Raw genomic sequence first — 135177 nt, 5'->3', positions numbered from 1 at the left:
GGGGGCTGAGACGTCCCGGGAAGCGACCTTCATAGTTTCTTATCGGCCAACCATGGCCCCAGGGACAAATCTGGACAGCAGCCCGTTTTTATACAGCCCACAAGCTGAGATCGGGTTTTACGTTTTAAATGGTTGAAAATAAAACAGCTAAAGAAGAATATTCCATATGTGAAAATTCTATAAAATCTGTAACTCAGCTTCCATCAGCAAGTTCCTCTTGGAATCTTACTCCCCCCACCCCACCCCCAGGCTGGCTCACTCCTCTGCCTGCTGTCCCGGGGGGGGGGGGGCCTTCAGGCTCCCACGGCTCCTGAGAAGCTGCATCAGGGACCACGCAGCCCACAGAGTCTGAAGTATGTACTAGCCGGGTCTTGACAGAGAACGTTCGCCAACCCCCACCTAGGATCTCATGGAAACCCAGCCCGCTGTGGTGGGGCCGGAACGTAGTGGGGTGAGGCCAGCACAGCTCACTCGCTATTGGAATTCAAAGGTGGCTCCCATCGCTACTTGCCGGGGTAACAGATCCAGCAAGACCTGGTGGTGTGACAGGTGAACCCTATGCTAGCCTGGAGGTGAACAGGAGACACCCACCTGTAGAGACCCACAAGCGAGCGGGGCCAGAAGCCATGCAGGCTTCACCCCAACCTAGTGCAATTCGCCCCCAGGGGGAAATAGGAAGCCCGTGTTTGGAGGGAACCTTCTTGGCTTTTCTTGGCCGAGCCTGATTTTCTCAAAGGAAGAAGAAACTGACAGTAATTCCCGTTCTATAAACAAGCTCTGGGCCCACCAAGAAGACAGGGAAACTGCATGAGGCTGGCGTTTTCAATGGGTGTCTTTGGTTTTCAGGATGAGGGCAGCTATGCTTCCAGAAGGGGGAAACTGGTTGAAATAAGAAGCTCAAGAAATCTGAAATGATCAATTCGAAGAAATATTATGCTGAAAACCCAAGGATTTCCCCCGTACAACTGAACCGGTTCCTGGGTGGAAACTTCCACGTCCCAGGTGAGGGCCTGGGTGTTTGCTTCCAGGGGAAGGTGATGCCCTTTCAGCTGGACGCCAAGCCTCATCCCAGTCGGGAAATTCCCTTTCTCCAGACCCCCCCCCCCCCCAGAAAGGCTCAAGGCTTCCCTTTCTGAGCCTCACAACCAAAAGGCAGCAAAACAAACCCGGTGTCTTTGGAAGGAGCTTTGGGCCCCGGGTCCCTGTGTCTGTCACCCTGCGGGTCCAAGTCATCAGAATCCCAGCCGAAACCCTCCAGCCAGACCCAACAGGCAGGCCACACATGGGCCAAGAAAGCAGGAGCCTGGGCAGAGACGTGGGCGTGGAAGGGGGGCTGTTTCAGAAAGAGCCCCAAAGCGTTGGCATCAGCACGGGACCGCCAGGTGGAGCTGGACCTGAGCGCTCCCCCTGCTGCTGGTGGTGTTACTCCGTGGCCTACGTGGGAGGGCACAGCCAACCTTCCCGAGCCCGGGGCTCTGCGGGTCAGTGCCCCACCGCTGCCAGCATCGGGCGGCCGCCGCCCCTTCCGCGGACGCGCTCCGGCTGGCCCGGCCGGCCCCGTCTCTTGCCTTCCCGGGACGGCGCCTGCCCTCCCGAGCCTGCAGCCGCTCCGCTTCTCGCTGGGACTTCCGGGCAGCCTCCTTCCCTTCGACGCTGCCCCGGGCAGCAGAAGCGCCAAGTGCAGGAGGTGGCTGGGAGCAGAGGGCTGGGCTGCGGACTTGCTGGCTCAGGGTGGCACCATGCCTCTGGTTCCGCCTGCTCGCCGAGAAAGTTTCCCGGGATCCAGCATCACGGAGATGCAGCCGGGCTGGCAGGAGAAACTCCCCTGAGTGGAGTCAGAGCGCCCTCTGCTGGTCACGGTGGGAAAGTCGGGCCTCGCGCCCAGACAGGGGCCGCCAGCGCGGGCTGACCAACACAAAATATCAAAAGTACCTTCAAAAAGAGGCAATGGCGGCAGGGCAAGCCCCCAGAGAGGGGTGACGTGTGGGGTCAGAGCCGACAGCACCGCCCTGTCCTGCATCCCCTCCCCACCAGTTGAAGCCCAGCCATCAAAGCTGCCCCCTGCACCAGGCTGGATCAGTGCTCTAAAGCATCGCTCCTTTATTCCGGCCAGTAGTCAAAGAAGGAAGAAGTGAACGATGACTGTGCTGGGAAAACTGAAGCCTAGAAACGTGCGCTGAGTAGGGCGGCAGGGCACCCTCGAGACTTCCTCTCCCTTACCTGGGGCTCAGGGTCCCCGGGCTGGGAGGCCCCGCATCCGGGCCCAGCTGCAGCCCTTTCCGAGCTGAGGGGTGTGGCCAGGGGTGCGACTTGGCGACTCCTCCTCCCGAGGGTCGGGGTGGCAGCGTCCGGAGGTTCCTGGACCTGTGGACCGTCACTTGGCTTCCGTGGCCTGGAAACAACTTCCCACATCTTGGGGTGAGTGGATGGCCTGGGAGAGGCTCTTAGGAAGGACAGGGCCACACACGTGGACAAGTATCATGGTGGCCTCTCCTTTACCAAGAGGGAACCGATGGGCTCCCCACTCCCCAGCCCTCTGACTGGGGGGTTAACTCCGCCAGGCCTCCATTCCACCCCAGGGCAGATGAGACAGGGCACCCTGAGGTTCCTTTAAGCTCAGAAATACCCCTGATCTAAGGCTGGATCGCTCCTCTGCCCCGTACTCAGGCCTCACCTGGATTCAGATGAGACTCTGATGGAGTCTGTCTACACACACGGAAAAAGATGACCTTAGAGTCTTTGAAAATTCTAGATGAAGGCATCTGAGTCTCTGTGAACCGAGGTTTGGGGTCGGCTACAGTGGAGCGCTGATGCCGACACCAGCTGTGTCCTGAGCAACAAAGCACGGTGGGGCGGGGGGGGGCGTGGCTCTTCCCTCGAGAGGCCTTCACGGGGGACCCGTCCCTGTGCTGGACGCCATCCTCAGTGGGAAAGAACCCAGCATCTGCCCCGCCCCGGTGCCCTCTGCAGCAACACCTGGGGACCAGAGACACTGTAGGAGAAATGCCCCCTCCCTAAAAGCCAGGGCTGGCTGTGGCGGGAGCAGAGTTGTGCGTAGGGCGACTGGGGACGGGGAGAAGAGATCCCTCTCTGTCCTCATCCACTGTAGACCAGAAAGCACTTTCCTCCCAGCCCCTCCCAGACAGAGCCCAGGCCGCCCAGATGCAGACCCCAGCGCAGCCGCTGCTGTGGGGAAAGCACCCCTTTCAGCTCTCTTCCTCTTTTTCAAGGAAGAAGTTGAAGAAAAAAGTAAAAACCTAATAGACCAACGCTGATCGAACGTCCAGAACCCCTTCCCTGTTGGAGCTCCTCTGCGATACGACCGGCCCGTCCATGGAGAGGAGCCGCATCTGCCCCAACTCTGGCCACGCGGCACCACAGCCATGCTGCCTGCCGCGCACGCTGCCTTCTCCCTCCCCCCCTCCCCGTTTATTCGCATCCAGGGGTCCACGACCTCGGGAGGCCTGCGGGAGAGGCTTTCAAGTGACTGCCCTGAACCCCAGGGCCGAGCCAAGAACCAGACAGAGCGTGCGGAGGGCACCCCCTGCAGACGGCACCAAGCTTGGGTCCCATTGCAGCCCCAGACCCCCCACCTGCCCTCCTGGCCACCAGCCCACCCACGGAGGGCAGAGGAAGGTGAGCACCGGGGGTGAGAAGGAAAAGGGGAAACTGAGGCAGCCCGGGGGGTCTCAGCCGCCAGCCACCAGCCCCCATGGTCCAAGGTGCATCTGAGGAGCCTGACCACCCTCAGCAGAGAAGCCCCGACACCCCTGGTCGGCAAGGAGGCTGAGCCGGGAAGGGGCGGCCCGGGGGGACTCAGCCCAGCCACGTCCATCACAGTGGACCATCACTTGGCTTCCGTGGCCTGGAAGCAATCTGTGAGGAGCTTCGTGGATGCGTATCGATTCGTTGCATTCTCTGTGTTTCCCTAGTTCCATGGAAGGAGCGCACTTTTGTCGTGGGGAGAGTGAAGTGATTTTTAAATGCCAGGAGCTCAGATCCCACCCGTGCGGTCAGGCCACCCTCTGCCCTGCAGCCCCTCGCTCCCCGGCCGCGTGGCACTCGGGGGCGGGGCAGGACGGTCTGTTTCATCCCTTCCCGGTTCCTTGACTTAAAGCGACCCCGGTGGCCCTCACGCGGGCCTCTATCTCGGGGTCCCCGGATGCCAGCGCCCTCCCCGCCGCTCCGAGCTATTTATAGGCAGTGCTCCGCGTCGGTCCTGAACACGAGGTGTTCAGTCCAAAAAGAACCTTTTTAGGTCAAGGAAATGAGTTTAAAAATACTTTGCCTGCGAGTGAGCCAGCTGGAGGGCGCAGCCTTCCCATCCTCAGGCTCCTCCAGGAGGACCCTCTGAGCGCACCGGGCGCCCTCCTGCCGTCCTGCCAGCTGTGACCTCCAGTCCCCAGGGAAGACGCCCCAGGGCAGACAGACCCCCCCCCCCCCACCAAGTCCAACTCCAGGAGCGGCAGGGCCCCCGCTGCTTCCCCCTCCCACCCCGGAAGGTGCAGACAGGCAGGTGAGCACATGAGCTTCTGGATTAAGCGCTTGAGGGTGTGGCTGGGTGTGCAAGTGTACGTGAGTGTGCGGCGTGCGTGTACGCAAGTATACCGCGGGAGTTGTGAGGGTGCGCGCACACGCGTGTGCGTGAGCGGCGGAGTCGGGGAGGAGCGCGCAGGCGCCGGGCCGCAGAGCGAGGACCAGACTGGCTGAGTGTGAACGCGCCTTCTGAGTCCAAGGGCGCCCGGATGGTGAGCGCGAGCTAAAGGCGCCTGTCTTCCTGCCGAGAGAGGCGGCTCGGGCTAGAAATGCTAGGCCCCTGGGGAGGAAAGCCTTTCTGTCACTTCTTCAGTAGCGACTCCTCCTCTGAGGATGGGTCTTGAGAGGAACGGAACAGGCAGGTGACGGGGTCCTGGGACAGGCCACGCGGGGACCACGGGGCCGCCGGAGGGGCAGGCGGAGGACAGAGCTGAGGGGCCGTAGAGGAGAGAGGAGGGGGGCCCCGGGGAGGCTGTGAGCTCCCTCTCCCCAGCCCCGCCCTCCCCTCCGCTCCTGAGCCCTCCGTTAATACGATTTCATACCCTCAACCAGGACAGGGGCGATTTCCCAAACTTGCGGCAGCAACATGCCAAGCCGTGTGGCCCTGGCCCAAACCGGGCTGTAGTCGACGTCACCGTTCACAGCACACGGGGGCTGTTGTGCACTGGACAACACGTGTGTGTGTATCTGGGGTGCATGTACGCTATGTACTGTAAGCAACATAACGCACATCACACGGGCCCAGCACTTACACGCGTTCGGTAAGTGGCAGCCGTTACACCTTCTGTCCAATCGAAGCTGCCTAACTTACCAGTGGGCGGTACCAATGGAAGTTTTCACGCACCACGGTCCTTCCTCAATGGCCGTTTTCTGCAACATCAAGGCGCTGCAGCCGTCTGACGATGCCCTCGAGATGAACAACAAGACGTGTGCGACTGCATCTGGAGTGCCTCCTGGCTGATGGCGTCGGGCACACCCCGTCTCAGAGATGCCGAGGGTGAAAAAAAGTATCTTACAGTCAGCGTACCACGGTGCAGTGTAGACTTCTTCTCTAGAGAACTTTATATTTGTTTCGCAAAGAATAAGGGCCACAATGCCATATTTTATAAAAATCAATACGGATATTTACATACATATATTAAAAAATGTTTTTTCCCGAAGCCTGGGGCTTACAAGATGACGGGATCGTCACCATGAAATCCAGGAGGGGGATGTGGAAGGTGAGGACCAGAGGTCATTGATGTCCACGTGTGACCTGAGGGCCTTTCATCCTCCGAGATTCCCCACCAGGATTCCCAGGAAGCAGCCGCTTCCTACTGAAGGGCTGACAGCTTTGCTTGGTCTCTGGGCCTCATGCCACGTTGGTTTCTGGGCCCCAACCAGGGGAAGACGTCTTGCAGCTGAGGGTGGCAGGGACCCAGCTCAGGCTCCGTGCCTCCTGCCCAGGCCGTGCTCTCCCGTGGCCACGCGCCCCCCTCCATGCCGTGTCCCAGGTGGTCACCGCGCCCCGCCAACTCCTGCACAGGTCATAACACCTGAATTCCAAGGAGCGCCTGCAGCCGGTCGCTCCCATTTGAAACGTTTACAGTTTCTCTTCAAACAGAAGGGTTTCCTCACTGCACACTCAGCCCCCGTCAGCAGACTGAACGAGAGAGGCTTTCCCAGTGTGCCGGGCAGCCAGGGATGGCGGGCCCCGCGGACGGGAGCACTGAATCTGCGGTCCTCGCGGCCCCCGTGGGAGCAGGTGCGGGGCAGGATCAGGGCCCAGATGGTCCTCCTCCAAGAGGAGCTCATGTGGTACCATCTGGGGACAAGTTCTACTCGTTCACTTATGAACTGAGCACCTTTTGAGTGACAAGCACAATTCTGGGCCCTCTGGATACAGCAGGGAAAGAAAAAAAAAACAGGAAATATTTCCTCCCTTTCTAGAATTTACTTACTTATAGAGTGAAGGGAGGCACGTGATCAACAAAACATACAAAATGTAGTAAGTTATTAGGTTATATTACCCAACAGGATAGGAGCTCTGCTTCCAACCAGGACAGAACGACCGCAACCCAACTTGTTCTGCCCCTGTACCAGGCGTGAAATGGAGTGAAATGTATGCAGCATCTCTGCCAGGTGCTGGACCACAGGCACACAGGGCTGTCATCACACATAGCCGGCTTCTGCCTGGAGGAACCTTCCAGACCTCAGTGCAGGGCCGTGGACCCCGAGTGCAGCACACCAGTTCGGCTGAGCCGAGCAGACTGGAATTTGTGGTGCAGGGTCCTGGGGAGGACGAAGCAGAGGAGGAACTCCAGACACTTGCAGGGGGTCCCCGTGAGTCCTGGCTTTCTACTAAGCGGCACGTGTTCCGGGCATGACACCGTGGGGCTTGGCAGGAATCAGCCACGAACCGTGAGCTACGCAGACTGCAGAGGACTCAGTGCTGACAGAGGAGGTGCTCTGACCAGACATAGCGGAAACATCACTGAACATCCTGGGCAATCAATCTGCAACTCCAGCCCCAGGAGCCCTGAGCAAGGGCCCCCCCAAGATGGACCAAACCAAGCTGAAACGACATCTCAAAGGCTCGTGCCAACCCTCCATGAGATTGGCTGCCTTCCAGAACAAAAATGAACATTCTTTAAATCAGGACAACAAATTCCAGATTCCCAAAATGATGTGTCCGAAACGTCCAATATACAATCCAAAATTACTGGACATTCTAAGAAGGAAGAGACCAGGGTGAAAACTCCCAGGAGAATTAAGTAGTATAAGGAGAGAGAAAATAATGGTAGCAAGGGAACGGGGAGATTATTTAGAGAGTGGTCGCTTTGACAGAGAGCAAAGGCCTCGGAGAGCATGCACGGAGAAGGCCAGGAAAACATCCAGGGGCAGACCATCCTAGGGCGAGGACACAGCCAGTGGAATCCCGCTTGGCTTATCAAGAAAGGGCAGGGCAGCGAGTGTCGCTTGGGCCGACTGAGCGGAAGGGTGTGAGATGAGCTAGTATGATGGGGGTCAGGGGACCCAAGGCCCGGAAGGCTGTTGTGGGGATTTTGATTTTAGCCCCAGTAAGACGAGAAATCACCGGAGCATTCCCAACAGAGGAGTGATGTCACCTGACTTACATCTTAAGTAAGATGCTTCCAGCTGATGTCTGGTAACAGACAGTAGAAGGTTAAGAGTGGATGCAGGGAAATCAGTCTCGAGACCCGGCCGGCCTTCCAGGTGACAGGTTGGTGGCTCTGACTGGGGTGGCAGCTGTGGAGCCAGAAGTGGTGAGATTCCAGAAACACTTGGAGGACAGGGCTTGCTGAGTGTGGGTGGTGCGTTAGGGAGGAAGGGGAGGCAAGGATGGCTCCAAAGTTTGGGGCCTGAGCATCCTTAAGAAAGGAGCTGCTGGGCTTCCCTGGTGGCGCAGTGGTTGAGAGCCCACCTGCCGATGCAGGGGACACGGGTTCGTGCCCCAGTCCGGGAAGATCCCACATGCCGCGGAGCGGCTGGGCCCGTGAGCCATGGCCGCTGGGCCTGCGCGTCTGGAGCCTGTGCTCCGCAACGGGAGAGGCCACAGCAGTGAGAGGCCCGCGTACCGCAAAAAAAAAAAAAAAAAAAAGAAAGAAAGAAAGGAGCTGCCATTTCCCGAGATGGGGAGAGAAGGGAAGAGATCAAGAGCTCAGCTGGATCAGGTGTGAGCTGCGTACTGAACATCTCAGGAGGAATGAAGGTTCGAGTCTGGGATTCAGGAGAAAGTCCACAGGAGGATGGGAAAGTCCATGGGACTCAGCGGCCTGCTGCTGCTCTAAAGGTACTGAATTGCCTGAGGTCATGTAGGGAGTGTGTGTGGACTGAGAAAGGGGGAGGTCCAAGGGCTCCGACCTTTAGCCGACAGCAAGTGAGGAGGACCCCACCTGGAGACCAAGAAGCAGGTTCCAGTGAGGCAGGATGAAAACGAAGAGAAGGCGGTGTCCTGGACACCAGGGGAAGTCAACTGCTTTACACACGCCGATGGACTGAGGAGTCCTGAGGCTTGATCCTTGAATTTGGTGACATGGGCACCAGGAACATTCTTAGCAAGAGAAGTTTTGGGGGAACGTTGGGTTCGAAAGCCAGACTGGTGTGGATTCAAGAGAGAATTTTTAAAAGAGAATATGGAGGCAGCAAGAAAAGATAACTCTTTCAGTGAGTTTTACCAAAAGGGGGAAAGAAGTACGCACTGGTCACCAAAAGCGGTTATGCGGTCAAGGGAGGATTGTTTTCTTAAATGGAGAATATTGTTGCATGTTTGTTGCTAACAGGAAAGGTCCAGCACAGAAGAAAAAATCCAGGGGTGAGAAGAGACACCTGCAGGTGCCGGGTCCTTCAGTGAGGGGGGCGGGAGGCAGTGCAGCCGGGATGCTGGCCTTGCACAGGAGCAAGGATGCTCGCCTACTGTAGCAGGGGCCGGTGGTTCACGCAGGGCACCCGAAGGCATGCTGGGGGTTTCGTGGTGAGGGGATGTGGGAGTTCTCTTCTGAGCGCTCCTGTTGTAGTAAGGAAATGGGAGCGGGGAAGAGGCTGCTGACACTGAAGAGAGGAGGAGATGTGAAAATGCTCCCGTGAGAGTGACTGACCTGGTCGGGAGATACAGTAGGGTTTCCCGGCTACACGTGGGGCTCACCTTTGAGGTCTGCAGCTGTGAATTCAGAGTAGGCCAGGCAGTGTGGCTGCCCGTTTTTCCAGCCGTGGTCACAGCTGGGGTGCGAGGCAAGTGTCCCGGAGGACTGGGGTCTTGCCCAGGGAGCATCAAAGCAGGAAGAGAACAAAAGCAAGGGAGTCGAAAGAACTCAAGGAGCTGGCTCCCAGCAGCAGCCAGAAAAAACCGACGTCAGGTGACAAGCAGTCAAAAGAGGCAGGGCGTGGGGATCCCGGCGGCGTGGGACTCGCTAGTCGGGGCGCCCGCGGATCTGGAGGGCAACTCGTCCGAAGAGGCAGGGCTGAGGCGTGGGGATCCCGGCGGCGAGGAGACTCGCTAATCGGGGCGCCCGCGGATCTGGAGTCCAGGAGGTGTCCACACAGGCCACAGGGGATACTTTCTGGCCATGACCCGGTGGCCGACAAGGGGTGGGTGGGGGCAGCTGAGGGCGCAGAGGAAGGCAAGCGACCGAGTCTCCATCTAATATCGTGCTGTGGGAATGACATTTCCTAAGAGGAACGACCAAAGAAATGGGGGAGAGAAACCGGGACAGCGTGACACTGGGGGGCGGGGGAGCGCGGGGGGGATGTGTGTGACCATGGGGGAGGGTGGTGACCCTAGGGAGATGGCATCCACAGTGGGCAGTGGGTGGCAGAGTCCCACCTCTGGTCCGTCCAAGGATTCAGGCCTTAGGCAAGTACCCCTGAGGAGAGAGGGGTTCCCAGTCACGCAGACCTGAGCACCCGACGTGCAGCCGCCTTTCCTGGCCCACCGGCTCAGGAGGGAAGGAGGGCTGGGACCTGCATTGCGGAGGACACAGGACGCAGGCCGGGCGGGCGCAGGGCAGGGTGGGTCCCCGGGCGGTGCCGACCCGGCTGTGCCGCGACCTGCACCCTCGGGGCAGCTGCAGGGTGCTCCCTGGCCAGTGCTCAGCGCTCACGGCTAGAAGCTGCAGGGGCAGGGCCTCCCCGTGGTCGCGTAGCCCTCAGAGCCCACCGCCCGGTCACCGCGAGCCACGTCCGCCCGAGGACACCTCCCGACCAGGCCGCCAGCGCAGGGGCCGCCATGGGGGCTCGGGCCCAGGGGGCGCTGTCCTCCGGCCAAACCTCTGCTCTTCTCCTCCCCACGCCCACCCTGGTCCCTAGGCCGGGCTCAGCCGTCTCACCTCAAGGCGGGGGGGATCCGTCCGCGAGGGTCCCTGACGCGTCCTGCCCCCCTCTATCACCCAGGCACAAGTGTGGACGCAGCTTAGGGAGAGGTACTTGGTGGGAGGCTCAGGGTTTATTTTCTGGTTTGGATCTAACTTAAACCTCTCTGCCTCTCACCCCGTCTATAGGTGACACCACAAGTGGAGCGAGGAGACGTTATTTGTGAGCATATGAAGCTGGAAAACTGCTGTGCTCATCACTTCTTTCAATCTGGAAGCCACACCCCAAGCTGCAGACATGTTACTTCCTGTGCTTCTCTTTCTTGGAGCCACAGTTCCTAAGCGCTGTGCTCGTCTAGAGAACTCTTTCACGACCTATTTTTCTCTTCAGACTTATAATTTCCTTCAAAATACTGAAATACACTGTTGAGTAAAAGAGCCTGTCAGATGAGAGCTGGGTGAGAACTGTGGAGACAGCTGCAGCCTTTCAACAGGAGTCATGGGAGCGCACAGAGTACCTCCCCGCCTCCCGAGCCTGCAAGGAGGCTCCCACCCGCCGGAGACACACGCTCTCTCCTCCAGCCCTTGCAGGGATACTCGCCCAGACCTCTCCAGGCCGGGCGGGGGTGCAGAGGGCTGGCGACCTGAAAGCACCTTTCAAAGGAGCTCCATTCATAAGGAATCCCCCCAGTTGCGAGAAACCCACTTTCGACCTGACATCTCCAGGTGTTGAGTCCACCTTCCTGAGATCCCATCACTCAACGCAAAGGTCAGCCTTTTAGAAAAAGAAGGACTTATCCATGGAATATGGGTTAAAATAGAAGAAAAACGGCTTTGACTTTATTCACTAGGTATTTTCCGATTCTGATTGAGGTGTAAAAATTCCACTAAATCACATCTGAGAAGCTGATTAGATGTGCTGGCCTCTGACACATCACTCCCTTCTGTCTCCCCAAACCAGCTTTCTTTCTCACCTGCTCCCGTCCTTACCTGAGACCTGGGATCCTTCTCCTCAGCCTTCCCGTGGGGACAGCAGTGCTAAGCTACGGCTTACCTTGAAAAGTCAGCCTCATTTCTGTCAGTGAGGCGGTGGGTGTGTGTGGATGGAGCCCAGGTTCCTGGCCTGTACAGCATGGCGGGAGGTGGGAGGGGCGAACCTCTGGTTTTCTCCTCCTCAAGCTTTTCCTTTAACAATGTTTGGTTTGTGTGTGTGTGGGGGGGGGGGGAACCTTTATTTTTTTTAATATTTTCCAAATAGACCGTGAATTATGAGCAATCTGTAGCAGCGTGAAAAGCTCTGAGGATGCCTGAAGTGGGAAGTGGACACAGCAGCGCCAGCGCACGCGGCTTCTCAGACAGGCCGTGTGCACGTGACAGAAACAGAAGGCGCCGGGCAATGGCGGTGGAAAGGCATGGGCGACGGATTTTCCCCACTTTCAGTGTCACGATTCGTGCTGGAGTACAGATCTCCTTTGAAAACCTGTACAGATTATTCGTGATGTTTTAAAAAATTAAAGAAGAGAATATAAGTCTCCCACTTCCAACAAACAAAACACACAAGGACGCTGTCTGCTTGGTCGGTTCAGACTCGTGAGACCGTGGACTGAGGAAGGCCGTCCCTGACCCTCCATGAATCAGACACGTTCAAGGCCAAGCGCTGACCAGAGGAGGCGGATCTGGGGGCCTGGGGACAACCCCCATCCTCTGAGGGACGGTCCCAGTGCCCTCTGTCCACATGGGTAAGTCGTGGAACGGACCGAACCCGAGCGCGAGAAAAAATGAAAGCTACAGAACAAAAGCAGAAACTGCAAAGCTATTTATTAACACATCTTCCAGATTACAACACAGTTCAAAACATATTTCTCAGCATGGAATCACACAAATGATACACACAAGAATACATTTTTTCCAACCATGTCACAACTGTTCTTCACATATATTCCTGATAAAGCTGTCACAGTGATTAGAGCAAAGTGAAAAATGGGGTAAAACAAGGCAACGTCATTTCCCGCAAATGTGTGTAGCGTTCGGTAGAAAACACGGAGTAGATCACCCAGAGGAAAGCAATTCGCTCAGCTCTTGATGTCTCAACTCCCACTGCGCGCCCCATAACCACAGCTTCAGACTCGACGCCGAGCTGGCCCAGACCAGCTCACAGCGATTAGCAACAAGGTTAGGAAGGGTCACAGTCAGCGAGAGCGGCAACAAAGCCAAACAAGCCGTCACCTCCCAGTGGAAGAAGAGGCACGCTACCACTAACACTGAACCCATGCAAAAGAGGTCCTGCAAAAGTGGATAAAAACAGAGAAGGGGTGATTAATGGCACGGCCGGCGCAGGCTGCAGGACGCTGGCTTCCGCGGGGCCCCAGCCCCTGAGTCGGACTGCAAAACAACAGAATCCAGATGTTACTCTCGCCAACCAAAGACCTGGAGGGACAAACCGTGAGTAAAACCTGTCAAAGCAAAGGTTTAGATGTAATCGAGTTGTCGACACAGCACAAAGATATTCATGGCACTGAGAGTGGAATTCTAAACGTTAACGCATGGACAGAGCAGCCAGGAAGGAGCGCCGTCACCAGATGAAGAAGCCGTCACCAGGGGAGACGGCAGGAGAAGAGAATGGACACCCAGCAATGGCAAGTGAAAGAAGGGGCCGCGCCTGAGGACGGTGGATGGTGGGTTTGGCAGGGAGACCCCCGAAGGAAGGAAGGAGGGTGCACAGCAGGCCTGGCTGACGTGGCCCAGACACTCAGCAGCAGAAGCGAGACCAGACTGGGAGCCCAGCAAAGAGAACCAACTCAAAAATGGGGTGGGGGGGCGGGGAGAGGAAAAAAATCAGATTTCAGGCTGTGTTGTTGGTGAACCTGAAAATTAAACAGTGGAATTAAAGCCTTAGAGTTAAAATCCTCACAAAGGAAGAACAATTCTGGATCCCATGCCTGTGAAAAGCAAAGCTGAATTATAAGAACAAATGATTATCTGCTCTTCAGTCAACAGTATAAATGTGTGTTGCATGCATGCGTGTTGCTTCAAAAACATAAATTATATACTCCAAGACAGTACTGCAGACTGCACACAATTTAAATAGTCCTTTAAAAATCAGGTTCCATTACGTGCCCTTAAAATGAAAAATAGTTTAAAAGAAAATCATGCTAGCAAGAGGTCTACTTTCTAGAGTATATAAATGACTACATACAGAATATATTAAAACAGCACAACTGTTTGTCCACTCTGTGGAAAATATTAAAATTCAAAGACTACATCATGTTCCTTTTTAAAAGGCCTATATTTTTCTACATACCTTTCAAAATAAGTAAAACAAAACAGCAACACGAGGCCTTTTTACATTTTAGTTGGTGAGAAGTAAAAGCAAAAAGCAGCTTCTCACTAAAAGTACCTGCTCTGCCTCTGCCCATCTTAGTGAAAAGACTCCTACCAAAACACGGCACAGAAAAGAGCGAGTTAAGATTTTCTGCACCTTCTCTAGAAAGGGCAGCTTACACGTGTAAAACCAATGATCCTTCCCAACCACACGCTACCAGAAGGTATACCTGGGATCCAATATGAATCAGTGAGTTTTGTTTGGTTCTAGGACACAAAACCATGGGCACTTTAAATGAGAAAAATTAAATAGGTTGTAAAAAACCTTACACAAAATCCTTAGGATTTAATAGAAGTCAAGGCTGACTGCCTTTGGAGAGATCATATTTACCAATGTCCAAAATAATGCATCATTCACAAGTTTTAAGAAGAGTTGAGAAGGTTAATTGATAAAATGCTCATTAAATACAATGGAGTATCTAAATTTTCCCTCTATCGATGTAACTCCTGTGGCTTCCTTCATGGGGGGTGGGGGCATCTCCTGGTCCTATTTCGCCTCACCCACCCCCCTTCCCTCTGTTGGTTAATTCCCTTTTAGAATTCTGTCACTTAAAACCCTGTAAAAAATCAAATACCTTTCAAGCACCCCACCCCCTCCCCCAACAAACAAAGAGAAAGGAGCTGGGCTGTGGGGGGACGGGGCAGGGCGGGGCCTCTAGCTGACTACAGGAAAGTGAAAGCAGCTCTACCGGGGTGTGAGGGAAGCCCAGAGACGCACCAGGAGAGCAAGGGCAGCGCGGGCCTGCGCCCGCCGGGGACACGCTTCTGGACAAGCGGCCCGCTGCCTCTCCAGGATCTAAGGGACAGAAGGGAGGACAGAAGCCCCCAAGAGCGGCTCTAGGTGCTCTGCACACAGACCTTGACCAAAACCTGACCGTCCCCAGGAGGGGACGACGAGCACATTGAGCTTACCTTCAATTAAACAACAAAGAAATTTAAAAAAATAAGAAAACAAAAGCCAAACAGAACAAAACAAAAACCAGAAGCCAAAAAAACACACAAAAGAACAAAAAAACAAAAAAAAAAACAAAAAAAGAAAGTGACAGGTTCTCAAAACAACACGGCCTCAGTTCTCATCTACCCTCCAGGCAAGCCAGCCAGGCCTCCTCCTGTCCAAGAGCCCGGCGGTCCACCGAGCCCAAGGGGCTGGGCCTGGCGCGGACGCCCCTCCTCCAGCCCGGGCCGCCAGCGGACATCTACCGAGCCCACCGTGCCCGCCGCCCGCCCGCAGGCCTCCCCACCAGACCGGCTGACTCCTGTGCAGAGCCAGCGTGTTAGAATAAAGCCTCTGATGGACCCTCGTTAGCACCCCTCCGTGCTACAACTCTCCTCGCCCCACTTCTAGGCTCCTTCTTCCCTCACCCTGGACACCTCCTCCCAGCCTCCTTCCAGCAACAAAGTCTGTTTGCATAATTAAGCCAAATGCCCTTTAAAAAAAAAGACCCCTTTGTGCAGGATCTAAGCTGTCACAATTCAGAAACGCTACAAAACCAAGCATAAACAATTGTTTATCCAGGACCTTTACAAATCATGAGAAGGAAGACCCCCAATTAGAAATAGTTATGATGACGCCCCCCTCCCCTCCCCCCGTCCCCTCCCCCGCCCTCCCCGGTGGGGAGAGGGCACAGACACCTACTTAGCATGCTGCCTGTCCAGAAAGGGGGGAACCCGCAATATTTCTTTTGGAAAAAAGAGACGATATTTCTCCTTAAGAAGGATATCAGTATAAGAATTTAACAAATGTGGCCAGACCAACGGTAGTGCAAGGTTATTATGCTCAGATAAGTAGCTAAGTGAGCTTCTGTTACAGCATAAGATCAAAACAAGATATAATGCAAAAAGAAAAAGCACCTCAGGTCCACACAGTCACCTACTGTCTTCACCTTATGAGATATACTGATATTTACTGGCTTCTTGAATTTGTGAACAAATAATACACAGGTCAGGATAAATGTATTGACTTACTACCATCTTTATAAAAATCGAATATACACACAAACACATCAACAGTTATGGAACTGCAGCCATTAAACTTTGATAAGACAACACAAAGGAACTAACAAATAGCTAAGATGCTGCTGAATTGAAAGCATTTCCAATAACATTTAGTTTTAAGAGGTCCATATTTACATGGTTGTTAACTGCTCCTGCATACCCTTTAAATGCATGATAACGAAAGAACAAAGATAATGGTTGCAGCAGATCTTCCAAGAGGGTTCAGCTCACCGTGGTCTGATTTCACTGCGAGAAGTGCACCAAAAATGGAAATAACGTTCCTTTCTAATTCTGCTTCTTTCTTTCCTTTTCCAGTTTCCCTCAAGGAAAGCAAAGCCTTTGTTCCCAGGCCTGGCTGGCACTAACAGAGCCCGTGCCCAGGGGCCGTGTGCATCAGGAAGCGACCGCAGGAAGCCTTTCTAACCAGTCCTTTCCGGAAGGCCCGGCTCGACTAGGCCTTTCAAGAACTTTCTATCAAGAGAAAGCTTACTTCTCTGTGTGCGTAGACTGTTACAGACACACACCTGTTCCGGGGCACCCCTGTCAGACTCAGACAACACAAAAACAGACCTTAAAGTAGCCATGAGGTCTGCCTTGAACAAAGGTGCCCAAATAGGATTCGTTTCTTACCACTAACTAGAAGAAAGTACGCCTGAATGGCTACTTTTCAGAGACAACATGCAGATTTTTAGCTTCACAGCCACAACACACTCAGACTATTTCAAAAAGCGGTCAAATTTTGTATACTCAGCTCACTGCGTCATTAAGTCCTCGGTGATAAAATAAGTCCATTAACTGTAAGCCTTCCTGCTGCCCAGGGCGGGGAAGTGGTGTGGGTCCCTCCTATGTGGTGCCTGCATGCTACCCAACTCACCACTTCAACGCGGCTCTCCGTGGACTGAGCTCCTAACCTGTGAACGCAACTTTATCTCTACCTGTGAGGACGGCGGCAGCGGCCACTGGCCATCTGGATGCTCCGCCGGAGCACCCGGGGCCAGGCTGGCACACACCACCACCTCCCAAGGGTTAGGCAGGGGCTTTCTGGAGCACGGGTGGCCAGGCACCTCAGCTCAGGGGGGCGAGGGGGTGTTCTAGCGTGTTCTATGAGTGCCTATAGTTTCCCGGAACCGAAATCTTCTGAAGAGCAGTCATCAGCACCCACCTTCACATTCCAGACTCACTCCTAGCACACGGTACCACAGTGGAATCAATGCTACAGGAAGTCTCACAGGGTCTGAAATGCTCTTCTCTGGTTCTGGTAACTTAATTTGAAAAAGTAATACAAAATTTCAACTGTGAAAATAAGAAGATACAAGTTCACGTGACCTGTGTCTTAGCTCCCAAGAGAAGGCTGAGAAGGAGGGACGCCTTGCTGCAGGGGGGGCTGCCTGCTCACATCTGGTCCTCGCTGGGCTAACCAGACGCATTCACCGGTGGTAACAGGCTTCTATTTCCCTTAATTCCATTAATAAATCTCACAGGAAATCTTAGGTATAAAATATAGCTAAAAAGTCTGAGTATGCCCCGGTATCATTTGCTCAACTAGTTCAGGTCCACATTAGAATCAATCCAAAATAGTGAAACTCCTTCATGAGCAGAAATACAATAAGGCACTTTTTTCCACATTTGCCCAGAATGAATTTTACTACAGATGACTTTAAGGGGAGGAAGCGTCTCTCACCTGAAGGAGCCTACCCAGCATCCCAGAGACACACTGCACCACACGCCACGGAGAACGACAAGCCAGCGCAAACATCCCCTCGCTCTCGGGTCCACTGAAGGACAGCGCAGCCCCTGCTCAAAAGGCCTTCAAAAAAGAAAATCTTAATCACAGATTGCCCAAGAATGTTCTATATGCGTCACAGAGCCGGTGACATGAATATGCCACTTGGGGCTGCACTTAAAAAGAGGAAAAAACCAAACAGGCCTGCGAAAGCTTCAGGCTGTCCTACCCTCCTCACCTGGCAGGTATGCTACGCTCGCCTAGCAGGGAGCCCAGCGAGGGCTGGAGGTGAGGGCATCCGGACACCTGCGCTCAGCCTGGGGGCGTGTGACGACGCCCAGCAGCACTTCCGCCGCATTCAGAACGAGTATAAAAGGGGGCGCTCCCTTTGGAACTAGGACTATACAGTTGGCGCTTTTGGAGTATTTACAAGAAGCAGAATCGGCCACACAATTGGCACCACTCCCAACCACCCTCATACCCTGCTTTCCAGGATATGCAACTGCCAATCATAATCACCCGAATTTTAACCTACGTTTTTACAAGAGCCTTTTGAGGGCTTTCTGAGACGGTAAAACAAGTGAAGCTGGTTGAGAAAACGCTCATCTAGCCTGCACTGAAGATAAGTGCAACCATTATCAAATATTCTTTGCTGTGAAAACTACTGAGAATTTGTGACGTTAATGTCTTTACTCACTCTAAGTCGCTGTAATCGATCATACATAAGATCACGAAGAACGATGTCTACATGCATTGTAAGCACTTTGAAAACATGAGAAAGCGAAACCTGTAGTTCTTTGTGGTGACAAGAGAATGTGAAGCGATCTAACACCGAGTCGAGTCTGCCGCGTCCCGTAAGGTCAGCTCTTCTGGAATCAGTGCTGGGCCGCTGGGCGCTCCGGACGACAGCCACGCAGGGCTGCGGACGGAGAGACCTAAGCTCGCGGGGCTCTGCGCAGCAGCTCCCGGGAAGAAATTCCACAGCGCGTGTGCAGCGTTACGGTCAGGCTCTCCTGCCAGAAATCACTCAACAATCAGGGCCACATTTATGTGGGACAAATCTATCATATGCCTGTGGGGATTTAAAGAAACAGTGACCATTAGGCTACCTGTGCACATCAGCAGCCACGGGATCAAGCGGAAGAAACATGCAGACTGACAGAGAGGATCCACCACACCCGGGGTGACCACCCACGTCACAGGAGGCGGCGGCGCGTCTCCGCGGAGACAGACAGCAGGTGGCAGCACAGACTCCTCCCATCTCCCACCTGTCACCAGGGGCTCCAAGGCTACCTGTGGAACTTCTGCTGAAACGCTAACGCATGGGCGGGTTCCTTGAACTTGGCTATGGCTTTCCGCTGCTGGGGAAGCATCTGTAAACTCTGAAGGAAGATGACAGAAACACTTTAGAATCCTGTTGTATGGGGTGTAATATACATATAACATACATACATACATTCATACATTCATACGTACATTCATTCATTCATTCATTCATTCATTTTTATACATCAGATTTAATGCAAAATTTGAGTCCAGGCTGACACTTAGATCACTAAAACAAACTAATTCTACCTCCCTGGCAATTTTTTGTAATCTATCCAGATAATCTATCCAGCAACAGTGCTTCGCTAAGTCACTGCCCTGAGCAGCAGTCGTTCCGTGTCCTCACAGCTTGGTGTTAAGACCTTCCTTCCATCAGGGGGCTTCCCTGGTGGCACAGTGGTTAAGAATCCACCTGCCAATGCAGGGGACACACGTTCGAGCCCTGATCTGGGAAAAGCCCACATGCCGCGGAGCAACTAAGCCCACGAGCCACAGCTACTGAAGCCCGCGTGCCTAGAGCCCGTGCTCCACAACCAAGAGTAGCCCCTGCCCGCCGCAACTAGAGAAAGCCCGCGCGCAGCAACGAAGACCCAACGCAGCCAAAAATTATATTTATATATATATATATATATATATATATATATATATATATATATATATATATACACACACACACACACACACACATATAGACCTTCCATCATTTGCCCTGTCAGCCACCCAATCTTCTCTCTAAACCTTCCTGGGGAGGCCCAGGACAGGTGTCCTTGGAGAGTTACTTTCTGCTTTCACATCTTCCTGTCAGGCGATTTTCCACGGGGCCCTCAGTAAGCTTTTTAAAAGCACAATACTCATCATACAGGAGGAACTGCTGTAAGGCAACGGGACCCCACGGTCGGAGTGGGTAGTTATCTCCTAATTATCACTGGGGTAAATTAAGGGTTTCATATATGTAGGTGGGCCACAGTGAGGGGCAGCTGTGTCTGTGGCAGCCATCAGCATAATTTGGTCACAGTCTGTGCTTTAAAAAGTCTGAGAGAAGCGGCATCTTAAATTAAACCTTTAGGGGACTTCCCTGGCGGTCCAGTGGTTAAGCCTTCACCTTCCAATGCAGCGGGTGCGGGTTTGATCCTTGGTCGGGGAGCTAAGATCCCACATGCCTCGCAGCCAAAAAACCCAAAACATAGAAGCAATACTGTAAGAAATTCAATAAAGACTTTAAAAATGGTCCACATCAAAAAAAACCTTAAAAAGAAAATTAAATCTTTAGGATTTGAAACAACCATTCCTGAGGCTACTATTTGCAGTAAAAACCAAGTGAGTTCATGAAGAAGATGGATCCATCAAGTGAAGAGACTGGTGCAGGGACAGTGAACTTTCACCTGGTCCTCCCTCACACTTGCCCTGAGGACAAGGGGCAGCTCTGTGCTTCCCCGAGGCCTGGGGACGTAGGATCCTAGGATTCAGGAGGGATGCGCCGGAGGAGAATTCGGATTTCTCAGCCGGTCCCACTCTCCGGAGTCTGATCCTTCTCAAGCATTTTGGTGACTTGCCATGTGTGTCTGCGGCAATGAGCAAAGTGGCAGGGGGGCCTTGCTACCACGGGGACACAGCCTGAGGAAGTAGCAGAGGACTCAGTGGCGGGGAACCGTCTGCTGTGTCTGGGCTTCTGTCCAGTGACGTTTAACAGCCAGAAAAAATATCTAATGGTAAAACACAACCCTTTAGAAGTGTTTACACACGTGGCTGTTTCATTTTAAAGCATTTGTTCAAAGACCTACAACAAAAGCACACAGCCAAAATATCAGTTCCTTGAAATACGTTCAAACAAGGTAAACTGGGGGCTTCCCTGGTGGCGCAGTGGTTGAGAGTCCGCCTGCCGATGCAGGGGACGCGGGTTCGTGCCCCGGTCCGGGAAGATCCCACATGCCGTGGAGCGGCTGGGCCCGTGAGCCATGGCCGCTGAGCCTGTGCTCCGCAACGGGAGAGGCCACAGCAGTGAGAGGCCCGTGTACCGCAAAAAAAAAAAAAAAAAAAAAAAAAGTATACTGTGTATGAAATAAGCACTCTCCATTTTAGTAAACACAGAACTCCCATGAGTAAAACATGACCAGGAGAGCGCTAAAAAAACATTCTTTCCAAAAAGTTGCTTTTCAGTGCTTCACACAGAAATAAACAGTTTCAAGTCTCCATATTACATGGCACTAAGGTTTACACACAGGCTCCCCTCGGAGGAGCAGTCAGATAGTCTGGGGCACATCACCAACCAGGCCCGGAGGTGACAGAGGCAGCCACTAGGCTGCAGTGAGCTCCGTCTGCCTGGTTTTCTGAAGCCAGTTTAGTAGATACTAGAGTTTTCCTCTTCTTTCAGATATAAAAACCAGACGCAAAAGATTTTTCTTGATGATTTCACTTATCATTAAGTTAACTGGACAAGTAAAGCTCAGCAACCTGGTCTTTAATTAATGCCATCAATTAACTTCTCTTGGATACACTGTCAGCATGCGGCTTTTCTGGCCTCTCAAATTCGTTACTTGACAAAGACCTGTTTTCTCTGCCAGCCCCCGCTTTCGGCTCACGCCCACTCTGTGCCTTATCCTTGAACGATCTCCAGCTGCTGAAGCTCTTCTGGAACTGCTCCTGAAGAGAAAATGCAAGAGGAAATGCCGTGCTGTCCTGTCACCACCAGAGGAGGCCAGAGAAGAACGTGGGTAAGAGCCAGCTTCAAGCCCAGGTCCAACCCAAGCACTGCAGCAGAACCTCCCGCCAGGCCCTGCTTTCTGATTCCATCTCAGGCGCCTCAGGCACCCTTTTCCTCTTCCGGCCACGTGGCCGCAGTGCTCGAGGGCGCTGGGGTGTAGGCACAGCTCCATTTCTTCATGAACTGCGGCCAGCACTGTGGCAGTTCTTACCACAAGACTTAGGAGAACTTAACCTAAACTTACTTTGTCCAAAACTACAAAAATCGCTCGATTAGGAACAGACAAGAAAAAACTAACTTGTTATGATACCACAAGTGATTATCCACACTCTACAATTCACAGATGGAATCTGGATTTTGAAAATACTATGCTCTTCTTTTGAGAAAAAGCATGTCAAGATGTCATTTCCTCTGGGTGATTTCACAATGTGGAATGAAGGCATGAAGCTTCCTCTTTACCATTTACCAATTTATAAGGTAAGAGGTAAGAAGATAGCTTATCTGTATCTAAGTGGTTTAAAGCTCAATTTGATTGAGAAGGTATCAATCAAGAGAGCATAAACTTTCAATGAAATTTTTTTTTAATATTTACTTATTTATTGGCTGCGTCAGGTCTTAGTTGCGGCATGCAGGATCAGTTCTCAATAGTCAACAAAAGTAATAACACTGTCTTAAAATTTGTTTTCTGTCTGTTCCCCTTTATTGACATTTCTGCACCCTTTTCCAAAAAACAAAACCTATTTTCAGATATAACACTGAATTGCTAAAACTGTCAATATTCAACCATTTCTGACCTACCAAAATGACAAGTATTGGCGATCACTTTATTGCGAAGAGAGGAAAAGACGCTGTCCACTAATAAGCTAAAAACTTATTATGATCACCAGCTTCTACTTTGAAAATATGTGCTTCTGCTAATCAGTAGCCCATTTCCAAATAATTAAACACTTCAATTCACCCAGAATGAACGAAGAGTTAAACTTTGTCTCCAGTCTACACACTCACTCTGACCCCGCCCCATCTCCCCCACAAATATGGTACTGGCCCTCGGAGAGACAGGCTAACTTGCCCACGCCCACCCTGATATACTTCTCATTTTTCAGAGACAAGACATCTGCAGAAAATTTGAGAATAACTGTGCTACTATAAGTAGCAAAATACCTGTTAAAATACTCCTTTAGTTGGCCGCTTCCTTTGTTTATATTCAGCCATCCCATTCAGGGCCATTTGACTGAACTGCCACAAGGCACTACATTAACAGTAGAAGAGCTGTGACAACCCACAATTTAAAGTCCAGAAAAATGTCCATGCTGTTCAGAACCTTGGCCGTTTTTTCCCTGATTAGGAAAAGTTCTTCCTCTTTCTAGAAAGAGCTTGTGTTCATGTCCATGTATACTAATAAATTACAATATTATGGGGATTCTTTCTTTTTTTTTAACATCTTTATTGGAGTATAATTGCTTTACATTGTTGTGTTACTTTCTGCTGTATAACAAAGTGAATCAGCTATACATATACTTATATCCCCATATGAATGTTAAGGGGATTCTGAAATGATTCTGCAGTCCTGAAAATCAATTAAACTATTCTCCCACTCTGGCCAACAGTTCCCAGCACCTTCAGGAATCAACCTAAAGCCAAAAATGATATTGATATTAGTTGTTTTAAACAAGTGAAGTTGCTCAAACAAGAGCCCCACTGATCAATCATTAGACATCTACTCTCTCGGGCTCCACCCCAGACCTGGTAAGACACCCTGGGTTGGGCCCAGCCTCCAGGGACAGCTTGGGAACCATCGAGGGACACGTACCAGGTCTTCCTTTCTCACGCGATGGCACCTGCACGTGGTGGTGGCAGCTGGCCTATGCCCATTAAATCTTTCCTTCTCCAGCCTCGCAGCCGGGCTCCTCGAGCCAGTCCTCGGGCAGCATGGCGCAGGATCCCTTCATTCCGGACCCTTTCTGCACGCAGCCCACCCGACCCTCTCGCTGGTGACGGGGCAGCGTCTCAGGCCACTTCTCGCGGAAATCGACGACTCCTCCAGTGCCTGTTCATATTGAACTAATCATCGCAGCGTGTGTGGTCTTTTTTGATGCCGATTCTGTTTTTTCCTCGAGTCCTGTGTTGGGGCTTCTTGTGTCCACGGCGTAAGTGCTGTTCTTTCTGCTCTGATACAGTTTAAAGACATCCTGAGGCCCTCCTCTTCCACACTCACCTTCATCTTGTACAAACGTGTCCTGCAGGTAAGAGCCCGTGTCTTATCACATGGTCTGCCTGGAATCCTCTTTTTTCTTTTGGGATTATTTACAACAGTGTTTTCAGAACTTTGTGTGCGAGCCTCCAATTAACAGTTTTTCCCATTACGGTTTCAGATCATGCGGCCATGCCTGTATTTTCTTTAAACCTCGTGATGTCGGTTTTCAGAAAGTCTACATTTGACTATGCCTGGTGTTTTCCTTCCCAAACGTCCTGAACTTCAAAATGACTGAACTGCTTTCACTGAGATCCCAGCTTTCTCCACATCACCCACCAGACATCCCTGGTCAGTCAGAACCAGACGCAAAGAAGGTAAGATGGTCTCATCCCAGAAGGCGATATGTTCTAACGTGACCCCAACTTACACGACTGCTCAAAAGGGCTCCCCCTCACTGGGCGGCCCAAGATACCCACCAGAATGAGGGCTTTCCAAGTGTCTGGTTCCCTGGAACTACCGCATTGGGAGCTTGGCAAACTTGGTGGGTCCCGGACAGCCTCTCCTCAGCAGCCTGAAGCCAACCCCCCAGAGGACTCTGCTCTGGGACAACAGGCCGCCTTTCGAGAGCACACGCTTTCCCCCTCAATGGCATGTGGAGGCCTCCATGTTTCTTCCATTCCCCCTTCCGGGTGACGCCAGGGAACAGTGAAAGAGGTAGGAGACAGCGTTTGCAAGCTTGTGTGGTTCGTGAGACTCACGTAGGTGAAGTACTTGGTTGGGAAGCTGCACACCAATAAACGGCAGACCTGGGACCAAAACCGAAGCCCTCTCTCAAAGCCCGACACTTGCTGCCGCGCTGCCGCGCCCCGGAGGGCCCGGCAGCTTCGAGAATGAGCCGCCATGGCCACTCCGGTCACTCGGACTCTCGGTTTAGCGACTACCTTCCAGGGTTGTTGGAGAAATCAGGAAAGAAGCCAGGGAAAAGTGAACAGCACAGTGCCAGGCACGTGTTGGCCTAATCTAAGCCTCAGCCGTTGTTACTGCCGTTGCTCATGGCCAGCGCCCGCCTTTTTATTTTAGGAAAATACTTTTATTTTTACACCGTGGAATTTCATTTCTCTATAGGATAACACAGTTTTCTTAACAGTTTTAGGTAAAATCCCTCAAACAGGGAAATAAGGATAACTAAGCAAAGGGGCTCAGAAGTTATAACTACCTTACTTCCTGACCCTAAGAGTTAATTCGACTTCAGTCTTCCGGAACGCAGCGGGAGGCCGCTCTGGGGGAACATGCGCCGGTCACCGGAGGGGCACCTGCGCGAGACTCACCTGTCTGTGGAGCCCCCATGCCCCGCACAAGTCAGCCTCCCGGAGCCCCACGTGCACCCAGCCGGCCCCTCCCTGCCCTAAGAGCAAGACCCCCCCCCAGTGTCCGGGCAGAACCTTCTTTCTGATTCTTTCCCTATCACTGCTAGAGAGTACCAGGTGGGCTTATTCTCACTGCACCCTCTCACCTGAAACTCTCAAACACGCTGCGATGCTTCCTGTGTCATTTCTACCACTGGTCAGAACACTTCTACAAAATTCTATCATTTTTCCTTATTCTGTCAGGGAGACTACAGATAAATGTCTTTAAAAAGGACTCTTTAGAGAGGCTTATGAGAACAGGTTAAGGGGACGGCACACTAACCGGGGAGTGACGCCGCCACACAAAACAAGCAGAGCTCACGTGCTGTTACTGCCGTTCCCATAATTAAAGGCCCAAAGGAACCGGCCTTCCTGGTCCAGACACCACCTCTTGCTGTTACACTAAGTGAACGCCAGGTGGCACCACAGCCCAGCCCACCAGAGACTTGACACACGTTTCTTCCTCAGCCAGCGCGGCGGGCCGGGAGGCCTGGGTCCCCTAACCCTCCCTCTGAAGTGCACTTATACTTAAACCACAATGAAGTCTTGTTATAAACGCCTTTAAAAAATTTATACCTAGCAATATTATTCTTTAGCTATCTAATGCTGGCAGAAGCTTGCTATCGACAGATCAGTTTGTTTCCGGACGCGCAGGCTCAGCGGCCATGGCTCACAGGCCCAGCCGCTCCGCGGCATGTGGGATCCTCCCGGACCGGGGCATGAACCCGCGTCCCCTGCACTGGCAGGCGGACTCTCAACCACTGGGCCACCAGGGAAGCCCTGTTTGTTTTTAAATTGAGTAACTCAGCACTTTGTGAATGCGGTGCTTAAAAATCTATAAACTCTCCCTCAAAACCATTCCACGGAACTAAGTAAGACTGGCAAGAAACGAGAGCTCTGCTTTTTGCTCCCTGGGATGGACGAACATGCCCTACTAGTAAGTGCCAGATCCATCCATCACCCTCGGGGATTCTTTACGGTGGCCTTTTCAGGGTACCTGATGTAACTCAGAAAACACCACTCTCATTTTCCTATCTTCCTCTCCCTTTCGAGTTAAGAGAAGCCCTTAAAACACTTGGCATTGTTTTTGCCTGGCTTTAAGTGCCCTCAGTTAAACTTTACTTAACACAATGATCTCTAATCCTTCTTTCCAGAACAGGAGAAAAAAAAATAAAAAAGGCAAATGGGAGGAAAGACGGCCCCCAAAATGCAGAACTCAAAATTCAGTTTTTAAGATGGATAAAACCAAGGTTAGGTGTTTTAGCAGTGGCTCCAAGCTAACTTCTGCAGGGCAGTCAACCTCACGCAGTGCTGTAAGCAGCAAGAGCACTGCCCTTCACACTTCTTGAAAACTGAATCACATTCAAGGATGCTCAAGAGAATTATCAAGACTACGTAGGAAGAAGCAAAGCCCAGAAAATGAGCCGGTCACACGTGGGAAGCAACAGTGCTACCACTTCCCACCCAAACACAGACACCAGGAACACGAGGCCCCAGAGAACAGACTGGACTAGGCCCCAGGTCTTTAACTCCAGGATCCCTGGTGAACTGTGATTTGACCCCAAGTTTTCAACCGCCATTTGTTTGAGAATCCACTCAGGATAACCATATTTTAATTTATCGTAAGTTAACCATATTTCAATGCATCGTAAGTTCTCTAATGCCAGTTCTGTTCCTGCAAATTAATCCGTGTTATGACGGACTGTCCAAGGACAACTCTCCTTGGCCATGAGCTTAATGCCTCTTGATGACTGACAAGCCGCTCCTGACCATCCAGCTGGAAAACTGACCCTCCTAAAAACAGAAGCCACAGCCTCTGGCTAACGTTTCACTATGACATACACACGAAAACTAAGCTTAACCATCTCTGAGAATCCAAGGATGAAGGCAGAAGTAGTTAAACCTAAACAACGAAACCATCTCAGAAGGGCTTCCATCTACACCTCACTCTTGTCAACACTCAATGGTAGACGAAGGCTTAAAATACACTAAAAATTAATGTATTGTACTTAATGTAATTAACGTAATGTACTTGTGTCAACTCTGTTTCCCCATGAAGCAAGAGACCTTAAAAGAAAGCACTCTGTGCTGTGTTCTTTTTGGCCATGCTGCTTTCGGGACCTTAGTTCTCCCCGACCAGGGATCAAACCTGTGCCTCCTGCAGTGCAACCACTGGACCACCAGGGAAGTCCCCTTTCTGTGCACTTTTTACTCAGAAATCTAACATTCACATCCACGTCCTACGATTTGCATCAAACATCCTTCCCAAGCGCTCCAGCCTCAGACATGGGTCCTGGCGCAGGATGGAGGGCTGTGCTGCTCGGGGGGGTGGGCGTAGGGGGGTTGCGGGGGCGGGCGGGAGGCGGGGAGCTGGCAGGAAAGGCCAGAGTTGGGGACTACAGACACGCTGCTCAAGGAAAACCAGGTCTACCCACTGCGCTGGTTTGCCTCCAGGGCTCTAGAGGCTGGAGCAATCAGGGATTTCAGTGGCAATTTTTGTTTACAACACAACTGGAGACCCATCTGCAGCCAGCTCGGCAGAGACCTTCACGCATTTAGAATTAGCCAGTTTAAAACTTAAGAGACCAAAATATAGTCCACATTATTTCACATTTGTAAAGTCTAAAGCAAGTTCCACAGGTGTTAACATGTGAGGCTATTTCTGAAAATTAAGGTCAAAAGGCTAGATACTTTAAAATGTTAAAATTGTTACACACAAAACAAGTGTGTGATAGAGCAAAAAGGTTGTGTGTTTGGGCGCATATAAGAACTTTAGGATAATATGAGGGTTTCAAAGGACAATCTGTTCGGCTAGAATAACTATTTCATAAGGTTTCTGAGCACCTGATAATTTCCAAGTAATCCAAGCCTAAGGCAAAGTTCTGGCATCAAGTGTGCACAGCAGATAAAATACTTGTCCTTCTTCTCGAGAGTACTGTTTTACCATGAAGTAACCAACACAAAGGGATCTTAAATGAAGAAATAACCGAGTCTTGGGAAGGACAAAGGGCACAGACAGAACGGGCCCCAGGTGACCCACCTGAATGGGTCCTACTGACATCAGCAGGCTCTTCAGCTGGGCGTCAGTAGTGGAGGAAGAAAGCCCTTCAACAGACACGACGCAGGGCTGAGGCTTGCACTCCACCACCCGGAGATTCTGCTTGTTCGGCATCAGGCGGCCCCGGCCCATCGCACCTGCCATTCCCCGGCCTCTCCCGTGCATGATGACCTGGCAACAACAAAAGGAACTATTCAAGGTTGAAGCTTGGGGGTTTTTTCACAGCTACTAAGATACAAAAGTGAACAAATCAGAATCCATTAAAATACACCGTGAACAACAGGACCTTCTGTAGTTTTTATCCACTATCAGAAAAGGGTTTCATGTCTAAATAAGACCACAGTACCCAGCAAACTGGAGTAAAAGAAAAGGAAGGAAAAGGAAGCAGCAAAGTCTGCACCTATCTTGGTGCCAAGCATGGTACTAGGTAGGCACTTTCTGTGCTACCATCATCCTGTAGACGAAGCAGCAGGATCACAGGGGTTCAGAAACCTGCCGCGAGTAACACAAAGATCTGGGTCCAGTCCTTAACGGCCCCGGAGCCCAAATTTCTCCCACTGTACCACAGGCAAACCCAGCGGGGACCAGGGGACTGTGTATGGTGCTCCCCACAGCCGCCTCCCTGTCACTGCAAGCCACAACACTACGTACCCTGGAGGGCAGATTCTGCAGCAGGAGTCTCCCACTGGCTGCACCACTGCACATTACACTCCTCTGCAGGGCTTTCAAAACAAAACCAAAAACCCAAACTACAACGACTGAGTGCCCCTGTCCCCCACCGAAATTACAACAGCACTGGCCTAAGGTAGGACCCAGACCTTAGCATTTTTTAAAGCCGTCCAGGGCTCAAAACCACTGTTCTGGGATCTTTTAAACAAGAAGGAACCGCTGAGCTTTCCCGTCTTTTCTAATCCGGAAAGTAGATAAAGCGCCAGTGCCCCCAGACCAGGACAGCAGTGAAACGCAGACGCGGATGTGACTGGGCTCACTGCGCTTTCCAGACGTCCTGCCCAACTCTGCCCGAGAGTCGGGTAGAAAGAGCCAAAAATGACCTCCCGCCCCATCACAGAGAAGGGCACAGAGGAAGGCAGACAGAAATCAGAATGGAACCCTTAGTACATGAATGGGTGCCACATAAAGGGAAACTGAGAAAAGAACGCAACACTTCGGAACATTCCACAGGAGGCGACACAACTACTCCTGTGAAGTGAGTTCCCAGAGTGCAAAAGGGTATTTCAAGAGAAGTCACATGGGAAAACACCATCAAAAAGTGCAAGCTTCACTGCCTGGAAACCAGCAGTGTGTTCTATAACATTGATAACAACATTCTCTACCGAGTGCTGGCTCACATTCCAGGTATCTTCTCATAAAACCCTCGCAAGAGCCCAAATAAGCCAGGAAAGATTACTGTCCTCACTTTTACAGGAGAGTAACCTGAGGCTGAGGATGAAGAAACACGAGTGCTTTATCTGTGTGTACAACAGACTATGGGGGGGAGGGGTGTTCTACGATCTTTCTCATAGCATACCCAGGGACAACACCTGACCAAAGAAAATTTAGACTGGAGCAATTTTTAAAGAGTATATCTGAAGATACGACTTAATGTGTCTGTGCCTGTGCCACCTGCAGCAAAAATGTCCCTACTCTGTTTGTCCCTGTATCATAAGGTATTTATGAGAAAATAAATCTGGAGTAACTGAATTACTTCAAAGAACGGTCTTCAGGCTAACACTACTCCTTAATATCACCTGCAAGGCAAGCAGAGAGGATGAACTGGCAGAGTTCAGAGCTTTCTAGAAGAAACTCAGAGCAAGTATTGTTGCTCCTCTTCCACCCTAAGGTCATCAGGCAAGGGGCATCTGGCTTCTGCGCCGAGAGGGGACCTTGCTGTCGGGCAGAGAGGGGGCCCTTGGGAAAGCTACAAAGACACCCTCACCAGAAGCTGGGGGGGTCCCCACCAGGACATGATGGGACAAGGGGGACGCTCCTCTCCTCGGGAAGGTTAAATTCACAAGGGGTACTGGATGCCCACACCTCGTCTCCCACACTGAGCTCGGAGAAGGAAAACACACCCTCGACCCCCAGAGCAAGGGAGGGAGGAGGGAAGAGCCGGGGGGAGAGGCACTTTCTCGGGCAAGGTACTTCACCCCCAAAGGCTTCCCATCTGCGAACTGGGGTGACGAGGAGGAAGCAGTCTCTGGAGGAGCAGCTGGCAGGGGAGGAAGGAGCGCTGGGCTGGGCTCTGTGCAGGGCTGTCCCCAGAGCACAGCTCAGAGCTGCCCGAAATACCCGCAGCCTGGGTTTAGGGTGATTTCCCAGCATCGTACCACTCAAAATGTCACAAGAGGAAAGCGCTTTTGTGAACACGTTAGCTTTCAAAGCCAGGGCGAAGGAAACTATGGTTGGTTCATCCACAATCTGAGCACTCCTGCTGCGCCAGGCACTCCCATCAGTGGGTTCACGGGCTCCGCTCCTGGGGCAGGGGCAGTAACAGGCAGTACCTTCTTGGCCGGGTGAATTCCTTGGATGCTCTTGATGCCTGGAGGGCCGGCTGAGTGCACGTGGGCCCCCACCGGAGGGTGCTGGGGCTGCTGAAGCGCCCCCTTGGTCAGCGTCACCTTGCGGGCAGGCTGCTGTCTCACTTCTGGGGGCTGAGGGAGCCGTTGAGGCTGGCCCTCCAGGTGAAAAAAGCCATCGCTCTCTCCTCCCTGCTGAAACCAAGGCAGCATGCTGGTCAGTCTCCGCACGAGCAGGCATCCCTCCCCAGCATCGGGGTCCACCTCGATCAGTGCTCAACCGAGAAGCACAACCGTCAAGCCTGCCATTCACCAGGGCCACGAAGGAAATTTCTTACTTGACGGGGGTTTGGGTTTTAATAGTATTTTTCAAATTTAAAACTAAGATCTTTAATTACTGTACCCACTCAAGAGGTCTATAATTACTAAAGTAAGTGCTGTTGAGTTCAGTGAAATAGTGCTTGACTTTAAAAATACTTCATACTCGACATGCCTTTTCCATTTTCATGAGCATTCTTGTGAAAATCTGACAGTTTGTATAGGCAGTGGTTTTAAACTTTTAACTCCCACTCAAACCTAATGAAAGCGGGTCATCATCCTGACCCGCCCCGCTGTCCCCCGGCGCTGGTTGTGAATCCCAGGCGCGCCCCAGTGCCTTCCTCCCTGCAGATACAACCCTGAACACCTGGGCTCCCCAGAGCGCCCGCAGGCTGACCAGCACCCTGGTCGCCCCTCCTCCTCCGAGTCACAAGCACCCACACGTAGGCTGGCCTCCGGCCTCAGTCCTGTTTGGAACAAGAGCAGACCAGCCAGGAGTCTGAGAAACTGAATGAGGAAATTCTAGAAATGAACGAGTTACTGGAGGCCCAGACAAGTCCTCCCCACATGGCGGACAGGGAACTGCAGGGGGACAGCAGGAAGAAGAGCTGAGGAGGGGTCTGAGGGGGCAACGCACTCACAGCTCGCCGGCCAAGGGCAGGGCGGGGTGCCGAGCACCACCGATCCCTGAGCGCTGGCTGAGCACTAAGCTGGGCAGCGACAGGGCTGCCTCCCAGGAGACCAGGTGAAGAAATGAAAAGCCCAGGCCCAAACGGATCCTCTGGTGAATTCTATCAACTGTTTAAGAAAGACAGACTCCCAATCTGGTTCAGAAAACAAAAGCAGAGGGACAACTTCCCCACTCATTCTCTCAGACTTGTATTACCCTTTTACAAAAGTCAGACAAAGACATCAAAAGAAACAAAAGCCACAAAAGAATATCCCTCATACATATACATGAAAAAGATTCTCACCAAAACACTAGCAAACTAAATTCAGCAACGCAGAAGAAGAATCATACACCATAACCAAGTAAGATTTACCCCAGGAATGCAAGGTTGGTTTAACTCAAAAATCAGTTATCAGACCACATCAGTAGAGGAAAAGACCACATGACCACCTGCACTGATACAGGGAAAGCACTCATAATAAAAATTTTCAGTGAACTAGGAACAGAAGGGACAAATCAACCTGACAAAGGAAATCTACCAAAAATCGACAGCTCACATCATGCTTAGTGTGAGACTAGTCACGGGTATTCGACCTGCACGTTAGTCACCTAGGGAGCTCTCGTGTGTTAGTGTTCCTGGACTCTGACCCAGAACCATCCAATTAGACCCTCTGGAGCTGGAACCCAGACATGAGCATTTTTTTGTTGTTTTTTGGGGGTTTTTTTTTTGCAGTACGTGGGCCTCTCACTGTTGTGGCCTCTCCCGTTGCAGAGCACAGGCTCCGGACGCGCAGGCTCAGCGGCCATGGCTCACGGGCCCAGCCGCTCCGCGGCACGTGGGATCTTCCCGGACCGGGGCACGAACCCGTGTCCCCTGCATCGGCAGGCAGACTCCCAACCACTGCGCCACCAGGGAAGCCCCAGACATGAGCATATTTTAAACGCTCTTCCAGTGATGTTTTCCAGCCAGGGCTGAGGATGGCTGAACCAGGTGGTTGCCCCCATAATGTTCTGTGACTCTGTGACTCTATAATGTCGGCTATAATTGTCTGAAATGTGATCCTGCTGGGCGTTATTCCAACCTGATGGGAGACTGTTCCCCAAATGAAAACGGACGCACTATGGAAAGGCAGGCCGTTCTGCAGGACCAGGATCCACATGAAGTCAGACTGCTTCTTGTGCTTCTTGAAACTTCTCCATTACATCTTTCATCCAAAAGGTGTGAGCAGGTACCCCAGCCAGGCAGGGATGATGGCCTATTCTCAGCACACGATTTTTCAAAGTTCATATCTTGAAAAGCTATGTGAACACTCTCTAGTTTTGTATATGCTTGAAATTTTCTATACTAAAAAGTTGAAAATTTTAAGGGTATACACCACATATTCCTATCTTTAAAAGCCAGTAATCCATCACTTATTTACTTAAAATCATGTTCAAATTATGTTAGTGTAAGATTCATAAATTCACTGTTCAAATGTTAAGTCTCACTGTTCTTAAACACGTCTCTTTACATGGGCTGACACCTCACACTAGCCCCCAGGTCCCACCAGAGGCTGTGCCACAGATGTGGGTGGCACCGGGTCACTGAATTCTCCACACAGCTCAGCTACCTAACAGTCTACTGACTGATTCTCCACCGTCTACCTTTTTCACTAATGTGGATAAATGAACTGGCTATTATGTATGGTTTAGAGAAACCAGTGGCTTAGACCTGGGTGAGTCTGTTTTTGTTTACCAAGCCAAAATTTCCTATGCATATAGATGGCAATGAGATATTTACTGAATAAAACAATCAATGGTAGATCAGGCTTCTAAAAACTACGTAGCTCTGAATGTGCTATTAAAAAAGAGATTACAGTATCAGAATACTAGGTTATAGCCACTGTCAATTAGTACATACGTATTTACTAAATGCCACTGTGATACTAAAGAGGCCAGCCTTCAGCTCAGCACTGATACTGGGTGCACCAGAAAACATACTGCCATGCTGTACAAATCGGTAATCAGCTGGTACATGTGGTCTGAAAGGAATGATGTCCATATATACGGTGGACAACATGGTGAATATCGTTGCAGATATTTTCTTTAGCAATCCAGAGCTAAAAACGTAGATGATCTTAAAATAGAAAACAAAAAAAGAAAAAGAGAAGAAAAAGGGAATTCCCTCGCCACCAGTGGTTAGGACTCTGTGCTTCCACGGCCGGGGGGCCTGGGTTCAATCTCCAGTTGGGGAACTAATACCCCACAAGCCGCGAGGAGTGGCCAAAAAAAAAAGTAGATGATCTAGATAGTGAAGTTTTATTTAAAAAGAAGAGCTTGCACCAAAAATAGGATATTTGCCTATTTTTAAGGTATACACTGTGTGTATGTATTTGGGTGATAAATATGTAACGCTGCGGTGATCTGATGATTTTTAAACTGGGAATTAAGAACAGAAACATTTAGTCAATAAACACCCCAAACAAAAATTCTCTTTGCTGTTATTCTGAGTTAAGAGACTGGTGCTAATTTATGTCTGACAATATTAGGTCAGAGGAACACCCTGAAAAACAAAGTTCTAAACTTTTATTTTCCTTTCAAAACAAGTTTACGTTTTAAAGTAAGCTTGATTCCCATCTGCAGTTCAGAAATACAGGTAGAGTTATCACAAAAAGCCTCTCCATTTAAGACTTCCTAGGAGATGGCCTGAGAAGACACAGTAAAGGACGTCAGTGATCAGAGCGCCTGCAGGTCTGGACCTCGCCGCCTGGAGGTCTCCCCGCTCCGTCTGCATCTCACAAACTCACGGGCACGGTGAGCACCCCTACTCCTCCCCGCCCGGGGAGCCTCAGCAGCCGCCAGCCTGACCTGCTCACTCGAGGGGGCCCCCAGCATCTCTAACCCTAAGGTTTCCCAGGCCACGTAACTGCTTTATTCTTCTTCACAGCGTTAATCACCACTCACAGTCCTGTCACGCTCACGAGAACGGGAGCCCCGCGGGCAGCACTGGTCGCCACGCATCCTCGGCTCAGAGAAGAGGACCGAGCCCTGGGCAGGAAGACGACAAGCACTTGGTGAGTCAACGATGAACAAGAAAGAGGGATGCTTCAGGCAGGGATTATAACAAAGGCCCAACTTTTGGGAAAAACTGCTATCGTCAGCTTACTGACAAGTGACGGGAAGGTCTGGGTAAGCTCTGGAGTTACTTATATTCAGGACAGTGTTTTACACCTTCTACAGCTACAAATGATGTAATAAACTTTATAACAGAAATTTCCAGGGCACTCTAGGCTCTCCATCACCATGCTGAATGGCACCATTCAACATGCTCCACTCATGGGAAGATGGATGGAGTTGTTTGCTGAATGTCTTCAACTTGACAAGTAGTACACTAGGGTCTGTACAGAGACTGTTTTCCTTCAATCCTCCCTCAAGGTAAATATTATTATTCTCACTTTCCAAATGAAAAACCCGAGATCCTTGGTCACACAGTAAGTGCTTTTAGGACTTCCTGTCTCAGTGGTTCCAAAGCATGGACTCCACACAACCTCGTAGGCAAGGAGCTTATACTAACATAACTATTTTTAGCAGGGTTAGAAACAAAGGGACTAACCATCATTCAATTAAATGATTTTAAGGAAATGAAGGTTTACTATAATGCTCTGCTCTGACATTTTTCTGGAAACCATGCTGAGGACTCAAGGCTTAAATATAAGTAATGTTATTTCATTTTGTAAGAAAAGCAGTTTTTTTTTCAATTGAGAGAACAATTATTTTCTTTCAAATTAGCACAACGAAAAGCTAATTCTTAGGATAAATTTTAAATCCCAGAGTTATTCCGGTTAACACTAGGCAACATTCAACCTACTAACTTCTAGGCTGTGGCCAGAAACATATTTTTTACACCTACTCTCACATTCTCACAGACACAGAAAAAAGGTGAATGAGAACCAAGCCAAACTGAACCCGCCTATTTACTTAGAAGTCTTCTACAACTTGTGCATATAGTTAACAGCACTGAAGGAGATTCCAAAATTATTACTTATGTAAATTTTAAAATACTGTCGATTCAAATCAGGACTTTCAGAAACCTGAAAGTTTCATTAAAAGCTTATTAAGTTACATTATCATCTTAATGTAAGGAAATAACTAGTCATCTGTGGATGGCAGATTACATTCCATTCAAAGAAAGGAAATCCACTTTGAAAGTGCATTTCTCTAGGGTGGCACAGTTCCCTTTTAAATTCTTTGCACAGCAGTGTGTTTAGACATGATTTTAAATACCTTTTACTTCCTCCAAAACAGATGAAGAGAAGAGGAGTTTGACCTGTCTTAGGCCAACCTGGAAATATTTCCTTGCTTTCTTCTGCAGATAAATATCTTTTAATGAACACACTATAAAAATGTCTCTTGAGGGCAGTTTTTCTTAAATATAAAAGGCACTTCCTGAATTAAGTAAGCTTAGGGAACACTTTTTACCAGCTTAATCGTTAAAAAAAATGAGGTTTGTAGCCACCAACATTAGCATGACAAGTTTATTTATAACAAATTGTTTAAATGTATAGATAAAAATGCCCATTGATATTGTCAGGGTAGCCTGCAATTTGACAGATCAAATCTTATTTTCATTCTTAAACATCATGAAGAAGTGGTATCGCTGGCTCGCATTCACTAGTGAGCAAATTGATTAATCCCTCTCTATAGAAATCTCAACTCTTGATTACACCTATCAGACGTTAAGCAGCATTATTCTAGAGTGACAACACTTGACAAATTCCCCAACCATTTTTCTCAGCCTTTGTGGCCCTGCTAGCTTGTATTAACCCTGATGAAAAATTAATTTTCCTTATCTTCTTCTAAACCCCAAAATCCAAATCCGCCAAACTGGCAACTCTTTCTGTAAAGGTATTATGAAAACCTCTAAAAGATTAATTGCATGTCTTCAGGTGACATTAAATTAATTTCTGCACTCATGACAGACATTTGATACTCCGTACTGAGAGGACAGATAACATTGTCGGGACACAGAGAAGGACAGTGGTTAGGGTCCCAGGGCAGCCTCTTATGAATTCTCCTTTCGATAAGGCCTACTTCACTGTCATGGCAATGCTGCTGATCTGCCAGCCCACAGACCTCACAGAGCAGGTTTCTATTAACTACAACAATGCTGGGCCTGGCCCTGTGATCTTTAGAAAGCTCGCCCAGAATCTGGACAATAAATGATATGCATGCTCTACGAAGTTTCTAAACACAAATACATTTCATGCTCTAGTCTGTCTTTGAGACTACTACTTAAAGGAGAAAAGATAAAATAAACAGGCTAATAACATTCTTATCCAGGCTCCTGTGTCAATTCCCTAATTAAACTGCTGCAATATGATATGAGGTGAGGACACTTCACATGGGCAGTGTCCATCTATTCTACGCAATAAGCTATCCCTCCATACGCAAGCATGCAGAACGTGTAAAAGCAGCAACTTAAATCTAAACTGCTTCCTATAAAATTCCAGCAACAGGTCTACACGGGCTGGACTGAAACAAAATCCTTAAGGTTAAAGGGATCTCACAAGTGCTTGCTTGGGCTTCCTGGAGAAAAAAAGGATTCAACCGGTAGGTGCACCAGGATTTCGCCTTATGGTGATAACACGGCACAGTTATTCAAGTGCTCTCTCTCTCTCTCTCTCTCTCTCTCTCTCAACATTCTACCTTTCTGAAACTAGTTAGGTTTGGGCAATCTTTTAAAAGCAAAATTAATTGGCCTTTGGAGAAATATACCAAAGCCCTGAGCCTGTGAGGGGATCTGATGCCCCAGGATTCTCCAATTTCTACAGCACAGACCTACCAATCTAAAAAAAGGAAAGGACTGCTAGAAGTGAGACTGCGGTTCACCCAGCAGCAGGGGCCCACGAACTCCGGCTTCTCCAGCAAGAGCGCCCCCGTACGGATGAAGCTCCAGACTCTGGAAAGCAGACGCTTCCAACCTGCCCCGGATGGGCAGCTGGGAAGGACCTACTTCAGAGCGCTAGGCGACTTCCCGGCGCAGGTGACGAGGCTCCTATTCTTGGTAGCTGTTCGAAGTGAGGAGAGGGAAGTTACCCAAGACGCTGGAGAAAGCAGATTCCTTTTCTGCTGGAGAAGGTGGGTTAGCAAATCCTGATTCCTAATTACAAGAGAATTATTTCTGATTTAACCACTTATTTCGCTCTGAAAGAAACACCATATGCCTAAAAACACCTATAAATTCACGTGTAGACATTCTAATTCATTAAAACTGATGCCTGTCCTCTAATGGACAGTAGTCTATTTTGCCCAAATTTAGAGGTCACATGTTTAAGAATGCTGAAAACGTCATAGCTCTAGAAGTTATCAGTTCTTCGCACCAAAGTGTTTCAAAGCTCTTAAAAACAATTACTTATGCACAGTAGCTTCTCCTCCAAAAGAAGATTCTAGAATATACATCTTATCAAACAAGCGATTAATCAAGATTCGTGCCCCATTTTTCTTCCTCTCTTATTTGCCTTTCGGCCATCTGACTGCTCATCAGCTCCTCTAACAGGGAAGTGATCAGGCAACAAATGAGGCCCAACTACAACCAGCCACGTGGCCACTCTCCCCACCAGAGAGGAGAGGGATGGCAGGACGAGAGGGAACCAGGGGTCAGCAAGGTGGGAGTCTGGGCTCTCACCTCCTTGGACAGTGGTGCCTTCACACCCACCCCCACTCCCCGTCCATCTGGGCAGGGCCTCTCCTGGCTCCCCTACCTGTGTCAAAGAAGCTTCTCTTACACTCAGCTTCCCAGAGGTGTTTCTCTATCACAAGCCCACTGCAGTTCTGTCCTTTACTACCCATTTCCAACTCACTTTCATCTGACTTGCTTTCTCCTGGTCCTCTAGCATGGCATCAACTCTTGGGTACTGCCCAAAACCATGGCATCAAGTCAGCTTCCACCAGAAGCCAATGAGTCAGGACAGCTGAGTCCTCCAGCCGTGGCCAGGCAGCTTGGCGAGTCACAGAATGACATACACAACGTGAGCCTTGTTCTGCCTTGGCCTGGGGCGTGGGTCTCCCCAAGAACGAGTCATCACCACAGACTCATCAAACAGCCAAATGTACAATACAATCGCATCTTGTAAACTGAATTAACAAGGATTAATGCTATTTCTGGTGTTATACTCTGCTTACTAGTGTCATCTAAATGTCTACAATATACAGCTGTTACTTTTATAATCAGAAGTACTGTGGGGCGGCGGAGGGGGGGAAGGAAACGACAACAACACCACACTGTGTTAACTCCTCCTCCTTGGATATTTCCATAAAGAAACTGTAAAAAAAAAAAAAAAAAAGAAAGAAACTGTAAACAATACCTGTATTTTTAAAGGGAGAAGCTACTAATTTTCTCTATTATTTCAACAAATGTTTCTTAAATATTTATAATGTATTTGAGACAAAAAATGAACTGAAGTGGAAACCCAGCCTCAGTCAGGAGCAGTGACTAGGAGACAGCTCCAGCCGTGCGCAGAGAAGGGCAGGGCGCGGCGGGGGCGTGCAGGCGCCGAGAAAGGGCGCAGCGTGAGTGTGGACGGAGCGGGGAGACAGAACTACAAGAGCAAGGCGGCCAGACCACGGAAAAACAGGGCACGTCCGGAGAACGGGAGGCCGCGAGGGTGACCACTTGTACCCCCACCTGCGACTCCTTCTCAGACTAGAGTCCCCAAAGACTGACAGATGACTCCAAGACCAGCACTTCTGTTTCTAGTAAATCTGATACACAGTGTAAGAAACTCCTTATACTATTTTTGCAACTTCTCTTGAGATTACGTATATCAAAATTAAACATCCTCCACTCCACAAAAAAAGATCAGGTATGCACACACCATCGCGCTAGAGAAAATCTGAGAATAACTTTTGAGGAAGAGAAGAAATCTACAAATGCACACCAACCCCCAAAAGCAAGCTCACACAAACAAATTGGGACCTTTTACGTGAAGCATTTTGACAGCCTTTTAAAAGTAAAATTCAAGAATATCATGACTGGACAGCTGGCTTTCCTGCTGAGGCATTCTGTGCTTCTCCCATTTCTCTGTGTGGCCAGCAGAACAAAGGGCTCTTTACTTAATTTGCTGCCAAATTCTTAAAATTTTCATGACCTCAATTAGAATAAAGCAGCTGAATTCAGAATTTGCTTTCATTTTCTTAAAGAACACTGTAAGAACACACTTTTTCTTCCTTTAACTAAAAGGAAAGGGTAGTAACATCTACTGAGCCAATGCCATGTGCCCAAGCACTGTGCCACTCATCTCACCCATGTCACGACAGTTAACCCTCACAGCCACCCTGGGAGAAGCTTAGCCTCATTCTGAGGAGGACACAGGTTCATCTGGGCCAGGTAACCCGATGCAAACATCTCAAAGATTCCCCATTTCCCCTAACCTGGAAGACAGAGCTGCAGGCCTAATGAAACTCCTGAATAAACAAATTCTGCACGGCACTTGCTCGTCCTAATTCTTTTTTCTGGGGTTTAATCACAGAACATGGCTGAGGATGATTATACTAAGTTTACACTAAGTAAACATTTTACATTTTTATATATGCTCTGTTATTAACCTGAAGAGGTTTTCTGGATTATGTATTGGTTATGAGAGAAATTATGATTGGGGGCAGGGGGGCACGGCACGCTGCACAGCTTGTGGGATCTTTGTTCCCCAACCAGGGACTGAACCCAGGCCCTCGTCAGTGAAAGCATGGCGTCCTAACCACTGGATCACCCGGGAATTTCAGAAATTATGATTTAACAAGATTGCTCTTTTGGTTTCTGAAAATTAAATACTTAAAAGTAGCTTTCTGAGAAATGAGCAAATGGAGACTATTCCTATGTTTTAAATAATAAAAAGAGAACCATTCCATCAACTACAATTCTTTAAGTAGATTACTTATATAAATATTATTCAGGGACGCACATGAAATTTTAGAAGCAATATTTGCCAACATTTAACACTCTTTACAAGTAGCATTAATTTGTTCCTTTTTAAATCTCACCCAACAAATCAGACAATATAAATGGGAAAAAACTAAAATTCACAAAGAGATTGATCAGCCTCATAACAAAAGGTCTCTTTAAATTTCAAATTCCCTTAATGATTTCAATTTTAAATATAAAATCGGATCTATTTTGATCTACATAGAAATGTTCAAAGACACATTTCTAGCACACAGCTATAGTCACAGCTACACTCAGCCAGGGTACGCCGTCCCTCACTTTAATTCACCATACCAGGCTACTCCACACAGGTTCCAGCACAGGCGTGAGGCAACCCCAGCCACTCCCCAGTCCAGACTCCCCAGTCAGGGCTCTGTGGCCCACCTCTAAACCCTCTCCACATACTCTGCAGCCAGTCAGTACCAACTGGGGTTGGCAAGCAAAATGAAACCTGATCAGCCCTCATGCTAGAAGCCGCCCCTGAAAACTCACTGGAAAGAGTACACTACTCTCCCTAATCTAGAACTAAGAAACCTAGGAGGAAAAGGAGCAGTAAAAATAGCTATTTTAATAAGGGTAAAAAGCACAGGATTTAGAAGCCTCGCTCTGCCAGTCAGCAGCTGAGTGGCCTGGGCTACTACCTGAGACTCAATTTACTTACCTGTGAAATGGCAGTAATAGGTCTAACTCATAAGGATGCCGTGAATACATGCTGAACACCTGATAAACAGCAGCCACTACCTATTATGTGGCATAAGATCAGGGAATGTATTTCTAGAAGGGGCCTTAGGAGCATTCCAAAAAGAAAATGGACATTTATAAAGTACCTTCTACGTGTTAGAAGGGCCCCCAAGACAATAAATAGTAGACAAGCATCCAGCCACGGGTCTTCCTCAAACACAGCCACGTTGTTTTCACCTCATCACACCCTCCTGGTGACTGAGGGCCTCAACCTCCACGCCCCCCACACAGGAGCTTCGGATTGGCCAACAAAGAACACATGAGGCAAAGACGGCTCCCAAAGGAAGTCAGGTACGACTCTGCGAGCTACAAACCCAGACCTGGTCAGGGACTGTGTGAGAACCGACACCAAGAAATACTTTTCATTACGTCCTTTTGAAAATGCTTCCCATGTCCGTAATGCATTAGCTCTAACAAAGAGGAACAATATGAAAAGACTAGAAATTCTCCTTCGATGATCAGTATGAATTAAAATCACTTTGAAGATAGTATAATTAATGAAAGGGCAGACTGAAAAACCTATAGTCTTAAGACACAGGCTCTTTCACCTTTCAAAAAACCCAATTTAATAAAATCCAAAGATAAATTATTGAATTACAGACAATGAAATATGGAAATGACAAAAGAGAAGACCTTATTGATTCACAATTGCCTCACAGGTAAAAGCTCACCTAAAGAAAACTAATTTAAGCTGTAATATATTTTCAATTTGTACATCAGAATAAGACTGATGTACAAGAAATTTCCGCTTCCCTAACAATCCTGTAGATACGTATTTTGACTGTGATCACCACCAGAGCACAATTTCTAGAACAGCACTATGTACTGCGATAGTCCTGTGTCCTGTCTGAAGACCAACTACTAGAACGAGGAGACCACTGAATGCAAAGAATAGTTTAGTTAATACATTCGATGCCAGTTTAGGTTAGAAAGAAGTCAAACTGACTCTCTGAAAAGTAAATTTCTCTAGAAAACCTTATAAATAGGATGTCTATTGTATTTCTGCACAAACAGAGTGTGAAGAAGTCCTGGGCTCACAGCAAAATACAAGAATGTGAACTGACAATGAAATGCTTCTATTAAACAAGTAACTATAAACCTGAAATGCATAAATAATATTCTGCACAGGTACGATATACAAGTCAATCCTCCCATATGCTAAGCCCCTGTCAGACCCTCACCAGGGTGGCTGGTTCAGCTCCAAGCACACAACATAGCACAGCCCTGGGCATTAATGCCATGGTGCATGAAAGGAGAGAAGGACCAGCAGGGACAGAAATAAAAGGAAAAATGAGAGCGTACTTAGCACTTACAAGAACTGTCTCCTTTTTGCACAATGGGTATGTTACAAATAGTTCCTACCCACCAAAAAAACACACCAAAAAACCCAGGCCTTTAGGGAAACACTGTTTGTTCTGGTTCAGAGAGATACAAACAAACGAGAGACATTTATCCTCTGATAAGGTGAAAGTTGCCAACATGCTATTGGAGGAATTTTTGGAATAAATCCTAATATACAGAACATGTTGGTTAATTAACTTAATACTTAAGAATTAAAAAGGGAGCTAAAAAACCATTTCAAAGTTTGGCAGACAGCTATTTTTATGTAAAATTCCTCTGTTGTTTTCCTGTGTATTGTAAAATTATACAGCATGATTTTGGAATATGGTCTGATATAAAAACTATATTTTTTCCACAGGAGAAAAAAGCAAATTGAGGTAGATAAATTCTGCTGAAGTAGATAAATTCGTTAGTTGAAGGCTGCCTGTGGACAGCAGAGCTGTGCCCCGCACCTCCTAGTCTGCCGGAGCCCAGAGTGCCCAGGCCCGCACCGCACCACTGTGGCTGCCCAGGGAAAAGGCCTATTCCCAAACCATCGCCCCATGGCCCACCCTCAGAAGTTTCTAACTCAAGTAAAAAAATGAGACACCGACAAAGTATGATTAAAATATGGTCAAAAGCAAAAGGCCACACAGACACCGGAAACTGATGAACACTTGGGTCTTCACCTAAAGATAATAAATTCATACAGTATTTAAGCAATCTGATATAATACAGGCCATCTACTTATCAACATTTTGAATCACCATGAACCGAGGTGAGAAACAACAGATTTGCTCTATCACAAATTTTCTTATGGCGTGTGAAAAACTTCACACCTTAGTCTACAAACCTAGAAACAAAAGCAATTAAAACTCGACTAATTAAGCAGCAACAAGGAGCCGCCCTTAATCCAGCACAGCAAACAGCTCCCGCCCGTTCCTAGTGGTGCTGCTGTCCCTGGGTGAACTGAGGATTAGAAGTCCCTTTCTTTTTTTCCTGTAAATATTTTGTGGTTTTAAAAGGAATCATCTGTAGCTGGTTTGCTCTAAGAGCCTGTGTCTTACGGTTCTCCCCCTTTCTTCCCCAGTTTGTAACACAAATTGCACACAATGGGGAGCTGCGACAGAGAGCACGACAGTTACTCGGATCAAAGAGAGTCTGTTGCAGAATTAATATAATTAAAGCAAGAGACGAGTGCTACCTTCTCTAATAAATAAAGACTATACGGCAGAATCAAGGAAGCAAGTATTCTACAGACGCTGACGGGAGAATCTCCTGCAATGGGAATCTATCTGCAGCAACTCTGTTTAGTTTAAGTACTGAATTTATCCAAACTGCAATTACTGTGCTTTACTGAAAATGCTCTAAAATGGGCACTGTTATGAGGTGAAGAAAGAAATGAGGGGTGCCCCACTTCTGAAAGCACATGGTAGGATCACACATGATTTCACTTTAGAATACTGTCAATCCCTTTCTCCCTCAAGTGGGGGCGGGGTGGTGGGCAATTAGCTTCACCTGGAAGACGGGAAACAGTCTTTGAAACAACGCTGCTTAAAAGCAACACACACACTGCCCCCCCGCCCCCCGCTGCCATAGATGCTCCCTGAGTCTAAAGCTACACACAACGAATTATGTGTTCTGTGGTAAAGGAAATTTTATTTTTAAAACAAACTGATGATGTTAGCATAAATTATCTATAAAAAGAAGCTAAAACTGAGAAACGTCTAATTTAGGAACTGTCACACTGGTTTTTCACTAAGACTCAAGAGACAACTGAAACATGGGTCCCAATTGGAAGCAGGATTTAAACGACAATTCTTACACCAGCTTCAAGTGGGGAGAGGCTGGTCCACATGATTCTAAGACAGGCAACTTTACTTCCCTTCCTTCAAAAATCCTCTCTGGGAGTTAGGACATACTAAGTGAAACATAGATTCCAAGAGGCACTGGTGACCTCGTCAACTTACCCCGCCTGACAACTTAATCACCCTGACCTTGGAGCTGACGTGCGGCCCGTCTCCGCCACCGCTGTTGGCCCGGTGCATGACAGTCCTTTTCGCGCCAGGCTTGGCCTCCGGGGGCCGGCCCTGGAGGGACGCGGCTCGAGCAGTCTGCGAGGGGGGTGGCGGTCCCTCCCCGTCTGCAGGCTTCACCTGCAGGACCTTGTGCTGAGCTGGACACTGAGGTATGGTTCTGGCCTGTCTCAAATGTTTCAGTGGTTTCATCTGCTGTCCTTGATACTGCGTGTTAGCACCAGATGGCACAAAATTGGATGTTTTGGGTGGAACATTTGAAACAGTGGCATCTTGGTTTTTCACGAGAAGTCTGTTTTTCACATGCGGTCTGACCTGTGCCCCCGGGAAGGGTAACAGTGGGTTACCATTGGTGGGCGACGGTGCCGACAGCTGCTCTTCCTGCCCAGCCAGGGCCGGCGGGGGGCAGAGCTGCTGCTGCTGCTGCGCCAGCCTCTCGAGCAGCTCCTTCTTCCTCGCGCCGGCCTGCTGCTGCCGCCGCAGCTCCTTCTGCTTCAGGATTTCTTCTCGGAGGCGCTTCTGTTCTTCTATCTTTAAGCGGTATAACCTCGTTTCTTCATCTTCATCAGGAAACTGAAGCAGAAAACACGCATGGTTTAGAGTGCAAGGCTAGGTGACAGTTCCAGTCTGTTTCAGCAAACTTAAGAAAAGGCACTTTCTAAAAACCCTTTAATTCAGGATTGAAAGAAGCCGTTCAAAATCTGCTTATAGACTTTAAGTATAACTCCTTCCCCTGGGGAGGGAAAAAAAAATTACACAGCTAAAGCTAATTTGGAAAATCTTATCAGAATATTAAAAATGAAATAATGTAAATTTCCACTCATTTACAACTTTGAAACCAATTAAACTATTCATTTAAGATATCAAAATATGTTTGAAATGGAAACTGCAACAGTAGGGAGGCCTCGCTGTCACACAGGTTTTATCTGGCTCTCCTCTGACGAACCAACAAAAGGTGGGGTGTAAATGACCTGAAAGGGTCTGATTAGAACTATTGATTTTTCGTACAGAATTTTCAGCCTGATCTCAAACTCATTTGTCACAGAATAATTGCTTATAATGAACAGCACAAATCAATCTCTCTGACCTTGAACTCATGCACTCTCCTCAGAATCAAAATGCTGCCAATTGCAGTATTGGAATATTAATGGTATATAAGGAATGCCTTTAATATGCCAGTCCCAAACCATTCTGAAAGTCTATCAGAAGAATCTTTGTAAAAAGTCCAATAATTTTCTTAAAAAAAGCATCCAGGGGCTTCCCTGGTGGCGCAGTGGTTGAGAGTCTGCCTGCCGATGCAGGGGACACGGGTTCGTGCCCCGGTCCGGGAAGATCCCACATGCCGCGGAGCGGCTGGGCCTGTGAGCCATGGCCGCTGAGCCTGCACATCCGGAGCCTGTGCTCCGCAATGCGAGAGGCCGCAACAGTGAGAGGCCCACGTACCGCAAAAAAAAAAAAAAAAAAAAAAAAAAGCATCCAAAGAAGAAAGTTTAGCATTTGTTTAAAATTGTAATAATTTTCTTTAAAAAAAAAATCATAGATATCATCACTCACAGATCCTTTGCAAAAGAATATAATAGGATTTACTCTACCTAGAATTCAGCTGTTAGCAAATAAACCTTAGAAGTTAGGAATTATAAGACCACAATGTAGCTGAAGAGTTGGCTGGTGCCCCCAGAGCCCGTGCACTTGACCTACAAGACACAGAGCCAAGCCCCCTCATTGGGGCTTGCTTGTCATTTTAGCAGCAATCCTGATCAACTCAGTCACCTAATTTCAAAGTCTAGGACAGACCTGAAACAGAAAATCTTAAGTTGGCTGAGGGCTACACAGAGCTAGAAGTGACATTAAGAGGAAGACAGAAAAACAGAAGTTCAAAAAGTACAGGGGCCAGGGCATTCTGGGGAAATAATAACAGGTCCAGAGGACCCACTGTTTCAAATGCAAGAATAATTAACATTCACCAGGATTTTTCCCCATGTAATCAAAAAAGAGTTAAAGTATGTTCAAGAATATAGGTAGGAATACTTCTAAATAGATTTGTCCTTCATTATATCATTACCAACTGGGTGCATATAAGAAGATAAACCACACTTACCTAAGCAAAACAAACAGAAGGTTTTAAAAATAAAAAAAACACTTTACTCCTGGTCCCATTCTATGTGCACAGAAAATTAAAAGCAAACAAATTAAGACACGCACCACTTACACTATGGCCACCTGCAAGTTCCACTTCACGCACAAAGCATCCATTTTATCCTACAGAAGACTTCTTCAGAAGCCTGCTTATTAACTCAACTATTATGAAAGGGACAAACGTGGCTAGTGGTATGCCTAAAAAGTCACTTTTCTCTTTTTATTTAGCCACTGTTACTACAAAAGTATATGTGACTTCATTTTTGAGCCAAATCCATTTACACACATGAGTCAGGAGCTAGCTATATAAACTAAAAGCAGGATAAAATTTTTAGCAATGATTTCTTTTTATAAACTATCCCAATCCCGTCTGTAAATCTACATGATTTTTTCATATACTGATTTTAAAACCGAAATGTCACCCTTCTTCTAATAAGATGTTATTAAACGTTAACTCAGTATTTTCACTTTATACTTACATTTCTGACTTGGAAACATTACATTACAGCTGCTATAATAATTTATTAGAAGAAAATCTGACACACACACCCCCGCACTTTAATTGATTGAAAGGCAAAAGACAGTTAACGCTTGTTTTTATTATGATTAAGGGCTTATATTCTCATCTAAGGAAACTTTGTGCCATTATTTTATGAAGTTAATAGATATACTTACTTATTACATTATATATATTATTATTAACGTAACTTCCACGTACTGGTCTCTTGCCACGTCTCAGGCACATACACCCAATAGTTAAGGAAACTGAGGCTTGGAATAAGTGAAGGAACTGGCTCAGAGCCGCACTGCTAGCGACAGCGGACCATTCCAAGGGCGTGTTCTAACCTGTGCTACACTAGATGCCTATGCTTCATCAGAACCTACATTATACAGATACTGCCCAACTTTTGTATCTATAATTCCAGGGAACAGCCCGCAATGGAATCCTGACTTCAGGGAAGCATTAGACAAGCGCATTCACTTCTTTTACAGGAGACCAAGGGCCTCAAGGGGTTTGTCTCAGGCATAAATTTTACTGACGTAAAGAAATTTTTTTTAAAAATGTGAAAGTTTGTGACTAATACTGCATTAACACTGAACTGCCTCTAAGCAAAACATAATCAAGTGGCCAAAACTAAACAAAGGTACAAATAACATCTCAATTGGAAATCATGTAGAATACTGACTTGCATTTATTATTTATTCTTACAACATTTATACCTATTTAGAAATCAGCAATAATATACACAATTCAGAACAAAACACCCCTCCCCATCTTATTTAAAGGTCTAAACTGGTCCTACCTTCTAGAAGTTCACAGTGTAAAACCAGAAAAGCCACAGGAACATAAGAGTAAATGTAAGGGGTCAGCTAACTATGGCCCATGAGCCCATCCAGCCCAACGCTTGACTTTGTCATAAAGTGCTACCAGAACACAGCCATGCCCATCGATGTAAGACTGTCTATGTTTGCTTTTGTGATAAAACAGCAGAGTTGAGTAATTCTGAGAGACAATTTGGACTATAAAACCTAAAATATTTGTTATCTGGGCCCTTCAGAGAAACAGTTGGTTAAGATCCCTGATATACACAGATTCTGTAACACACAGCTATAACTGTATAAATACATGAATACAATCTGATCTAGTACCAGTGAGAATGAAAGTGTATCTTATATGAATATGGCTGTTAGGTTAAAAGAAGGTGGGATGATTTTGTGAAGAACTCACTGGGTGAGAGTGAACCGAGATAAGAGGTACAGACCTTGATTATAAGGTCTCCCTGTTTGAAACCAAACATTATTTTTTAATTAGAAAAAGAAAAGTCCTACCTCTGGTTCTGTTTTTGCTTCCTCTTTAGGCCGGCCCACAGGGCTGACTGGCTTGACTTTCACATCAGCCTTCCCCTGCGCAGTCCTGGGCCCCACCCCGGGCCTCGTGGGCGGTGACGTGCTGATAATAGGCTTTACTTGAGCCCCGGCTGGTGCGGAGGAGCAGCGACTGTTACTCACTTCTATAACATGTGATGGTGCTATTGGTAATTCACGCAAATTACTGTTTCTTGGAGCAGTTGGCTGCATTTGCTGCATTGGTCGTTTGGTTACATTCTGAGAAGTTGTGTTCTATCATCACAAGAAGAAAGAAATTCTAATTACAACTGGAAACTTGGGAGAAGAAACATAAAAAGGCACATTAGATTAAAATATTTTTAAAAATCATTCTAACTGAATACGTGACTTCTCCTTTGGGGGGCAGACACCTTCCTGTTGGTAAACATTTTTTCCCTGCATAAATGCTTTCTGCTCTACATAGTAACATACCCTTACTGCTAAGGACTGGGGCTGGGAAAGGTGCCATACCTGCCCACAGACAGGCTCCTCTTTATGATATTACACCAGGTGACTTACAGGGTGGGGACAAACATTTTTAACAGAATCAGCAGTGCAACAAGGACTCCCGCACAAGGAGTCAGCTGGGTTAATGGCACCACCACTGTCAATGGGTCCCCTAAATTGAAGGTAGAACAAACAAAGAACGAAGCATTAAGTTAGTGCCCTAAGAAAAAGGAGGAAGATGCCCATCGCTCTCATCGGGGAGGAGACAGTCAGGTCATGTTCACCCTGAGGATCCTTAACAGAGACCCAGCGCCTAGAGGAGTGTGGAGATCTGTGAGATGGCTGGGGGAGGACTGCATTCCACGGCTGCTCAGCTCAAGACTGGGGGTGTCGTCTGCCCCTGTTCTTACAAAAGGAAGCCCAGGTTACAAAGCACCCTCTTTCCAGATCTAGAAATCCTTTCTCACTTCTTACATCATTTTAGTCTCAATGTTACTTTAAGAAACAAAGAGGCGGGTATGAAAAAACTGAGATTAAAAGCAGCTAAGTGACATGCTTGAAGCTCAAGGTCAAAAGGACCAGTATTAAAGGGAAAACCCAACTATCTCACCTTACAGCCTGGAACTCTAACCCTGAGCCTCTTTACGCAGTTAGTTATTTAATGGAGGGTAAGACAGTAACCGTGACTAGTCTTTGACTTTTAAAGCGACACACATCTCCCAGTCTCTTTCAATGCACGACAAGCCGCACATCTGCCGATGGTACTCGAGAGGTAACCTCACAGATCAATGCAGTCCATCCCCCACGATTAACTATAAGCTCCATGAAGGCAGGAAATGTGTCTCTCTCATTCACTGCTGTATTCCCAGGAACCAGAGTACTGCCCAACAACAAAGGATGTTCAAGAAACTCCTCCTGAATTCATTTACTTGTGCATTCACTGCCCACGGAGACAGACAGCCACTGGCAAAGGCAGAATGATTATCACCCAAAACTACTTTCTGAAGTTATGCATCAATTACTAAGGCCATCTCGCACTACAGGAGGATCTAGACACACAAGGCCCCGCGACATAAAAGGTGCCCCCGGAAGACAGCTGAGGAACTGGACACTTACATGCCTTAGCCCCTGGCGCTGGGGGCACTGCGTCCGACTGCTGCTTGGCTGAGGCGGCCCCGTCTGCATGTGAGGCCTGAACTGGGGCTGAGCCGCGGGCATCAGGGGCGGGGGAGGAACAGAGAGGTGGTGGTGCTGGTGCGGGTGCGGGTGCGGCGGCGGCGGAGGCGGCGGCTGGTGCTGCGAAGGTGGCTGGAGCGGGGGCGGGAGCGGGGGCTGCTGCTGGGGCTGCGGGGGAGGGGGCAGAGGAGGGTGCAGGGGCCCCTTCCAAGCCAACAAGAGAGAAGCAACAGTTTATCATGTACGTACTGCTCGTGTTCCAACTCAGCCATTTCCTTAAAAACCCCAACACCAGAAAGAAGCTTCAAGTGGCACTAAAATTTCATTTTAGATTTGTTGATGAAGCTGATGCTATCTTAAATGCAGTGATAAGCCAAAAGCTACTACCCTGCATTTTATATTTGCCCTAAATCCTTTAGATCTTGAAATTCCAGGAATTTATCCTAAGGAAATAACTAAGGATGCGAGCAAACACAACCTCAAGGATGTTTCCTGCAGCACTGTTTCCAATACCCAAGGACTGAAACCAATAAACATGGCCAGAAATAGTGACAGCCGTAAAATGTCAACTTGTGCAGTGTTTTCAAATGCCGTGGTGCAAGAGAACTCATCACCATGAGAAGGTGGTAATAACAGGTTAACTGGGAAAAGAAAGCATCATGATGAGGATGCAAGCACTAAAGAGACTGAAAGACATGTGCACCCAAATGTTAGTGGTAACTGTCTCTAGATGGTGGGATGACTTCATTTCCTTTTCAAATTCCTATCTATACTTATTTCTGCAATGCAGTGATTATATATATTACATTATATTGTATTATGTATATATATTTATATATACACACACACACACACACACACACACACACACACACACATTTATATATATTTTGGTTGTGCAGAGCAGCTTGTGGGATCTTAGTTCCCCGACCAGGGGTTGAACCCGCACCCTCGGCAGTGAAATCACAGAGTCCCAATTACTGGACCTCCAGGAAATTCCCAAATTATACTTTTTTAATAAAAAGAAAAAAACATTTTGTCCTACTGTAACACCTTATATAATAACCATTTTCCTGTTCTTACTTTAGGTACATATTCCATGTGTTTCTAAATAATCGGTTCAAGCCCATCATCATTACATACCTTAACAGGAAACTTAAGACACAAGAAAAAACATACTGGGTAAGAGAGGTATCAGACTCAAGGCAGCTGATGAAACATAAAACACCAGCAGAGGGCACTCAAATCTCTCAAATAATGAGGGAGCAGCAACCCTTTTTTTCCCCCACTACATATTGCAGAAACATAATTTGACAAAGAACCTTATTTCCTGTTAACCTTTTAAGAATCTTGCAATGATAAGCAAAGGTATTATCAAAACATGCCCTAATTTCATTAGCAATGTATAGTATATCCTTTACAAAATCTTACTACTGAGTTTTTTCATTTCCCAAAAAATGACAATCACTTTCTCCATTTCTCCTACGATTAAGGAGATAAGCAATATTGTTAAGGAAGTTGTCTTTAATAAAGAGCACATTTAAGTTGAATACCCTCGTTCTTTAAATAATCTCCACATCTTGGCAGACTAGAATAAAAATGTGAAAGGTTTTAACTTGAATTCTGAAACACAAAACCAGCCCCTGACGCCTACCTGAAGGTTAGGCTGTGTGTGGGCGGGCAGGAAGGGCTGTCCAGGGCCAGGCAGGAAGGGCTGTCGAGGAGGGATGAAGGGCCGTGCTGCTGCGGACCCTGGCTGGCTGAAGTGCAGAATCCCCACCGGCCCTGGCGGCTGGAGGGCTGGCCTCACGGGCCTCTCTCTGGGGAACACAGGCTGCTGTCCTTGCTGATTAAACGCTGGTCCAGGCTGGGTGAATGGTAAGGGGCTGGGAGTGGGCACAGGGTGACCACTGCTAAGAAGCGTGGGAGGAGGTGGCGGGGGAGGGGGACTTCGCTGTTCCAGAAAGAGATGGCTCGGGAACCTTGGTTCACCTGAAACGGAAGGGCGTTGCAACGTTACTGCCCTCTGGTCACACAGAACACACACTTCACAGAAATCAGTTTTATGTACTGTCTTACTATGGACGAAAATTACAAGAGGTTGGGTGTGAACGTCTGAAAAGAATTCTACATTTTGCCTCTTATTTCTAGACTGCTTCATTAGTCATTTTCTATAGATGATTTCCTCCTTTGTATGAAATTTTCACATTTCAGATACCAATAATGTCCAATTCTGGCATCTGAAATGACAGGCAGAAGGGCTATGGGACAAAAATCTGACGCTCTTATTAACAAAATCTCCTATTGGGAGCTAAATACCGTTTAAAACATAAGCATGTTCAGGCACGTCGCCCCACGCGGCTTTGCTCTGTTACTCTGCGCCATCCTTTACCTCCTAAGAAGAAAGGGTCTCGCTCCTGGGGAGGCGGCGGGGCCCTCCACTGGTCCTGAAGAGGAAGCCGCGGGGGCTGGCTGAAGCTGTTGGGAACAGGTCCAGGTGTGTGCTGTGGGAACTCTGGAGGGCCCTGAAGCACAGCAGGAAAACAGGGTGGAAGGCAGGAAAATGAACGGTAGTTTTCAGAAAGGTGTACATGTTTTAAGTTTTCCTCTGCAAACGTCAAGGAACTTATCTCCTGAAGCCGCCACCCCTGTATATACACACACACACACATATATATATATAACCTCATGTTACAAAATAGGTGATTCTGCCACAGTGAAACAGTCAAATGTCAAAATGCAGCATCTAAAACTTAATTCAATGTTTTAACAGCACTACAAAACCAGAAGAATATTAGTTTTAAGCTTACTGAAATCCATGCAATTACTGAGCTTCCTGTCCACTAATCCAAGAGACTAAATGTCTACTTTCAGTGTTCCTGACACTCTTCTCAAACATGCTATTCTTTGCTACCTTTTTCACACAACCATAAGCCACAGCTATGAAGTTGCTTTATTTCAACAGAAGAAAAAGAAACTGAATGTTACCATAACAAAAATCAGCAATCGCTGACGAAACAGGAAAATGTGAAATGTTTAAGAAACCACATTGCTACAAAAGAAATAATACAGTCAGATTCCATTGGCTAAAAATTCTGAACTCTTAAAACAGATTACCGTTTTTCCATAACTGCAGGTTACCAGTAGAACTCTACAAAGACAAATTACTTCACTTTTTAGCCACTATTTTATAGTAACTTTAAATGGAGTATAATCTATAAAAATTTTGAATCACTACGTTGTACACCTGAAACTAATATTGTAAATCAACTATACCTCAATTTTGAAAAATTACTTCATTTTTCAGTTGGCCTTTCAAGCATTTATGGAGATTCTTTTAAAACACCACATTTACTTAAGAAAGCCTCACAACTTTTTTTCACTTCTTTATCCAGAAATTCATTGATTATACATACTGTATCATCAAAATAATATTCATTTAATAACACCCCATTCTTTGAAGTATTTCTCAACTTTCAAAAACCACACTTCTTTCTCATGAACTTAAAATTCTAATGACTTTTCTGTCATTTTATTACGAATTAGCTGTTCTTTCTAAATGTGACATCATATTATAACACTGAAAATGCTTCTGCAAATTACATTTGCCTTCCTTCTCTCTTTAAAGGTCTGCTCTATCTACAGTGTTGTAAGAATAATGCAAAATGAACACAATAAACACCACAAACCCATATGACCACTGGCTATATAACATTAACGAAATTAGATTTACACACAAATGTTACATCTTCATAAAAACACATGGTACTGAAACATATGGATCAGAAAGTTGCAAAGCTTAAATGCTTGTAGTCTGTGTCTACCAGTTTAGGTGAAATCAAGGGTATTCTCACCCCACCAGTGTTTGACATCTGACATTAGGGAACATCGCTTCTCACTCTAGATAAAGGCATCAATTAAGATACAACTGAAGCAAACAACATCAGAGAAATGTTGGATTTATAACTGAGAATACATACTGTACACACTCACACTAAACCAAAAGCTTTTGACCCCTAACAAATGCATACATTTTATCGCGATGTTTATTTGAGACTTTACTAATATGATGCTTTGATATGGATATTCTTCAATATTTACTACTTTTTACTATGGTAATAATACGCTCGAAAAACACATTTCTAACAGCATCGGCTATCCGACATTGGTACTGATCACATCTGCACTAGGAGTTTCGATGGACTTGCCTTCTGTCTTTCACTGCCGCGTTCTTTCCTCGTTTTGAAACTACTCTTATTTTTATGTGAAGCCGATGAAACACGTGGTGTGCGTTTGCATGGATATTTTGCCAGGTAACTTAAAAAGAACATTTATTAATGAAGTATTTCTTTATAAAATATAGCATTAGTATCCTGTGTATAGTTTTACAGGCCTTTTCCCTCATGTATACACATATTTCAAAACTTTCTGGATGATAACCAATTAGCAATCAAGGTTCAGTCACTTTTTTTGTTGTTGTTGGCTGTGCCACGTGGGATCTTAGTTCCCTGACCAGGGATCGAACCCGTGCCCCCTGCAGTGGAAGCATGGATTCTCAACCACTGGACTGCCGGAGAAGTCCCCAGTCTTTTCTTTTTTAATGTTTAAACCATTTTTCGTGGAGTGGCCCAGAAAATAAAAGGGAAACTTGTCTGCCCTCTGGGTTGTGGCAAGCTTTGACTGGCCGCGCTGCCCCCAATCCGTGCAATTTGCCCACATAAATTAGCAGCGTTCACCTAAGTAAACCCGGTTTCAGCTATACGGCTTGTTTCCTTAAACTAATTTGATGTACACCTGACTGTCCCTCTTCTGGAGGGGGGAACACCAAGAAGGAGTTTCAAATAGATAAATACAGAAGGGACAGATAAGATTCATTAATATCACCACAGCCTAAAACAAGCTATGGGATGTAGAAGGTAAAAGAAATCACTGAAATTTAAAATCTTTTAAAAATGAAATAGATGTATTTTTCATGAGGCTTTAGCTTACAAATAGTAAAATATTAACACCTACTTGAAGACAGAAAACATTTTCAGCCTTTAAAGTGTATTAAGAAACGATAGCTCTCTTCAAATACCTGAGCTGCGATCACTTACAAGCAGGTGTATGTTAGCCTGCATCAGGTCACTAGGGCAGGGTTTGCCTGGATACGGGTTTGGTGGGGTAGATCCCAGCCAGGGAGCGAACGGCACCACGAAGCCTCAGAAAAGCCCCTTGGGTATGGAACTGCCCCACAGCAGGGGGACTGCTGCACCAGGAAAGGACTTCAGGCCCGTCCGTGTTCTGAGAATCAGGCGGCAAGCTGAAAGACCGAGTTGTGAACCTGGGCCACCGCTGGAGCAACCAGCAACCTGCAGGTCCGTCTGCTGAGCTGGGCACGGGGTGGCATCAGGACGGCGCCAGGCAGGACAGGGAGACCTGGGGGATGATGGCTTGGTGAAATGCAGGGGCTGGGACTCAGTGGGTGCTTACTTGGTGTAGTCACCTGGATTCAGTGTCAATTCTCTTGCTTCTCTGGCTGGTCTGACAGCCCTGGGGGAGCTTGGTGAGAGACTCGGGACCCGCGTAAGAACCCAGGCCGAAGCCTGAACCAAGGCTCAGGTCTGGGCACCGTCAACCAGAGCGGGAGATGATCCTTTCTACTCACAAGGATTCTCAGCCTGTGTGTGTGCAAGCCCACGCTCCTGACACACTTCCACCGCACAGCGGATAACGCCGGCAGCAACTGGCACGTAATTCACACAAGTAACCTTGTGAAGCCAGCGTGAGCATCTGCTTCACAGTAAGAAATAATGAGGACCCAGGCGTGACGGCAGCAGCTTCCCCCACCTGTGGCTCACGCACTGCCCGCCAGGCCCTGTGCAGAGCCCCTGACCACCTGAGCTCATGAACGCACAGCACAGTGACATCGGGGGTGGGGGTGGGGGGGCGGTGTCTTACTTCACAGCCAAGGAAATCGAAACTTAGGCCATTAAATAATGTGTCCAAGGTGACACCATTCTTTGTTTTTTAATCACAGATTTCAATACCCAAGAAAAACAAGTTAAAATGAGGTAGGGGAAATTTCATCCCATATGGTATAAACCTTGTCAAAATGACTAAATCTGGTTGGGCTTCCCTGGTGGCGCAGTGGTTGAGAGTCCGCCTGCCGATGCAGAGGACGCGGGTTCGTGCCCCAGTCCGGGAAGATCCCACATGCCGCGGAGCGGCTGGGCCCGTGAGCCATGGCCGCTGAGCCTGCGCATCCGGAGCCTGTGCTCCGCAACGGGAGAGGCCGCAACAGTGAGAGGCCCGCATACCGCAAAAAAAAAAAGACTAAATTTGGGGATTTTAAAAACCATACTTTCCCCTGACTTAGATATGAACATGATCGTCTAGAACGTGAATTCTGGAAACCATCACATCCCACACAAACTTCCATATACTACTGATTTCTTCAGGAAATGTTCACTCTATACTTCTGTTTCAGCCAAAACGTGAGCCCTCTCGTAAGCTCGCATTATACAAACTTCATTTTCTCCTGTCCCTCCTTCACTCTCTCACCGACCCGTCCGTCCTGCAGCCACACTGTTTCAGGAGACCCTGCATGCACGTGGGCCCCAGCGCCCCGCTTCTCTACGGGATGCTGAGTACTGCTGGGTGATACTCTCCGTATGCTGAATCAGACTCACTCTAAGTTTCTATTTACTCTTTTTTAAAAAATATTTATTTATTTATGTATTTATTTTTGGATGTGTTGGGTCTTCGTTGCTGCGCGCTGGCTTTCTCTGGGGGCTACGCTCTTCGTTGCGCTGCGCGGGCTTCTCATTGCAGTGGCTTCTCCTGTTGCAGAGCAGAGGCTCTAGGCTCGCAGGCTTCAGCAGTTGTGGCGCACGGGCCCTAGAGCGCAGGCTCAGTAGTTGTGGCACACAGGCTTAGCTGCTCCGCGGCATGTGGGATCTTCCCGGACCAGGGCTCGAACCCGTGTCCCCTGTGTTGGCAGGCAGATTCTTAACCACTGCGCCACCAGGGAAGCCGAGTTTCTATTTACTCTTAATGGGCCCAGCAAGGTCCCTCACAGTTTCCCCTCCTCCTGGTCAGCCCTCCCACTGCCCAGGACATTCTCCCTTCTCTGAGCATCTTCTAGTCCCTCAGCCTCCTGACCTGCCCTCTCTCACCCTCCTACCAGGTAAGATGCTTCCTACCCACCCCCCCCCCGTCAGGAGCCCCCCTCCCCTCTCCCCCCGCCCCCCACCCCCGGGGCCAACAGTGCTCTCTGCGTTCTCGCTTCCTTTCTGTCCCCTCCACTTTCATTCAGCTACAACTACAGAGAATTTTCTGGCATGAATCATGTGTTTGTTGCTAATTTTTAGCAGCAGTCTATTTGTTAAAAATTTTAATTCTCATTCTATTACTGCATTTGGTCAGATTTTTCACTTAAAAGATAGGAACAGTATGCTGAATTATAACAGCAATTGAAATACACTACTAATTTGTTGACAAGCTTTCAATCTGAACTACAGTCAGCATACTTCAGGACTCATAAACTCATTAGCTGTATCAGTCACCACTATGCTAACAAGTTGACAAAAAAGGACAGACACGGGGAGAAAGGAAGACGGGAAGAGTAAAACGCATTTTCTGAGAAAGAGGGAAAGTCCTTTGGGGCTATTTCCACTTAGCCCTTCAGTACTGTGTTGTATGAATAGCTAGCAAGCAGCATCACTCATTGTGGGAACTTTTACTAACTTACGAACGTTTCGCCGATTCCCATAAGGGGTAAAGCAAAACTTAACCTCTGTTGTTCAGAACCACTGTGATCACAGGCCCCAGTCCAGCACTGCTCCTGCACCCCAGCTCGGCCCACTTCCACTTCCGTCCGGTGTGGGTCACTGCAGGACACATGGGGTTTTGCACAGTGTTGACATCGGCACTGCCAGTACCTAGAAGGCAGAACTCAGTCCCATAAGAATGACTCCAGAACTGCTCCTTCACTCAGCTTCATGGAAGCCAGGGAGTGACAGACTCTCTTTGTCTTACTTCCCTGATTCTGCTCACAATTGGAAGAAGCCTGGAAAAGCTTCCTGACTTTTCTGTCTTGACTAATAAACACAGTTTTCTTCATTATTTAACATGTGAAGCCCCGATATTTATTACCACTTTTCTTAGCAGGCTCGCATCATGCTGGGAAAGTACTCGGTTTCTTCTGAAATCTGTAGTTATTTGTAAATTCCATGAGTGCATTTTAGTGCCACAAGCCTCGCCCTCTGCTGATGAAGCTCTGACCGGCACTGGTCACGTGGCTGCTGCAACAGGGCTCTTTATAACCTTCTTTTCCTCCTTCCATTAGACAGTTAATTTCAAGTCCGCCCAAAGATAGGTTTTCTCATTACAGATAAGGCAAAATATAAGTGGAAAAGTAGACTGGCTTCCTTCCCTCCACTGTAAGTAGAAAGTCTGATAAATTTTGATTTTTACTTTGCCACAGGCTGAGATCAGGTAAAGTATTCGCCCCTTAGCCCCTTCATCCTTTTCTAAAAGGAAGTAGGGGGCTTCCCTGGTGGCACAGTGGTTAGGAATTCGCCTGCCAATGCAGGGGACACGGGTTCAAGCTCTGGTCCAGGAATATCCCACATGCTGCGGAGCAACTAAGCCCACGCGCCACAACTACTGGGCCTGCGCTCTAGAGCCTGCAAGCCACAACTACGGAGCCCACGAGCCACAACTACTGAGCTTGCACGCCTAGAACGCATGCTCCGCAACAAGAGAAGCCACCGCAACAAGAAGCCCGTGCACGGCAACGAAGAGTAGCTCCCGCTCGCTGCAACTAGAGAAAGCCCGTGCACAGCAACAAAGACCCAACATAGCCAAAAATAAATTAATTTTTTTTAAAAGTTAGAAAAAAAAAGTCACTGAGTTACAAGAATAAACTCAAAGAGAGACTGATAATTTCAAGCTGCCTGAGAACTAGGTACATTACTTCTTGGGTCTCTAAGCACTTTCAGATTTCCTGGGAGATTATATTGAGTATTCCTAACTTCTAAAGACATTTTTTGGTATTAAACTGAAGATACATGGGGATCATAAATCTTGCCCCCTCTGGAATTTTAATATTACGATTTTCATCTCTTCCCCAAACCTTCTTCCCTTTTACTAATCATCCATGTGCTAACTGCATATACACAGGCATTCAAGTGTCAGCAATACTGAACAAAGCCCCGGAATTCTTTCTCCATCAGTAATATTTAACTAGAACTTTATTCCTACTTCCAAATGACCCTCTATTATATAATATATAGTATATTATATTGATATAATTATAATATAGTTACAATTAATAAATATATCAGCTTCTGACAATTAACGTGTTTCCTTGTAAGGTGAAAGACAAATCAGCACAGGTCTCCTTCCTGTGCTCTCATTCTGAGTTCAAACCAGAAAGCCTTCACAGAACAGGTATTACCAAGTCCTAGTAATTTTACCTCCTAAATCTCCCTCAAGTCCACCCCCGCCTCTCTCTACCCTTCACCCACAGAGCCATGAGGGCCGAGACCACGACTGCTTCATTCACCAGTGCACTTCCACGCTCGGCACACAGCTGGGCACAAAGACGCCCATAACACGTAAGGCATGGATGAACTGCCGTACTCCAAGGTGAGGGGAGCCAGGCCCCACATCTAATGGAGAATGCCACAGCACGCCCAGCAACCGGCTGCCCAGGAAGCACACGGTCAGGCAGCGGCTGAAAGCCCCAGGAAGCAAGCAGAGGAGGGTGGACTGTGCTGCCCAGGGCACCAGCGACCAGCCCCAAGGCCACGAGCCGAGCGGACTCGGAGCACAGACAGGGCAGCAGCACCAGGGAGCAGGCAAGACCGACAGAGCCGGACTCTGCAACCTAATGACTGTAGGAGGGAATTTGCTGCAACTTGTCCTGTAATGACGTAATATAATTAGACAGGAAAGGTGACATGAACCTGGAGACTCTCATCCTCACCGTATGACCACGTCCCTAATTGTAGAGAAGAGGGCTGTTCCCTGAAGAATGAAACTGAAGTGGAGAGTGGGTAGGGTATACTTCCAGCACTGCTGTTAAGGAACACAGCCCAGGCCAGTGTCCCCACCTTGCCTGTAGATCCAACTGAAGAACAATGCACCTGTAACATGAATGAAGCCAATACGGCCTCATGACCAAGTTCCTGGCAGATGGCGTGTGAGCAGAAGTGATGTGGGCTGGTTCCAGGCCCGGTCACTGAAAGACAACCTCCCGTGAATAATCTTCCCTCTTTCCCCACCTGCCAGAGGGTGGAGCGAGAGGCCCCTGAGGGCCAGAGGAAGATGCCCAGAGGGTGATCTGAGCAAGAAATAGGCATCCCGGTGGCGCTGTGAAGTCAGTCCACTCTGGCTGACACTCCCACGCTGGACGCTCTGGGGCCATCGCCGAGTCTCCTTCACTGGGCCAGCACCACATGCCCCAGGTGCTGCAGATGCCGTCCTTCGCCAAGGACTGCCTGACATGGCCACGCACTCTGCCCTCTGCCCCAGGATGGACAACTTACGCCCCAAAGCCCTACCCTCTGGGGATCAGGCCAGGGCTGGGGACTTTCACCTGAAACCACACCTTACCCTGGGGGCTCCGCCTCCTTCCTGTCCTGCATCCCCTGCGCCCTTACCTAGTCCTGGGCACCCCAAATGCCCCTCCCGGGCCCTGCTGCTGCCCACCTAAGGCTCAACCCACACTGCTGCTGCTGCTGCCAATTCTGCAGAGAGCGCCTCTGCTATCTCCCTCAATCCTGCCAACAGCCCTACGAGGGAGCTATTGTGCTCACAGAAATCTTTTGAGCACTTAAATCACCTGCACAAAGCACAAGGTTAGAAAGCACAGGTCACCTATGGCCAGAGCAGGGAACTCGGACCCACCGTGCTATCTACTGCTTGCCGCGAGCAGCAAGCGGCAGGGCCTTACTTTCACACCCCCTTATCTGTCTCAGTGTCTTACAATCACATATGTGTATGTAAGTGCGTGAGAGTGTGTGCGCGCTTTAGAGTTAAGAAAACCAGCTAAATACTAAATCCAGTCAAGTCGGACAGCCATGGACGTTCCACTGGCCTGAATGGCTAATACAAATGAGCAGCTCTTATCTGATCAACCTGAGAGACTGATAAAGGAGGGAGGACCAGAGGTGCTATCTACAGCTTAGGAAGAAACAGCTGACTCAAGCTGAGGAAACAAGGAAAGTTCTGGCTTTGGAAGTTGGCTCAATAGAATAAGAATGGAAAAAGAGGGGTTTTGTGGGCTTAACCTTGAAACTAAGTGACACTAGCAAGGTGTGGGAACCTGGGACAGCCAGGTGGAAGGCAGCGGGTGCCAGCTAAGATCACGGCAGCTAACCCGCAGGCCCCCAAGAAGCTGAAAGCCACCCTGAGGTGTACAAATGAGGGAGGCCGGCACTGGCAAAGAGACAGCTTTAATGATAAACGCAGCGTATCCAACGAGGAAGAAGCCCGCTTCCAAGAGGGCAAATGCCTACGTAAGAGGATTAGAAAGAAGAGGGCAGATAATACACGGTATTATTCCGAAAGAAAGACAATGGCTGATACATGAAATAAACCACAGTGACAACGGCTACTTCTCTGGCGATGTCAGACCGTGCCGGACACTAGGGAGAAACCATCTGGGAAGATAAGCGGGCCCCTAGTTGCCTCCATTTGCCTCAATGGATAACAGAACTTGAGAGTCTTGAATATGTAAACAAACTGAAAAATTTTCCGCTTTAAGGTCCTAGAAGCCGCTTGCTGACTGCTGTCAGTATTGGCTTTATGAAGTAAACACTTAACAGATAGGAGGTATCATTAAGCTCACAGTACCATTTTTCCTCATTGTCTTCTGTTCTGTTTGGAACACAGATGTCACTTTCTTTTTCTCGATTTACACAACTTAAGTTCTGACCACAAGTTTTAGCCACATGGAAAAGACTTCCCATTGCTTATCTAGTATATGTTCTCACTTCTTCCTTAGTAACGGAAGGACAACACTGTGCCCAGCTAGAAGACCACCGACCCCAGCCTGGGACAAGGCGAGCTGGCACAGCTGGACAGGGGCTCCGGGAAGGCTCACTAGGGGCTGCCTGACCCTCCTCCTCTTTCAGCCTGAAACTTGGGTAGGGGAAAAAAACGGATCTCTGGTAACAACACAGAACTGCTATACCCACCCAGAAGAACTTTATTTTTATGCAAAGAATATGACACTCAGTTTGTTAACTCCCTGTTAACTGAGTTTTGCGTTACCTGCAGCCTCATTCACATCCTGACTGATAAACCAAGTTTCCTTCATAAATACAGTGCAAGAATCAGGCAGAACCAGTAACCTTTCCTTTGAGGGATGAAGAAACTCAGGTTTACAGAGTTAAACAACTATCCAAAGTTACACTGACTTGTGGTCTATAAATGCTCTTTCTCCCCTCGCGCACTGCTTCCGCTGCGGCCAGCCTGTCCTCAGGTGATGCTGAATAAACGGCCGTTCCTGAGTCTGGCGTTCACTACCTAAATTCTCTTGATGCGATCATTCATGTAATAGCACCTGCCATTTCACAAGTAGAAAGGATAATAAATGACCAACTCGCTCTAGAAAATGAAGACCTATTTTAAGACTGTTAGTGAGCTGTAAATACCTCACTTAACAGAACTTTTAGGACTACCGTAATTCTGCCTTTTGAAAGAAAAAGCTAGCATAATCCTTTCAAATAACTGCTCTGTTTTGCTTTTTTTTGCTTTATCCCTTTAAAGGTCCAAGGTAAGAAATTATCATTCTCCCATATAATTCTTATACAAATTGTACTTTCTTTTTTGCATCTCTTGTTAATTATGTGATGTTATCTATGTTAATCCTATTCAGGAAGAACTGATAACTTCAGTTACAGAAAAAGAAAGATGAAAACTTTGCATAAATTGCTTAGCACAAAGTTAATCGTATAATGCAAAGAATAAAGAGGCTCTAACAGCTATTATGTGACTTATCAGCTTCCCTGAAGGGTCAGTTGGTATATTTTAATGAGACTAATTGAACACCTTAACAATGTCATTGAAACTTCATGAATCTTTCAAGAGATTACAGCCTCCGCTACAACATGTTTTCGTTTATTAATCTCACTTAAAATGCGAAGAACTATATAAGAAACCAACAGACACTTGAGAATGCCTCTCAGTTAATTCTGATTAAATGATGGGTTAAGTGCAAAGAATCAAGACCACTAGTGACCCCCGACGTAATTAGAATTACAGCCCGTTGTCACAACGTTAATCCTCTTATTTCAGTATTTTCCATAGATTTTTTTCTTTCAGGTTATGCCTTGTTTAAATACCTACATTCATTTTCCTAGAAGGTACTTGTGTATTTGCAGACGCATTCTTAACATTCTGAAGCACCATATACCCAGCAGCAAGCGCTAGGTTTCACACTGGAGGTGGTGGGGGAGAGAGGAGGACACCACATGAACTTAAATACGCTAGGGTATTTAAGGTTACTGGTTCAAGCGGTGAAGCTAGAGCAGGCACTGCAAGTTATAACACTGTTACTTTAGTACAAAATACTGTTTCTGATGAACCTACTGAAGACTGTTTACACTTTTTCATAAATCAAACAACATTTTATCCCTATACCTCGCCCCCCGCCACTCCCCTCCGGAAACAAGCTCACCCAACGTCAGGCCCTACCGTGGTAAACTTCTCCACCTCAGCACTCCTGACAGCCACAATCTTAAAGTTATGATGCATCTTACCAGATCCAATTATTTTTACCCAGTTTACTGAGGTGCATTTTAATATTCAGAGAAAAAGGGAGAAGGTTCAGCACGATTAAGAGACTCAGGTCGCCTTGCTTCAAATCCTACCTCCTGCACCCAGCTATGTGAACTTGAGCGATTTCATCTTTCCAAGACTCAAAGTTTCCCTATCTGTAAAGTGGAGAAAATGGTACCTTCATGAGGTTGTTGAACACAAGCTTTGAGCAAAATCTGGAATATTGTAATCACTCAAAAATGTTCTTCATTTCCCACTGGTCGTCAATAGTATATGCTCTAGGAAGATGGTATTTCCTCATTCAATGAAGGACTAAGAAAGCAAAGCAGCGGTATCAGCTCTATCGACTGAAAGCACAGTCTGTCTCAAAATTCTCATCTCAATATACCTACCGTATGACCCACAATCCCCACCTCCCAACTATTCACTGACAACTATGACCAGAAAAAATTCCAATGTCCAAATGGTGACTGGGCAGACAAACTGGGCTATATGTGCACAATGGAATAATGCTGGTCAATAAGAAAGGACAAACCACTGGCAAGGGCGACAAAAGGGATGGTCTAGCCTCAAATACACTGTGCTGGGAGCACGAGGCCAGGCTCGAAATGAAGCATGCCATGTGGTTCCATTCATGCGCCACAATTTGAGGAGCAGAAAGCAGATCACTGGTTGCCAGGGGCTGGGGTGGGGAAAGGGGCTGCCTACAAAGGGGCAGCACAAGGAAGTCTTCTGGGGAGACGGAACTGTTCTCTATCTTAATTGTAGTGATTACACAACCGTATGTATTTGTTAAAAATCAGAGTGTACATCAAAAGGACAAAATTTTTAAAGTTTAAAAAAATTCACATCTTTTGGAAGAAGTGCTTTCAGGTGCTTTCAAATAAAATAGGGCCACTTTCAAAGTTTAAACAGAACTATGGATCTTCAAGGACTCCTGGAAAAATAAACATTAAAAAAAAATTGGTGTGCTTTGCAGGACAAATCAGTAAAAACAGGACAGAGATTTTCTTGGCATGGAAGGAGTTCTAAGACTTTGAAACTTTGTGTTATTGTCAACATTTCATTGGCTGAGTTATTAAATCACAGATGGGCAAGTCATACTCAAAGTTCAAGTCTACTATACAATGAATGGCACTATGTATCTGGGAGGATTTATGAAAGGTATTCAATTCAATGTAACAGTTTTACTTAGCCAAAAATGAAACAAAATAGTGCATCACACTTTTACAATGCAGTTTTTACACTGTGACTTAATGGCTGGACTTTATGATCTCAATGAGTATTCCCTGGCCTTCGAGTTATTGGTGTGGATGCCCACCACCCTCTCTCCACCCAACGCACACAACACTTGCTGACAGGACAGCAAGTCAACAGGGCACTGAATTTTATAACCACCATATTTAATAGCTGTTACCACAGTGCTTAGCTGCTCCTGTTACTGCTGCAGATGGGAATGCACTGATATGATTAAATCTGATGGTATGATAATGTATGGTAATCATGATTAATCAGAAACCCACTAGCAAATGGAGGATGTTGGGTATTATGTCACCTGCATTTTAAAACGCATTCTCTTGCTGCAAGCCTGACAATGTTTGACAGGGGAAAGGACCTCCTCCCACATTCACCTGCTACTACTCAGAGATCTGGTAAGAGAAAATGCCCAGCATTTCTTACCCATCTTAAGTGCTAATAATTACAAGGCATTGCAGGCAAGTTGTAAAAACAAGGGTTCAAAAGAAAGACTTCTTTTTCCTAGACGGAACAAAGTCTGGACTCACATCTGCAAGGGCTATAATCAGAGAGAAATGTAATTTGATGCAGCAGTCTCATCAAACATGATTTGCATGAAATGCCATATAAAATACATCCAAGAAGTGTCAATCACCACCACCTGATACCATGCATCCGCGTTACATGGAAACACAGTGCAGTCAGACCTACCTGTGAGGTGCTATAACTACACAGTAAACACAAATGGAAATCTCATTTATCGGGTCTACCTAATAAGGTAATCACTAAGGAGACTAATTTAAACTTAGTATGGTAGTCTTTTTTAAACATAATATTTAGTTTTCATTTAAACAAAGATCACTAGGAAATTATTCAGTAGCCAAATTACTCAGTATTTAATTGGCTACCCTGAAATAGCAGCATTTACCAGAAACACCAATGCAAAATGAATGACTAAATAGGTTTTAAAATAGCCTAGGTCAAGAATCTTCACAATGTGAGTTACCTGAAATTCATATGTATGCTTACCTGACACTGAAAACACTTTAAAAATATTATTAATCAACACTTCAGAGTTGCTTTTTCAAGTGGACAAAGTTTAAAAACAACGAACATCTCTTTGAGGACAAATACATAACTGGATAGCCATACTTATGGATAAGGAAAGGACTTAAAACTTTAATGACAAAAACATCAGGAACAGCCTTGTGGAAAGAGAGATCTATTAAACTAATATGTCAACAAAGAACATGGAACTGAAAACAGAATTCAGATAGACACAAAAACAGAAGCTGACTTGCAGAAAGGTAAACTAGTCTCCCCATCCTCGCTCCCTTGCAAAAACAAAAGAAAAAAGAGGGCTTCCCTGGTGGCACCGTGGTTAAGAATCCACCTGCCAATGCAGGGGACATGGGTTTGATCCCTGATCTGGGAAGATCACATATGCCACGGAGCAGCTAAGCCCGTGCGCCACAACTACCGAGCCCACGTGCCACAACTACTGAAGCCCGTGCGCCTAAAGCCCGTGCTCCACAACAAGAGAAGCTGCCGCAATGAGAAGCCCGCGCGCTGCAACAAAGAGCAGCCCCCGCTTGCCGCAACTAGAGAAAGCCCGTGCAAAGCAACGAAGACCCAATGCAGCCAAAAATGAAGAAATAATTTATTTTTAAAAAACACACACACACACACACACACACACACACACACGAGAAAACCACAAGTGTCCTGTGAAATCACACTAAAAGGTCGTGGCATGAAAAAAATGCTTCAGGAGTGGACTGCGGGAAAGTAGGTGGCTAGATGGCAGGATGGGGCAGAAGAGAAGGAGCTGAAATGGAGGAAGGACGAACAGTCACTCGATGGCCCCCTGATCTCCTGAGGCACATGCTTCCTTCCTGTGCCAATCTGCTCTTGCAAGTAGTCGCTATTTCTAAGGTACATTTTACATTCAGCAGATTAATATTCTGATATGAAAGTAAGTATGAAAAAGATTCATTCTCTGATATGCTTGCTATCAACTGAGACATACTTACGATTCCAAAAAAGATTCATAACTCTGATATGAAAAATTAAAATAGTCCTGGGAATAAAAGCTTAAGTGAGAAGAAAGCACTAATGGCTATATCTGTAACTAAAATTAAATACGTGAATCTAATTTTTAGAAACATAAATTACAAAGCACTTCACTAAATTCCATAAACAAAGGAAGAAGGGGGAAAAAATCCCATCTGGATGCAAAGACTAACATGACAAAAGAAGTGCTGGCAGTGAGCTTAAAAGCTTAAGCAGTATTTTCTAAAATGATCAAAAATAAGGAATCCTTTTCTTATGATATTTATTACTTTGACATTCAAACTTTTGTTTCAGAAACTGTTTATTCAATTCTGTAAATAAAATTCATTAACAGGAAATAAAAATATTAGTATTGCTATATTAAGCATAGCCTAGAATACCATATTTTGGTCTAAGATTGTGATTTTAAAAAATAACTGAATAATTCTGTAAAAAAATTGTGTTTCATATTAGGTTGTCTAGAGTCCTCTGTGATTGTTTAATTAAAAAACTGGATGTGTTACCACTTAGTACAATTTCTAGGCATACTAGTTCTCAAGTTTTCTTACTAGTTCTTACAATTTCTAGGCATATTAGTTCTCAAGTTTTCATACTAGTTCTCAAGTTTTCACAAAATTGCCAAACAAACTGGACCATTAACAAAGTAAAGTTTACCAGTGTTGGGGAAGAGAAGGAATATCTTAGCATTAATACCAACTGTATCCTAATCCCTTTAAAACTGGGAAATCTAGTGGTACTTCTGTCTACTGCCTGCCTTTTTCACTCTTTAGTCAACCGGGTAGAGCTGAATTCTTGTATAGTTAAATGTGGATAATGTAATTCTACTGTGCAAAATCATTTATGTATTCTTGAAAACAACAAAAAGTAAAAAATTAAAGTATACACCCCTTCTCTACACTATTAATTTTATGTAGGTTCCTAATAAATAGCAAGATAACTCAACATTAAATCCCTGTATACACTTATTTAACAACTATTTATCTGGACTTCTGTGCACAAGGCCTGGAGTCAGGTCATCTCCACAAGACACAGGATGCCTGGGACTCTGTACAGACATGAATCGGGTCCTTAAATCAATACAAGTATGAAGCTGTCAACAAGAGCATGACCTATTCTAGAAGCAATGGGAATTCATAAAGGGGGCTTAGGCTGGGGAAAGACAAGATCAAAATCAACTTTGCTTTGCTCAATACATTTCTGTATAATTCAAATCTTTTTGTGTGCCAAGGAAGTACACTGATTCAAACAGACCCTATGATGAAACTGAAGTAAGGTTTCCTAACATGTTTTACCAACGTGTGTGTGTGTGTGTATAGTCATTTTACAAAGCAAAATTCAGTTTAACAAATAATGACTGAAGTCCCCTACGGAAAAGTACCAAGAAAGAGCCTGCAGGGCACACTGCCATCAGTAAGAAATTGCCAAGGGGCTTTGTTAAGCCACAACAGTACTGTTAGGCTTCAGTGACCTATGCTTATACGTTTTATAGTTTAAGGACTAGCTCTGTGCAGAGCATTCTGCATAGGAGAAACTCACTAAATGGTCACAAAACTATAGCTACATTGATAAAAAATCCAAGTATAATCTATTAGCAGAAAAGGAAAAAAATAATTTTTTAACACCTTTATTGGGGTATAATTGCTTTACAATGGTGTGTTAGTTTCTGCTTTGTAACAAAGTGAATCAGTTACACATATACATATGTTCCCATATCTCTTCCCTCCTGCGTCTCCCTCCCTCCCACCCTCCCTATCCCACCCCTCCAGGCGGTCACAAAGCACCGAGCCGATATCCCTGTGCCATGCGGCTGCTTCCCACTAGCCATCTAACTTACATTTGTTAGTGTATATATGTCCATGCCTCTCTCTCGCCCTGTCACAGCTCACCCTTCCCCCTCCGCATATCCTCAAGTCCATTCTCCAGTAGGTCTGTGTCTTTATTCCTGTCTTACCCCTAGGTTCTTCATGACATTTTTTTTCTTAAATTCCATATATATGTGTTAGCATACGGTATTTGTCTTTCTCTTTCTGACTTACTTCACTCTGTATGACAGACTCTAGGTCTATCCACCTCATTACAAATAGCTCAATTTCATTTCTTTTTATGGCTGAGTAATATTCCAGGAAAAAAATAATTTACTCAGAAAAGATATATGCACCCCAATGTTCACAGCAGCAGTATTTACAATTGCCAAGACGTGGAAGCAACCTAAGTGTCCATCAACAGATGAATGGGTAAAGAAGATGTGGTACGTATATACAATGGAATATTACTCAGCCGTAAAAAAAAGAAATTTTGCCATCTGCAGCAACATGGGTGGACTTGGAAAGCACTATGCTAAGTGAAATAAGTCAGACAAAGACAAATACTGTACGATAACACTTATATGTGTAATCTAAAAAATACAACAAACTAGTGAATATAACCAAAATGAAGCAGGACGCACAGATATGGAGACCAAGCCAGCAGCTAAGGGCGGGGGCGGGGGGGTGTATACAGGGGTGCGGAAATGGGAATTACAAACGACTGGGTGTAACATAGGCTCAGGGATGCACTGTACAACATGCTGAACGTAGCCAATATTTTGTAATAACTGTAAATGGAAAGAAACCTTTAAAATTACATAAAATTAAAAATTAATACTCATAAAGATATTTAAAAAAAATAATTTGGCATACGTAAAATGACAGGAGATGGCCTAGAGTTATTCTCCCTTCCCAACAATATTTTGATGGACTATTAAGAAACGTAACAGCTCTAATGTAATTTTTAAAAAACAGATTCCAAATCCGATTGTTCTCTCTAAGGGAGACTGATTGTAGAAGTAAGTAGAGCACTGCATTTTCAAGATCACAAGTTTACTGTAACTTCAGCTTAAGAAACAGCATTTGGGGCTTAAAGATACATATTGGCGCAGTGGTTAAGAATCCGCCTGCAGGGGACACAGGTTTGAGCCCCGGTCCGGGAAGATCCCACATGCCGCGAAGCAACTAAGCCCGCGCGCCGCAACTACTGAGCCTGCACTCTAGAGCCCGCGAGCCACAACTACTGAGCCCGTGTGCCTAGAGCCCATGCTCCGCAGCAAGAGAAGCCACCGCAATGAGAAGCCCGCGCACCGCAACCAAGAGTAGCCCCCGCTCGCCGCAACTAGAGAAAGCCTGTGCACAGCAACGAAGACCCAACGCAGCCATAAATAAATAAGTAAATAAATAAAAGATACATAATAAACAGCAGTAAATATTTCTGAAATTATATCACACACATGACTAATTTCTAGGCCAACTCCTTCCCATCACCCCACACACATCCCACCTTAAAAACAGTAACAAAACATTACGCCTTGCAGAAACTTCCAAGAGCAGTTCAATAATATTTACTACCCTCAGAGTACAATATAACTTAAAAATAAGTTCAATTTCTCACAAAGAAATTCTGTTTTATTATCCTCTTGTAAAATCCTCAAGTATTATGAGGTTTGCTTCTTCCAGTATCAGATACAATTATATCTGCACAATCAAAAATTTTAAGTAGATAAAAACTGCAAATGATTATTCTAATTTTATATTTACATACAACATTGCCTTATGATTTAAGCTACAATTGCTTTTTCACATCAAGTTTTATCGCTATATTGCAAATAAAACACAAACACAAGTCCAATGAGGATTCTAACGCAGAAGCTCACAACCCTGAAAATAGCAAAAAGTACAGTTTTTTAAATGTCAGTGCTTTACAATAACTAGCAGTTAAACTACTTCACCAAAAGAAATATATCTAATGACTAAAATCATACACACTTATCCTTGAGTAATACAATTAATAAATCTTAGCTATTTAGACAAGTGCTTCAAATACAGAATTGTACTCAATAAACATCACCTAATTTTTAAAAATAACTAGTTTTTAGAACTTGATAAGTAATTTTTAAAAATTAGCTAATACAGGGTATGAAAGCAGTAAGAAGCAGTTTCAGAAATCATAATTCATAAATAATAATTACAAATCAAGGAATTTTCTTAAAAACACTCTGAAACTTAAATCCAATACTGATTTTTTGAATAATCATCTGATTACACATCTACATATCCTTCATTAACACCTTTTTGCTAAATGCCCCACATAACTATGGTATCTACTGTAGCATCAAAGCTAGAGTCAAATAGGTCATTTAGGCCTTTCCTGGATATCAGATTGTTTAGCCTCAACAAAACTACACCTGTTTTACATACAAACTACATTAAAAAGTTATGGTCTGGTCCTTTTTTCCTCAAAATTGTTCTTAGAGAGAACACGTTCTCACTGATTTCACAAAACCATGAACTAACTACACATCAAACCTAAAACTCAAGTAAAACGAAATATAACTATTTAATGGACATTTTTCTTCTACTTAAAACATGTTACAAGAATGGATAAAGTTATGGGAACTACAGGAAAGTGTGGGGAGGAGTGTTTTCTCTTAAAGATATTTTAAAAAGAAAACCTCCATTTTAAAATATAAAACCAATGGCTCATGAAGACTTCTGAGGGTTTTTGTAAAAACAAGTAGACATCTCATCATTATTCCCTAAAATTGCACACACATACCCGTACTTACCCAAATGCACATGTTCCCCCCACACACACGATAATAAAGGCCCTTTTTCACTTTAACATAAGGCAACAATAAAATCAAAATTCATATTCTTTAAGACGAAAGCCATTCTACTGATGATCCTGATTCAACAATTTTACAGTTAAACAAAATTAATTCCATTCTCAAAAATCCACTGACCTTAAGCTTTTAACAAACATTTTCCACTGCAAAACTTATTGTCAATATTTACAAATCCTTCAACTTATACTTAGCTGGAACCACTTATATTTGCTATAGTAATATTTCCTAATAAAGGCATGCTCATCCCTATCAGAGCAGAAGGGGCAGCTGCTACTCACCGGGAATCTCTGGGGTCCCACAGCAGGTCTCGGCTGGCTCGGGACTGGCAGCAAGGGCACTGCAAGAAAAACACCTTTCATTACAAACACATCCAAACCCACCAGAAAAGGAGTACAATGTATTAAGCTTAATGAAAAATATATACTATGTGTATAATACATATAATAAGTTTACACTTAAGCTAAGTGCTGAATATTTTCACAATTCCATAAAGGGAAAGGGGAGAGAACTTCTGCCTTCAGTATACAATAGCACGAGCAGAAGCTTAAATTTCAACAGTGAATTCTTATTTAGAATTAAAATATTTTGCAACAAAAGGAGATATTATTCCTCTACAATAAAAAACCTACTTTATTTTTGACATCCATACACAGGTTATCCAGGCTATCTAATCCGAGTTATGTTTTCTGACTCCAATCAAATACGAATTTAAACCCAAATCCTCTAGGATCATGAAAGAGAGAGGAGGAGGGAAGGAGGAAGTGAAGCAGGCAGAGAAAGGAAAACACACACACCCAGGATATTGTGACAAAGAATGACCTACACAAAAACCTGCTTTGTCAAGACTACCAGCTTGTCTTAGTTTTGTGTTTAAACAGGCTAAACTCTCATCAACTTACCAGAAGAACAAGGAGCCAAATAATTTTAAAACAGACATTTTATCATAGGGAAGAAGCCAGATGCTAGTTTCACACCATGGGGCTAAATCAGATATGTTTAAGCTATTTAAAACATATGCCTTATAGTGATTTTGATTTTGGGGGTGAAAAAAAATGCCCACTCGAGTGGTGACTGCTACATGGTAGCCTGCTATATCTTCCATTAAAACGTCCTGCCAGGGCTTCCCTAGTGGCGCATTGGTTGACAGTCCGCCTGCCGATGCAGGGGACACGGGTTCATGCCCCGGTCCGGGAAGATCCCACATGCCACCGAGCGGCTGGGCCCGTGAGCCATGGCCGCTGAGCCTGCACGTCCAGAGCCACGGGAGAGGCCACAACAGTGAGAGGCCCGTGTACCACAAAAAAAAAAAAAAAAATAGAGTGCTAAGGATGAATTTTTTTTTTAGTTATTATGATTACTCAAAGAATTCCGTAACTCAGCTTCTAATTAACATCACACTTCCACAGGTCCAAAAAAAGTGATACAGTGTAAGGGCCTGTGTCAATTGCCTGACCAAAGCCAAAAAGTGAGACCAAGAGAAACTTCCTTTGATAAAATGTAAAAATGGGAGAAGTCCGTCCCTCTTGACAATCTAATCTAATGAGGCAAAATTTCAAAGTAACAGTGGGTCACTGTGCAAGACAATATAAAATTTTATACAGCTAGCTAACAGGCACTGGGGTACATGGATTATACACCTGAAGCAAAATATTAGCTGTGAAATGGAGAAAGAAAGTATCTCTGACCTCAGAAGATTATCATGAAAGTGAGGAAGAAAAAAAAACTACATAGTAAACAATACAAAGACAGTGTTTTTAAAATTAACTACCAAATAGAAAATACACAGATCTCCAAGAATATGTACCACTTATTTATAAACTTGGTATTTAAACAACAATTCCTATCAAATAATTCCAACACAATGAAAGGGTAAGTATTTTAAGTCTCTCTAAGTTCAGGGGGAGGGGGGATGGATGAGAGCAAGAAATCCCATCATAATTAATAGATTTCTTACACAGAAGCCTTCTGATGAGGTGGCAATTTTTTTTTAATCAACTGTAAAAAGCAAGGAAAGAGAAAGAAGAGAAAAAGAACAAAAGATGACAGAAGAGAGCATCTGAGAACAGGTGTGATAGAAGCAGATCAGGAATCTAGCCAAACCCAGGGGGGCCGTGGTCAGACTGCCAACGTGTTTGCAAAGCATCTTTGCAGAAGTCTCGTAGCCCACGACCTGGTTTGCAAGCAGAACACTTCTACTTATCTGCCTCCTTCTTCACTGTGAACAGGAGAGAATTTAAAACCTGTAATGCTAGGGCCTCCCTGGTGGTACAGTGGATAAGAATCTGCCTGCCAACACAGGGAACATGGGTTCGAGCCCTGGTCCTGGAAGATCCCACATGCCACAGAGCAACTAAGCCCATGCCCCACAACTACTGAGCCTAAGCTCTAGAGCCTGTGAGCCGCAACTACTGAGCCCACGTGCCACAACTACTGAGCCCACATGCCACAACTATTGAGCCCACGTGCCACAACTACTGAAGCCCAGGCGCCTAGAGCCCATGCTCCACAACAAGATAAGCCACCGCAATGAGAAGTCCGCACACCACAACGAAGAGTAGCCCCCACTGGCCGCAACTTGTTGCATGCAGCAACAAAGACCCAACGTAGCCATGACTGAATGAATAAATAAATAAATTTTAAAAATAAATAAAATAAAACCTGTAATGCTAACAGATCATTCTAGTTGAACCCTGAACTCTTTATATTTGATATTTAATATCTATTTCCCATATTATCCCACGAATTGATGAACTAAATTGATTAATGTTTCAATTCATTACCACAGTTCTAATACTGAAAATCTGGAAAACAAGTTAAATTTCCACCAAAACTCGTTAATTACAATATGATAGAACACTCTTCATCCTTGAAAAGAAAATATGTGCTATCAGGCAATGGTGTGCATACATTTTTAAATTTTTTAAAAACAGTTGTTTTTTTTGTTGTTGTTGCGGCACGCGGGCCTCTCACTGTTGTGGCCTCTCCCATTGCGGAGCACAGGCTCCAGACGCGCAGGCCCAGAAGCCATGGCTCATGGGCCCAGCCGCTCCGGGCATGTGGGATCTTCCCGGACCAGGGGCACGAACCCATGTCCCCTGCATTGGCAGGCGGACTCTCTACCACTGTGCCACCAGGGAAGCCCTAAAAACAGTTTTTTAAAATATCTTTTAATTGCCTGAGGCTCTGAGAATCACGGGTTAATCTCTCTCTCATGTACAGGAGACCACTAGACATTCAGCCTCTCTCAAGAATAACGTCAGCTTTCTATTTCATTAAGCTCGTTCATTTAATATCAAATAAACAACTGCTTCGACAGTGTTCTGAGTGTATACCCTGCAAAGGCAATTTCTCTCTCTCCCTGTGTCAGGGTTCTCAAGATCAAAGGTACGTTAAAGAGAAGGAACGTGGGTGGGGCACTGAGTCGCCTGGCTTCATGAGGAGAACACATTTAGCTGGTTCTAAGAGTTTAAAAACTCTTGTCAGAAAGCTGATCTTGTATCTACTGAATCAGGCACAAGCACTGGGATGCAAGGCCTGCATTCTGTACCCATTTGGCAACTGACTCTGGCAAGGCACACTATTTTCATGCCTAGAGGACAGCTTGGGGTTTCCTTATAGCTTTCCCACTGTGTAGTTCCAACACTGTTTATTTTCATTAAGCTAAAGAAAATCTGTGCACCTTACCAACTGCCAGTTTTCCATTCAATTTTAGAAAGAAATACACAGTAACAGATGCTGACATCAGTAAAATTATTTCGACAAATTAGATTTACTGCAGTTGCATGTCTTGGGAAGCCGCTGTGGAACAGGCTTCCCCAATGAGTCATCCTCCCCCTTCACGCAGCGTGTGCTGGTTCCTTCATCCCACAGCTGCTGAAGGAGACCCAGGCCACCGGTGCACTAGCTGCAGGGACTACAAAGGTTAAGTGCAGCAGCCATACTGCCTGCCCCTGGGAGCTAAGAGCCCTGGGAGGGGGTGAGGCCAACGAGTGACTCCAGCACAGCATGGGGACAAGGGAAGGGGCCAGGGCAGGAGGCTCAGGGACCCACAGGTACCAACCCGACTCTGACCCTCCTGGGTGTGTAAAACAAGAGCAACTCCTAGAGCCACACACGGACACTGACACCCACGGCCGGCCAGCTGCCCTCACAGCCCTCTGCTCCAAGGCCACAGCAGTTTCATGGTGACGCCAGGCCCTGGCTTTCTCCCATACTCCAAATCCTATCTCAGGCCTCTCTCCAACTTCTGGAACTTCCTGACCCTTTCGAATTCCAAGTTCACCATCAGCAGAAGCTGTGATGGCCTCAGCTCTTCCCCTTCTTGGTCTAATGGAAATCTAACTCTCCCAAAGGATGAGGCTGTTTGTCTCCCTCAGCCTTCTTCCCGCTGGCTCTGGAGCGGGGGTGGGGGTGGGGGATCCTTCTCGGTCCTCACTGCTGTTTCAGACCCCAGATTTGGATCTCATGTTATCGGACAACACGGCCCAGGAACCCCCACTGCTGCCCACGTACTGGTCACACCACTGCTCTTTCCTTCCTGTGTCTCAGAGTCCAGCTCCTAGCTCACCGTCTTCAACACCAGCCCTGCCTCAGGCCTCGGCAGCGATGCTCAGGCTCCAGCACCCTGCCACCAGGCGCCCGGCCGCCAGCCTCTGTCCCAGCTCCACCACACCTGAGACCTGGGCATTATCCACGACCGTACGCAATCTCTACGAGTCCCCCTTCTTGCCGCACTACCTTCTACCTTTCCACTCCTCTTCCTCCAGGACCCCAGCTCCTCCAACTGTTGGACCCTCAAAGATCTCCTGGCCCCTTGTCACCATACCCGCCACAGCCCTTCATTATGAGCAAAGCGCCTTCTCTACTGCTTTGCCAACACCTGGACTCCAGCAAGTCCAGCTCTGTCTAGGCTGCACCTGACACAGAAAGGTGAGTGTGGCTGGAGAAGAGCGTGCAAGCACGCGGCCGGGTCTCCGGTCAGGACCCACAGCTCGAGTGGGTGCCAATGCTGCCCAGCACCTCCACTCCCCAGCTTCTGTCTCAACAGGACACCTTTGACAACTGTCAGTACAACCATCTCCCATTTCTGTGCGCCCGTTCCCTCTCAAACCCACCTCAGTGAGGCATGTACTGCCACCACTTCACCAAAACCACTCTGTCAAAACCCCAAAGACCCCTCTACCGCCACGTGCAGCACGCGGCCTGAAGCCCGTCCCCAACGACCTGGCAGCAGTGGGTCCCCTGCTGCCCCCATCCTCTACACTCCTTGGGTTTCCGACTCCCTGCGGGCCCCCGCCTATCACGTCGAGGGCCCCAGGTTCCAGGCCTCAGTCTCCCCGACACGATGACGCCTGGGTCTCCCACTGGGTGCAGACTCTAGGTCCACCTCTGTGCCAACAAACCCCCACCTCTGCTTTGCGCCCAGACCCCTCGTCTCAACTCTTCCTAGTAACTTCATACGTGACACTTCCACCTGCACGTCTAGGTGGCATCTCCAGCACAGAACTTTTGCTGTGCTGCTCCTCAAAACCTGCTCTCCCCCAAGGGCTCTCAGGTGACGGCAACTCCACCCCTCAAATGCTCAGGCCCCCTCAGCATCATTCCGCCTCTTCTCCCCTCTCATGCTCATCCGGCCCAACGGCTCCATCTTGAATTACATCCAGCATCTGACCCCTAACCACCACCACCACCCTGACCTGAGCCATGTCATTTGTTACCTGGATTACCGTGGTCACCTCCTAGCTGAATGCCTGGTCTCCACCCCTGCCACCCTAACAAGCCCACTCTCAACACGGCAGCAAGAATAACCCTTTTAAAACATACACCAGATCACGTTATTCCTCTGCTCGAATTGCTCTAATCACAGCCCACATCGTTCAGAACAAAAGCCAAAGCTCTCAGGATGGTTCCCAGGTCCTACCTGACCCAGGTTCCGCACTTCTTTCCACCTTTATCACTCTTTTAATGTTACATGGTCTCTTTTTAGTTACTTGAACACAAAAGGCATAGTCTCACCAGAAGTAAGAGCCCCTGTACTTGCCGACCCCTCTGCACGTCACTAGCTCCTGGACCTTCAACTCTTCCCTTCTTAATGAAGCCGGCCCTCACCACCCCATGGAAAGCTGAAGCCCACCCCGATGCCCCCAACCCTGCACATGTGTGTCACCGTATGCTTGTCCTCTAACACGCCACCCAGCGTTCTTATTTTATGACGTTTACTGCTCACTGCCTCTACTAGAAAGCCAGGTCACAACTGCAGAAAGCACTGTCTGTTTTGTTCACCAATATATCTCCAATGCCAGGGAGAGCAGGATCTCAATCAACACTGTGTTGAACAGATGCATGAAGATATGCTCCATATCAACTGCTCAAAACTAGTTTCCCAGCTTCGGGAACATGCATCTGTAATCATAACAGAAGAGGTTATTCACTTAGAATTAATAACTAAAAGATGGGTTTGTACCTCTGGAACTCAAAGCAAGCACACCGAGTGGAACCTGAAGGGCACATTCACTTTGCAAACACCCCCACCTGGGAATTTATGAAGAACACCAATCAGGCACTTCCACAATTACCTCTGATGCCCTTTACATTTACTGTGCCTTCTCAGTACCCGCCACTGAATGATACAACAAGAGACGCACGTGTTGCAGCAGACAAGCGTGGCCTGGCCAGGCAGCACGCATCTGAGTGGTGGGGGAAGAGTCAGGGAATCCACGTGGTCCTTACAGATCTGCACGTGAGAATGATCTGCCAGAAGAACCTGGAACTTTACAACAGCAACGGAGACACGTACCTTGAACGGGCGTCACCACTGCCCCCTTGAAGTGGGGATTTATGTGTATGTTCTTGGGCTGCTGTGGAGTCACAGGAGGAGGGGTCATCATCGCCCTCGGGGCCTCAATCTGGGGCGGCAGGTGCATCCCTTGAGGAGGGGAGGGATGGTGGGGATGCTGCAGGGGAAGCAGAGGCTGGAGCTGCTGCTGCTGGAACAGACTTCTGATCGGCTGCTGCTGAGGCGGTGGCGGTGGCGGCGGAGGGGGAGGCTGAGGCTGTGGAGGAGGAATTAACCTCGGAGAGTGCGCCTGAAGAGTACCGGAAAAGAGACACATTCACAGAGATCAACGCTCAGAAGAAAAAAAGCCAGTGCCTTACAGATTTCACATCGACTGAACTGTGAAGTTACGACTTAGAAATAAGTTTACAGGAGCAGCTTGTGTAAAACAGCAGGATAAATAAGCTGCTCGCCTGCTCACAGTAAGGGCCACTGCCGGACAACACGAGTCGACCTCAGGGCCAGGAGGGAAAACCGCAGCCCCAGAATAACACGCATGGATTCCAAAAGCAAAAAAAGTGCAGTTCCACCATCAAAACTGCCCACCGCGAGCCAAGCGCTGCGCTGGGGACGGAACACAACCTGCCCTGGGCTGTCCCTGCACAGCCAGCCCTGCCCCCCTTTGAGAAAGCCTAGGGAGCCAGGCGAGAACATGCACAAACAACCCTGCTAGAAACCAGGCTGCAGAAAAGGACAAAGGGCTCCCTGAAAGGAGTGGGGGGAAGCTCCTGAGAAGACGGCATCCGAACCAGGAAGGAGGGGAAGGAGACGTACCATGCCAGGAGGGGAACAGAATCACCAGGGAGCAGCAGAGGCAGAAACACATGCCTGCTGGGTACACGATGGGGAGACCAGTGTGGCTACAGCCACATCTGAAGACCGGAGGATGCGAAGGTGGGAAAATACACCCTCAAGGTGGTCAAGGATCTCGGGCTGTTTCATGGAAGACTCGCTGGAGAGCAGGAAACCACCACCCACAGCAACAGCTGCAGAGCACCGGGCTCTTGTGTTTTAAGCACCTACTCAGAGGTCAGTATGTGGAGTAACTGACTCACTCCCAACCACCCTATGCAGTGGGCCCCCATTAGGACTCTCCTTTTACAAGATCAAGTGGCTGGTAAGCAGAAGAGCAGAGAATCTGATTCCACAAGTCCTGCTTGTAGCCACTAACCAAACTGGCCACACGCAGCAGTAGAGGCAGCAGGCTACTACCGACCAAAGTGTCTCGTATAATGAGCTGTTTTCCCCGGGATGACGCCAAATTACGGAGGCTTCTCAGTTGTCACAGCATGCATGACGACGATGACTAACAGTGTGTGAGATGGACGAGAGGAAAGAGGATGGAACAAGACAGACCATTTAACAGGCTACGGTGGGAGCTGAATGGAAGAAACGGCCGCGGTCTGAACAAGAGCAGCAGGAAGAAGACATTTCAACGGAACAATGAGAATTTTGAAACCAAAGTGTACATGACCCTGTCTAACCTATCCTTCCTCAGGGAGGACTTCTCCAAAGATTCTGGAAACGGCTTAAATCCGTGGATACATACATATGCTCCCAGAAACCAGTCTGTTCCCTCCTCTGACTCATGACATCTGTAATGTGCACATTTGCACATGGTGCGGGAGTCTTTTCTATCTCATTCACCACTGAATCCACACGGAGAGCACGCTGACAGAGGGACAGCTAAGCTAAATCTGAACAGAACTGGGAATGAGCACAGTGCAGGGCCATTCACTCAAGAGCATGAAGGATTTTTAAGGAAATCGTGTGTTTTAAACAAGGGGAATTTAGGGCCTGGGCGACACCCATGCAGAGAGGCCCAGGGCAGCTAGGAAATGAAGAAACTGAGCTGGCAAGAGGCTAGGGCTACAGACCCAGACTCGTGTGGAGACAGCAGATGGCAGGAAGGTCAATGCTGCTGACTGAGAGCTCTGACTAAAAAGAGGCCTGAGAACAACGCAGCCAGAGGAACAGGAGAGACAGAAGGGGCCCTGCTGGAAGAGAAGAGAGTACACCCCAAGCTCAGACACTCAAAATAAGAAAGGCTCAAGAAAGAGGAGCTCGTGGGTGATGCCCAAGGTCCCAGAGTGCAGTCCAACAGGACGGACTGCAAACGTCAGGTGGCGATTCTGGAAGCACATCCGGGAGAGGGAAAGGCACGAAGTCCAGGCAGCAAGGGACGGACCGAGAAAATGGACACAAGCAAAGACGGTGAGCAAAGGTTATTCTTTCCAGAACTCTGAGGGTGAAGAGTCAAAGAGACAGCTCTGGGGTGGGGAGTGGCCAGGATCAAGGAGGGACCCAAGTGTGAGCGAGGTTAAGGCCATTTCAGACAGTTGTGACCGTTTCAGTAAACTGCAGCTTTAAAACACCACTGACTAGCGAAGATGAGCATAGAGCATATATGCCAAAGCTCCAGGAGTGGGTTCAGTCCCAGCTCACTGGGAGCCCTATAGCATCTACAGAATTCCACAGATATGGCATCACTGTCGGGAGGGACTCAGGTCAACTGACACTTGGGCAACGTTTTTAAAGCACTCACAGATCTCGCAGTTGAGCCTCTCTGAAGGAGGCACGTATGGGTGCATACTTCCTCTATGTAGATAAGAAAACAGGGAGTTCTGTTACTTTTCCAGGATCATGGAGACACAATTATGCAAAAACTGGTCTCCTGTGTGGCTGGTTCCCCTCCAGGAGGCCAAAATAACGGAGTTGGCTGTTTAGTACACGGCAAGTGGAGGTTGGGGGCGAGGAGACGGGATGGAGAAGAAAAAGAAAAAACTGAAGGGCCAGTCTTCTCGCTATCAGAGAAGCTTAAGAACAGTTGTATGAGCAGACAGCAGTTATTAATATCATCAACCTCTTTATGCTGTAATCAACCCACCTACCTCTCTTCCCTGTAGATCAAAATTAGAATTCTCATGCTAAAACAGTTAAGTCATCCTTAGAGGACAAATGTCTGGATACCAAGGGGGAAAGGAGTGGGGTGGGAGGGACTGGGAGACTGGGACTGACACATTTACATTATTGATACTATGTATAAAATAGACAACTGACGGGAACGCACCGTACAGCACAGGGAACTCTACCTGATGCACTGTGGTAACCTAAATGGGAGGGAAGTCCAAAAGGGAGGGGATATCTGTATGCGTACGGCTGAGTCATTCTGCTGTGCAGTGGAGGCTAACACAACACTGCAAAGCAACCATACTCCAATAAAAATTCATTAAAAATAATAATAATAAAACAAAACAAAAAACAGTAAGTCATCTTTTCTACTTTGTTATTTCACAAATGAATGCCTCCTGAAACATAACATTTGTACACGGAGGCAACGTGTGGTTTTCCCCTAAACTCAGGTAATAATGTAGGAGGGTAGACAGTGTGGACACATATTTATATTAAATGAATCTGTCCTTGAAGACTGACTTCTGAAGGAAAAAGCTGTAAGATCCTGACGCTAACTGAAGGAACAACAACAACAACAAATCACTACGATTCCTGTCTTTATTCCTGAGATGCCTCATCTTTGAAATACAGAGGAAATTCAAATGAAGCTGAAATTACAAGTACTTGATTTCTTCCTAAATTATGAAAACTTTTTATGGATATGACAATCTCCATTTTTATGGATAGGATATGATAGTTACTTGTAAGAGAAACTGCTACATTTAAGGAAAAACCTACGGTAAGCGGTGTATAAGAAAAAATATTTTATAAAATACGCCATTACTGCCAGATTCTAGATGTAAGACGTCCAGTATTTTCAGAATGGTGCTCGCAGGAGCAGCACGTCTCCACAAGCAGAAGGTAAAAGCAAGGCTCCCCTGTGGTTCGGCCACGGGAGGACACCAGGTCTCCTTATCGCCTCTCTCTTTATCAGTAATGTGCAGAGAATTAGTTTGTACTACCTGAATACTAGAGGACTGAATGTGTGTGACCATACACGAAATCATACTATAGATTACAAAGAAACTTGAGCCATTATGCCTTTTACTCAATTTTAATTTCAGACTAAGATAAATGCAAAATATGATACCCACACAAAAGCGTATTTTCATCTGAAATTGCAAAAGCTCCCACAATGAAACTACACAACTTACCACCACAGGTGGCTGTGTGGGCAGCAGGGCGGGCCTGTGATCCTTGGCTCTTCCCCTCTCAGTGTTCTCTCTCCTCTGGTCTCCCACTCCACGACACATGGACGAACCTCCTCTCCTTCCTCCCCGCCTCGAGCCGTAGCGGCCCTGCTTATGCTGCCGCTCCCTTTCTTCGAATTCAAGCAGCGCAGCTTTGGCCTCTGCTGAAAGCTCTGTTTGAAAGATGCACATGTGTTAGATACCTTCGAATAGCCTAAGTCAGACTTATAGGGAAAAACAGGAACGAACTACATGACGATGAAACTTAGGGACAGCGAGTGCTTCACCCACTACGAACAACTCAACTAGCAGCATCAAGTAGGATACAATCACAGAGACACTCAGGCCCCATGAGTGAGACAAGTTAAATGGAAGACATGCCTTTCCCTTGTAATAAAATACAAGGATCGCCTGTAAATTTTAAAGTGTTTTCATTTGTGCTGAGGGAAGCTAAAAAGGAGGAGCTGAAGTTCAACCCAACCACCGCCCTTAATCTGCTAGGCATCTTGCAGTGATGGCGGATGACGCTGGTCAAGACCTGGCTCCCCCAGTCTTAAACAAGGACACTCTTCTAAAGCGGAACCAGGACAAGTATTAGTTAATACACAGTGACACAGAGACTCAAAAATGACAAATTCCTGATTGTTCTGCTTTAAAAGCAGAACTAATAAAATCACCCTCGAGTCAAATACTTAAGTTAATTTCATAAAAAATGGAAACTTATTTAATACTGTCATTTCAGATTTTCAGATTTATGTTTTTTTAAATAACAACTTTACTCTGTGAAGAAAGGCTTATATCCATGCAGTCTGATAGGGAAGCTACAGCAAATGAGAGCAAAGCCAGAAAAGAAAAAAACTCATTAATGCAGATATTTCTGGGACACCCAGTAGGGGCTGCTCACCTCTCTGACCAATGCTTTAGGGATACAAGAAACATATAGGCTCTGGCCCTAAGAAACTTCAGTTGGCACATTATTCTGAATTCCTAGAAGAAAAATGCTAACTTATTCAAATATGGTTCCTTTATTTTAAAATATTATCTAAGTTATGATAATATATCTTCCATTAATAAATGAATACCTTCTAAAGATTTCACTGAATTCTACTAAGAAGGATTGTTATGCCCTCTTCCACAGTGAAGGGTAAATTTTAAATATTACCAGTTTATCTCCTACCTTGGATTCCATAATCATCTCCAAACTCTTCCAAAACCTCTAAGCCACATTTCATTTTCTTGAAATTGTTTCTATGGTATTCCCCTCCCTTTCAAATGAATCTTTGACTCCATACAAAAGAAAATTTAATCTCTTCTTAACAAGCACACACTTTTATTCTCATCTTGACTACATGATTGGTTCACATACACATTTTATGCAGTGAATCAGCAATTATTTTGCTAGTGGTTCTAAGTGTCAAGATTAATTTCACTATCCCCAGTAATAAAATGGTTTCAAATGACATCTTTAATCAGCAAGTAAAAATGCTTTCCTCCAATTGAGACAAGCTGTCACAAAAGGTCACCAAAATATGACAGGATGAAAATTACATTTGTAACTTCAACTGAAATGTTAATTTCCCTTTAAGTGTTTTCTGAACTATGTCCATATTACAAAGTAAAGAGATATAGCTCAATGTAACGAGGTTTTACAGTGTTGTCCCTTTCTAAAATGTGCTTAAGAAAAACATATTTACATATAAATAATTTCATAATAGTTGAATACATAATGAATATCTATAAAACAGTTTACTTGGCAAAATAAAAACAAATGACAGTCTGAGTTTTTTTCTTTTTTAAACAGGTAACTGAATCAAGAAATTTGTGAAAATCTGGCAAATACAAGGACCATCGTGTAAACTGAAGGCAGTATCCTATTGCTGGTACTAGGTGACCTTAAACTGTTCATTACTAGATGAAAATATTTTTCCCAAAGATCCTTTGCCTTAAGCAAAGTTAGCCGAGGACATTACTTCAAGAGGACTTTATGTGGGCATAACAACAACGGTCTTCAGGTTAAAGCAGTAAAACATGGTTTAACATATTACATGTGCCAGTGAAACTGAGGACACGGAAAAATCTAGGTGCCTCCTCATACAGAAAGAACTGTCAAAGCCTAACTAAAATAAACACAGTTTTTCATTTATTGCTTGTACTGCTTCCAAAGAGAATCTGAGGTCCACCTCCTAGGGCAAAAGAACTGGCAGCTCTGAACTGCTGTGCTGACACTTCAGGGTAACTGGTCAATGACACCCACGTCTTAGAGATGGCTTTTGACATTTCCATTCAAAATAAATCTTTCCCTTACACATGCATGTGCTAGAAACCCTTCCCAACTGCATTCTGTGAGAGAATTAAGCCCTTTTACCCAATGGGGTCCTTTTTATGTAATGAATGAATGTATTTCCTAAGTACGTAGTTTTGTACCATCCTTGGGAAAACTGAGAAACAGTCACATTTTCTCTAAGGTATTTAATTCCCAGAATCCTGGTTGAGGATAAAAGCTCACTACTTAAGATCGTAACTCAGGTAAAAGCCCAAAATTCCATATCTAATCCAATCTGTAATTCAAAATACAGATCAACAACTGTGAATCGGGTTCTACAATGGTCAAGACTGTCATAAATATGAGTTAGTGTTCTTCATACTTAAGGATGACATCATATATTTGAATGTAAAGAAGACTGAAAGTGACCAAATGCCCTTCCAGATTTTGAAAAGAACTCACTAGTCCACATGCAGATGGAAGGGTCAGAAATGGGGGATGCCAGACCATCATTTCATTCTTTTTAGAGTGGAGTGTTCTTAACATTAATCAATGATATCACAAAATGATTGTTTTTATTTGTATTCAGAATGTTAAAAGACACCATTTGTCAAGAAACACATATCATATGAGACGACATATATATTCCGGTAGCAAGGTATTTCAATTCCATTACAAAGAGTAGGTAAGCAGCTTTATACAATCAGATAAGTGCAAGCATCTGTATACAGAACCTGAAACTGGTATTTCTATCACCAGGAGTATACAAAGTGATGAGTACAAATTTATGTGAATTTCTAGTATACCAAATACTGTAGTAGCTTCTCTTTCTCACTGAATATTCTTCTTCTATATAAAATTAACCTTTTGTTGGGGGGAGGGGTCTTAAGGAAATAAGGGAGCTCACTGCTTTAGGAAACCAATCTCTAAAATGAACAGAAAAATCATTTTTGTACTGGGAATAATCCTAACTTTTCAGTTACTAGAAAACTCATGTTTTCAAACACTAAGCTTTCTTAAGTTAGGGCTTACAAATAGGGAACAGAGAAAGATACTTTTAAGTATCATTTTTACTTGCCCTATTATCTAGCCAAAGAATCACATTCTGCACAAATACATTTAAAGCCTTTTTTCTTAACGTTTAAAAAAATGGTAAATGGTCAAACTGTTTATGCTTCAGATACTCTGCCTCTAAGAACCCCAGGCCCTCTCTGCCCGTATGTAAAGGGCCAACCTGCCCATCACTACCCACCTTCCACCCTCCTGTCTCAGGATGACATGACTATAGCAACTGAGAAATGCCCTAAAAAGAAAAAAAGGAAAAAAAAAAAAGATTCAACACAAATTCTTTTCAGTTAAGGAAGTACAAATGACCCTGAAAAGAATGAAATGAGGCAAAGATCCTGAAAAGAAAGAGACGCAGGAATGAAACAAGTACAAATTATGAACACAGGCAAGCAGGACATTTCAGAACACGTCAGTGCTTGGGTCAAGGTAAAGTGAAAAGAGATGAGAAGACCATAGCTGAGGACCAGGGGACGGGAGAAGCAAGGGCGCTGAGGATGAGGGGAGGGTGATCCATGAAATGCACCAGGGCCCATAGGAGCTGGCTGCAGAGAGGGAAGGCCACCATTCCTGACGGTGTCTGTGAAGTGATTTCACATCCTTAGAACGTGTAGCTATCCCAATTATGAAGATTTGACACATATGTTCCCCAACTTATGTAACAAAGCCACAGGCCAGCTACACAGAAGCAGAAAAGGGATGATTCACCACCACCACCCGCCCCACATGCCACCCTCCTTCCCTAATAAGCCGCTGCCCATTGCCCTCTGGTGTTCAGCCAGGGGCGCCATCTTTCCTTTGTTCATCTTATCCCAGCCCAAGATTGAGATGTCTATCTATTCCAATAAGCTTGTTCTGTAATGTTACCAATTACTTCTGCTGACGGATACTTTTAGTCTTTTCATCCCCGTTTTAAGACCTTTGATTCACCTCCTTTTACCCAAGCCCAACTTCTCAGCTCTGCTTTCTTAGAAACCTGTGGTGTACTGGTTCAGACTAACCGGCAACTTTATACCATAACTTAAGAACAGTCTAGGGAAATCCTGGGCCAAAAGGTAGGAGGAGGAAACTGGAGGGAGAAGAAATGGAGAACACTAAGTCTCTAGGTCAACCTTTCCACAAACCTTACTCAGTAAAGGAACATGGTAAGACTGGCTCACTACTGTTAACTTTGGCATCTTGTGAGCTTAGTGCCCTGACAGAGAATTCCTATCTGCCACTTAAAGACACACGCTCAGGGTTTCGACTGAAAACGGTCACAAATAACACTTTTATGAAGTAATAAAGGTAGTAACTAATGGTTAGTTTCTTGACTTTTACTTTGACCAAGACCAGAGAACAAGAACAACAACCCTCTGTCCTTCCATCCTTCCACCCTCCTACCCTCCTCCTTGGAGTACGGGACAATATCCCAGTGGCTCTCAAAGTATGGGTCCCAGAGCAGCAGGAATGGCATTACCCGGGAACGCACCAGAAACGCAACTTCCCCGGGCCCCACCCTAAAGCTACCGAATCAGAACAGCTGAGAGTGCATCCAGAAATATGTGTTTTAACACGTCTTCTGGGTGATTCTGCCGCTCAAATGTGAGAACCACTGCTTTATTCTTTGCAATGGGCACTAGACAGAGCCACAGACAAGAGGGGGCGGGGGGTCAATACTGGAAAAGGCTCTGCTGATTAGCAACAGCCTGCAGTAGGTCTGTAACAGGAATGATGTTCAACTGACTGTGCTACAAACAAGTCATCTTGTCTCATGGTTATAATAAAAGAGCAGCAAAAAGAGATGGTTATAATAACACTAAAAGGTACAAAATAAAAACAGTCTGGCCCAGAATTAGCCCTGGCAACCTGGACAGTCTCGGGAAGGGTAAAATGACCCCGTACCACCCCACACCACCTTCCCAGAGCCAGCCAGGAACCGCACAGTATGCACGAGAGCAGCCACAGACTCCAAAAGAAAAACTATTAAAAAAAACAATCAAATATTTTATTCAAACATGTTTTAATCCAGAAGACAAGTCACGTTTATAGACTGACCTGTACAGCACCGTAACTCAGCTCTCACCTCACAACGACCATCCACCCTGTAAATGCCATGCATAATACTCTATAAACGCAACTTTTTTTAATCTGTTTCGTTAATCATAACAGTACTACGGAGGAAGTTGAAATGGGAGTGAAGGATGGGAGACAGGCAAAAAACGTTACCCAAAGTTTCTGGAATGTTCCTTCTCTCTCTAGTTACATCTGAGAGCCTAATAATTGTTCCTTCTTTCCTTTCAGTTTTGAAACGTAATCGTCCAGATTCTTCATCATCATCCTCTTCTTCATCAGACTCCTCTTTCATGTCCTTCTGCAGCTCCAAAGTTTCCATGCCTCCCTACATTGCAGACATACAAAAAACAAGACGAGGGAAAGTGAGTTCATATTCTTTTGAATTAAATATTGAATAATGGTATGTATACACATATGTGTATGCACACATAAAAGCTCTTTATATTCAAGATGTAAAAATACTGCAAAATGTCCTATTTGTAAAGCCATGTGAAACATTAAACTGATCCCAGGAGAAAAAATCTCAAACATTAAAAATTAACAATGCTAGAAAAAATTCAAATTCCTACTCCTGGTTAATAAACAAAGTCTTACACATTGTTACTACTTATACTTCTAAGAGAGCAAACATGAATTCCAAAAATCCCTGCTGGCCTGGAGTCTAATTCAGAGCTAAACAAAGTTCAATATATTAATTAAATTAACACTAGTGTTCCATGAGCTTATTAGCATATAACCCACCCTGTAACTCACATTAGATGACAGCACACTCCTTCCCATTAAACAGGCTCCACATTTCCTGTAATTCCTGACCCCATCTACTTTGACTTTCAATGCCAGGCAAGCGCTCCAAATCTGCTGTTGGGTTGATCTGGTTTTTTTCAGCCTCCATAATCTTTCCTGTAACATTTCTCACCCCTTTCTACTTCGTTCCACTGCCTAGTGTTCGCTCATTACCACCTCTGGCTCAGATTATTAACCATAAAACTATTTTTTTTCTTCATTCACATCACACTAAAACCAGTTTTTATCTTATATTTCATTACATCAGGATTCCTATAAAAATTCTGCCCAATCTGGTCCCAAACTAAAAGTAATTTCTTCATCAATTCTTTCTGCATAACTCATGTTCCTTTTGACACGAATCACTTTCACCTCATGTTACATCTTAGTGACCTACTGTTAGGTAATAAGGTAGGTACCTTCTGACCGTTAGGTTCACTTAGATTTTTGGTAAACTTGAAAAAAAAAAAAAAAAAGACCCAGAAACTACTCCTTTAGTCTCATCATTCATAATTCTTACAGGTCCTTTACTCTTAAAAGAAACAAATATAAACTACTTCATTAGAAAGTGTGCAAGAAAAAAAAGATACAATCATTTTGGATTCTTTCCCCAACATTTTCTGTGTAAAAAATGCACACACTCATTGCTATAAACCCTAAAGTAGAGAAACAAATGCCTGAAAATAAAATAATGAATGTAAACTGTAACTTTTAGCCTAATGATTGCAAAACCACTTTTCAGTATTCTGATACTCAGCATACTATAGAATTTTTTGTTTTTAATTTTAGTCCATTTCTTTTTTTTTTAATTTATTTTACTTATTTATTTTTGGCTGTGTTGGGTCTTTGTTGCTGCGCACAGGCTTTCTCTAGTTGCGGCGGGCGGGGGCTACTCTTGGTTGCGGTGCGCAGGCTTCTCATTGCAGTGGCCTCTCTTGTTGTGAAGCACGGGCTCTAGGCGTGGGGGCTTCAGTAGCTGTGGCTTGCGGGCTCTAGAACACAGTTGTGGCGCACAGACTTAGTTGCTCTGCGGCACGTGGGATCTTCCTGGACCAGGGATCGAACCTGTGTCCCCTGCATGGGCAGGCAGATTCTTAACCACTGCATCACCAGGGAAGTCCATTATAGAATTTTTTTCATTAATTAATTAATTTATTTTTGGCTGCGCTGGGTCTTCGTTGCTGTGTGCAGGCTTTCTCTAGTTGCAGCAAGTGGGGGCTACTCTCTTTGTTGCAGTGCGCGGGCTTCTCATTGCAGTGGCTTCTCTTGTTGCCAAGCACAGGCTGTAGGCGCGTGGGCTTCAGTAGTTGCGGCACACGAGCTCAGTAGTTGTGGCACACGGGCTTAGTTGCTCTGCAGCATGTGGGATCTTCCCGGACCAGGGCTCAAACCCGTGTCCCCTGCAATGGCAGGCAGATTCTTAACCACTGCACCACCAGGGAAGCCCCTCCACTATAGAATTTTAAAGTACCAAAATGTTGGCATTTTGTTGGTTTAATACAATTACTTCTGTCTTACTCAATATCTGAAACCAAGAATGAGTGACGTGCGAGATGGACCCAGCTATGTTTGTGCTGCACTACGTTCAAACTGAGCAAACGTCAACTCACTTACAAAATACTCTTCTCCACCGCCATTAATGCTCCAGAGCAGTGCTTCTCAAATTTAAGGTTTATACCGATCACTGGGAATCCTGCTAAGATGCAGATTCTGATTCCGCAGGTCCAGGGTGGGGTCTGACATTCTGTATTTCCAAGAAGCTCCCAAGTGAAGCCAACGTGCAGGTCCACAGAACACACTTTAAGTAGCAAGGCCACAGAGGAGGAAAGGAAATCACTACCAATAAAGCAAAGATTCTATTACAATAGTCATTTCATGTAAAAACCTACAGGAAAATGTTTACAGTTCTCTTTTGGATCACCGAAAACAGAAACAGTAGTGAATGGATATACGAACTATGGTGCATCCAAACCATGGAATGCTCTTTCGGCCATAAAAAGGAATGAACTACTGATACAACAACTGGGGTGCAATCACAAAGGCATCATGCTGATTGAGAGAAGTCAAAAGGTTTATCACTCAAAAGGTGATACTCTGCGACAATTCCACATACATGACACTCTCCAAGAAACAAAACTGCACTGGTTACCAGTGATTAGGAATGGAGGGAGGGCCTGACTACAAAAAGGATGGCACAAGGTAGCTTTTTGAGAGATGGAATGTCCTAGAATGCAAACTTCTGGTCCAAGTCGCAGGGTCCACTTCAGCTTTGAACTACATCAAGGATTATACAAGCCCTGAGCTAAAACTGAAACACTGCCTGGTCTCAGTTGCCTCAAGTGCAGGCCACCTGGCAACATTCACTAAGCTAGACTCGCTCCTTCAGCCACTGGTCACTACCTCTTACTCTAAATACTGGGCATCTCCTTTGCCTATGTGCTTATAGAATTAACTAACTAACCTACCTGCCAAAATGCTGACTTTCTCTGCAGAGAGAAACTTATGAATGGAATATTCATACATATTCACAATATTCCATTCACAACTAAAATTCCACTGAAGGGTGGTGCTGGATAACAATATAATAATTTAATTAGCCTAAGATTGTATTTTGTAAGAATTTAAATACGTATGTAAATCTCTGATTTCATTATAGACACTGCCAGAAATATTTGGAGGTTTGATCTTTAGCTATTTAATTATCCTGAAACAGAGGGTGCATATGAAACAGAGGGTGCATATGAAAACCATCATGAAAGTTCTTTAAAAATAGCCAAGTCCACTAAAGTCTTATCATATATACTGGGTGGGCCAAAAAGTTCGTTTGGTTTTTCCTGTAAGGTGGCTCCAGGAGCACGTAGTTGTCTCTAACTTCATTCAAAACAATTTTGTTAGACTGTATTGTGACAGCTGTCATATCAGCATGCATAAAAAAAAAAAGTATCAAAACTGTTGAATTTTTGTGTAGCCATTTTAATACTGAAGATGGAAGACAAAAAGCAACATTTTTGGCATATTATGCTTTATTATTTCAAGAAAGGCAAAAACGCAACTGAAATGCAAAACATGATTTGTGCAGTTGTGCAGTGTATGGAGAAGGTGCTGTGACTGACTGAACGTGTCAAAAGTGGTTTGCAAAGTTTCGTGCTGGAGATTTCTCCGTTGACCATGCTCCAGGGTCGGGTAGCCCAGATGAAGTTGACAGCGATCAAATCAAGACATTAATTGAGAACAATCAACGTTATACCAAGTGGGAGACAGCCGACATACACAAAATATCCAAACGAGTGCTGAAAATCATTTGCACCAGCTTGGTTAAGTTAAGCAAAAACACCTTCCTGACCTATTTCTGCATGCAATTCTCTACTTAAACTGCAATGAAAACGTTCCATTTTAAAACAAATTGTGACGGGCGACGAATAGTGGATACTGTACAATAATGTGGAATGGAAGAAATCGTGGGGCAAGCGAAATGAACCACCACCAACCACGCCAAGGCCAGTCTTCATCCAGAGAAGGTGACGTTGTGTATATGGTGGGATTGGAATGGAGTCCTCCATTATGAGTTCCTTCTGGAAAACCGAACAATTAATTCCAACAAGTACTGCTCCCAATTAGACCAACTGAAAGCAGCACTCGACGAAAAGCATCCGGAATTAGTCAACAGAAAACACATAATCTTCCATCAGGGTAACACAAGACCGCATGTTTCTTTGATGACCAGGCAAAAACTGTTAACAGCTTGGCTGGGAAGTTCTAATTCATCTGTCGTATTCACCAGACATTGCATCTTCGGATTTCCACTTACAAACTTCTCTTAATGGAAAACATTTCAATTCCCTGGAAGACTGTAAAGGGCACCTGGTACAGTTATTTGCAGTTCTTGGCAGAAGGTAGTAGAACAAAAGGGTGAATGTGTTGTTCAATAAAGTTCTTGATGAACATGAAAAATGTGTCTTTTATTTTTATTTTAAAAACTGAAGGAACTTTTTGGCCAACCCAATAGAAAACTATAGAGAACACTGCTTTAAAAAACTTCCCAAAAGTTTTTAGTGCTTACAAAATATTTGACAGAGGATACTTCTTTACTATATCATGATATACAAAAAGTATCTATTTCTACCAACAGTTAAAATTTACAAGCTGGAAAGACTGAGCAATTAAATTGTGCAAACATTACAAGAGAAGAAAATTACAGACCAACCTCCTTCGTGAATACAGACACAAAAGTCCTTAAGAAAATAAAAGCACATGGAATCCAGCAAAAAATAAAAGGAAAATTCGTCACGACCAAGTGAGGTTTAGCCGGAAGCATAAGGTTGATTTAACATTCAAAAATCAATTTAACAAATCTTACTTCGAGAAGAATTCCAAATATATGTACATACTCTCCCCTCCCCCAGGAGTGGACCTTAAGTCCCTCCTCTCCCTCGCCTTGGGTGCAGACTAGACTTAGTTACTTGCTTCCAAAGAAGAGAGCAGAGAAAGTAAAAGATAGTAACTTTACAGAATTACTATCTTTAACTGGCAAAGGCCACCTCACCACATAATCAAGGCTGACATTGCCAGGGAGGTCCTGTACCCAGTGGTATGATGGAATGAGGACACCTAACCTCCATGGTATTCTTTCCAAAAACCCATAACCCCAGTATAATCATGAGAAAAACATCAGACGAGCCCAGGTTGGGAGACATTCCACAGGACACCTGGCCAGTACTTCTTTAGACTGTCATGGTCGTGAAACTCAGGAAAGACCAACAAACTATTACAGACCAGAGGAGACAAGACAACAATGTGGTGCCCTGGACTGGATCCCAGAATAGAAAAAGGACATTAATGGAAAGAGGACATTAATGGAAAAACCTGCAAAATGGAAATTAATTTGGGAATATAGTTAATAGCTTTTAAAGCCAATTTAATTCACATTAATAAAACGGGGGATAAAAGTCACAAGATTATCTCAACAGATGCAGAAAAAGCATTGACAAAATTCAACACTCATTTCTGATTTAAAAAAAAAATATCTCAGTAAACTAGACATAGAAAAGAACTTCAATTTGACTGAAAAACCTCCAAGTAGCTTATATTACTTACTTGATGAAATATTGAATATTTTACACCTACTATGAACAACAGTGCCCTCAATGTTTCTATTCTACATAGCACTGGAGATCGCAGCAAAAGAAAGAAATAAAAAAACTAGTAGGAAGAATTAAACTGTTTATCAACAGGCAACATGGTTATTACGATGTTAGTTTTCCCCAAATATGATCTAAAGATACAATGTAATTTTCATAAAAATCCCAAACAGATTTTTAATAGATACTGACAAGTGAATTACAGAATTTATATGCAAAATTCAAAGGACTGAGAATAGCCAAAACAATCTTGAAAAGGGAACAAAACTGGTGAATTACACTTCCTGATTTCATGCCACAGTAATCAAGATAGTGTAGTATTGGCAATAGAACAAAAAAGAGATTCCAGAAAGAGACCTAAACTTAAGTGGGCAATTGATTCTTAACATAAGCACCAAGGCAACTCAATGGGAAAGCCTTTACAACAAATAATGGTACAAAAACTAGATAAACTAATGGGAGAACTGAGACTCTCACACATGACTGGTGGGAGTATAAACGGTACAAACACTTTGGAAAACCATTCAGCTGTTTCTTATAGCATTAAACACACTGCTACCCTGTCTCAGTAATTCCACTCCTAGTTAATGCCAAGGGAAACGAAAAATTACATTCACAAAACGATGTGTAAGATAAGCTTTGAGTTATTCATAATAACAAAAACAAAACTGGAAACAACCCAAATATCTATTATCAGAACACAAATAAGGTATATCCATAAAATGGAATGAACTGTTGACTACTGACATACACAACCACTTGGATGAAACTCAGAAACATTACGGTGAGCAAAAGAAGCTAGGCACACAGCATTACATCATCACAAACTGACTGTATAAATGTATGCAAAGGAAAGACAAGGAAAGACTAATTTAAGTCAACAGAACTAAGAACACGGCTTGCCTCTGAGAGGAGTCAGGACAGACTAGAAAGAAACAAGGGGGAATTTTCTGGGGTGATGAACTGTTTCTCACCAACAGAAGGATAGTAACTTGGATGTATCAAAACACTGAACGTATACCTCAGATCTATGCCTATCACTGAATGTAAATGTTATCACAATTTTAAAAGTTTCAAATTTAACTAGTGCAAAGATATTTTTAAACTTCTCACTTGTTCCTCTATACAAGCCAAAACCTTTTTAACCGTGTTTGAAGACAAAAGCATCACTGACACTGAAGTGGCTGTATAATTAGAAAGGCTTGAGAGTTAGTCTTCATAATTAGGTCTTTCTAATTTGTTTCGAGTACAGTGATTCCTTTGTATTAACCAAGGAAGAACATTAGTTAAATAAAAGGAGCCACTGAAAATAGACCTTTCAACTGAAATTACTTTTTAGTTCCATAATTCAGATTCTAATGTGTACTTAAACATAACTCCTAGAAAGAAGTCATCTGAAAAACTGCAATGTGCCTTCCACCTCCGTCTTAAGCAACCCAGAGCCATGAGCACTGCAACGCAAGGTGGAGTGCAAAGGTTTGGTTCATCAACACGCTGCAGACAGTTAATTTAAGAAAATGGGTCAAAAAACTAGGAAGACACCAAAACACAGGTGTATGCGGCAAAATAAAACTGCTGCTCTTCCCTGAGGACTATATAATTTATTTATACTACTAAAAAGGATGGGAGGACAGCCCTCCAAAAGCAAAGACTACCAAAAGGTACTGAAATAATACCTCCCAGCACCCACAACAGTACCGTGCATACAAGTTCTCAATAATGATCTCTTTGACTGACATTCAGCGATTCCACTATGAGGAAGAAAACAAGCCCAAAACATCTGTTGCCAGGAGAAAAGACCAGCACAACACCTGCCTCCAAGAAGGACTATTAAGTCCTGAGAGCAAAGAGCAATACAAAGAATTTTCAGTCAGTACAAAAACAAGCAACAAAAACAAGGCAATAAACAAACCAACAATCAAGGACAGAGGATAAGGAAAATGTGTGAGTGACTTTTTAAAAATATTTTTAAATACTAGATATAAAATTAAATTATGGAACATACAGCTTAAAAGAAAAAGCAGATAATATACCTCTTAACAGATGGTATAAACTATGTAATCTGGATGAGAGTTTACTTTCTTCTCTATAAAAAGAGTCACATAGAAAACAAGCATTAAGATGTTTCAAGTGAGTTAGCAGCAACTGGAAATCACAGGAGTTAAACAAACGCATTCTACTTCTTTCCCCTCCAAATCACCAAGGGCCAAATTTTAACCTCTCTGTATTTCCCTGTTCACAAAAGTTATTTTATTCGTGGCAAAAACATTTTAAAATATTTGACACAGAGAGTATAAAATAATCCCACCATCCAGAGGTGATCACTATCACCATTTGTCTTTATCCATCCAGACATGTGTCTGAGAGTCACACACACACATTTAAACATGCAAAGCTATGGAGGAACCTAAGGGGAGGAAATCTGTTAGCTTGCTCTTTTCACTTAACGCATCACGAGCCTCTTTCCATGTCCAAGAGAGCAAGGGCATCCTTTGGCAACCTGCAGTCCCCTGACCATCATTTATTCAACCTTTTAGAAAAATCTATTTACATTGGTTCCACTTATTTTCAACGCTGCAAATAAATACCCACTGCATGTGTCCTTGAACAGCACATCTTAGATTAACTCTTGGATAACTTCATCAAAGTGGAATTATTGAGCCAAAGGACTTTCAGGCTTTTGATACTGTCACGAACAGTGTAGGGTCTGCAATTTTACTCTTCTTGCAAGTTAATAACGTAGCCTGCCACTGTTTCATGGAGGCTGTGAGAAGGCACGAGACTCTCAGCCACAGACTAGGACAATTTATTACTCTTAACAATAGCAGTAGCATTTGGGTCCAGCTCCCTAAGCCCCAATTCCCATTGGGCCATCTGACGAAGAGGGCCAGGTGACCCTGTGCAAAGGTAGCTGTATTACAGGAGGGGCACTGAGTTTAGGGAACTGTTATAATGAGCAGAAGGCATGGCTGCCCCCTACTCCAGAGAAAGATACATCTTTCCTAGATGCTGCTACAAAAACATCCTTGAAAAGACTGTCGGGAACAAAGGAGGTGCTTTGCTCCCCCGAACATGCAGAGACACGACAGAATTGTGGAAAATTCTTCTGGCAGTCAATATTTCCAAAATAATCCCCCCAACAGAATAAAAAATACCTGACCAATAATTTTGATTTTTCCCAATATTAAGACAGGTTAGAATTCTCAACTGTTATAATTTTTATTTTATTGAATATATTTTATATACTTAGTGATCATTTGCTTATGTTATTTTTGGATTACTTTCTCACATTATTTGCCCTTCTTTCTACAGGAGTGCTCATCTGTATATACGGAACATACTGAATATATTAACTCTTCCATACCGAACATATTAACTTTACTACATATACTAATTCTTAGGCTCATGTGTAAATATTTCCTCATACTGTCTAAACTTGTTTATAGTGTTTTGGGGTATTTCTCTATGACTTTCTAAACTTGTTTATAGTGTTTTGGGGTATTTCTGTATGATCAAATCATTCTTTTCCTTTACGGCTTAAAAAGGCCCAATACCAAGAGTAGCAGAGTAGTGAAACCAAGACAACTTGGTACTCATTTTTACTCATTCTCTATCATGTTCTTAATCATGAAACTCTCAGCTTTAACTGAATATGCTGTCACCTAATAAAACACTATATTCACCAGTCTCCTTTGCTGTGAGGTACAGCCACGTAACTAAGACGTAACTCATGAGATGTTTACACAGTGTTGTTTGAGAACTCTGGGACATGTCTTCAAAGGGTGGGCATGATCTCATTCAGTCTTCCTGCAATCCACTGCTTGGATGTGGACCATGGTAAGACCAGCAGCCCTGGAGTTGTACCATGGAAATCTGGAAGAAGCCTGGGTACCTGATTACCTTGTGAGGCCAATACCAGATCTGAAATGCCTTCTGGAATTTTTTGACATCATGAGAAATAAACTTGCACTATTTGGTGAGTTTTCTGTTTTGCAGGTAAGCCTAAGGCTAACACACCATTATTAAAACATTAAAACATTTTCTTCTAATACATGTAAAGTTTGGTGTGAATTAATCTGAGATCAATATTGGCATAAGGTACAAGAAAGGTATCTAACTTTTCCCCCGATGACTAAGGCTTCCTAAGTATGTCTGAGATATTGTTATATTAACTCATACATGTTATGAGTTCATTTACTTGAGGGCTGGGTCTGATCATTCATGCTCCTCCAAAGATAACTCTCTCCCTCAATCTGTCTGTTCAGAAGACACTGAAAATGGAAGGTAAGATTACCATTTTTTTAAATAATAATCCACTTTTGCTTCAATATTTTAATGAATACAGTTCAGGAACCAAAGTCGGAAACATCTAGATCTACAAGTCATACCTTATCAGTTCCCGAAGGCACCCAAGCAACAGCATAACACCTACCAGCATTCTTATTCTTTAACTGCTTTACAATAAAACAGTTTATATCTCCAGAGATCATTTAAAGCTTAAAATCTACAAAACCTTTTCTCACTCTAAAATATGCTACAAACACAATACATTATCTGAGTAAGGAGAAGTATTACCTAAAATGCTGAAAGAATAAATTACTGGGCGGAAAAAAACCACAATGGAATTAATTTTCCAACTACAAAATACTACAAACTAATGAAGAGGAAATGAACTAATTAATGGGCGCTGGATTCCCAGGTTTCCCTTTCAACTACTCACCCCCAGAATGACCTCCACAGCCACTTCCGTCTGTCCCCCCCAACGCCTTAACAGCTTCTTAGATTTCTCTCTCGGAGATCTTTTGCCAAAACACCCTTTCACAGGTCTGACCTAATCTAGGCTCGTACTGGCTTTGCACTGGGCGGAACGTGGTGCTAAACACGACCCACTTAAATCTGGTCTCCCTGAACCTCGGTTCGGTGGCTCATCACTCAGAACAGAGCAGTCACCAGTAGGAGAACCATTTCTTACTTAACATCTTCTTTAGCTTTGTCTTGGTTCCTTGGGCTGAATATATTTGCCTACAATTGAAGAATCTGGGAAAAGGGAGCGTTCTACTATCCTACCTTTTCTCTAAGTTTCAAATTATTTCAAATAGCAAGAGAGACAGAGAGAAAGCACAAAAAGAGAAGTCAAATTTAGCTCGTTGGGGAAAAGCAAGGGTGTCCCAGAAAGTGTCTGTACGTGATCATATACTCTGTCGTAGCATTATATTAGGGAAAAGATAAGGGTAAATGTTTTGTTTACTGAGTTTCTAAAGCACTGGTGTAAGACCTAAAGGAAATGACCTAAGCCAGAGAAATACCACTTTTCATGATCTCTTGGGAAAAAGAGGGAAAAAAGTATTAAGGAAAATAACTGAGAAAAAACATTATTAAGGAAAAAAAAAATTTTAACCCACAAGTTCTAAGACTATAGAATGATTTTGTGGCTCACATGCTTGACCCATGGGACAAGTTCTAAGGTTGGAAAACAGAATCTATAAGCCTCCATCTCAGAGCACACCTCTATGCATCCAATGACATCTATTTTTCCAGACCTACTTCACAGGCTGCCTCCTCCATAAAGCCTCAACACATCCCACCCCGGTTCCCCAATCCATCCTCAAGACACACACCCGACCAGAGAGGCCCCCTGTGTGACCCGCTAAAGCATGTGCCTGAGCCTCTCCTCCAGGAGGTTTACTTCTATGTTTCCATCACTGGGATTTGCCCACGTCTTCTCTCCCTTTTATGAGGCTGCAATTACCTTGAGCACAAGAACCAAGCTTCTCAATCATCCTTATTTCTTCAATACCTAACACAGCACCTAAATCCAGGGAACTCTGCAGTATTTTTTGAATAATGGTCAAAATTAACTAACGTTAACTAATTTGAAATAATTACAGCACTCCTTTCAAAGCACTAACATATACTGCGCATTTCAAAACATTTCTACCCACACTCCCATAAAACATTTAAAACATTCTTAGGGGCCTCCCTGGTGGCGCATTGGCTGAGAGTCCGCCTGCCGTTGCAGGGGACGCGGGTTCGTGCCCCTGTCCGGGAGGATCCCACATGCCGCGGAGCGGCTGGGCCCGTGAGCCATGGCCGCTGAGCCTGTGCGTCCGGAGCCTGTGCTCCGCAGCGGGAGAAGCCACAGCAGTGAGAGGCCCGCGTACCGCAAAAAAAAAACACAAAAAAACAAAAAAAACATTCTTAATACTCAAAGGGCAAACAGCTATCTGGAAGCCACAGCTAACCAGAACTCACTGTCCAAAGATTCTAGAGAGCTCAGGGTTTTGTTTTTGTTCTTTTTTTTTTAACTACACTCATACTTCAAAGAAGAGATGTATCAACTTTTTGCTAATATTAAAAAGATGCTCATTTTAAATCTGGAAGAAAAAAAAAACTCCAGCAAACTTTTGGACTCTTTTGAAAAGATGAACAAATACCTCTTCAGTTTCAGGAGCAACCTGGGAATCAGTAATCTCATCTAATTCCTCTTCAGCAACACAGTCTTCCTGCTCTTTCATCCCTTGTTGCCCACAAGCCTGCAAGTATTCTTCATCCTAACAGCCATTAAAGAGAAAGTAAGTTTTTCTCATATAGCTTTGGGGTTTTTAAGCACTTTTCACCTTCATGACTCATGCTTAGTTATGTTAGCAAATTTTACTATGGCAATTATCAGACTGAGCAGAAAAGCACTAAGCACAAAACCAGAATGGGGCCTCCCCTGAGTGTTCATGGGCGCAAGAGAGCAGTATGCCAACCCAATCGCTGCAGGGAGTGATACGGACCCTGCTTCAACCTCCAAGGGCCCTGACAAGTAGCTCTTCTTCAAATCCAACACTAAGGAAATGTAATCTTAAAAAGAAAGTGTGTATGTGCTTGCACAGAGCAGCTCAGCAGCAGTACGGGGGCTGGAATCATGCCCAATTCGAACCGTTTTTATAGCAACAGAAGACAACAAAAGTATGGGCAATTCAATTCAACTCAGGAGCTGTATTAAAATTACATGTTAGAATTAGTTTCTCCATCAGCCGCTCCCTTGAATCAGAAGGATGATTCCAGGTTTGCATGAAATGTAAGGGCATGGCAGCAGGCAGGCATCTCTTGAGGGCATAGGGAAGGAAGCAGGCAAGCTGGCTAGAAACAACAATTGCAAGGAAAGAAGGGCTCCTGCAGGTATCACTACAAGTAACAAGATCTGACCCCTCCAGGGGAGCTGAACTCCCCAGTGCCCCTGGCCACCAGCTCAAGTGAACAATAGGCAGGAAGGAAGAGCGGACCAGCTGCGGGACCTGCACAGCCCTACTGCACAGAATCCAACAGTCTCTCTACAAAGAACAGCAGCTGTACCCAAGGTGACAGACCACCTTAGTCCCCACAACCGTCTCGCAAGACTGTCCAAACACACTGCATTTTACTTCCCCAAAGAAACTGTTACCATCCTACCTAAAAGAGCAACTATCACTACCCATGATTCACTGAGAGCAGAACTGTCGGATTTCAAATAAGGCCATACGATGCTAATCAAAATTGTCAGCCAACATACAATGGAGAATAGTCTACACCACTGAACTCTCACTGGGAAACAAAAATCTGCTATCCATTACATAAATTACCAATCTGAAATTGTTCTTACAGAACAATGTCTTATGAAATCTCAATCTATGTTAACTTTAAAGGCACTAAGTAAATCTGGTTGTGCTCAAAAGTATAAATCATCTGACAGTGTTCTCATATTCTGTTGAATAATAAATAATATACATCTCTTCCTAATACAAGAATACAAGTTTTTACATCAAATCCCAATTCACTCTCAAGATTAGGACAGCAAAATTCAAAAAAAATTTTTTTGAGTATGAAAGGAAAGAACACCACAATTTACTACCAACTTTTTATGGGAAAATGCAGTTTCTTCATATGTAAGATTGTCCCTTCCAATTGTAAAATTCTGCGATTTTATGATTCCACTCCCAGTTATACACAAAATTCCTCCCTGTGACGTTACGTGTGAGCTCAAATAGACAGAACATACTCGTGATGAGTACAGAGTTAATTCTAGCTTTAGAGTATGAGTTAACAAGTCCTAAGTAGGACATGAACCACAGTTAAATAAACCATTTAATAAACTAAAATACCACTGGGATACACAGGACTGCAATCTACTCATATGTTCGTTACTCTAATAATGAATAATTAATTAATCTGTGCACCAGTGACAGCCTAAGACAGTAAGAGGCCCGCACTGCAGAGCTGGAGAAAAGTATTTCACAGCTTAAGTCCATTTTTCTCTTCCCATGCAAAGAAGAGGCAGTGCCAGATTCTACCACTGTGATGTCTATAAAGAAACCAATAATCTTAAAGAAACCAGAAAGAAAGGAAAGAATGAGTGTGGCTGTAAAGCCGGATATACTGAGGTGAGCTGACACTGCTCACAGACAGACATTTAACTTCGCCTTGTACCTTTAAACTTTACAACTCTCTGTGAAAATATTTGGACACATTCAGTTAAGTAAATTTAAGATTTTTTTAATTCTGAAAAAATTTATTTTAATGCGGAGAAGTACTGTGAGTATAATGAATTTGCATTTTTGTCTTTTCAATACGTGAATCTTAGGCACAAGATGCTGGATAGTTAAGTTGGATTTTATACAACAAGGGGCCTAAATGTAACCTCAAGTTTGGAAAATAAGAGAGGGAAAGTCCTCACTTACTAAAAATTCTCTTTACAACAAACTCTGCAAGAACACCAAAGTGAGAGATACCTCGTATGTGACCATGTATAAGTGCTATCAAGCACTTTCCACACTGTGATTTGTTCCACTAAAGTCTAAGTTCACAGAAGGCAGGGGCCACGCTTTATGCTTCATATTTCAGCAATACTTACGTCCCCACTGCTTGGACACTGGTAAAGATCTGTTGAGCTTTTGAATTTACAAGGGATGTGACTGACTGACCATCTTATTTTAGGGATGAGCAGTAGAAATACTAAAACGCTCTAACCAGGGAATAACGGGGCACATTTTTTAAAGACCTTGGCTTAATTTTTAAGAATCATTTTAATTTACAGTGTCTCACTTTAACATAGTATATGGACACACCAGTAAACCAGAGAGCACCTGTCCACACTACTGAAGGATTTATTACCAAAAGAAACCGTTACAGAGTTATCGGAAAAACAAGGACCCATGATGCCTTTTACAGGATTCTGTTTACCAAACCTAGAAATATTTTTTCATTACTATATCTACTAAAGAGAAAGCATTCAAAAAGAATAAATCTTAAAAATAACACTGCGATATATAAACGCAACTGTGTTTGGAACTAAATATTCTAAGGCTCCACGTAAACGATTAGTGTCTTTCAAAACTACACACACACAAATTTTTTATCAAATGAAAAATTACCTACTCTGAATAGAAACATTAAGAGATAAAGGCAGAACTCTAGCCCTAATGCTGCATGCCTCCACCCCATTCCAGCAGCCCCACTCACACTGCACCTTGGGGGAGACCAGCACCCTGAAAACCCTAAGATTCTACTGCACCTATGGAGGTCATGCCCTTCCAACATAAATTTCTTTTAATGCTTATTTCAAAAACAAATCTTTTTTAATGATAACATGAAGACAGATGAGCAATCTTTCACTAATACCTTTTTCTTTCTTGACAGTTCAACCTAAAAAAAAAAAAAGCTACCAACCAAAACCACCTTTCTGAAATAAAAATCAGTGCAATCTTTGCTTCCTGATTACAGATAACAAATTATGGGTGACATTTCCTAAACTAACCTCCAATCTCTTTATTCATGTTTAGACAGTTCTCAGTTACAAAAAAGGATGAATGAACAGGACATCAATCACTCTGGAATATTAGCACCTTAAAGATGTCTTTAGCAGGTCAATAATCTTTTCACCTTAGAAGGACTTTATCAGATCTTGTCTAAAGCCTGGATAAAAGCCCTGCATTAAGTACTTCTAACAATTGGCAGTGTATCTCCACCACACAAAGCTGTTTTCTTCCTCAAGGTCACGATTCTGTGCAGCCTTCCAGGATGACAAAGGAGCATTACCTCCGGCCAAACAAGCTGTCAACACAAACTTTGTCAGAGCACAGATAAAGAAACTGGCAGACAGTGATAATAAGGTCTAATTTCCCGCCCTCCCAGGGGAGGGAAACAGATTTCAAATCAGTCTAGAAACCTGTACCCAGGCAGCCATGCTCTCTTCGGCCATACAAAGGAGAAAGACTCACTGTGAACTCATCTAAAGGCTCGTTGATCTCGATGTCTAACACCTCGTCGCTGTACAGCGGCTCCTCCTCCGGCTCCCCCGCGTACTCGATGTGGTCTTCTGCCAGCTCAGCACCGTGGCCTTCATACTGTCCTTCTTCCTGGTACTCAGGAGCATACAGTTCAGATCCATCAGACTTGTGATAAACGAGTTCATCCTCTCCTTGTTCATACTCGGATTCCTGTTCTCCAGACTGGTCATTAGTGTTGTCAGACAGTTCAAACGATGTGACCATGCCAGATGTGGTATTCAGACTAATTGTGACACCCTGAGAACTAGAGGGGACAAAAATACAAAGAAAGGCAGGCAACTGGAGTGAAGCTCAAAACTAAATCACTGCATAAGTTAACTGTTAGAAAGACCAGTGAAAAGTTACTCCAGTGGCTGCTCAATGCACACTGACAACAACGACTGCAAGCAAAACTCATTGTGCTCCCTACTAAGCCAGCACTACAAACCCTCCTGCACACCGCAGAGCTCAGTGCACTACACTGAGCCAGGGCCAGCACCAGACTCCTACTGCATAAGGCGCCCCCTCTATCATCGGCTGCAGCTTATGTGACCAGGAGAACAGAGCAACCATGAGAAACAGGTCTACCTGGCAAAAGTCCAGGACTGAAAGCAAATAGACTATGTTTCATTCTAACTTCCAGAATGAAATGGGTGGTATCTATTTTCTAAAACATCCAGGTAAAACTAGGAGTATTACTCTATAAACAGAAAATCATAGATGGAATTTTAAGAACAACTTGTTTTCTTTTTTAAATCTATGACGCAAACTATAAACTCCTATTTAAGAAATCAAAATATTAAAAATCTGCATGAAAATACATTTCAATGTTCAACTAAAGTTTATACTAGCCACAAATTTTTTTTTAAAAAGTTAATTTCTGGGCTTCCCTGGTGGCGCAGTGGTTGAGAGTCCGCCTGCCGATGCAGGGGACGAGGGTTCGTGCCACGGCCCGAGAGGATCCCACATGCCGTGGAGCAGTTGGGCCCGTGAGCCATGGCTGCCGGGCTTGCGCGTCCGGAGCCTGTGCTCTGCGGCGGGAGGGGCCACAGCGATGAGAGGCCCGCGTACCGCAAATAAAAAAATAAAAAGTAAAACTCTTTAAAAAAAAAAAAAAAGTTAATTTCTGAGTAAAATAAACGAGGGCAGTTTTAAAACTGCAAAAAAAGAAATCACATTCCACCTGTTAAATCACAACAGATAAATGTCAAACAATTAAAAATGCATAATAACACTTAAAACACAAGGTTTTGTAGCTAAATCTAAGTTTACACTTATTAAGTATCCAATCCTAACAAAAAATTGAACATGCCACATACACTTGAAGACATATGGCTAAAAACATTCCAAAGGTTTATTTCAAGGGCAATTTAACTAACTCAAAAGATCAAAATATAATAATGATGTCACGGAATGGAACTGGGAAACAAATAACTGACAAAATAAATTAATTTAAAACTTGTTACCCATTATGTTAGAAAAACTATTACAAATCTATAGCTCAACAATGAATGGAATATATTTGTTAACTACATCTATAAGCAAGAAGCGTCTCTATATTTTCACAATAAATGTTTCCTCATAAAACTGAAAAAATTGTTCCACCGAACAGAGTATACTAAATGCCTCTTCCTCTTCTAATTGCGTTACTATGTCGGCAACAGAAAGATGTTCTTTATTGCCATGCACTGAGTATTTGTGCCCCCCCCCCCAAATTCATGTGTTGAATCCTAAAACCCAGTGTGATGGTATCTGGAGGTGAAGCCTTTGGGAGATGCCTAGGTCATGAGGGTGGAACCTCTGAATACGATCAGTGCCCTTATAAAAGGGACCCGAGAGAGCTCCCTCACACCTTCCAACCATGTGAGTACACAGTGAGAGGGCTGGGGGTCCTCACTAGAACCCAACCAGGCCAGCACCTCAACCTAGGACTTCCCGGCTCCCAGAACCGTGAGAAATAAATTTCTGTTCTTTGTAAGCTACCCTTTTATGAAATTTTGTTATGGCAGCCCAAACAGACGAAAACAACTATATTCAGATAGTCAACTAGAGGCGAAGTACAGTCCAAAGGAGTTTTCAAAATGGCAATTCAGTTACTAGATATGTATAGATAAAAACTGTCTAAAATGAAAACAAAAGCAGTAACATCAAACTGTGACCAACAGTATTAAGAGTGGGGGGCCACTGCCCCCCGTCCAAATAAAAGAATTCTTTAAAAGAGCGGTGCATATACCTGTACTGAACTTTTATAACCAGCACTCAACAGAGCTCTCAGAGGTCATTAAATGCAAGACCAACACTGATTTTAAACAGTTGATCTATTTATAGAAAAATATATATGGCTTCCACATCAAAGAGTTATATTAATATCCTGTTTACAATATAATCATGTTAAAGATACAGTGCTACATTATCATTTATATCTCACTATAATTATAAATTAGTCACTAGAAATTTAGTTACATAAAGAACATTTTTAATGAGCTAATGCTGAGTACCTGAAATTTTCTTCGTCTTCGTTATCACTCTGCAGAAGATCATCATTTAGCTCCTCATCTGACAAATCCGACTGATTCTAATTAAAGTAAGAAATCTAATTAATGCATGTTACTTCCACAAAAAAAGACTTGTTACAAAAGTGCAAAATTACGTTGACTGGATTGTTTCTAACCTTGTTATTAAAACACCTACCACTCAGAAAGTTTTCTCAGTTTGATATAACCATTTGCCAGTCGAGATTCTACATATGGCATACTGGCTAACTACCCCAGACTAATTTTTATTTATTTATTTTTAATTAATTTATTTATTTATGGCTGTGTTGGGTCTTCATTGCTGTGCGTAGGTTTCTCTAGCTGCAGCGAGCAGGGGCTATTCTTCGTTGCAGTGCGCGGGCTTCCCACCGCAGTGGCTTCTCTTGTTGTGGAGCACGGGCTCTAGGGCGTGTGGGCTTCAGCAGTTGTGGAGCGCGGACTTAGTCGCTTCGCAGCACGTGGGATCTTCCCAGACCAGGGCTCGAACCTGTGTCCCCTGTATTGACAGGCGAATTCCCAACCACTGTGCCACCAGGGAAACCCCAAACTAATTTTTAGATGCCCAGTCAAATAAGTATAGAAGCAGCAAGCATAATGATCATATTTACTATAACCCTTAATGAAAGAAAAAAAGGAACGAGTCCTTTGGCAGTATCCTATAAACAAGTAATTTTTTCTTACCACAAAAAAAAAAAATGGGGCTTCCCTGGTGGCGCAGTGGTTGAGAGTCCGCCTGCCGATGCAGGGGACACGGGTTTGAGCCCTGGTCCGGGAAGATCCCACATGCTGCAGAGCAACTAAGCTCGTGCACCACGACTACTGAAGCCCGCGCACCTAGGGCCTGTGCTCCACAAGAGAAGCCACCACAATGAGAAGCCCGCGCACCACAACGAAGAGCAGCCCCTGCCCGCCACAACTAGAGAAAGCCCACGCGCAGCAACGAAGACCCAACGCAGCCAAAAAAAAAAATATATATATATATGTGTAGAGTTATGTATATACATATACACACGATATATAGATAGATATACACATCAGCGATAACTGCTTTCAAGTTTTTACTTGATCAAGAGTTTAGGAAAACCTACATCAGGTTTTAGACTTTTATTCTTGTTTATCTGAAAATGTATCATATTTATGTTTATTTTTATGCTTATCTCTGAATATTCCCAAAAAGTAAATCCCAGCTCCAATATGCAAATACTAACCACTGAATGTTAAGGAAGGAGCTGCCGCTTCCTTTGGGCAAGTGGCAGCTTTGCTGCCGCCTTCAGAGATTCAGTGCCTGCTAGAGTGCCTTGTCGTAGCAGGAGCTAAAGTACTTGCTTCAAAGGGTTTAGGGCTTGAATTCTAAGTTATCAAAGAACTTACTAACAAATTAAACACTCAACTCTTTGTGCATTTAAAAAGTAATTCGATTCACAAAATTTTAATCTATACCCAACTTTCCAGTAACACATCCCATGCATAAGATGTATTCCTATATTTTAAATGCAATTAAATAACTATCATTTAGTTTCAGGAAGACCTGTATTTCTTACCTTTTTGCCAGAGAGCAAATCTTCTCCAAGTAAGTCATCTTCAAGTTCACTGTGGAAAAAAGAGACATGACAATGTATTATTCCTATTACACACTGCGAAGTTTGTCGACCACTGGGAAATTTATCCAGGACTTTAGGGTTTGGGTACTTTCACATTAAGTTTGCTACATTTTCCTTTATTAATAATGAAAACATATTTTCAAATACATAGGGAACATCTGGTCCTTTAAGTATGGGAAGCTTTGCTATAACTAGCGGCTCTCACTAGACTTCTAATCGTAGTTTTTTCACCTCAATATGAGATCTTAATTTCTCTGGACTTGTTCATTAATGAGCAAGAAGAAACTATAATACAATATCTATGCTTTCTCTTACCTACGATGAAATAGGAAAAGATAGATGCTCAACATCATTAACTAGGAAAATTAAAAACCAAAATCATTGAAAGACCATTTAACACTCAAACTGCGAAAACTGAGGAAGTTTAAAAATGAAAAATAAATGCTGATGAGGACATTCAAGTAAATCATAACTAAGAGAATTATCTTTATAACATGGGAGTCATGTCAGCTGTCCGCAATTTTTTGTCAGCATGTTTATGCTTTGAAGCAATCAGAAGGAGTTTTTCTCATAATTAAAATACAAACCCTTACCAGATGAAAAACCTGAAGACATTTCCCACTGTATGTTTCTCTAACTGATGAAGATGGCTACCACTAAATTACATCTTTTAAAAGCAGATGACTAAGGACCAACAACTAGAAAGGAGGAAACGCAATGAGGCTATGATTCTAGGTACAGATGCCAATGGAGGTTTAACTGCACCAATGTTCTTACTATGATTTGCTACTTTTTCAATAAGGGCTCTGGTTACAAATATCTGTAAGTTCTATAGGTTTTGAGTGCTATTTTACCCAAAACCCATGTTTACTTCTAGTGTGCTACTGTGCAGAATGCCAGAATATCCTGGAATGCACATAGGAAGTTACAACAGAAATTCTATATACTACTTTTTAGAACCAGAAACAACTCAACAAGTCATTTCATTCATGCACTGAATACCTCTTTCATTATTTTATGTTACCCTACATAAATCGTATACCATCATTTTATAGATAAAGGAAATAAGGACAAGGTTAAATGATTTGCCCAAGGTCACACAGCAGAGACAGATTCAGGATGAGAACTTAGCTCATGGAAAAAAATCTTTCATGGACCTGTATAAGTAAAACAGTTATTAGAGACTAATGTATAACTTCTTCCAACATTTTCAATCCACAAATCACCTAATCATCTTTCAGATACAATTTTTGTGTCTTCAGTGTTACAATCATTTTCCATGGACGAGGAAAAAGTGCTTTCTAGTCACAATATTTACAATAAGCGGATTTGAGAATCTGATTCCAGATAACCCCCCAAAAATACAAGCACCCCTTTGAGGACAAGCACCCCCTGAAGCATCCCTCCAAATAACTGAAAAGGGGAGGTAATCCCATTTGCCCCAGGGAAACTAACTGAGGAGAACTCTTAAAACCATAATATGAACAGGTACTGGTAATCATATAAGCAAAAATCTAGAAAGTATTTGTTGCTGACAAATATATGGAAATAAGAAATCAGTCTTGCACTACCACCTATTTTTTCTAAACAAAAGCATTTTTTAAAAGAAGATAAATGAAAACTTTACCAGTTGTAAATGAGTGGAGTGTACAGAGGTGGAGAACAGTTGTTTCCATGACTAACAAAGGCAATAACAGCATGAAATAAGAAAGCAAGACGGGAGACAGAAGGATTAAGTGCACGCGACTACAATATGCATAAATTATAGCTCAAGAAATCACTAACGCCCATTCAGTGTGCTACATGCCAAGAACCACTCCACGCGTTTCACACATACTCGCTCTTTTGTTGACATAACACAACCCCAGCAACCAGACACCTACATCATTCTCCATTTTTTTCAACGTGAAAACAAAGACGCCAAGATGTTAAAGAACTGGCCCAAGGTCACCCTGCTTCCAACTCAGAAACCAGTAGATGAGTTGAGACAGTCTGGCTCCAGAGTCCAAATACTAACTACTATGCACACACCCCACAAAAGTTAAATGTAGTTAGTTCTCTATTGTTATCATAAAGTTGGATCCTTACAAAGAGGTACACAAAAGGGAAGAAACTTGTAAACTACGAAACACTACCAAAATTACACCAAGGGTCACCAAAAGCAACAATGAACCAATGGGACTGAATGGTCCAAATCGAGTCCTTTCAAAGGGGTGAGCAGTTATGCTCGTGGACAATAACGATAACTGTTCGGAAGCGAAAGGAGTACCAAAAGCACGAGGAGGCTTCCTGCATTCACCTGCAGAGCTCCCACAAGATTTCACCAGTAAACACTACTGGAGGAAGAACAACCTCTTTGGCAGGTATTTCTTATCAAAGATGAGAGACAACGATCTCTTAGGGAGCAAGTACATTTTTACTAACAAACAGAATTATACTAAAAGACTTTTTCAGGAAACAGGTATTTTGCAGGCAGTCACCTGGCTGCAGCCTTTCAAAATGAGAAATCTAAGTGACAACAAAGACTGCACGTGAGCTCATCGTCTCTGTGCCTGCCTACTCCAGGCCACCCTCGTCTGGTCCCTGCCGGCTCCAGGCCCTGGATGGGGTCTCCAGGAATGGCTCCCACGGGCTCTCCGTTCCCCCGGTCTTTCTTCTGGATGGGCTCGGCCATGGGAGGTCCCAACGGAATGTCACAAAGTGAGAGGAGAGACTGCCCCCCCCCCCCACCTGCTCAGCTCCAGTTCCACCCCACACAAGCGCAGCCCTGGCTGGGCCCTCAGACAGCCCTCCCCCGCAGGCCTGCGGCTGCTCCCCCAGTGTCACACCTGCTTCTTTAGCCCTGCCCCTAAACATCCCCGTCATCAAATGACCTTCAGTGGAGACCTTCTCAACATGCTCTTACCTACCGGGACGTACACTGGTGTTTTCTGACTCACTCTTCTAAACTTTCAAACTTCTCCTCTACCATCCAGCACATGGAAGAGGCTATTTTATGCTTTAAAAATATCAAATAAAGAAATACATATGATACAGAATCTTCATATGCAAACATGCACTGAAGATGAGTGAAGAGAGGGCACTGGGACAAATGCTAGTCACACTGGAAAGAACAAGAAAAACTAGAGCCCTGTCTCACTGCAAACAAAACCCAATTCCTTCATAGCAGAAGACCAACTAATGTCATGACAACCAAAATAAATTCCCACTGAACAAATACTGGGACAATTCAAACATTAATAAGAATAATAACTACAATGGATTAAAAAAACACATGCAGTATTTAAATCTATGAATTTGAAATGACTCAAAAATAGAACTCACCTCTGGAGGATGCTAAGGAACTGACCCATTCTTTTGAAAACTGGTAAATAAAAGTAAAGAATCAAGCACTTATTCCGTACCTCAGAGGAACCAAGTAGTTTACAGAATTACCACAACTAACAGAAAAAGAAGGAATGACAGAATGAGAATATCACCACTTGGATCGTCTAATGGCTGGTTACACCACAAAAAGTTAACAAGATATTGTGAAGCTCCTGATGGAGGAACATACCACCAACTAAGACACTGCAGAGCCCCTACTCCCGCCCAAATTCAAACCTGAATCTGATCAACCTCCAGATCTAACTATGAATTTACAGAAAATGCAAGATGAAGGAACATACTAAAAACACTCCAAGAGATGCAATCACCAAAAGTAGAAATTCTCCAAGATAAACCCCTTGTTTCTTCAACAAAAACTGTGGAGAGAACTTACAGATGAAACAATACTTAAAAGACCTACAAATAAATTATGATATATGGATCTTATTTGGATTCCAAGTCAAACTATAAAAGGACACACATCCACATTATATGTACGTGTATTTGTATACACTTATATATGCATGAGACGATCAGGGAGATGTGGACATTAATAAGACAGTCCTATTGAGGGGCTGCGTTTTAGCTATAACTCTATTATGGCTATATTTATAGAGCCTTCATTTTTTAGAGAAATACAATCTGATATATTTTCAGATGAAATTATGTCTGTGATGTGAGGAGGGTTACAGAGATCACATATAAAACAAGAGTGCTTCCCACTGACACTGTTGAAGCTGAAGGATGGTATATTGCCTGCACTGTACTATTCTCATATACACTTGAAATTCTCAATAAGTAAAAAAAAAAAAACAAAAAAAAAACAATTTAATCAATTTCAGGAGGAAGGACAGAACGGAGGAAGAAAAGGAAGGAAGGAGGGAGGGAGGGAGGGATGGAGACCAAAAAACACTTTAAAACTTTCATAGGAACATACAGAATACAGGGTAGGGAAGAATTTCTTGAGGACAAAAGGCAGAAAGCAGCTTGACTGACATCACATGTCTCCTGAAGAGGTGGCCTCAGGAAGGCCACAGTGTCACCAAAGAGCGCACCTTACTTACCAAATGCACAACCTGAATCTAGGCTTGAGGAGACACTAGCAAAACCACACTTGAGGGCTGCTACAAGATAAACGGCGTGTCCTCTTCAAAAATGTCACGTCGTTAAAGACAAAGCCTTTATAGAAGCCTTTACAGAAGTCTTTAAAGACAGAATTCTTCCAGATGAACAAACAAAGAGGAGGAAAAGAAACTCATTTTTGGCTAGAAAGCACATTACTGGGACAACTGACAAACCTTGGATAACCAATGCAGATTCAGAAGAAAATGGCATGATACAAACTACTGCAAACTACTGTCAAAAGGTGCAGGAAAGAAAAATGTTCTATGTGTGTGTATGTGAGCATGTAAAGAGGGAGAGAATAACAGGAATATGACAAAAAGCAACTGTGAGTCTGAAAGAAGGGCTTATAAGAATTCCTGGGTTTTTCTTGCAACTTTCCCATAAGTCTGAAAATGATTTCCAAATACATTTTTCATATTTTAATTTAAAAAATAAACAAAAACCATACAGGAAAAGATTATAATGATATTATTCATAAAAACCTACTTGAAGACTATTAAGTTTAAGACAATACATGCCACAGACTGGAAGGAGATATCTCTAAGTGCAAAAAAACAAATTTCAAAAAGTATAAAGAATCCCTAAAATCAATAAGGAAAAGACAAACAACCCAAAAGAAAAAGACAAATACTACCAGATGACTAACAGAACAGAAAGTCCAAATGATGAGTAAACTATGAAAATACACAAGATTTGACTCAGCTCCCCATCACAGTCTTTTAAATAAAACTAGTTATCAGTACTTCCCAATAGGACCACTGCTTATATAGAAAACTTTGCTCTAAGCTCTCACTTTTTTATGGACTACCTTAAGAGTCATTGAGGGTAATCAACTTTATGTAGACTATAAGAATTACACAGTTTTTAATGTAGATTTTTCAGTAAAACTTCTGGGACATCACAGTTTTCAAACAGCAACCAGGTATTCTTTTCACAGCAGTATATCATTGTTGTTCCTTATTCAGGTCTATTGACCTTCATTATCAAACTTTCTGACTGCAACTCCAAGGTAATGTTCACATTTTCAACACAGTATTTAAGATAGTAAGAAATATGTAACGAATAGTCATCATTTGAGAACTCCCAACTCAAATGAAGGCCTCTGTGCACTTCTCCAGTGCACATCCCTCTAACCCCTACTAGAGCGCCTTCCCAGAAGTAATCACTCCATGGAACTGACATCTATCATAACTGTCGACATTTTTAATAGAGTGTGTGTGTGTGTATGTGTGTGTGTGTGTGTGTGTGTGTATTCCTAAAGAGAGATTTCCATCTTCACTAGCTATCAGAGAAATCCAAATTTAAACTATGAGATACCATTTTACACAAATTAAAATAGCAAAAATGTTAACGTCTAGCCAAATATTATGTAGGATGTGGAGGAATTCTGTTGCTATTGTTGTTGCAGGCATACAATTACTCCAATAATAGCTCTGGGTGCCCACCAACTCAATACCATCACTGTATAAAAACAGAGAGATAAGACCCCCCGTGCTCCGCTGGCAGCCCTGAGACAGCACAGGCCTGGGGTAGAAGCCCACTACAAAGCCTTCCACCTGGAGTGCTCACCCCTGCCCTACTTTAGCCCAGTAAGGACCAGCCTACCCAGGAAAGAGCATCACTAGCTAACACACTGCTCAGTAAAGATCTCTGTGTGGCCTAGCGACAGGAGATAAACCAGCATGGATCCTGCACGTAACCAGGGGTTTCCGCACCTGTCCCAGTCCTCGTCTGCAGCTCTTCTCCTCCAGGACCGCTCTGCACCAGGCTTATCAAACTGGTCAAAGTCATCATCTGTGAGCGAGAGGCCACGAAAGTCAGTCTTACTAAATTAAAACAGACACACATTCAAATACTGAAACAACTTGTTTCATTTAAGGATTCCTGACACGACATTTTAAAATACTAAAATTTCATATACAACAATTATAAATGCTTTAGCCATTTTTAATAACTAAAAAATTTTAAAGCACATATCTACCTAAAGAACATCAACTTACTAAACACTATTAGGCATGAAAACTGACAGAATAGTTTTTTAAAATCATAAATTTAAGTAAAACTGTTTTCTTTATAAAACAATGGTTTTTGAGTACATATTTTTTACTACAACTATATAAAAGGGGAAAATTGCCGCCTTGCAAAAATTAAAGAGACTTTTCTAATACTTTTTGAAATTTTTACATTTTTCCAAATTAATCATGGAAAACAAAGACCCTATTTAAGGGCAGTAGAGATAATGTAGAGAATTAACAAACAATAGAAATACAATACAAGCTACATACACAATTTTAAATTTTACTACTGTTCACATTTTAAAAAGTGAAAAGAAAAAGACACAGAAAACAAACTTATGATTACCAAAGGGGACAGCGACGGAGGGAGGGAGGGACAAATTAAGAGTACACAAACTACCATACATAAGCAAAAAGGATTTACTGTACAGCACAGGGAACTATATTCAATACCTTATAATAATCTATAATGGAATATAACCTGAAAAAAAATAACTGAATCACTTTGCTGTACACCTGAAACTAACATAATATTGTAAATCAACTATACTTCAATTTTTAAAAAAAGAATTAAAAAAATTTTTAAATAAAGACGAAATTTAAACAGGTTAAATGTTAACAACATTTTAACCTAGCGTATCAAAAACATCATTATAACATGTACTCGATACAGAAAAGATTAAGATATTTTACATTTTTTCCCACACTGAGTGTGTATTTCACATATACACCACATCTCCTACCTCATTTTCAAATTTACTTTTATTATTAGGAAAATCAAAAAACTGGAATTTAAGTTTTTCATCTTAGAACACATGCAAGCAAAGAGGCTTGAGAAGCAGCATCATGTCTCCCCAGAGAGCCTACCTAGGGGAGCGAGATGACATAAACATAAAACCCCAGGAATTTTTTCAGCCTGGGGCTAGAAATTAACCAATAAAGTTCTAGCAAGGTAATACATCAATTCCTACCATACACTACCAAACAGAATAGGTGCTTTAAAAAGAAGAAGAATGAGAGATATTAAAGAATTAGCATCCTTGGGGAATTCTGCTTCCAGTATAACATCAGGAGGAGCTCCAGGAACCCACTCTCTGTGAAACTGGTGAAAATTATTTTTGATGAAATGACTAATGTCTCTGGAATTGATTCTAAATGCATACATTAAATGGAAAACACTCATTCAAGAAATCTACTCAAATTTGGTAAGAACGGCTACAGGATTCTGTGGGTTTTGAACCAGGACCCACTCACTCCTCCCCCTCGCAGTTCAGTGAGGCATCAACTCCATCCCCTCTAGACCAGTGCAGCCAAGAACACACACCTCCGCATTCCTCCCCCTACGCAACCTGCCTGGCACTGAGGCTAACTCCCAGGCGTGAGAAGGAGGCAGGGGTTCCCTTCTTTCACCCAGGCCCCAAGTGTGGTACAGACGCCTCTGGCGCCCAGATCACCCCTGCCCCAGCTCACGGGGTGGGGGTTTCATACCGAGAGGTAAGCAAGCAGATCCAGGGCTACTGCCAGCACCCGCCCCCCACCCTGCTGCCACCCAGGCACTCGGCTCCTAGAGCAAGGGTGTCACCCAAGAGACAAGTACATCACTGTCCCCACCCACAGCACAAGAGTTGGGGCTCAGAGTGAGCCCAAGGGGCAAAGCAAACCTTGTAGCAACAGAGCTCCAAAACTCTCTAAGAGGAACTAACTTCGTTATGAACAGAGTACAGAAAAAGTCCTAAGCAAAAGGCGCTCTCAGAAACAGTGAAGGTTTTGGAGAGAGATTATTAAAAAGGTAAGAGTCACTGGAGATAAGGACTGAACTGCAGGATGCCTAGTGGACCAGAGAAATGAGGAGACAGGGGCCAGTGCCCTCACTTACTTAGAACAGATCTCAATCACTGACCTCAGACACTATCCAATCAAAGGAGTCTGAACTTGACTGGTCAGTCTGTAAAGGAAATTATGGCCCAGGGCACTGTGGAAGGTGTGGTCAGAGAAAAAGACAGAAGGAGCCCAGCCAAAGCACCACCATCCCAGGGTGCCTGTGGGCATGCCCAAGGCTGTGGCCCCCTTGAGGAGTGACATCAGAAGCTTCACATTGCCCAGAGTGGGGTGTGGGGTGGGAACAGACTTCACTTAAAACCTAGCTGGTCACCAAAAAGGTAAGCAAGCAAGTAAAAACAGGGCCAGGGTGGAGAAGTGGGAGACCAGCACTCAGACATGACACAATATATTATCTAAAATGATTTCCAACAAGAAATTACAAGACATGCAAAGAAGCAGGAAAGTACAACCCATCAGAAAAAAGGGAGGCAACAGAAACTGCCTGTGAGGGACTTCCCAGGCAGTCCAGTGGTCAAGAATCTGCACTTCCAATGCAGGGGGCATGGGTCTGATCCCTGGTCAGGGAACTAAGATCCCACACGCCACGAACGTCAGCTTTAACAGACAAACTGGCCATTATAAGTATGCTCAAATAACTAAATGAAACCATGATTAAAGAACTAAAGGAAGGTATGATGACAATGTTGCACCAAATAAACAGTATGAATAAACAGTAACTATAAAAAAGAAGCAAAAAGAAATTCTATAATTGAAAAATAACTAAAATGAAAAATTCACTAGAGGGGCTCAACAACAGATTTGAACTGGCAAAAAAGAAAGAACTGGTAAACTTGAAAACAGATCAACAGAGATTATCCAATCCAAAGAACAGAAAGAAAAAAATGAAGAAAAATGAACATAACTTCAAAGAAACGTGAGATACCATTAAGCACACAAATATATGTATAATAGGAGAAAAAGAGAAATAGAAGCAGGGAGAAATATCTGAAGAAGTAATAGCTGAAAACTTCTCGAATTTATTTGTAAATATTAATCTACACATTCAAAAAGTTCAACAAACTCAAAGTAAAATAAACACAGAGATCTACAAATACACACATCATAGTCAAAATGTTTCAGAGACAAAGAGAAAACCTCAGCAGCAGCAAGAGAAAAACAACTCATCACTTAACAAATGCGATAAAATTAACAGCTAATTCTCATCAGAAACAATGGAGGTCAGAGGCATACACCAAGTGCTCAAAGAATTCTATATCCAGCAAAACTATCAAAATAAAGGTGAAAAAAAGACATTCACAGCTAAACAAAAACAGAAGAAATCTGTTGCTAACTGACTCTGTAGTTGATTGAACTGTGTGCCCCAAAATGACACATTTAAGTCCTACCTCCCCATTCCCCCACCTGTGAATGTGACCTTATTTAGAAACATGGTCTCTGCAGACATAATCAAGATGAGAGTATTTGGAAGTTAAATAGAAATTTAAGACTTTGCAAAGCTCGTTTTAAAAATAAATGGTACAGTACTATCGTTTCTTTAAAAAGATGAAATTATACTGGATATTAGACCTAACAGGACACTCAACTCAGCAGCAGAATATACATTCTTCTCAGGTGTACACGGAACATTCTCTGGGATATATGTTAGGCCATAAAACAATTCTTAATTAATAGTTTCAAAAGGTCAAAATCATACAAAGCATACAAACCTGACTAAAGAATGGTTGACCCTTGAACAACACCGGATTGAACTGCATAGGTTTCACTTATGTGTGTATTTTTTGCCAATAAATATGTACTACAGTACTACACAATCCGTGATTGGTTGAATCCACAGATGCAGAACCATGGATATGGAAAGCCAGTTGCAAAGTTATGCGTGGATTTTCAACTGCATAGAGGGTTGCAGTTGACCCCTATATTGTTCAAGGGTCAACTGTATAATAAAACTAGAAACAAACAGAAGAAGGAAAACTGAAATATTCACAAATACATGGAAATTAACCAGTACACTTCATCAACCCATAGGTCAAAGAAGAGATAAGAAACAGGGAAATAAGAATGTACTTTGAGAAAAATGAACACAAAAATACAACATACCAAAGTTTATGGGATGCAGCAAAAGCAGTACTTGGAGGAAAATTTATGGCTATAATTGCCTACATTAACAAAGAAGAAAAATCTCAAATCAACAACCTTAATTTAAATCTTGAGGAACTGGAGAAAGAAAAGGAAATTAAACCAAAAGATAGCAAAAGGAAGTAAATGATAAAGATTAGAGCAGAGGGACTTCCCTGTGATCCAGTGGGTAAGACTTCATGCTCCCAATGCAGGAAGCCTGGGTTTGATCCCTGGTCTGGGGACCAGATCCCACATGCATGCCACACCTAAGAGTCCACATGCCACAACTAAAAAGTCCGAGTGTGGCAACTAAGAAGCCCGCATGTGGACTTCCCTGGTGGCACAGTGGTTAAGAATCCACCTGCCCGGGCTTCCCTGGTGGCGCAGTGGTTGAGAGTCCGCCTGCTGATGCAGGGGACACGGGTTCATGCCCCGGTCCAGGAAGATCCCACATGCCACGGAGTGGCTGGGCCTGTGAGCCATGGCCGGAGCCTGTGCTCTGCAACGGGAGAGGCCACAACAGTGAGAGGCCCGCATACCACAAAAAAAAAAAAAAAAAAGAATCTGCCTGCCAATGCAGGGGACATGCGTTCAAGATCTGGTCCAGAAAGATCCCACATTCCATCCACAGAGCAACTAAGCCTGCGCACCACAACTAATGAGCCCACGAGCCACAACTACTGAGCCCGCATGCCGCAACTACTGAAGCCCCTGCACCTAGAGCCCATGCTCCGCACCAAGAGAAGCCACCGCAATGAGGAGACCCGCAATGAGAAGCCCACGGGCCGCAATGAAGAGTAGGCCACACTCACTGCAGCCAGAGAAAGCCCACGCACAGCAACGAAGACCCAACACAGCAATCAATCAATCAATCAACCAATTTATTTATTAAAAAAAAAGAGGCCCACATGCCACAACTAAGAGCTGGTGCAGCAAAAATAAACAAATAAAAAATAAGTATTTAAAAGAGAAAACTGTGTCCATAAAATAAAGATTACAGCAGAGATACATGAAACAGACTAGTAAAACACTTTCAAATTCATTCCTGAGGCCACTATAAAACTAAACAAAGATATTAAAAAAAAAAATTTGACCATTATTCCTCATGACCATACATGCAAAAATTATTTTTAAAAAATTAGCATACAGGACTCAATAATACATTAAAAGGATAATACACATCATGACCACATGGGTTTATCCCAGGAATGAACGGTTCGTTTAACATCCAAAAATCAATACTTTTTAAAAATCAATGTAATGTGTCATAATAACAAACTAAAAGTAGAAAACCCAATTATCATCTCAATATAAGGAGAAAAAGCATTAATCAAAACCCAGTATCTGGGATTTCCCTGGTGGCACAGTGGTTAAGAATCCGTCTGCCAATGCAGGGGACACGGGTTCAAGACCTGGTCCGGGAAAATCCCACATGCCACAGAGCAACTAAGCCCGTGCGCCACAACTACTGAGCCTGCGCTCTAGAGACCACGTGTCACAATTACTGAAGCCTGCGCGCCTAGAGCCTGCGCTCTACAACAAGAGAAGCCACCGCAATGAGAAGCCCGCACACCACAACCAGAGAAAGCCCGTGTGCAGCAACAAAGACCCAACGCAGCCAAAAATAAATACATACATAAATACATAAATAAATTTATTTTTTTAAAAAACCCAATATCCACATTCCTTATACAAACTCTCATCAAATTTAAGTATAGAATGGTATTTCCCTAACCTGATCAAAGGGCATCTGTAAGAAAAACCTATAGCAAACATCACAGGTAAAGGCAAAGACTCGGTGCTTTCAGCTGGAATCAGGAACAAGACTGGGATTGGGCTTCCATTACACTGCAATTCGGCACTGTAATGGAAGTTCTACCTAGTGCAACCAGACAAGAAAAAGAAATAAAAGGAATTCAGATAGAAAAGGAAGAAGTAAAACTGTCATCATTCACAGCAAACACGATCAACTATGGAGAAAATCATATGGAATCTATGAAAAAAAGGTACTGAAACTATTCAGTGAATGAAATAAGGTCACAGAATATAAGAACAATATTTAAAAAATCAAGTTTTTCTACATACAAGGAATGAGCAGTTGGAAATTTAAAAAATCCTTGCACTAGCTTAAAAATATGAAATACATACTAGGGATAATCATAATAAAATTTGTGAAAGACCTATAAATTAAGAACTATGAAACACTGCCGAGAGAAACTAAATACCTAAAGGAAGCGGAAAATAACTAGAATTCCCAAAAGGAGACACAAAAGGTTGTAAATGTGGGTAACCTTGTGCTTGGACAAAACCACATTAAGCAAAGGAAAAACCACACCTGATAAAGCAGAAAACAAAAACATACTTTCTTTCCACCTGGAATATGGAATGTAAAAATGGATATGAAAAGAACTCTAACTCAAAATCCTAAAAAACAAACTAAGACAAGAACTCTGTACGCCTATTTTTATTCTTCTTACATTTTCTGCATCACTTCCCTTCTGTTCTCCCTTTAGAATATAAACAAATCCTTTTTTTTTTAAAGTTCTAGTTTATATCTGTCATACTGAGCAGAACCAAGAGAACAAAACATGTCCACACTAATCCAGAGTTTTAAAGGAAGAACAGCGCATCCCTGAAGACCAAGGGGAAGATTAACTCGGCAGGACAAGAGTGGTCAAGGCCTTTACCTAGAAACTCTCCTTCTAAGGCTAAACATTATACCAGACATGCTATGTTATTAAGGGAATCAACTTTCCTCATCTGCAAGACTTAAAAACAGCTACTGGAATTTTTACAATCTTCAATTACACAGCAATTAGATATCTATAACGAACACAACTCTTTTACTTATCATTCTTATTTCCTCATCCTTTCCAGGAACCTGGAGCTTAGATTAGAAATTTTATAGAATATTAGCTTGGAACAGGATTCTAGCAACTGTCTAGTCCAAGGGTCAGCAAACTACAGTCCACAGGCCGCGTAGGGTCTGCCACCTCTTTTTGTCCAAATTTGGCTCCTGCCTGACTCATGTAAATAAGCTTTTATTGGAACACTGTATGCTAATTCAGTTACATATTCTCTATAGGTCTTTCAAGCTACAAGGCACAGCAGAGGATTGCAAGAGAAGCCCTGTGATCTGCAGAGCCTAAAATATTTACCATTTGGCCCTTTACGAAGTTTGCCAATCTTTGCTCTAGTCCAAAGGTTCTAACCTTCTTTCTTTCGCCTCAACACCATTCTCATGTATACATGCTCATATTCTGAATCACTAACTGAGTCAAAATTCCATATTTTATAAGTGAGGAAATCCAGACCCTTTATTTAAACAGCAACTAGAGGAAGGAATTGGACTAATATTTAAGAACATTCAAAGTGAGCATCTTTGCCCTATAGTATAACTACCAAATTTTGAGTAACCAAGCAAAATTTTCAGAAAGCACCCCTACAACACGTACTTGAAAAATTATTTGTAGTCTTGTTCTAAAACTCTCTTACTTTCATGGGACCCTGGAGAGGTTTCCCTAAAGTGAACTTTGTATTTCGCTTATGAAGTGCAGTGCACACTGACAATTTGTTTTGCGGGTCTTACAACTGAATTTCCTCTTCCTGTGTTGGAAATTAATCACAGTATGAGTCCTGAAGGAAGACAGAGCAGGGCTCTGCCTCCCAATTACGGAAGCAGTAAAAGCTAGACCCTTGAGTTCTCTACTGGCCCGGGCAGGCTGGGAGAGGACAAGAAGTCAGAGCTCAGCCAACTGAATGTTCCCATCATGACTTAGAATCTAGAGAAAATGACACCCCATTTCTTTTCCCAAGAATCCACACCTTCTTTTTAAAAAGTGAAACCTTCTCAATTGCTAAAGATTAGTTGCTAAATTGGTGAAGTGTAAGGGAAGAAATGTCAAAGAAAGGGACAATTTCCTTCTACCCATCTGTCTTTCCTTCCACAGACAGAAGTAACAGCTCTGCTGAGACTGTGGTCCCCACCGCTCTATGCAATGGTGCAGAGAATGGGAGGAGTAGACTTCCCGGAGCCTCCTTCCCTGTGTGGTTCTGAGTTGGAGTATGCAAGGTAAGGCAGTCACAGGAGCTCTGAGTCACAATTATCATCAGTTACTCTGATGAGGCAGAGGCAGGACAGATGACGGACGGACACACACACTGCAGATAGGAGGTTCTCAGAGGTCAGAATGTGCTCTTGAAAACCATGTGTGGCATCCGGGCTTGTAGGTGCTATGATGGTCAGTGGGAGCTTCTTGAGACTCGATACCATCAGAAGTCGACACCTCCAGTACTGCAGACTTGAGACAGTCCACTGGAGCCTCCGCAATAGTCTTCAGTTACAAGGGCTTGCGGGCAAGCTCCCAACCATCAGTATCAGATAACCAGACTAGGTGTTCCTGACCATCACACCCCCAGCCTTTCCAAGGACTGTACAAAGCCTCTCATTCCTGTGTTAAAACCCTTGATACTTGGAATGCAAGGCATGGCCTCTGTCCTAACTAAAACAAGACTGACGAAGCTCAAATAAGCCTAGCACTACTGAAGAGCTGAAGAGAGGTTTCATTTTACTTCAACAAGCTAGCATTTTTATATTTGTTTTCTCATTTAATCCATCCCCAAATTCTCCTTTTACAGATGTGAAAAGTAAGACTAATCAGAGTTAGTTAACAGCAAAATCAGATTTAAACTCTGGTCTACCAAACACGAAGTACAACGCTCTTGAACTTATTCAGGAAGCAACTGCAGTAACAAACGCTGATTTCCTATGTAAAAATATTAAAGGGTAACCATAACTTCCTGAATGTTTAGGTAGGAAGACCACTAATTCATGGAACCTACAAAATCATGAAGGCAGAATCACTCTAAAGCACAGGATGCAATCTGCTGGCCTAGAAGACACACACTCTCTTTGAATTATGTTGTCTTTTTTTAATCAACTTGGTTGCCAATATTTTAAAAATATAATTATATATAAGTACCGGAGTTACAGCTTCTTCCAAAAAAATAAAAATATCAAAAGATCTAGAACAGTGGACCCACATTTTGCTGTAGCTAAATCAGCTAAAGGTGAACAGCACCTGGCCAAACAGGAACAAAATCCCTGTGTCTATAAGAAGAGTAAGTGACGAGGAAGTGGCAGCCACAGAGCCTAGCTGGAGAAGCCCCATCAGCAGCTGCAAGCCCGCCCAAGGCCCACACCGCCCTGACTTCCGTTGTTCTGCAGTCTTAGTTGTCCAACTCCTTTATGTGACTCTATGAACTACCAAAATATCTATCCTTCCAAAAGAATCTTAATGAACTGTCTCATCATGCTTATCTTTTGTATACAAATGAAGTAGCAAAATCCAATAATAAGAATTTCAGAAAGTGAGAACAGAGGAATTGAAAGGAGAAAAACAGTACCGTGAGAAAATTTCCCAGAACTGAAGGATGCGTATTTCCAGACTAAGGTATCCACCAAATGCAGCACAAGAAATAGAAAAAGACCTATGCTAATGAATCTTATAACAATAAGGAGGAACTGTTAAAACCTTCCAGGAAGAGAAAAAGGGTCACATACAAATGACAGGGAATCAGAATGTCATCAGACTTCTCAAGAGCAGAACTGGAAGCCAGAAAACAACACAGCAGTACTACCAAAAATCTAAGGAAAATGAATCTAAGTCAAATCTAGAGTTCGAGACCCTACCAAATCATCAATCAAGCATGAAAATAAAGTAAGAATTTACTCAGACATGCATGGGTCTCAAAAATTTACCTACCTTCAACACACCCACTCTTAGGAAACTGAAGCCTGTAACTCCATATTTGTTCATTTGAAAATATAAACATAAAGAATAATTTTCCCAGAAAAATTTATCAAAATTGACCCATGGATTTAAAAAAGCTAAATAGACCAATAATATCAGAAGAAACTGAAAAATAAACAGGCAACAGATCCAAATGGCTTTGCAGACAACAGCTCTTCTGACATTTAATAAAAAGATTTTTACAATGTCCAGAAAATCTCACAACTCATTCTAGGAAGTCAGCCTATCTTACAAAAAACAGGATAGCACCATGTGCACACACAAATACAAAACTATAAGCCTATCTCTCTTATGATCACAGATAAACCCTAAAATGAAAAGCAACAGAACAATGAAAAGGACTTACAGAACCAGAAGGTTCTGAACACAAGATTGCATGATTGATTCAGCATTGGAAATCTATCAATACATCACAGTAAGATATTAAAGAAGGGGCCTCATGATCACCTCAATGATGCAGAAAAGGCTTTGATAAAATTAAAACCCCAACTCAAAAAATAAACTTTCTGAGCTAAACAAACAGTAACTACCAGAAAACTACAGCAAACACTATACTCACTGGTAAAACATTAAAAGAACGCTCATTAAACTCATGACAGGATGACAAGACAAAGATGCCTGTCATCACCCCTACTACCCAACATTATATTGGAGGACTTGACAAGGAATGGTTCTAGAACGAGAAGTACAAGAAAAAGAAATGAGACATAAATACTGAAATAGAAGAGACTGCAGATATGACAGTCTGACTAGAAAATCTAAAGCACCAAACTCTTAAAAAAAGATTCCAATAAGCCAGTTATACACAATAACCAAAAAAAAAAGTTTTTCTATAGTAGATCAGCAACAAATTTCAGAATATAATAGGATGAAAAACTATACCATCCACAACAAATACAAGATATCTAGGAATAAAACTAACAAGAAATGTATGAAAACTATATAAAGAAAATTTTACTAAGGTTAAGTTCCATAGAAGACAGAGATCCCTTCTCCTATGGAACTTAAGTAAAATTTTCTTCGTATCTGCAATCTCTTCTATTCCAATATTTATGTATCCCAACCTCTTAGATCAGTGTCCAGCACAGAGCAGGTACTCAGAAATGTGGTAGATAACTGACGGGCAAAAAAGAGCTTGACAACAAGACATTCTTGTTGCCGAATGAAAGAACCCATATTGTAAAAGTAACCATCATCCCAAAGTTATATTAATAAACTCAATGCAATCCCAGTAAGAATTTCAGCAGAATTCTTTATAGAATGTGATGATTCTGAAGTTTATCTTTTTTTTAAATGCAGAGCTCATTGAAATTTCTGAAAAACATGCTATAATATATATAGACACACACCATGGAGCAGTAATCTTTTAAAACTATGAATGAGAATTTAATATGTTCTAAAGTTGGAAAAGATAGAGAATTCAATAAATCATATTAGAACTGTTAGAAGCCCCAAATTCACACCACACCCAAAATAAAATTCCATATGCAATAAAAGCTAAACATAAAAAAGTACAGAAGCATAAGGTAGGTATTAAAAGCACAGGGGAACTCTTGGCATGGAGACACCATTACGAAAAAAATTTATGAAAACAAATGACAAAAAAAAAAAATCTGAAAAAGAAAATATATATATGTGTAATTATATATAAACGAATCACTCTGCTGTACACTTGAAACTAACACAACTTTGTAAATCAACTACACTTCAATAAAAAAAAAAAATTGGGTGGGAGCGGTAGTTCCCTGGTGGCCTAGTGGTTAGGATTCCGGGCTTTCACTGGTGTGGACCCGGGTTCAATCCCTGATCAGTTCAATCCCTAATCGGGGAACTAAGATCCCACGTGCCGAGAGGCAAGGCTGAAAAACAAAAAAACACACACACACAAAAAGTTTTTAATATATGTAGCCTACAACACCGTATTTCCACTTCTAGAGTTATCAATCCTCCAGAAATATTTGCTTAAGCACACCAAGATGTGCCTGTAGACGTTTAGTGCAGAATTTTCCACAGCAGTGGAAAAGGACATATAACTGAAATGTCCATCAATACAAAAATGGTTAATCAATAAATGGTGGATCCATGTAACTCTCACCTACTAACACAGGAGAGATCATCAAGACCTACTACTAAGTGAACAAAGCAAACTGGGGCGCACTACGGGATTCCATTCATACCATAAAAAGCCACACAGCTGTAAATGTGCAACTTACGTGTGCACAGAAAAGGGTGCAAAGGGATTCATGAAGAAAATACTTTATTCTTTAATCACTAATTTGTCAAGTGTTTGTTGAACATACACTACATGCCAGGAACTTGGAATAAACGGCAGGTAAAACAGGCAGCATTCCTGTCCTCAAGGGGCTTACAGGCTCCTGGGGAAGGGAGATTTTAAAAAAGTAAATAAATAACCAAATAAAATCACAGACTCAGATAAATGCTCTGAAGAAAGAAGGGTGCCACAGAATTTAGGTGAGGGAGGCACACAAGCACGAGATGGACATATCTGAGACAGAAGAAAGAACGCTCAAGGAAGGCCTCCCAAGGAGCCTGAGGCCTGGGGGATGAAGAGCCAGAGGGAGGGCAGGGGCGGTCCTCCTGGAGGGAAGCAGGCTGACCCAAGAGCTTGGGGAGGCTGGAGGACCGAGTCACGCAGAACTCACAAGTCTTGGTAAGGAGTTTGCCTTTAGTCTAAAAGCAATGGGAAACCAGGCACCTGTGACAAAATGGAAGGAAAAACTCCAAATCATCAAGGACAAAACCTACTTAATCCTCTAAAATAGCCATTCTCAAAAACTTTCTGGACTCAAATGTATTGAAGACACCAAAAAGCTTTTGTTTATGTGAATTACACTCACTGACATTTGCTTATTTTTGAAATTAAAAATGAGAAACTCAAAACGCTATGCAAGCACACATTCCATTGGCCACCTGTACAACGATGCCTTCACGTGTCACGCAGCCTTTGGAAAACTCCACTATGCTCCAGTGAAAGAGCGAAACATGCAAGTGACACTAGTACTATTAACGGAAACACTTCTGACCCAGGAGTTCCCAGACTACACTTTGAAAATGATACAGAACCATGATTTTGAACCCCAGAAAGTAACCAAGTAAGGAAGGTAAGCCAAGTATTTTCAAAATTTAACTAGAAAGCCTCAGGAAAAAAATCACGTGACAGAAAAATGGCATACACCAAATCATACTGCCAGAAGTGACATTTCTTGCATTTAGTGTCTGTGGGTTTTTCCATTGCACCATATGAGCGCTTCAATACTTAGACCAAAATACTTAGACCTAGACAGGATTATTGCAATGTACTCATAAATAAGCATTCCTAAAGAACACGCAGTAGGATGGTTTCAATAATGACAACCAAGTCCAAACACTGCTGTTGTTCATACTTTACCAGTTAAGAGTCTCCTTTATCAAAGTTTTCGAACTATCGTAAAAGTCACTTTCAAGTGTTTTTCTCACGTTAAAAAAAAAAAAACCTCAATCAACAAAATGTGATTTCAACCAGAAAGTGATTTGACCTGAAATCTGTTTTGACTTAGGTCCCCTATCGAACTCATCTACGCTAGGAAAACAAGACAAACTACCCAGAGGAACTGCATCAGTACCTGACCCTTTTCGGCCCCGTTTCTATCTCCTAGGACGCTGATCACGAAGCCCTAATGGGTCGGTATCAGACCACTAAGGAGTTCATGGAAAACGAGACCAGCTCGGGGAGGTTATTTTTTTCAGACTCCTTGCCCTCCGAAACTCCGCACAAACACATCCCCTCACGTAGATGAGTCTAATGCAGGGCTGTCAACCACCCGGAGCCCAACAGGACAACACCTCCTGGGCCGCGACCCTCCCGCAAAGGGCCCGGGGGCGGGCGCTGTCACCCCGCCCCCCGCGCAGGCCGCCCGCCGCCTCCGGTGAGCCTGAGCCCTCACCGCCGTGAAGGCAGGGACACGAGAGCACAAAGACGGCCAGGAGCGGCCCGCTGCCCCCCCGCCGCCGCCTCCCTCGCGGGGCCGCTCACTTACCTCCAGCGCCGGTTCCTCCGCCCGCTCCCAGGGCGGCCGCCATAGTGCTCGCTGGGCCCGGCCTTCAGCCTCGCCCCACCAAGCCAGCTGTGGGGGCCGCCGGGCCAGCCGGGGCCTGGAGACGCACGGCGGGGGACGAGACACGGGGGGCAGCGGGCCGGGCCTGGGGGTGGATGGCTGCGCGGCCGGCGGGTTGCTGGCCCTACGGCCTGCTCCCCTTCAGGAAGAAAACAACAAACTATCGCAACATGGCGGCCGGCTCGGCCCGCCGCCGCGGTGCACGCCGGGATGATGGCGGCCGGGAGGCGCGGGCGCGGGCCCTCCCCTCCTGGCCGCGGCGGCTCCGAGCCACCTCCGGGGAACGCAGGCCGAGCGCGGAAATCAAACACGCGAGCGGCCGCCTTCCTCGGCTCCTGATAGCCTACTGTTTAACGTGGGGGCGGTTACCGGCTGTAGTTCGGCCCCGGGCTCTGTCGCAAGGCGCTTTGCAGCAGTTGGCGCCGAGCTTTACGGCCGGCGGAAGTCTCGTTGGAAAGGGGAGGGAGCGGACCCGCGCCCCGCAGTGGGACCTAAGCCTGGTTTCTGTGTTCAGACAGTGCGGCGCGCGGTGGGGGCGGAGTAACTGAGCGGTGGACCGACGCGGGGAGCGAGCGCGCCTGGGGCGGGCCGGGAGGTGCGGGGCATGCGCACTGCCGACTGCGGGCAGAGGCGGGTGCGCTGAGCCGGTACGGCCCTAAGACAGACGTCGCGGAACGAGTGCGGGAGAATTTGCGTTTGAGCAGCGACAAAGGTGGAGAGCAAGATGCTAATGAGTAACAGAAAGGGGACCAGACAGTAATGCTGAGAAGAGTGAGGGCTTCTCAGGATAAGGCGTCCGAAGACGACTTATGACTTGTTGGCCTTTGGGGGGAGGGGGGGGTGAATGTAATTAGGCCTTTACGTACCCACAAGCTACAGACGTTGGTTCCAAAACAACGAGTGTGGGGATTATGGGGAGAGAAAAGGGTCGTTTTAGGTAGAAAGAGAAGGCTGAGCAAAGGCGCAGAGGTGTCCAATGACTTCATATGATTCCAGATCTGCAAGCAGTATACGTGGGCGCTGGCGTATTAGTAGAAAAGAATAATTTCTCGTGGAAGAGCCTACAAAACTCCACCTAAACTGATGATAGTAAACATTTTCAGTAATGGGATAAATCAAAATTGTGTGCCACCTGAAAAGATGCAATAGGGAGAAACAGCATCACTTATGTGCTGATCCTGTCACAGATACCTAACTGAACCTAATCCTGAAGAAGTAAGGACAAAAAAAGTGAGGGACATACTACAAAACAATTGTCCTTTAGTCTTCAAAAGTGTTAAAGTTATGAAAGTCAAGGAAAGACTGAGGAACTGTTTCAGACTGAAGAAAAAAAACGACATGACAGCTGAATGCAATGCATGATTCTGAACTGGATCATTTCACTGTAATGAATATTATTGGAACAAGTTGCAAAAATTGATGAAGTCTGAAGATAAGATGGGAGTTATATAGCAGAATTAACTTCCTTATTTTGATGATTGTAGGTGATATGCAGGAAGAAAGTCTTTGTAGAAAATACTAAGTGTTACGGAATCCAAGTTCATACTGCTCACTGCAGGACAGGCCAATAAATTGAGAGATGAGATGTTGAGACAAGGAATAGTGAATTTACTCAGAAAGCCAGATGACCAAGAAGATGATGGACTAGCGTCCCAAAGAGCCATCTTACCTGAGTTAGAATTCAGGCTTCTTTTATATTAAAGGGGTGGGGGTGTGGTTGATTACTGCAACCTTCTTGGGCCAGAATCCTTTTTTCTTGCAGCTGTCCACAGAGGTCTGGTCACAATGTCCTTATAAACCTCCAACAAGACAAGTGTTATTCTCTCTTCTGCAACTTTTTATCTCGTTTTCATTCTACATGAATGGAAAATTGTTATACCTTTAAAGGTCAGAGCCCTGAGAATGGGTTACCCTGTATAGTTCAGGCTATAGGCAACATTCTTAATGTGTAGCAAAAGCAATCGAATACAAAGGTTAAAGTAAAAGAAACAGATCCAATATGGAGTCAGATTTGTTATTCCCTCTTACAAAGGTACTTGGGGGTGATGGGGCTTCAAGTCAGGAACTTATTCTCAAATGGATCGTAATAAAAGGGTTTTAATTTTACTCTATATTAAATTTTTCTATAAAATCAAATATTGTTTTCTACTGCTTCACAACAAAAAAGAACCAAAGAGAACATTGTTTAAAAGTGCAACTTTAGGGCTTCCCTGGTGGCACAGTGGTTAAGAATCCGCCTGCCAATGCAGGGGACACGGGTTTGAGCCCTGGTCCAGGAAGATCCCACATGCTGTGGAGCAACTAAGCCCGTGTGCCACAACTACTGAGCCTGCGAGCCACAACTACTGAAGCCCGTGCACCTAGAGCCCGTGCTCCGCAACGAGAAGCCACCGCAATGGGAAGCCTGCGCACCACAACGAAGAGTAGCCTCTGCTCACTGCAACCAGAGAAGGCCCACGTGCAGCAATGAAGACCAAACGCAGCCAAAAATAAATAAATTAAATAAATAATTTTTTAAATGCCACTTTAATTGTGGCATCAGTGGTATATACCCATATCCAAACACATCAAATTGTGTACATTGAATATGTGCAGTTTTTTGTACATCAATTATGCCTCAATAAAACTAAAAAAATTCATTGTTGAAGTAAAATGCAAAAGAAAAGTTAAACAGATAAGAGACAGTTGAGAGAATTTTAGAATTACGGGCAGGTAGGAAAAGATTTCCCAAAATATGCCACAAAAGTGGGGGAGCAGAGGGACAATATGACTGAGAGATTTCAAAATTGGGAGGTTGGAATGAGAATGTCAAATTGGAGTTCCAAAAAGTAGGTAAAAAAGAGAATGGAAAAGAGACAATGTTTGAAAAGATAATTCCTGAGAACTTCTAAGAACTGGTGAAAGATATAAACCCACAAATACAGGAGGCATAACAAATATCAAGCAAGAAAAATAAGTTCACACCTATACATATGTGGTGAAACTGAACCGCATCCACAAAGGAGATCTTAAAACAACCATAAAGAAACTGCCACCTCTGGTCATGATGAAGATGCTGGGACAGACTGCCCTTATATCGTAACTTGAAAAGTAGACAAATTTGAGAAAACAAAACTGCTTTCCAATGTTGGGCCACAGGCAGTACAGGCCTGTGGTCACTGAGAGAAAGGAAACCAATGAAGCGGGCCTCAACAATCATCCAGCTTTCTGCCTGGGAACACTTTCTGGATCATGAGGCAGGAGGGGAAACACACATGAAACGCAGTTGTCTTAAAGACTTGAGGAGACAGACCAGAATTTAGAGGGCCTAACATGGGGCATTGTGGGGAGGTGGTAGTGGAAATGATGGAGCTATGCTGAAGAAGAGCTCCAGAAATCCACACAGGGACACCTTGAATGTGCTGCTGCAGGGCAGAATCCCATGAGGATAAACAGAGGACCAGAACAACCAGAAAGCTGTAAGTGGAACCATTCCCGGAGCTCACACAGAGCCTGGGAGATGTTTGACCTTCAACCACCCAGAGTGGATGATCCTGGCTGACCACCCAGGACATTCAGGAGAGACCCAAGAAGGGCCAATGCATTAGGACTAGGACAAACCAGTGCTAGAATCTCCTAACAAAGCTTTAAAACAACTCTCGAAATAGTTTATGCTAATCAGCAAGTAATTTAATGGCCTACCGGAACAAACTTCATTTTTCTTTAAAGAAAAACAAACCCAGCACTCAATAAAGTAAAATTCACATAGTCACATTTAATTTAAAAAAAAAAAAAAACTACTAGTGAAGGGAAGAAGCAGGAATATATGACCAATACCAGAGAAAAATTAATCAATAGAAACACAGGTGACCGAATTAGCAGGCCAGGGATTTCTAACAATTATAAATGTGCTCAGGGATTTAAGGAAAAATGGGCCCATAATGAGGAAGGAAATGGAAGATATAAGTGGAACTTCTAGAGCTGAAAAATGCAATATTTGAAATTAAATATTCTGTGGATAGGAATAAAAGCAGATTAGAAATTTCCAGTTTCATCTGAGAGACAGAGAGAGCTGGAAAGAGCATCACTCCCAAGCTCACAACAAGGAAAAATTACAACCACCTTCAATGTCCTCGAGCCTTTAATGAGAGAATTAAAAGATTTCAGAGCGGGCTTCCCTGGTGGCGCAGTGGTTGAGAGTCCACCTGCCGATGCAGGGGACACTGGTTCGTGCCCTGGTCCGGGAAGGTCCCACGTGCCATGGAGCAGCTGGGCCCCTGAGCCATGGCCGCTGAGCCTGTGCGTTTGGAGCCTGTGCTCCACAACGGGAGAGGCCACAACAGTGAGAGGCCTGCGTACCACAAAAAAAAAAAAAAAAAAAAAAAAAGATTTCAGAGCAACCAACTGGAAATCAAGAGAAAGACAGACGTCTGCAAAGAAAAGCAGGACCTGAGCCTTTGCTTACCTGGGACAGACAAGGCCGGATGCCTTAGAAGCTGGAACTAAGATTCAGCTAAAAATGTTCAGTGACATCTAAAGGCCACGTGCGGGCTAGCATGAGAGCGTGAAGCCCCTTAGGGCTGCACAGGCAGAGAGACCTGCACCGTCTTGCAAGCTTCTTCTCCATGAACCCCACCAGGCACTGACTGGGAAGATGGGCAGAGTCCCGAGCACACCCCTCCTCATCTTCCCTCTGAAAGTAAGCCATAGGGCTTCCCTGGTGGCGCAGTGGTTGAGAGTCCGCCTGCCGATGCAGGGGACACGGGTTCGTGCCCTGGTCCGGGAAGATCCCACATGCCGCGGAGCGGCTGGGCCTGTGAGCCATGGCCGCTGAGCCTGCGCGTCCAGAGCCTGTGGTCCGCAACGGGAGAGGCCACAGCAGTGAAAGGCCCGCGTACTGCAAAATAATAATAATAATAAAAAATAATAAAAATAAGCTGTCATCTTCACAGGGAAAAGCAACAAAAACGGTGGCCTGGGGACAATGGGGAAGCCATTTCTACTCTGAGAAGGGGACAGCTCACAGGGGAGCCCGGACGACAGGTGGAAGCAGGGATACTGGAGTCCACACCCTGAGACCCGGGGCAGGACGCTGTGCCGGCCCAAAGAGGCTGACAGAGAACATCGGATTTCCCCTCTCGCACCTCCTGCCACCAGCCCAACAGACGTCAAATAAAACTAACAGTGGAATACAGTTGGGAGAGCTGCAAAGACATTCTCCAGGGAGTGCAGTGCAAAGAGAAGACCCCAACCCAGGGGACAAACAGACACATCTCGGCACCCCAGCCCTCATTCCAGCACGAGGCATCACTGGAGGACTTGGGAGCTTTGGGTGCAAAGAAGGTAGCTGTGGCTACAACAAATACCTGCTGTATGATCCTTTCGAGGGATGCATTACTGTTGCTTACAAAGAAAGAAACTTCATAATCATATATCCTATATTTTACTTCTCAGTTATTACTTTCAACATAGTTAATTTTCTTTTTATGGTGTTGTTTTTTCTTAGCCTATTTTTTTCTTTTGTTATTAGGAACATTTTCTTTATAAAGATGTTAAAAGGATATCACCCTAATGCATATTGATAAGACTAAAATATCCCATGTGAATTGAGTGATTTTCAATTTAAGATGTCAAATAATGCATTTAGTAATGGCAACTGGAATATGAAGAGATGTTAAATACACACCTGAACAAGCAACTGTGCAGTAGTATGCAAATCCAAGCTCTTGAGTTTCACTGTTTGCTTGAATTTCAGTTGCATTTAAGTATAAGCCTAAATGGTAACTGATAATTGATTACAGAGCAACGGTAAGCCTGATTCTCAATTCTAGCATAAGGTCCTCACCAAAAAGTATCCCACTTCTTAAGTATAAATCTGCTAATGAAACTACACTCGCACCAGGATGGTTTCTAAAACACGATTTCATCCTTTCTGCGAATGGTGACTTGTGTGACACACACACATCGTTGGTGTTTTCTGTCGTGTTTCAGAAGCATGTTTAAAGTGTTACTCTGGACAGTGCTCGTGGA

General features: G+C 44.4%; 1 protein-coding gene across 5 annotated transcripts; it reads right to left on the bottom strand.

Moving 5' to 3' along the window:
- Nucleotides 1-15332: 15332 nt before the first annotated feature.
- On the bottom strand, nt 15333-129648 carry RBM33 (RNA binding motif protein 33). 5 transcript variants are annotated; one of them, XM_060021188.1, is made up of 19 exons: nt 129091-129648; nt 114981-115059; nt 108715-108763; nt 107138-107214; nt 104592-104904; nt 100785-100901; nt 88583-88754; nt 83011-83219; nt 78866-79154; nt 72348-72406; nt 52723-52855; nt 51985-52322; nt 50271-50534; nt 48651-48941; nt 44619-45257; nt 30629-30838; nt 28110-28298; nt 18736-18824; nt 15333-18514 (listed from the first exon to the last, which is right to left on the bottom strand). In XM_060021188.1, exons 1-19 carry the CDS (start codon nt 129131-129133, stop codon nt 18466-18468), a joined length of 3609 nt encoding a protein of 1202 aa, XP_059877171.1. In that variant the 5' UTR covers nt 129134-129648; the 3' UTR covers nt 15333-18465. The 5 variants fall into 5 exon arrangements, 4 of the variants coding, with proteins under 4 accessions (XP_059877171.1, XP_059877172.1, XP_059877173.1 ...); XM_060021189.1 differs by having other exon boundaries at nt 30629-30835; XM_060021190.1 differs by lacking the exon at nt 100785-100901 and having other exon boundaries at nt 15334-18514; nt 129091-129644.
- Between the last annotated feature and the right edge of the window lie 5529 nt (nt 129649-135177).

This window comes from Delphinus delphis, chromosome 9 (genome assembly GCF_949987515.2).
Source record: "Delphinus delphis chromosome 9, mDelDel1.2, whole genome shotgun sequence".
NCBI classification, from domain to species: Eukaryota; Metazoa; Chordata; class Mammalia; order Artiodactyla; family Delphinidae; genus Delphinus; species Delphinus delphis.
The sequence above is the reverse complement of the archived record's forward strand: the minus strand, read 5'-3'. Positions and strand labels throughout refer to the sequence as shown.

Coding starts and splice junctions, on each gene's coding strand:
- RBM33 (XM_060021188.1), bottom strand. CDS start 129,133: ATGGCGGCCGCCCTGGGAGCGGGCGGAGGAACCGGCGCTGGAG. Junction 83,220..88,582: donor GAACATTCCAGAAACTTTGG/GTAACGTTTTTT, acceptor TCTTTCAAACAG/AGCTTTCAGCAGAGGCCAAA. Junction 28,299..30,628: donor GAATTCACCCGGCCAAGAAG/GTACTGCCTGTT, acceptor TGTTGTTGCCAG/GTCATCATGCACGGGAGAGG.